Source organism: Marmota flaviventris, chromosome 7 (genome assembly GCF_047511675.1).
Source record: "Marmota flaviventris isolate mMarFla1 chromosome 7, mMarFla1.hap1, whole genome shotgun sequence".
NCBI classification, from domain to species: domain Eukaryota; kingdom Metazoa; phylum Chordata; class Mammalia; order Rodentia; family Sciuridae; genus Marmota; species Marmota flaviventris.
In genome coordinates, this window is record NC_092504.1 from 37,652,015 (window position 1) to 37,796,193 (window position 144,179).

General features: G+C 34.3%; 1 protein-coding gene across 3 annotated transcripts; it reads right to left on the reverse strand.

The window, feature by feature from the left end:
* Positions 1–43,886: 43,886 nt before the first annotated feature.
* Positions 43,887–106,709, reverse strand: Gabra4 (gamma-aminobutyric acid type A receptor subunit alpha4). Of its 3 annotated transcripts, none has more exons than XM_027937170.1 (9): positions 106,681–106,709; positions 106,106–106,224; positions 92,407–92,474; positions 91,166–91,386; positions 90,936–91,018; positions 88,104–88,247; positions 84,555–84,707; positions 78,179–78,438; positions 43,887–44,420 (listed from the first exon to the last, which is right to left on the reverse strand). In XM_027937170.1, the coding sequence occupies exons 1-9, from the start codon at positions 106,707–106,709 to the stop codon at positions 43,887–43,889; spliced, it is 1,611 nt and encodes a 536-aa protein (XP_027792971.1). The 3 variants fall into 3 exon arrangements, with proteins under 3 accessions (XP_027792971.1, XP_027792962.1, XP_027792980.1); XM_027937161.2 differs by having other exon boundaries at positions 106,613–106,698; XM_027937179.1 differs by lacking the exon at positions 84,555–84,707.
* Between the last annotated feature and the right edge of the window lie 37,470 nt (positions 106,710–144,179).

The following is a 144,179-nucleotide window of genomic DNA, read 5'->3' on the forward strand; positions in this document are numbered from 1 at the left end:
ATTACTTTATCTGAATTTAAAGTCCTTTCCAAGGTCTCACTTCAAAACGTAAATAATTTCTTTTCAGAATGAAGTTAGTAGGCTTAGCTTTTCTCCTTAACATTATCTTGGAAACAGGATATTAGAACCAGTATAGAGAATTCCTTTCTTGCTCTGTAAGTACCTAAAGTATAGAATGACAATTTCAGTGTCATATAGCAGAAATAAGAAGAGCTGGATTTTAGTCTTAATTTTAGTCTTAATTTGTAGGATATTACTGGATGAATTATATAATATCCTATACTCACTTGTTTCTAAATATCACAATTCCCATTTTACAAATATAGAAACCTGAACCAAGAGGTTCAATAATTTTCCCAAGATGAAGCACCTAGTAAATAGAGTCATGATTCAAAATTATATCTGTCTTCACTATAAAATATGTATGGTTTTGTTTTTAATTTTCTATTCTATAATGATGCCCTTAATTATTATTCTTACCAGAAAATTCCATTCCATGTTACCTCAATTTTTGAAGCAACAGAATACATTCTGAACATCTATAACACAAGTCAGATCAAATGTTACCAACAAGTAATGGAGTATTATTAGTATAACCAGAAATAAAATTAGTTCACAATTTTTCCTTCAGCACATTAATGATTTCTGACACCAAGAATCAGCAGAGGAACTAAAAAAGAAGGAGGAATATTATGAATATTATTATGATAATATTGTCCCCTCTTCCCTTTGTTTTCCCCTAGGTTCCCGTGGTTGCTTAGTACTGGAAAGGATATATTGAGTGGTTTATCTGAATCTTTGTGAATTTTATCATTGTTTCCTTGGCTTAGCAGCCTTAACTTTTTCTCATACTTTCTTCCATCAAATTATTCTCATCTTTATTTCATGATGAAGTCTTAAATTTATTGTGGATTGCATAAACAATATACCTACCTCTTTTCACTACATTAAAATTTTTATTAGAAGTGTTACATTTTTGTTAATTCCCTGATTTTGAATGTTCTTCTTAACCCCCCACAATTAGTCTGTAATTTTGCACAAGACATTTATGTTATAGTTTGGATCTGGAGTATCCACCAAAGTTTGATGTGTTGAAAGCATGGTACCCATTGTAGGAATGTGCAGAGGTTAGACTTTGAGAAAATGATTGGATCATGAGAGCTCTGACTTAATTATTAGATTGATTCATTGATGTATTCATAATTTAGTAGGTGGTGGAAACTGTAGGAATGATAATAACTAAAGGACGTGGGTCCTTGGAGACATTCCCTTGGGAAATATATCTTGTCCCAGGACTCTCCCTTTCTCTGTCTGCTTAGGTACTGTTATGAGGTATAGTTTTTCTCTGCTATAACTTTATTCCATGATAATCTGTCTTGCCTATGACCCAAAGCAATAGAGTTGACCCACCATGAAATGAAACCTGAAACAAGATAAAGCTTTCCTCCTTTAAGTTGTTTTTCTCAGATATTTTGTCACAGCAATGGGAAGCTAACTAAGACAATATATCGTATTAAGATTGAAATACCAATATACTAGATCATAGAAATCAAGTATAAACTTACATTAATTTGATAATTTAGAAGATACTGTCATTAGTGATACATTATTATTCACATTATTACATTCAAGTCTTTTTTAACTTGGGGTCATTTCCCACTATCCTTCCATAATATTTATTGCAAGCTATAATATATAAGGTACTTCATGATATAAATGTGCATTTAACACTAGTTTTACTTATTTTTAAATTATATTTTGATGAGGAAAATAAAATATGCATATAACACACAAAATATATGATACTACTATGTATAAAGCTATGTATCAGGAAATAGAAATATAAAATTTTTGAAACATACTTCTTCTCAAGAAAAATAACATATACATGTAAGACTATTTATGTAATGCTGTAGGTTTCTTAATTAACAAACATACTGACAAATTCCAAATGATATATTACCATCTTTGGCTTGGTGTACTCATGTTTTTTTTAATACCATGGTTTTTGTGTATCTGTATCTATACAGCAACTTACTGTTTTTTTTGCTAAGTTAGTCAGCATGACCCATTCTATTCAAGAAGAATCTTCGAACCAGTGATTATAGGCAGGATAGTATACCTCTATGACTGAAATCATGTTAGGATACATAAAATTACAAATATGATACAATTATCCCCTTCAATGAGTTTAGAATCTAGAATAAAAGCTGGTAAATTAGGATTCATTATGTGAGACAGGGGTTGTCTTTTTTTCCCCATTTATCCAATATTTAATTCTTCCAATGAAAGTGAAACCTATAATACACAGGAAGGTAATGAACTGTTAGGAAAGTTTGGTTTGATATCACAAGTTACCATCATTGGCCCAGTCACCAAAAAATAGTGTACAAAGGTTACCTAAAGAAGACTTTTCCTAAATTGTTTTTCTGGGTCAAGAGAATTCTTCTTGCTACAATAAATGCATTGAATTAACTATCAAAAATTTTACCATGAAGACATATCAATGTCTAAGGACCACTGATGAATTAAAATTTTCAACAGATAGAAGTGAAAATGATTTAGGGAGAAAAAAAGATTGATAATGTATAATGTTAATCTATACTTGTCCCAATGGCCATAGAGATTAAGAAATTTCCAAAAAGTTAGCCAACTTCAGGAGAGCCTAGTTGAAGTTACAGGGATCAATTTAAAAATGATTCATGCCAAATTCCTTGGTAATAAACACAGTAAAAAAACTCATTCCAGAATAATATGAAAAAGAACCTATTTATTCTCACAAATATAATTATTGGTCCTTGATGTTAATATATAATTATTCACATTATTTATATACTGTAATTTCTAAAAGCTCAAAAATGCAGTTTGTTTTTAAAAAAATTTGATATAGATGATAAATTTAAACTCATGAAAAACAGCATGTTACTGAAGAAGAACCCTTATTAATAAATTAAATATCAAGATACATACTATAACATAAATGAAAGAAAAGAGTAAAGATGAAATCATTTCTCAAAAAGGAATAGGCAGAAACTCAGTCAATTTTGGTCTTTCAGAGAGTAAACTGACAAAACCAGAAGTTCAATAGGAGGAAATACCTCTTTACAGATATAAAGAATACTTGATTAAAGGAAAAAAAAGAAAACCCCTAATGTGTACATGAAGGAGTCCACCTACTGTATAGAACTGTTAATTAGTGTGGAAAAAAATCACAGATATGCTTTATTCTCCAGGTAGAAATCTCAGCAACATAAAAAGATAATTGGTGCTATTTTTTGTGTTGTTATTGTTTTACAATTCTAAAAAGCAAGACTCACTGCATGTGCTTCACATCAAGAGGACTTAATAAAAATCAAATAGGAAGAAAGGAAGGAAAAAACAAAGAAAGAGAGGGAAAGAAGGGATGAATACAGTCTCATCCTATTCTTTCTATTTTGTTTTGTTTTCTGAGAAGCATTTTAAGGTATTAATTTGCTGGGAGCCATTAGCCAAGTAGGTATGACAATTTCCTTGCCAGCATACCCCATGTTGCAGTGACATTGAATGTAGGTGACCTTGCTCAAGGACCAAGGCGGATTAGGGCGTTCCCAGTTTAGGTTCCAGGTTTAAGGTTTAAGATTATTCCTGCTGGGAACAGGGCGTATCCTGCTGCCTGAGTTCCCCTTGAGTTCTCACGGGATTCAGACAGTATATTTTGGAGATAGAAGCCCAGTGGAGGTGGATTTGGGCAGAGAACGTGGATTTCCCCAGAATGTGATTGTAGACGGCTGGTGTGAGTTCGGGAATAAAGAGTTGCTGTTTGAATCTACAAGCTGTGTTGTGGCTCGTGATTGTGTGCCCAGCCAGACTGCGGCATTTGTGCCCAGCCAGACTGTGGCATTAATTCTCATAAGCATTTTCCACAGAAAGATACTCATGTCTCCTAGTCTAAGGATATATATAGAAAAAGCAAGCAAGCCCATTTAAGCAGCAGAACTTTATTCTAGTCCTAATGGAGTTGATGTTTGTGAGAAAATTTTTTTTAAAAAAAGGTTCCCTCACACCCTTCATCTGCATACTACCTACTATCCCAGGCTCAGGTCTTAAAAGATTCATCTAAGATCATGTATATAAACTACCCTTAAAAGTAAATGTCCCATAGAGATAAGATAATCAAGTCTTATTTGGCAACTCATACCAAGCAAGCAAGCTATCTTATACCTGATTCTTTCCCAATTCTGTCATTTCAGCAGTTAGCATCTGTGCACTGCAGGCAGCCTAGAGAATGAAAACAAACACAAGAGTTGGCCTAGTGTAGGGATTCCTTTGCCATCTTCTGGACATGACTCTTATCTGTAGTCATTAATCAGAAAAGAACTAGTAGGCTGCCAATCACTGCTGAAGACATAGATGTTCCAAATGAAAAGCCTGGTTGCTGTGCTTTTAATGACCCAAACATCTGGAAAACAACATTTTACATTAACCATCAGAACTTCACTGATAAGCAATAACTCACATGCTATGTATTTCTGTATTCTGAGCATAACTGTAGTAGCAAAATGGTATCCCTTAGTAGGTGCCATAGTGTTTGATGCTTTCCTCTGAGACAAAGACTTTTGTATCTCAGGGGATACCTGCAGGTGATAGATTGCATTCCACCAAGACTTCAGTGAATCCCTTTAGATTTATAGAAAATAAGCTATACTTAATTCCTGTTCTCTGATTTTCTATTTCTCGCTTGCTTATGTCAACTTAAAAAATTAAATGTTTTTAAATATTAGATATGCTTTCTAATCACAGAGATAATACACCACAAATTAAATAACAATAATGAATAGGACAGATTACAGATTACTAAATTTTCATAAAAATTTCATACGGCATTGATATCCCTTTCATACCTAATTTTTACACTTTCACTAATCCCCCACTATACATACCATCAACACCATAAAACAAATATCAAAGACATATCTTTATGTATGGTAGATTTCTAGTGTTCCTATAATGATAATGTACTATTTAAACAAATTCAGGGAGAAAGATCCGTCCAATAGAACTAGTTAAACCATTCTTATAAATATCTCCCATATGTCCTTCTCCCGTTATCTTATTATCTATATTCTCCCCAGGTGAGGCTTTTACCATCTTCCTTGGTAGGTCTGGTCTTGGACCCTGAAGTGCAGTCCTACTGTATTTTTGCTGTCTGTTCTCTGGAGTTTGGTCTTGTGCTAAAACAGTGTTAGTATTCAACTCTTTCCATGTCCACCAGGCGTGACATCACAGCACCACTACACTCTTCTTCAAATAAATGATACTCTCACACATTTTAACTCTTATTTTTACTTATTAATTTCTGTTTTCCACTGTTTCTTTGGTTTGTAAGAGAAACAACAACAAAAATGACAAACTGAGAAGCAATATACACCAGGCTGCCATGGGCATTATTCTCAATTATTAAGAGAGAAAGGCTAGAAAGATATGAGAAAGAAGACAAGAATACAACAAGCAAAGGTTAATGGTAAAAGGAATGCCTCTGAGGAGCAGCTCATTTGAGGACAGAAAGTCAAATTCCCCTGAGCTTTTTTATTAAGTTTACTTATGACAGGAAAAAAGACTCTGAATACAAATAGTGCTTCATAATGGTTGGCTTTCCCCAACAATGTAAACACATATACACATTAACTCCAAAATAAAACTGATAAGGAATACATCAAAATTTTTAACAATGGTTTCTGAGGTATTGAATTCTAATTATCTTCCTGAAACTTTCTACTATTATTATTCTAGTATTTCCTAAATAGTCTAGTGTGCATTACTTCTATTATGAGGGGGGAATATTTATCCAAAAAAAATAAATTCCAGCATCATAAATGATAGGAAAGAAGCATCAAAATTTCTAACCTTAAAGGCCAGTTGATCCCAGTTCCAAAAATAACAGATCTACCTGAAGGAAGAAGTCAACAGATTTAAGCCCCACAATAAGCAGAATCTGGAATAAGTCCTGAAGCTTTATGTTATTCTGGTATGTCTGAGCAGAAAAGTAAGTTTCACCTTCCTTAATATATGCCATGTTTTCATAATCACAAGGTTTGGCTTCTGTTCTAGCAGAGATTAGCAGCTAAAAGCTGGATCCAGCAGCTGGCTGGCAACTGTAATGGATTTGACTACAGATACTCCTTTTCCCTACTCCAACAGAAAACCAGTTGCTCTAAAGCAAATGGAGTCCCTAGAACATAACTGATGCTTCTTTTTTTCATTCATTCCCTAAATATTTACTGAGTGCTTATCTACTCAGTCTCTAGGCCAGAACATTTTAGAATTTCAGTATACAAAGAGGATAACTGAGACAATCTAACAATGTTTTCCCCATCACTGGCTTTACATTTTACTGAGATATAGGCAATAAAGACAAAAGGTAAAAGAAGTATATTACTCTCATCAGGATAGTCAGTTAATAATCTGATTGCTGATACTTAAGCACAAACCAAAAGATGTGAGAGAGCAAACTATATAAATTCCTAGATGAAGAGCAGAAGTTTTGAGAATAGTTAAGAATACAGTAGTTAGTCTGCAGATGTAATACAATGCTTTTGAAGACCTAAAGATTTTGAATTTGAGTATGGTAGAAAGTCATCAGAGGGTTTTATACAGAGGTAATGGAATGTTAACATTTTAGATAGAACTTTCTGTCCACATGAAGCAAAGCTAAATGGAGGTAATTCTAGATGTAAGAAGTTGAAAGATAATGTAAGATTTCAGGCTAGAGATAATTACGGCTTAAATTAATGTGGTGACACTGAAAATGAAGAAGAGCAGTCAGATTGAAAATAAATTTCAAAAGTTGTAGAACCAACAGTTTTGCTGATATGGGATGTGAAACAAGAGTGACAATGGAAATTGCAACTAGATGTTACCTTACAATTGAAGAAGAACACTAGTAGACATATGTTTGGCAGAGAAAAATCAAGAATTCAAGTTTAGATATATTAAATTTAGGTAGGCAGCTGGATATGAATCGAAGTTCAATGTAAGAATTCAGGCCAGGTCTTAGAGAATTTGTGTAGTCTTTAGCATATGGATGGTAACTAACAGATTATGTAATGAATAAACCTACCCTAGAAAAAAAGAGGACAAAAGACAGAGTCTTGGGACTTCAACCTTTGGAGTTCAGAATGAAGAAGAGGATCTAGCAGAAGGGCTGAAAAGAAACAGCAAAAGATACGTGGAAAATTAGGAGAACAATATTCCAAAAGTTATCTGAACAAAGTGTCAAAGACGTGCTTTTAATAACGCAACTGTCTAAAGTTTCCATTTCACATTTTTTATCTCAGAACCTTACAAACAGATATTTCCATAGATTCAATTTAAATTTTCCATTACCATTTGAAATCTATGTAGTGGACTGAGGAATGTCACCACATTCCTGATTATTTTGTTTAACTCTTAGCCCACAGTTGCTTCTCTCCTTTTATTCCATTATTTCCCTTTTATGTCATTAGGGAACAGCAGTGAAATAAAGCAAATGCTGAAAGAGACCACAAATTTTTCAGGGTAACATCCTGAAAGCTGGGCTTGGTTGTGAGCATTATAAAACCAAATTAAATTTCAGGCATGCTATTGTGATGCAGTGAAGAGAAAATGAGTCTCACATATAAGCAGGCTTTCTTTTGTTCCAGCTCTGTGCAATGGACATCTTACGTATTCATTTACTTCCCTACTCTTTTACCCTATTCACTTAAGTGTATTTTTAGCTATTGCTGGGCATCCTTCAGGAGAGGCAAATTCTAAGAACTATATTTGAGTATAACCCACGGGTTCCAAAGAACAATCTACTTAACTCACGTCAAAAGATAAAAGAGATTACATTTTTCCCACAGAAGTCAAGGACTCCTGCTTGTAGCTCATCAGTGAGTTTTCCTGACTTTGATGTTAACTGCAGGAACTATCAGTATAAATGTGATAGATTATACTACAGACTAAAATGAAAATTAAATCAATGTTGCACTGGTTTTTGACTCGACTTCAATGATATTTTGATAAAGTTAGCAGGACAAGTCCATCAGAAATGTAACCTAAGTTAATATGTAAATAGTAGAGACAGACATCTTTTGAATCAATATCATACATCTTCATTGTTATTATTCATGATGGAATTTATGGCACATTTTATAAAACATTCTTATTGACCTGGCCATGATACAGAAACTGAAGTATGTGTATGCGTTGCTTGAATACTAGTTACTTTGAGGACTTGCCATCATCTTATATGGAAGATAGAGGTCGGGGCATTTGAAAAGGTAATTTTCATTTTCTTCCCCATATCAACCTTAACAAACACCAAAAAAAATTCTTATAAAAAGAGAAAGTCAAAGTATCATATATCTTCAGATAATAAGGTCTGGAATAGGTGGTTGTACCCCCAAGACCACAATCTATATTTGGTAGGGTGTTTCATTGTTATGGAAATCATTTTTTTCAAGGGCAAACAAGGTTTGAAAATATCTACAAACTTAAATAGGTTCCTCAGGTGAAGATTGTCTTAGAGACTTAACCTTAATAAGAGTATACTGATTATCAATGAGATATAGTATTTTATGTCTTCCAAACTTATTTGGCTATAAAAATCCTTTCATTTGGTAGTCTCTTACAAGATTAGTGTTCATGGGAAAGTTCTTGAAAATATATTAACACACATGTTCTCCATTATACTATGCAACTGGAATTCTCTACTGAGTTTTCATAGACTTTTGTCCCACTTTGATGTTCACATTGTTTTAAAAAAATCTTCATTTTCATTCTTTGGTGTTGAACTGTTCAGATTATACTAGAAAAATCTCCATTTATACAAGTTTGTGAATGGTGTAAAAACAAAAATGCCTCCTTCATTTCTTTATTCTCTAAACCCAACATAAAGTCGGGGAGAGGGGGTACTAAATAAATGTAGAATAAATGCATTCAATCATGAATAAATAAATAAATGATTTAATTACTTTTATTAGTGTGGGTCATCTTTTTGTTTTCAGATATCAAGGATCTGGTAAAGTAGGACTGGCTATTGTGGCAGTCATAGCATGGATGAGGGAATGCAAGGAATTTTCAAAATGCTACAGTTTTCCAGGGCTTATTCCTGGACAAGAATGAAACTGAGCAAAATCCTATATATAAAGTCAAAGATGCAGCATTTCCAAAAATAAGTGACAAAGTAAAAGAAACTTCTGCAACCTAACAAATCTGCAAGTCAAAATTACATTTCTTTTCTCCATGGAAGATGTAATAAAATTAAGGAATCAAAGAGTGAGTATCTGGCCACAAAAAAAAAAAAAAAAGAAAGAAGAATTACAAAGGTATTAGAGTCAATTAAAAATTGTTTTTTTCTACATTTTTTGTATTTGTCATGTTAGTGTGTAATTATAAATATTTACTTTCTTACCTATGTTTATATATATAGTTTTTTTTTTTTCCATAAATACTCCCAAAATTGTACAAGCTTCAGGCTGCACACACACACAGGCCATTAAAAAAAAAAAAGGAAAAGAAATCCTGATGTCCCTGAGGGGAAAAGTCATTAATTACAAATCAATTCCCTAGAAAATGATTAAAATTAGACTTGAAGCCAAGCTGACTAATCTCAAAAGTTCTTTCTTTTGCATCATCACCACCTTTATCATTTAAACTTTAGTGAGAATAAATTTTATCCCCTCATGAGATTAAATAAATTTGAAGAACTGAGGAAAAATATCAATTGGGCCTCCAGAGAAGGTAATAACATTAAGCACACAAAAGAGGACACTATAAGAACCTGAAAATAGAGGATTCCTACTTCACAACTTTGGCTAGAATTGTGCTACTGGTCTCTGTTAAGGGCTGGCCAAAAAGAATTATTTATTGAATAATAAGTAATTATTTATGTTTATGAGCATAAACTCCTATTTTGTCCTTACCCTTGCATTTCTTTAAAGTTTGCCTGTGGTTTCACAATCAGCATGCCCATGAGACTGTTTGATGAGAAAAAAGAAAAACCTACAGTATATCCTCTGTTTGTGGAAATCTCTATCTCAGAGGGGCCAACCTACTTTTATTTCTGGATGCTTATTATTATTGTGGTGGCTGTGGTACTGGTAAATGCACCCAGTGGCCATATCATGAATTAAAAACTGAATAAATGCAATAAATAATTAAAGCTAGCTTTATGTATTCTAATAAGTCTATTGGATTGCTTCCTAAAACAATTACGCCAGTAATATAGAATGGTTACAAGAGGCAGATAGTCAAGCCAGTCACACTTGAGATTTAATCATTTTCTGGAAGATTCACAATTGCTCAGCTATTAAAGCTAGTGGAAAAATCTTCCTCTAGGGACTGTTTTCCTGATTCATTTTGTACCACCCAAGTACGTTTATACACACACACACACACACACACAAATGTACTAAAAGCACAAAGTTCTATAATAGGAATAAACCTCAACACACCTAATTCACAGTTTGGAGCAATCGAATGTTGTCTTTTTTGCCAAATAGCTAGCAACAGGCACCCCTTGCTTTTATTAATGCAGTTCAGCTGATATGAGCAGACAAAATTGAAAGAAAAGGAGAATGTGCTTTATCATCTGTAGCCGAATTTCAATTTTCTCTTTCAAGTACAGTTGAATGCATTTTCTTTGCAACCCAAAGACAGAAGATCTTGATTACTGTTGCAAGAATAATCTCAGCCTTTGTGTGAGGAAGATAGGGAAAATAAATAGTCTCTCTGGATGATGTGTCAGCTTGTGAACTTACAAAACAAGATATATTCTTGGAGGTAGGGAAATTAAATTAAGGTGAAATGGTAGGCCCATTAAAATGACAATTGAAGGCTTATTTTGTAGTCTATGGCTGGCTTCCCAATTGTCCTCTATTTTAGCCTTACCCCAGGGGCACAGACAACTGAACCAGAAACAAACAGGGTCAAGACAGGGGCAACTGTCTGGGAATACAGGTCACTCAGGCTGTGGACCCTGTCATGAACTGCTAGCTCTTTTGTAAAATTAAGGATCTGATTCCCTTCTCCCCAGCCACCAACCTTGTTTTAGGTTTCAAGACCAAAAGAAAAAAAAAAAAAAAAAAAAGAGTTGACATCTCTACAGAATTCTTCTCATTTTTATCCATATAAAAACAGATCAATCCAACATGTGTTTAGTTGGCTTCTTTTCTCTTTGTATCAGGAGAATTAGACAAAGCTTTATTTCTCCTGAGTCACCTTTATCCCCAATCAACAGACAACACTTGGGTTTCTACTAAGAAACATTATTTCATGACACCCAGTAGGATCAGAAAATACTAACTTAGATACCAGCTAATTATTGTCCCTTCTTAAGTGTTCTGCCTCATATACCCCTAAGATGGTATCTATAGTTGCCAACTAAGTACTGCTTTTTCACCTCCATCTATACTCCTACTTTTCTGCCCTATCCACTGCTCAAATTAAGTAGCCAATTCCCAATTTATCTAACAAATTAGTATGAATAAATAGGTGACTATAGTTTAAACTGCCTACTGCCATGGGCAAAAGAGCTCAGATCTCTACTGCATACCCTACCCTCCCACTCTGGGTAACAGTGCCAACCAGATTAGTGAGGATTTCTCAGATTTCATTTTCTTTTACCTCACATAAAAATTTCATAATACTGACTACATGACTTTTACATCACGATTTCTTCCACTTCCTCAACAGTACTAGTATGTTTTCTGACCTCTGGCTTTGTTTTTCTCTTAACCCCCTGTAGGTTTTCTCCAAAGACTACTCCTTGGCCTTAAAATATGAAGGCCTACTGGGCATGATGCGGCAGGCCAATAATCCCAGCATCTCTGAACAATGAGGCAGGAGGATCGAAGGTTCAAAGCCAGCCTCAGAAACTTAGGGAAGCCCTAAGCAACTTAGCAAGACCCAGTCTCTTAATGAAATATAAAAAAGGGCTGGGAAAGTAGCTCAGTGGTTAGGCACCCCTGGGTTCAATTCTGGTAACAAACAAAAAACCCTGAAGGCCTTACTGTTGTGACTATCATCAGCTTTAGACTGGTGAACTCTTTTAATATTTCTTTATCTCTGCCTACCATTTCAGTACCATATGTTCATATCTAGAACAATTTTTTCCTAGATATACTCACTGACCAATATCCAAATATGAATAAAAACTAATCTGTCCATTTCCTTTCCGAATTAGTATTCTCTTGTCCAAAATAATTAGTTCTGAATTACCTCTTTCTTTGCATTCATAAATTAAGTCTATAAGAAATTTCAACTTTCTTTTCTCAGTTCCAAAAATCAAAATTACATTAGATGTTCTCATCATTTATTTCTTAGATTATTCCAGTATTTCCCTAAATTGGTCTTTCTGACTCAATGCTCTCCCCAATTTACCACTGATCCACCTTCCTAAAATACTGTTTCTTTATTTTTTTTTAACTTTCCTCTTGAAATCTATGTTAATCCCACAATGCTGAAAACAATGTTAAATTCTTTAATGTAATCTCATATGCTCATTATTACCAGCATATATCCTTCTGTACACTAATCAATGAATTAATCCATGAATCACTGTGATTGAGTATAAGCTTATTATGAAGGCAAGCGATATTTATCACATAACCTCATGTTCATCACTGAACTGTTCTACTTACATGGATAAAAGAGTTAACAAGCATGGATTCAAGAAATGGTCCTAGTCCATATTAGTTTCCATACATGATACACTGTCTTCATTCTTTCTTATACAAACTAGATCCAACTCATGTGATTTCTCCTCCAAAAAAAATTACAAATTACTTCAACAAGCCTGTATTGATCCTTCTTCTCTTTCAACACCAGCAACCTCAAAATCCCATTTTATACTATATACTAATAATTCCATCTGTAGTAGCCTTGTCTTTCCAACTAAGTTCTGTAGTACCCTATTTTTAAAAGTGTCATAGTATTGAAAATAAAATAAAAATATTTGAAGCAATAATTGAAATCTAAGAGATGGATTAAGAAAAGCAAGTGAAATAGAATTTATCTCCTGATTATTGGGTTTAACTACTAGGAGGACAAGAGATTAAGTCTCAGTGTCTTGATAGGCATAAAATCCATTTCAATAAAGCTATGGAGAGAATAAAAACTTTTTTATTGACTTTATTTTTTAAAATACATGACAATGGAATGTATTACAATTCTTATTACACATATAGAGTACAATTTTTCATATCTGTATATAAAGCATGTTCATACCAATTAATGTCTTTATACATGTATTGTTTTTTGTTGCATTACAATTCTTATTAAACATATATACCACAAATTTTCATATCTGTTCATATATAAAGTAGGTTGACACCCAATTTGTGTCTTCTTTGTACATGTACTTTGGATAATGATGTCCATCAATTCCACCATCCTTGCTAATCCCTTGCCCCCTCCCATTTCCTCCCTCCCCTCTTCCCTCTATAATTCATCAATTGATCCCATGTTCCCCCTCCCTACCCCACTATGAGTCAGCCTCCTTATATCAGAAAAACATTCGGTATTTGTTTTTGGGGGGATTATCTAACTTCACTTAGCATTATCTTCTCCAACGCCATCCATAAACACTGATGTGGCTGTGTCCCTGTAGTATGCCCATATCTCTCACCATGCACAAAACTTAACTCAAAATGTATCAAGGACTTAGGAATTAAACCAGAGATTCTGTGTCTAATAGAAGACAAAGTAGGCCCTGTTCTTCATCATGTGGGATTAGGCCCCAACATCCTTAAATAAGACTCCTATAGTGCAAAAAATAAACCAAGAATCAATAAATGGGATGGAATCAAACTACAAAGTTTCTTCTCAGCAAAAGAAACAATCTGTGAGGTGAACAGAGAGCCTACATCCTGGGAGCAAATCTTTACCTCTCACACACAGATAGAGCACTAATCTCTAGGTTATATAAAGAACTCAAAAAGCTAAGTACCAAAAAAACAAATAACCCAATCAACAAATGGGCCAAGGACCTGAAGAGACATGTCTCAGAAGAGGATATACAATCAATCAACAAATATATGAAAAAATGCTCATCATCTCTAGCAATCAGAGAAATGCAAATCAAAACTACTCTAAGATATCATCTCACTCCAGTCAGAATGGCAACTATTATAAAGACAAACAACAATAAGTGTTGGCGAGGATGTGGGGGAAAAGGTACACTCATTCATTGTTGGTGGTACTGCAAATTGGTGTAGCCAATATGGAAAGCAGTATGGAGATTCCTTGGAAATATGTAAATGGAACCACCATTTGACCCAGCTATCCCTCTCCTCGGACTATACCCAGAGAATGGAAACTTAACTGCACATCAAGACAGGCTTAAAAACCACAGTTTCATTTCTGTGGCTGCGTGTATATTTGATACCTGTGGGAAAGTGCTCTTTCATCAAAAAGAGAGAGCCAGTGAAGTAAGAGAGAGAGAGTGAGTTGGAGCTAAATAGTGACCTGTGAGAAACTGTACACACTTCTTTGTAGTCTCAAGGCTTATGAATGACACCATCCAATCTAAATTTAAGCTACAAATTCATTTCATAAGTGAAATGAATAAATTTTACAGTAATTTCAATTTTTAATGATTCCTTCTGAAACATTAGAATATAGGTAATGTTTAAATCTTAAAATAATAAGTATACTATTATAACACCCACCATGGAGACTACTTGCTATGCCTCAGAAATAACAAAAAATATGTAATGAATATATGAATATCTGTATTCCTAGAAAAAATCCAAGCCTCCTTAAACATGGAAATGCATTCACCATAAAGTCAGAGAATTCTTTCTTTCATTTCTCTTGGAAACATTTTCATATATCATAGGATTAAATTTGTAGCCACCTGCTTTCCTAATGATAGAACTAACTGCTATGAGCTAATATTAAATCCACCAGCTCTCTCAAAATCAAAAGGTCATATACTGCAGTAAGTACCTTGGTACTTAGTAAAGTTCTGGGGTGGGGGGCAATTCCTAGATATTTAAACTTCAAGAAGGAATGAGACTCAAGACACAGAGACACCCGTAAGACTGAGACACACACACAACTATGTTACTCCATTAGGGCTGAGGGTGTGAGGTAGTACAGTGGTAGAGTTCCTGCATAGCACGTGTGAGGGTCTAGCTTCAATACCCAATATTAACCACGCGAGGTGGTGCACATCTGTAATCCAGCAGCTCAGGAGGCTAAGGCAGTTCAAAGCCAGCCCCATCAACTTAGCAAGGCCCTAAGCAACTTAGCAAGAGCCTTTCTCAAAAAATAAAAATAAAACAGGCTGGACATGTGGCTCAGGATTTAAACACCCTGGGTTCAATCCCTGGTTCAAAAATGTGTGTGTGTGTGTGTGTGTGTATATATATATATATACACACATGACAATAACAACAACAAAAAGTTCCAAGAAGAATCTTTGTAGGTTCTCCTTGACCTTCAATAAAAAGAAAAATTTATTTCTCTTTTTTCACATATGGGTAGTTTGGCTACTTTACTGAACAACTGACAGTGCTCTCATCATATCACCCAAAATGTAAGACCTGGGGTGAGAAGGAAGGTGGAAGGAGGTGAAATTATTATTAATAAATCTGTCACATACAGCATCTCAAATTCCAAATTAAATTAATAAAGATAAATATTGCTATGTCATCAATGTTTGTGTCCCTCCAAAATTCATAAACATAAAGTGATGATACTTAAGAGGTAGGGCCTGTGGGAGATGATTAGATCATGAGAACAAAACCCTCATCAGTGGCACTACTACCCTTATCCAGAGTGCTGAGCTTGTTTGCTTAGCCTGTGAGAATGTAGGAAGACGATATCATTTATGAGAAAGTAGGCCTTCACCCTACATCAAATCTTAAGTCACCTAGATCTTGAACTCCCAGACTCTAGGACTGTGATAAATGAATTTCCATTATTTGTAAGATATCCAGGTTATGTTATTTTTTATAGCAGCCCAAAGAGATTAACATAAATATTAAAAACCAACATGATGTGAATATTACAGTTTCAGTAATTCTGAAAACCTGGGTACATAACACATAAGATTATTTCATTATAACTTCTGCCTGTGACCATGGAACCTAGCATGAAACTTCAATTTTTGTTTTTAAATTCAGCCTTTCCTGTGATTTCTCACTGTTATTTTATTTAAAAATATTTTAAGCATTCAAGAATTAATGGTGATATTCATGTTAACTTTCTTATTTTTATGGAGATATTTTGTGGCAATATAACCTATCATATATTCTCTCAACATGGATTTGCCATTGGAGCTGATATTGAAAATAACAGTCTCTCTGGTTGGTGTGATTCCCACCTCAGCTATGAAGCATAATCAAGTTCCAAAATTTCAATTGAAAGATCCTATTATCCTCATCATGAGCTTCCCACCATGATGGATTTGAGTAGGAAAAGTCTATAGTGGGCACTCCTATTCAAGTTCTCAACAATTAAGAGAGGTAAGGCAGCTGGCTTAACTGAGATCAAAACATTGCCTCTGTATCTGATAAAGCATACAATGAAGAAAGGAATGTATCTACTGTGATGATTAATTCTGTTGTCAATTTCTGCTAATAGATACTCACACAGCTTGTAAAACACTATTTATGGATATGTCTGTGAAGGTATTTGCAGAAGAAATTAGTGTGTTAATCAGTAGACTGAGAAAATAAGATCCACTCTCACTGATGTAGGTAGACATCATCCAATATATAGAGGAACTGAAGAGAATAAATTGACAGAGGAAGGGTGAATCTGTCTCCCTATTCTTGAGCTGGGGCATCTATCTTCTTTGGCTCTCAGACATCAGAGCTTCTGGTCCTCTGGCCTTGAGACTCCAGAATTTATATTAGTAATCTCCCCATTTTTCAGACCTTAGGCAATGGAGTGGAAATTATACCACTTGATGTCCTGATTCTTGGGCCTTAGGGCTCCGAATGAAATATATTACCAGTTTTCCTGGCTTTCTGTTTTTCTAAGTATATATCATGAAACTCCTTGGCATCCATAATGGCATGAGATAATTCTCATTAATAAATATCCTCTCATGTCTATATATGTATATCCTTTTGGTTCTGTTTCTATGGGAAATCTTGACAATACATCCATGAACAACAAATTTTCTAGTACTGTATCCAAAATAAGACTTTCCCATTAGTCTCAGAGGTATAATATGGGGACAGTCCTTCTCCTACTCCTACATAGGCTTTCGTTCTGTTTTTGCAGTGTGGGGATCAAACCAAGGGACTCACACATGAGAGCCATGTGACCTATCAATGACCTACATTCTCACCCCCTAATTCTGTCAAATGGGAAAGCAGAGCAACTTCATGAGGACAAATGAATCCCAAGAACAAGAGAAGGAGAAGATCCCAGTTATTTCTTCTAAACTCAACAATCATATAATTCCCTTAATTACTCAGGTAAAAAATATGTCAAGAGGTCAGATATGTGAAGACAATGAATCTTTCATATAAAAGAAACATCAGAAATGATAGAAAGCATTTTAAAATTCTTCCCATATACTGTTTCCCTGGATGTTGTTCTCTTAAACCATTTGGCTTAATTGTTGAACTTGCAATCAGTGAATGGAGCAATTCTCCTTCAGACAAGGAAATCAGCAAATTATCAAGACATTACTCTTTCTAACTTCATGAGTCATCTATCCCAACAATGAATTTGGGTAGCATTCTATGGTCACATTTGGCAGTTAAGATTTTTGAGCTCTGAATCATGAAAATAGGTCAAAGACTACATTTGTTAAGTTAAATCTGTAGTCATTCTGTAATTAAGGCTGAAAATGTATTCGAAATTCTGTTTCTAATCCAAATTATGACCATTCTATTATCCAGCATAGTCCTTTGCAGGTCCTGAAATGAGATCAAGTGACTTATAAATTCTAAATATAAAATCTGAACATTACAGAGATGTGCCAAAGAAAACAAGCATGTTAAATTATATGTATTCTCAAGGAGATATGAAAGTGCAAAGATTAAATCACCTAAAAAGTTCAAATGAAAAAAACATTAAAATTCAAAGGAATTAAAGTCTGCAAATTCTTGTGTACTGTAACACCTTGAAGAAGTTAAAAATCAGAACGCTTAAGTGATGTAAAAAAGATATTACCCAAATTTTTTCCTTCTGCTTTCTCTCAGTCAGACACATTCTCAATGCCTGAACTAGGCATAGTTCCCTCAGGGATTCAAAAATTGTATATGAAAGGCAAGTAGCTACATTTCAGCTCACAAAGAGGTGAGTTGATTCTATGTAATATTCTATGACCCCTGATAAATAAAAAAATGAATCAAAGATATAAATAAATATAAAATAAATGAAAAAAGTAAAACCATTGAAGTACTAAAGCAGACAAATTCCTTTATAAATATGAAATGAGAAAGACATTTCTAAATATAACTCAAAACCCAGAATACAAAGGAAAATAATGATAAAGTTTTCTACATTAGAAAAATAAGCAATGTTACAAGAAAATGTCGAATTTGCAGGAAAATACTTAAACCCACATCACAAAAAAATCCATCTCCTTACATATACAAAAAATAGCCAGAAAGCAAGTGAAAATTTTTTTTAAAAAATACACTAAAAGCTTCCTAAAAATGAGCAAAGAATCTGAGAGTCATTTCACATAAAAAGGAACTAAAGGCCCTTACAAAAATAGATAGTTAACTCATTCACATCTTATTGTTACATAATAAGTAAAAAATTAAAACAAGACAATATTTTTCATTTATCAAATTGTCAAAAACCCAAACATTAAATAATACTCTGTTGATGAGGCTATGAAGAAGCAGGCTTCAAGCAGAATGAACGATGGTACAACACTTCCTGGGAAGAATTTGGTAATATATAAGCAACAACACATGCATGTATTTTTTTTTGTTGTTGTTGTTCTAGGAAAGTCTACCTCAAGGAATTTCTACTATAAACTTACCTATCAAAAATGACATATACAGGGGCTGGGGTTGTGGCTTAGCAGTAGAATGCTCGCCTAACGTGTAGAGCACTGGGTTCAATCCTCAGCACCACATAAAAATAAAATAAAGGTATTGTGTCCAAGTAAAACTAAAACAAAATATTTTTTTAAAATGACATATACAACTTTATTTATCATTGTACTATTTATAATTGTAAAAGAATAGAAGTCATCAAGTATCTCTTAACAGGGAACTATTTAAGTAAAGTATGATACATTCACATAACAAAATATTAATGTCATGCAGCTTAAAAAAAAGAAGTATTCTACATATTGGTATAGAAATATTTCTAAAATATGCAGTTAACAGGGTGGGGAACAAGTAGCAGAGCAGTGTAAAAATTGCTTTTGTGGGGGAAAAAAGTATAATACAGAGTGTATATTCATATTCACATATACCATGTTTACAAACATGACACAAAATAAATATACAGAATAGCAGAACCTACTAAATGGTTTACCTGTATACTTCTGACCCTGAATCTCTGGGTATCTTTCTCCCACTTACAAATTAAAATCTTTTTGAACCTATCCTTAAAATGTAGGAATTATAGGAATTTTTACTTCAGGTTTCATACCTGATACAAATGAGTTAACATTTGTAAAATAGCATACACAGAACAGTACTGAGTATTTAATAAGCATTATAGAAAAGTTTATTTAAACAGAATTTGTTGGGGATGGGTAGAGATCTGAACAGAAATAAGATTTATCAATATATGCTTGCTTATATCATTTTAGTTTCTTAACTATTTGGATGTATTGTTCAAAAACAATATTAAAAACACATATACTTAACAAAATTGGGTCTACATCCATGAAATTTAAACATAAGCCATTCACATATCCAAGAAAAATTATCCCAAGGAAGACTGTATTCTTAGCAATCAGGACTAAATGATATCTAAAGGAAAAAGAGGGCACAAAAATAATCTTGGTTTCAGCCTCACCTATCTATCAATAGGTTAACTGTGACACCATGGATTCATGAAATCTGAGAGGAAAATGAGCTTTGCATACTGTCACCAATATGAAATGAAAATTGAAATATTTCTGTTTTTCAGAAAAATTTACAATAAAGATGACCTGGTTTCACTGAAGAAACATTTTCTTCCTCTATAGCATGTTTAAAATACCTCTTCATTTCCATTCCCTTTTGGAGCTCCCAGTTTCTAGTGTTCTGTTGCTCCTGGAAAAGACTATCTCCAAAACAGAGCCTACTATCTCCAATAAGCAGCTATTTTCAATCCTATACCATAGTGGCTCTTTCCACTGCCTCTTGTTATGGAATTGCTAAACTGGTGAAAACTGCCTCTTGGGGAGGGTTTCCTTCTGATCCCATTTGTTTTGGCTGGAAAATCACTTGCAACAGATTCCTGAACTGAAGCTGCAATTGATGTTTCTGAAGCCTGAGCCCCTGGGGAACCAGTGAGAACTAATTCTTCTTCCATTGCTCCTTTAGGCACCGTCTTTTATCACTGAATTGTTCAGACCTTGAACAGCCTTTTTTTTTCTGCTACGTATTTTTCTGCAGCAAGAAAAATACCTCTAATTTTTATTTTCTTCTATTCTTCTACATTTTTCAGAAAATTTAAAAATTTTAAGTATTTAATCTTAAAAAGTTGAATTTTTAACTGCTTAACCTGCTCATTAATTTAATCTCTTCTCCAACAGATTATTCATTTGCTGGAAATGATAACTACTTTCATTTTTCTTTCCCCCTTAGACCGTCATTTTTTATTAGCAAGAAACTCCTATGTTTCTTAAATTGCTGAGTCTTCTCTACCAACAACAAAATAACTTAATTATGAGTTTAATAAAAGCACCTGTTGCTCAAACAAATATTTTCCTCTCCATCTCATTGGGATATATGATTCCACAGAAGAACTTTTCTCCATCAGACCAACATCTTGTCTATCCAAAATTTAATTTATATTTTCTTGCCTGCTTCTTGCAATATGACTCATCTTGCTGAGTCTTTTCTTGATTCTAAATCCTTGGGAATGTTTCCACAAAGCACAAAATATATTTGTATTTAAACTACAATAGCTACATTACCTTTTAAATCACATAAAGATACTTAGTGTATTCTAGAGACCTTCCTACTCTTCCCCAATCTTTATGAAACATTTCTAATGGCCTTTAATATCACCCTTTATCTGTGATCTCTCAATATAGTTTCTTACTTTCTGAATTTCTTTGAAGGAGTCATTTCATTTGAGAGTTTAGCTCTCTTTTTTATTAATTGAGGGCCAGTACCTTATTTCAATCTAGTAACAACTAAGCATCTCCTGTTTCATATATGCTGTTGTACAGCATTTTGATCCCCTTTAATCTCTTTTTCTTATAGATGTCTACTTCAACTTCATTTTCAATTCTCATTTTCTATGTCACTCCAGTAAGTCTATTCTCTAATTTCCCAAGTTTCCTTCTAAAATAAAATAAACTTTTCCTCCAGCTCTAACCTCTTTTAATATTTCTAACATTCTTCTATTCCTCTGTATTAACAATGAAGCATATTCCTACACAAAACTGAAATCCAGAACCAGAATATTACAATCATCAGCCATTTTACTTGCTCTATTATCAATAGTTTTTGCAATAATTCTATTGTTTATCATTCTCAGGTTAAGAAGATATGTGCTTCTCTCAGAATGCCCAATTTATTTTTAAATGGAATCATATTTTCATAATATGATAACCTATTCACCTCCTATGGCTGGAGTCACAATCTGGATTTCATTGATCAGAATCATTGCCAAAATACAGAATTATCAGATTCAAAACTAACTCGAGATCAAGAAGTTGGAACAAATTTTAAATCTATATACAAGTTATTACAGTTCCCTCTCTTAGTCTGAAGGAAAGACAATATGAACGAAAATCAGAATATGAGCAAACTTTCTACACCCCCTACACAAGCCTGGAAAATACTGCTGGAGATAGGAGAAACACTTTGAGATCTAAAAGCTTTATATACAAAAAGACTCTATCATCAAACCGTTTTTTCAGACTCCACAGGAAAAAAAAAAATCGTACCTGCAGATTTTAAGGCCAAGCATCAACAATCATTTAATTAGGACCCATTTAATAAAGATGTCTCAGCACTCCTGGTCAGTTTTTGTTTGCTGAGACGCTCAAAACTGATTTTTTTTTTTTAAGCCCAAGGCAGGCAACTCTGCTTCTTCCACAGAAAATAATATTTGCTATTATACAATAACCACTCTCTGTGGACAAAATCGCCATCACTACAACTCAACTACAACTGAAAACGTAGTCAGTGAATAGCCTCGTCCTGCCAAAGAACAAAGCCATGCCAGGGCATAAAACTCCATAAATGACTCTGCCACGAAGAACTCCTCCTTTTCTTACTCCATGCCCTAAATGTGTGTGGAAATCCAAAATATAACGTCTCTCTTACACCTCAGGGAAAAATTTTTTTAAAAATCAAAAAAAAGTGAAGTAGTAATGAGAACAAAATGTTTTCATATAACTGCTCAAGCTTAAAATGAAGCTTATCACTGTGCACTTAATTAAACTGACCCCAGAAAGAGACTTACCAAGGACATAAAAGTCAGCAGCAAAAGAAGATGGCGGATCGTCAATTCTAGTCTGTTTGTTTTACAGCCTGTAGGGGCAGAGTAAAGCAGACACTTCCTGCGGGCAACTCCCGCTTAAGAGGAAAGGGAGGAGCAGACATGCGTGCAAACGTTCTCCCTCCAAATTGACCAATCAGGTGACTGGTTGTCACCTCCACTGGAAAAAGTAGAGACATTAGGAGTGTTACTCTAATATGTGTCCGGCTGTAATGAAGGAAACCACAGAACTGAATATATATTATTCCTTCCTTGAGCAACACGCACAGTCTGTCCTTTGGGATGGCTTCCTCTTATATCACAACAATGTTGGCCAGCCCAGGAGCTCTTTCTCAGAATTGTCGTTTTATGTAACTTGATCTGGAGTAGACATTTAAGATCCCCTGCAACCCAAAATAAGCTATAAGTGTTTTGTAGTGTATTTGACCTCTCTGAAGTATACCATGACACTAGTTATGGCTATCATGTAATATTTTTTGGGAATAGTTCAAAGTGGAAGGAGCAATAAAATTAATTACAATTATATGGATTCTTTTTTGAATCCATATAATTTTGAAATTTTTATACTAGTTGACCAATAAAAAGTGCGGTTCAAATTCATTTTTAAAAAGGAAACTATTATAAGATCTGAAATAGCATAACTGTGTATTAAAGCAAAAGCTTTTAAAAAATCCATTTTGATAATAAAAACATTAAAAATAACATTGGATGTTAATTCTTGCTATTTTCTGATGTATTTAAATTAGTTTTTCAACCTTGTTTTTATAATTGGGTCATTAATACTTTCTGAAGAGTGCATTTTTATGTGACGTTTCTAAATTTTTAATTTCCTATAGACTTAATACATATACATGGTTGTTATATATGGAATTTTTTGTTATTATCAATTAACTTTTCATTGTAATTTATAATATTTTAAATTGAAATATAAGCTCAGAGAAATTCTGCTATACAGAAAATGTCATTTCTCTTTTTTCAAATTGAAATATGTAATTTTTGCACCTCAAATATTCTTAAAAATAGTTATTTTTTATTCCTCTATTCAGAGTACCTATCTTTAGCAAATAGTTGTATAAGGCAAACTTTATAAAGTGAGCTTTTTATTGTTTATAATTCTTCCAAAGGTCTTGCCAAATTTAGATCCTGCACATTGGAAAGCCATTTAAATTTTTTTTTTAATCTGAGAATGTGAATTTATGCAAATTATAATAGGAACCTTAAAAAAGACACTTCATGCAAGTTTGAAATATTCCAAAATAAAATTATAGAATTTAAAAATTAAGTTATTATGTTATTTAAGAGTCAATTAAATTTATTCATCATATTCCATGACTTTTAGGGGTAAATTTAAATGTCTTCCTGTGGCACAGACATTATTTACAATAACTAAAATTTGGAAAATCTTCAAAACATGAATTTTATTGGCACAAAATTAAATTCTTTGATTAAAATTTCCAAATGATTTTTAATACAGTTTGGCAAAAAATTATGTCTTGTGTAATAAAACTCAATACCTTTTAGACCAATTAAGTTTATTTACAAAGTGGTTGTTTAATGATCAAAAATTTCAAAATCCTATTTAGAAACAACACAAGGAGAAATTGTGCTATTGTTTTTAGTATTCAATTCTACTTTATTACAAAAAGGTTTTAGTTTAATTTTAATGTTAACATACAACATTATGAATTTTTAAAAATACAGTTTCTATTTCAAGTATAATTTGGGTAAATTTATGAATTATGTGTACATATAATTATAGCCAATTATAAGGACATAGTTATTCCATTGGTTTCTCAATATAATATTAGTATTTATTTTACTATGGCCTGTGTTCTGCCCACTTCAAATTTATATGAAACTGAAAATAATTTTAGTTTAAATTTTTTTTGATGGGGGGAAGTACTGGGGATTGAACCCAGATGTACTTAACCACTGAGCCACATCCACAGCCCTTTTTTATATTTTATTTGTAGATAGGATCTTGCTGAGTTGCTTAGGGCCCTGCCAAGTTGCTGGGGCTGACTTTGAACTCATGATCCTCCTATCTGAGCCTCCAGAGCTGCTGGGATTACAGGGATGGCTCATGTAAACCCACTATGGGATTACATGGTAGCTCATCACCATGTCCAGCTTAGTCTAAATATTATCTGTACTGAATATAAAATTACATTCGTAGGATCTCAAAGCACAGGAACAAAACCGAAAATAGACTAATGAGATTAGATATAACTAAAAAGATTCTGCATAACAAAGGAAACAATCATCTGAGTAAAGAGGCAACATACACAATAGAAGAAAATATATTCAAACTATGTATATGTCAAAGGATTAATATCTAGAATATATAAGGAATTTCAAGAACTCATTTGCACAAAGCAAATAACCCAATTAGAAATGAGCAATAGACATTTCTCAAAAGAACACATACAAATGCAAGTGGCCACAGGTATATGAAAACGTGCTCAATATCACTAATCATCAGGGAAATGCAAAACAAAACCTCAATGAGATATCACCTCACTCCAGTTATAATGCCCATTATCAAAAAGAGTAAAGATAACAAGTGTTGCCAAGATTGTGGAGAAAAGGGAACCTTGAATGTTTTTGGTGGGAATGTAAATAAAATAACCATTATGGAAAATGTGGAACTTCCTCAAAAAAAAAACTTAAAACAGAACTACCATATGATCCCACAATCCCACTACTGATGTATGTGTTCAAAAGAAATTAAATCATCATGCTGAAGATACATCTGCACCCTCTATGTTTCTTGAAACACTATTCATAATAGCTGAGAAATGGGAATAATTTAAGTGTCCATTGAGTGATGAATGGATTAAAAAATGTAGTACATCCACACCACATGATATTATTCAGCCTTCAAAAAGAAAAAGAAATTCTGTTATTAGGACAACATGAATGAAACTGCAGATCATTATGTAAAATGAAATAAGCCAGGCACAAAAAAGACAAATACTGCAGGTTCTCACTTTTATGAGGCATATTAAACATTGATCTCATAGAAATTGAGGTTAGAATGTTGGTTATCAGAGGCTATGGAAAGTAGGGGATAGGGAAAAATGGGGAAAGTTTGAGTAATGTGTGTCAATATACAGTTAAGAGTTAGAAGTTATGGTGTGGTCATTCCACAGTGGAGTAACTATAGATAATGAAAATGTTTGTATATTTCAATAAGTTAGAAGAAAGGATTCTGAATTTTATCACCATCAAGAAATGATAAATATTTTAGAAGATAGATATATTTAACCCAATTTAAATGTGCAATGTATACATGTGTTGAAATATCACATGGTACCCAATTAATATGTGCATTTTTATGTTCTTATATGTCAGTTAAATATACAAAAATTAAGAAGAAAAGCCAAAAGCTGATAGTACCACAGAAGGCAAAAATGAGATTTCCAAAAGCATATGTAGAAGATAAATTCATCAAGAAATTTAGGAAAAAACGACATTGAAAATACATATGGCATCTAGTTATAAAAATGCTTTTAATTGTAAAAAAAAATACATAAACTTCAAAGAAAATATGTAAAAGTAACACAGAGAATTAAAGGAAACATATCTCAAAAGAACAAAAATAATAAAAAGTAATTATAAAACCTTGAAAAACATTTGAAACAAGTATAATATGTGATTAACATTATTGCTGTATAAGAATTCATTAAAATCGAATAAGAGGAAAAACTTCTGATAGAAATGTAGACGGAGGGCTGGGGTTGTGGCTCAGCTGTAGAGAGCTTGACTAGTCCATTCGAGGGCCTGGGTTCGATCCTTAGCACCACATAAAAATCAACAAAATAAAACTATTTAAAAAATGACATGCTCAAAAATAAAAAAGAAACGTAGACAGAAATCTTTGGCAGAAAATTCTAAGAAAAAAATATTAAAATTAAGTATACTAAGCCAAGTGTGGTGGCACACACCTGTAATCCCAGCAACTCAGGAGACTGAGACAGGAGAATTTCAAGTTCAAGGCCCACTTCCTCAATTCAGGGAGGCCCAAAGTAACTTAGTGCAAACCTCTCTCAAAATAAAAAATTCAAAATAGGGCCAGGGATATAGTTCAGTGATAAAACCTTGTGTTCAACGTCAGTTTCAAAAAAATAAATATGTTAAAATACTCTAAATTACCAGTAATGTAACCAAATAAAAATAACATTCACAATAATAATGTATGTTTTACTTATGAAGAGTGAATTTTCCAAATTTTTATTCTATTTCATGATTAAGTGAGAAAAGAAATAAGCATTGAAAGTGGCCCAATGGATTTTCTGTTAGAAGTATCTAATAATGATATAAAACTGTCCTTGTGTAACATTAACAACTACCATGTCTCACATACTTGCGCTACAAAACTTGTGATTAAAAATAAAAATTAGCTGAACTGTCAATTGATCTACAGGAAAATCTGTTTCACTGTGTTATATGTACAGGCACCTTTTCCCACTCTGCTAATTTCTTATTTTGCTGGGAGCCATTAGCCAAGTAGGTATGACAATTTCCTTGCCAGCGTACCCCATGTTGCTTAGTGGAGGGACTCATGGAAATAGGACATTTTGCAGTGACATTGCATGTAGGTGACCTTGCTCAAGGACCAAGGCGGATCTGGGTTTAGGGTGTTCCCGGTTTAGGATGATCCGAGTTTAGGGCGTTCCCAGTTTAGGACTATCCGGGTTTAGGGTGGTTACAGGTTTAAGATTATTCCTGCTGGGAATAGGGCGTATCCTGCTGCCTGAGTTCCCCTTGAGTTCTCACGGGATTCAGACAGTATTTTTGGGGAGACAGAAGCCCAGCGGGGGTGGATTTGGGCAGAGAATGTGGATTTCCCCAGAACGTGATTGTAGATGGTTGGTGTGAGTTCGGGAATAAAGAGTTGCTGTTTGAATCTACAAGGTGTGTGGTGGCTCGCAATTTTGTGCCCAGCCAGACTGCGGCATTATTTTCCAGTACAGTCATTTTTTTTTGGAGGGGGGTGGTATCAGTGATTGAATTCAGGGACACTCAACCACTAGGACACATCCCCAGCCCTATTTTGTATTTTATTTAGAGACAGAGTCTCACTGAGTTGCTTAATGCCTCACTTTTGCTGAGTCTGGCTTTGAACTCTCGATCTGCCTTCCTCAGCCTCCCGAGCCACTGGGATTATAAGTGTGCACCTCCGTACATGGCCGGTATAGTCTTTTTAATACTATTTTTGAAGTAGGTACCGATGATTCTTAGATTTATGTCTTTTAGTGTTCATGGTGATATCACAATGTTTTCATAGTGAATGAAAACATGGACAGATTTTTTTGTACACTACATTTTATTTATCAACATTCTTAATAACAAAAATTTGGAATTTAAAATATTATTAACACCAATTTTCCTTTTTTCTTTTTGAGCTCACTCTTCCTGGAAAGACTTATTGCAAAATTAGAAGTTTTAATAAATGATAAAATATGCATTTATAGTATACAGCAAAACACACATTATAACAAGGGCATTCAGACTACTATATATAAGTTTGAGAGCAGCATGAGTCAGCCTCAATTGCCCAGGGAGATTTTGTGTGCCCTTAATCTATAATGTTTCACAAACTCCATTTACTGGCATCCTTACCCTGGAGAACCACTGCATCTTTGAAGCCTATACACAGACCAAGCCATAGTTGGTTGGTACCCCAAGTGGACAAAAAGTGGAATAGCATCTGATACTCTGCCCACCACTACCTAAGACCAGAAGGAGTTAGCTTTTGTAACTCTCCTGAGATGCTGAGTGTCCCTTGCTTTGTTTCTGTTAGTAAATGTTCTACATGTTGCACATAGGGTTTAGAAGGGTCAGGAAAACAGAGATAAGTTATTATTGATTGTATAGTTTGACCATGTGTTGATATCTGTATCGTGAACATATTTTATAGATATCTAAATAAGACCATACTAGAAACCAAAAGAAGTCAAGATCTAATAAACGCATTCTGACTTATTTTAATGCAAATGTGAATGCTATTTTTTAACACTTAAAAAAAGAGTATAAGAATCTATTAAGACAAGATGCCAGGAAATAAAATATACTTTCTTTTGTGTGGTATATTTCTGTAAGCCTGACACTTCCAGAACTCTTCAGAAAAGGAGTGAAAAGCAGTCTCATCTGACAAGACTTATAACTTCTATCAAAATATAAATTTTGTTTACCTCCTTGTCTCTCACATCATTCCTGGGCTTAATCTTGGAAGTGGAAAGGACATTCTATTTTTTTTTCCCCTCAATCTTCAGAATACTGGCCATCTCACTTTTTTATTTTTTATTTTTTCAGTTGGATCTCACACAAGAATCCATTTGGGGGGAATGGAGTGGTTGAAAATATATAAAGGGGATATGTTTTCCTCAATTACCAGGTTAGTTATTTTCTACTTAATGGAATAGAAGAAGGAAATAAGCGAGAGAGTTAGGAAGAAAGCCGGAATTGTAAAAACGTGAGAAGAACGTGGCCTACATCTCAAGAGACTCTGATAGGGACTTTGAAAGGCGATTAAAGGGAAGTAATTGTACAATATGGAGAGAAAATTGGGAGATGAGAGAGGATGTTAAGAAGTGTTTGTGTTATTTGTGCATGCTTTATGGTATTTATGAAACCAAAGTAAGTAAATTAATATGCTAGGAAATTAACTTTTTAATTTCTGGGTACTATGATTGTTTGACTATACCGTAACTCTGTAATTCCATTTAGGTAAAAATAGGACAACCAATGAAATTTAGGAGAAATTTTCATAAAATAAAGTTTTGATCAAGAAAGAATTCAAGTCTAAAATAATTATCTAGCTATTCTAGCATTTCCAAAATGTATTTAATTTATGATACACAGCCCTGTAGCCTGACCATCCACATATAAGAGGTTCGACTTCATGCTTCCTGGGAAGATTTTGTTTTTGTTTTTAAAACCCATGGTTTCCAAGTTATTTGACAGAATTGATATCTTCATTTATTTATATCATATGAACTGCTCATTTATATAGACTCTAAATTGGTGAAATTGAACCTCGAAAAGGAATTTCAAATTTGCCTACTTTCAGATTGCCACTTAATTGGCTCATTTTCCAAACCACTATCAACTGTGGAGTCAATTAGCTAATTAAAGGGACAGTTAAGAGAACATATAATATTAGTAAGAAATATTACATGTTAATATAAAATACAGTATGTTACTGTCACAGTCACATAATCAGAGTCCCTTGACTTCAATTGTGCTGCTATGTTTAGGTAAGGTACAGAATAAAGCCCCTCTGCTCTGTTAATTCTTTTGTACTAGAACCAGAATGACCGCTAGTTTCTTCTTAGAGAAACATCTGTGACCCAGTTCTCTCAGTCTTACTTTGTTTGTTATAATTGTAGAGAGATGTATCTTCTACGGATTTTATTCAAGTATGAATGTTTATTCTATATCTCCTCATCTGGATTGATATTTGACTATTTCAGTGTAAAACAACACTACAGCAAATAACACAGGACAAAGGGAAATAATAGCATGAGTTATAATTCTGTATTAATTCTAAGGCTAATTATTCAAAGATCACTGGTCTTTAAAACTTTAATGTGGAGAATATAGGGCCAAGGTGTCTAAACTCCACAGAGGTTTGTTAAATGCCAAGATGTGAAATGATGGCATTCAATAAATGAATAATGCCAGCACATTTGAATTCATTGCATACTGTCAGTATGTGTGATAATTAAAGATGGCCACAATCCTTTAATATTCCTCCAAATGAAATGAGGTTTATATCCCCTCTCCTTAAATCTGAGTGGACTATGTAACTACATTAACTAATAGAATATGACAAAAATAATACCATGCCAGTTTGTTTGCTGGACATTAATAGACTTGATTTTTCCTCTTGTTCTCACTTAGAATGTTTATGATTACTCTGGAAAAAGCCAGCTGCCATGTACTAAGTCTGATTTCTGAGATTGCCATGCCATGAGAAAGCCCAAGGTAGCCACATGGAGAGAAACAAAGATCTTTAAAGACTCACTGCTGTTGGAACACTCTAAACCCAAGCATAACAATCTATGATTCCATCTTTGGCGGCCATTTGATGGCAATGACCTAACAGACACTATGTGAGAACTACCCAGTTCTCTGAAAGCAGTTGAAAAAACAATGCATTGATGATTGAAGTTACTAAATTTCAGGAGTTTTTTAAGACAGAAATAGATAACTAGAACAATACTCAATATTTATTGAGCATGTAACTTTGTACCAGATACTTTTCACAATATGTTCACATGCATCACCCAATTTAAATATCAAAAACTGTTCAGATAAGTGTTTATCATTAATGAATTTATGAAGAAACATATCAGAACTGAGATTTAAAAATAGACTTAAAGCTAACCATTAGTGTTATTAGGAATCTATAGTCCCTGACCACCACTGTATTAACCTACCTCTTGGTAGTAAACAAGGCACTATATTGTCACCTTACATATTGAGACTGTAGCAATATAGTATTATGTGTGTATATATATATATATATATATATATATATATATATATGTGTGTGTGTGTGTGTGTGTGTGTGTGTGTCTAGTAAGTTATGCTAACACTTAGCAAACTCTTCAAATACATTTTCAACTTCATCTTATCAGCTAGTAAAATATATGAAGTTTACAAACATGATTAAATTCAAGCCAAAATATCTAGAATCTAATACCTATATCACATGGACATGATTTTAATACTTATATAATTCCAGGCTTGCTACCTCTTAAAAAAGAAAAATACTTACATAAGAATCATTTTCATATGATCTCCCATTCATACAATATTATCAGCATACTATATTATCTACAGTCTAAAGAGTAATGCTGAAAATTGAAAGTCAAAGAAAACACACAATCACATCTATTCTGCTCTTGAAGTGAATATAGCCTAGAGGTGTTAAGAATTCCCAAAAAGGAATGTATATGTGGACAAGAGATACAACAAAATATGTTAAAAAATTAAAAATGTTAATTTTTATTTCATACACCTTAGATCTTTAGAATGTTTTACCCCTACTCTATTTTTTATTTCCATAGCTTAATTTCTATTTTTAACTTATTTTTACATAGTGATGAAAAGATTAAATTTGTATTATAAAGAAGTCATCTCTTATTAATCAGGCATCAGATAGAGGAAATCACTGGCTTAGTTATATATATATATATATATATATATATGCACAAAATAAGAATAATTATATCTGCAACAATTTAATTTTGTCCCCAGCAGTACCATACTAAATGTCTATGCTATTATGCAAACAACTCAAATAACAACATAATTTTAAAACAGAATACATTGCTAACAAAACCCAGGAAATGAATGTGAAGTTTGGGCTTTGCCTTGTCCTTGTCATTGGACAAATGGGTATTTTAAACTTACAATATAAAGTTGTGTACTTGTGATCCAATAGTATGCTTATCCATCCTTAATCCAAATACAGTAACTTTAGAAATTAAAACAAGAAGATATGGTACCAAATAATCATGAATTCATATTAGAGATCCCACAAAAGAGATGTAGAGGATGTAGGAAATGCCATGAGTTAATACTACTCGGGAAAATCAAAGATATTCTCCATCAGTGAGGTTATAAATACTGAAATTTATAGGAGAATGCCAGCAATACAAAGCAAAAGAAAGATTAATACAGACAAAACATTTATTTGACACACCAAGGCATGCCCATGAAGGATATGTTCAGAGAATTTCATTTAATCCTGGGTGGAGGGAAAGAATAAAAGTGACCTAGGGTTGGATTGTGTTGGGCCCTGAATATTGTGACAAAGAATTCATATTTTATTCTATTAGGTGATAGAGAATTGACAGAAACTCCAAGGCAAGTGTGAAATGAACACAAGTGTGTATTAGAAATATTCTGACATCATCAGGTAGAATGGGTGGATCTGGAAAGATGAGACCAAAAAGCCAAAATAAGGTCAACACTTGAGCAGTAATGCAAGAAGTAATTGTGTAATGGAAAATAGATTATATATCACTCAACTTTTATGACGAATGCCAACATTTTAGATCTGTTCTTTGAGGAAGGTATTTGAATAATTCAGTTAGCACAGTCTCTGAAGGGCATTTTCCATTCTATGTATAGTTTATTCTTAGAGTGGCCAGGAGGTATAATGCTATTCACAATACAATCTTTTTCAAAATAAAGAGCAATAGCTTTTCCTTTCACATTTGGTTTTTTGGCTGGAAGAAACATTAGATCTATTCTTACTTATGAGTGAAGAATATATTGTTCTCATTTATGAAGGAGCATTATGTATTATATGATATAGAGGCTGGAAAAGCATGCATTTGAAATAAACAAAAATAGATGTCTTTACCTCTATTTTGCAAGAGAAGGGAGAAGATTTTTATTCTTTTCTCTTTGTGGCACTGGTAGGAACAACACAAACTGTGATGGAAGGAGTTTTGGCACCACATAATGTTATGTTACACTAAGTAGAGAGTAAGCAAAATGCTAGAAACTAAAGACAAGAAAATAATGGAAACACTATCCAAATGTTAGCATAATATGCCAATTGAGGTTTATGCTTCTGTTAAGAGTACTATGTCTTGGTCTGTCTGGTTTCAACTGATAGATGCACGTGGGATGTGTTGACAACAATATTATTACAGAAACAAACATATGAACCTTGCTTAATAAATGATCCCATTGATTAGCATTTACGTTAATGCTCACAACTCAGAATCATGAATCCATTTGCTTAGAATGCCAAGTTGAAAAATGTTACCCTGAAGACTTTTTAAACGTGAACATAATCCAAACCAATGTAAAATGGATGATATTATTTTACATTCTCTGGAATTAAATGAAAGAGATAGCATTTAAGAATTCACATGATGGATTTGTATTTGACATCAGCAAATCATGCTAGAATATAATAGCAAAAATTTCTTGTAATTTTTCTTGTGAGATTAATTTGTAGAATGCAGGAAGGATAATACAGATTAGGTAACATTGTAAACAAGTTAACAATTACTGAACCACCCCAGGGTTTATTTTCATAGCCAAGAGACCAGCAATGAGCTTTGGCTTCCAATTAGTCAAAAAGAAAATTGACCTTTGACTATTATTGCTCTAACATGAGCTATGTAGAAATTATTCATAGAAGATTAAAATAAACAAATGGAACCAGTATAATTTAAGCAAACAATTTAATCCAGTTTGAAAGGTTATTATACCATCAAGTCTTCCATTAGCTTGTTTTTTCCACAGCTCTGTTTATGCTTCAATTTGTAGATTTTTTTTTAAATTTTGACTTCCAACTTCTTCTGCATTAGCTATAATTCTCTATTACCAACAATGGAAACAAGAGGCAGGGAGTTTATGAATAGGATTTAATTCAATTGGAAAAAAGATCTTGTAATCAGTAAGACCTTCAGAAATACACACACACACATATGTATATATATATGTGTATATATATACATATATATAAATATGTATATATATACTGTATATATAAAACAAATAACTAGATGATATACTTTCATATTAAAATTTTAATAAAAATTTTCTTACCTGAGTATGGAATCATATATAACTGATTGAATACAGTAAATATTGAGGAATTTCCCCAATGTTATACAACAAGTGACAACAAGAATACTTTCTACATTATGTTTTAATACTAAGTGTTCATATAGGACAGTGTATTGTACACAGTCTGTGGTCAACGTTTTTCCTCTCAGGCCTTTTCTCCTCTTTAAGAGATACAGTCAAAAGGCTGATTTTTTTTCCTTCAGGAAACAGTTGCTTCAGAACACTATATTCAAAACATTTCATGAGACATTATAAGATATAAAACAAAAAAAAACTTCATTAAGGAGAGTCATATTGTTCAAAATGCTTCATCACATCAAAATAGTTGCAGCTAATATTCCAAGCTAAATATTGAAAAGCATGAACGCATTTATTATACATTAATCTCATTCCATTTCTTAGAAATTTACTTTGATCTTCCAAGTTAGGACTAAGTCACAGATTGATTTTGGCCCTTTCTCTTGAGTTGAACCCATCAGAAATACACAAGCACATGACTATGTGCACGCACATGCGTGCGCGCGCACACGTATACACACACACACACACACACACACACACACACTTGATACCCTGTTAGAAAGTCAGAACCACAAACTTAAAGGTTTTATGATGTCACATCAGATATCATAGATCCTATAACTGTTCTTCATCCATGTTACCTAGCAAAAATTGTCCCAATTATTAAACTTGCCAAAACTGCAATCCAGATGGTACTGGTCATACAGGCAATTACAGGACAGTGAAAACTAGGAATATTCAGGACAGCAACAAGCTTTCAAAAGTGAAACATGTTGGATACAATGCTGTGACCAGTTTATTGGAAGTCTATTTAAATGCAGAAAAAAAACATAAGCCAAAAATATTCCAAAGATATTTATGTTTATTGTTTTAAATTAAATAGAAAAACACATTAGAAGATACATGTTCTATATTTTAATGATTCCAGAATTTAGCTCCAACACATTTATCTTAAAATACAAAGTATCTGTGATTAAATTTTATTGAAATTTAAATCCTTCCTATTTTAAAGAATAACCTTCCAGTGAGAAATTGAGACCTGAATTATTTCACAGTATTATGCTTGAATATAAACTTTGTTTTAAGGAGCAAAGGAAGTTTACTACCATGAATAGTAAGTTTAGCTTTGAGAAGAAAGGGAAATCTGTTAAAAGAGAAACATTAAAAAATCATTTCCTGATGATTTTTAATACTAATATTTGATAATATGCCTTTTATAAGAAATTTTGAGAGCAAAATCATGGCAATATGCTCTTCTCCTTACTATAATGGACCACAGTAATCCTCCTACCAAGAATAAAATCACCAATTTCAGGGGGTGATTGCTAAAAGCCTAAGTGCATGCTTTGTTGGAAAATCCTATTCTCCATGAAAGTAAAATACCTGTATCTTTAACCAAAATTTGAGCCATTATAAATGCCATATTTAACATTTGCTATTCTGATTCAGGAAGAATAATGAAGCTTGGAGGACAACACATTTAGTTTTTATGACATTATAAAATATGCATTATTGTTTTACTCCTGTACTCAGGAATCTTTTCAACTGTCCAACTAAACAATTTAAAATTATTTGGGAAAAGGAGGAAGAGAGTTTACTTTATTTATATTCCTCAGTTCAACTGAAAAACCAAAGAACATCTTTATCTCCTTTTGGGTTCTTAATATTTTCAGCATCAAAGTAATTATTAGGGCTTTCACTTCATTAAGGATAAATCAGTGGAAAATTTAACCTTATATTTCATATTCTGGCTATTCAATGTCATATCTGATGAAAACTGGATTGTTATTTATTTTACAGTTAAACTATCTTAAAATCCTGCAACCTTGCCTTACCTTATCAACCAACAATAATTTGTTTGTCTCTTGAAAATTGAAAGCTCTCATTTACTGTATTCTTGCAGTAGGACACAATATTCATAATCAATAAAATGACAAGCCAACATTCTGCACTGTATCTGCAAAGCTGCATTTGGCAAATACATTGTATTTGGCAAAATTGAAATGCACTCTATAGATTACAAATATAAAAACCTGGAAAAGAATATGCCAAAGATTAACTGCAAGAATATACATTTTCTGTTATCAGTTTCTTTCCCTTCCCCTGAAGAGATGTGTTTTATTTCAATTCTAAGCAGTAATTTGTATGAAAATTAATGGGAATCTATAATTTGCATATTAATTTGACTTTTAAAATAATATTATGTAATTGGCAAAATAAAAATGTCTTATGGAACATCATAAACTTTTTTCCATGTATATGCCAGCCAGACTCTTTTAAGATATTCTATAGTAAGAATAAAAATGAGACATATTTGGAAAAAAATGAATTCAGTAAATATTGTCATTAAAGAGATGATGTAGATGCATATTAAAAAACTAATTGTTCTTCACATTATATTCCTACACATTATATAAAGTATAAGGGAGAAATTTTTGTCAATACAAATCTACAACAACTCTTTTTTAAAACAATATTTTACTGACAGTATTTGTTTATTCTTTGATTACACAATGAATCTCAATGCATTACAGGGAGCTATTTCCAAAGTAGGTTATATCTTAAGGCAATTAGATCTACATAGAATGAGTGGAAGTGATGAAAAACTAGATGATGCATATACAGTAGAAAAATGCAATCATAATGTAATTTGTACTAAATTTTAGTGTTTAGTACAGAACTATCCTGTATGCTTTATGACTAATTCTGCCATAGCCTGAGAGCATCTACTGACATTTCAAATATATTTGTACAATTTTTTCCCAGATTAGTATTTTCAATGAAATCAGTAGATTCTTTGATAAAATATTACTCTTGAATTTTCGTATTTTCTTTACATACTTGCATTTGAAATAAAGAATTAGTCACTAGTAAAAAGAAAGGGCATTATTTTATTCAACATTTCTTTTTTATTTAAGATGAGCATTCCACTTATTTTCTATTGGTGAGAAAAGATGTGCTATTAAGACTACATAAACTTTTCTAAATTTCCCATAAACTCATTATAATTTTAAGTACATTAAAATTGTTGTCTTGTTGATTAGAAGAATTACCACTTCAGTGACCTACTGATGAACAGTAAAATATAAGTGGTGTACCAAAATTAGCATAGAGATAGAAATATATGAATGAAAAGTGAAGCCTACAAATGAAAGGAATGAAGAGGGAAAAAAAAGAAAAAGAAAGGAAAGCAATCTCACAGGAATGAACTCTGGGATTCCCTAAGGGAAACTAAGAAAGGTTGCAGAAATACTATTCAGGAAAACAGAAGAGTTTCCTTTTGTTTTGGAGGCCTTTATATCAGTTCCTTATCCTTCCCAGTATTATGATGTGTCACATGGTTGATTTAATCCATGGTTAATGCACAATTCCAGTGATACCTGATATGTAGGTAAAATCTCCTTAGCTCTGGTTACCATATCAGTAAAAGATAGTCTTGTCCTGTCAACCCCTGAGCTAATGTAAATGCAAATAACAGATGGTGGTTTCATTAAAGATGATGAAATAAAAGCATTTACAGTTCACTTTCCTGTTCTTAAGGCCTATCAAAAACAAAACAAAATTTTTAAAAAGGGATGAAAACTTGGGAAAAAAATAAAACCCTTTCCATAACTAACTAATAACTGACAATAAACTGTAATAACTAGCTTTCCACTTGCACTAATAGGAGAAACCAAGTTAAAATGGCACGTATCATGGGAAGGGCATATATTTTATGAAGTGTCATGATCCTTAGATATCCTCCAAATATGATTTGTTTGAAGCTGCCATGAGAAACAGCATATACACAGGCAAGAGAAAGGCAAAATCTGCTTTCATACAATTCAGATATATGTTCCCAAATGGTACGAGATGGGAGTAGAGGGGAATAAATGGCTAATAGCCTACATATGATAGTGTCTGCTGGATCATACAGATTAAAGTGGGGAAATGAGAGAGAAGGAAGAGTAACTACCAGCAATAAAGACTTAGGGAAAGTAAAACTGAGAGATTTACACTGTGAACTACAGAGACCTCTGGATGTCAAAAATAGAGAAAAAATATGGTCTCTGGGAAGAAGATAAAACAGATTTGGGGAGGTGGGCTTGACATCTGAAATTAAAATAGCTTCTGTGGGCTGATCTGACTCACCCTCCCACTACTTCCCACACTAGAGTTCAGTAAATAGCTGACTTTGTTCAGTGATTAATAGAAAGAAACCAGCCCAGAAAAAAGGCAGAGGTAAAGATTGATCCCACTAAGAGAGAGTTAGAAGTTCAAAGAAGATATAATATCTTCAACAAAGGGAAAATAAACAGCAGAAAAGATAAAAAATGGAATGGTAGAGCAAAAGAATACATGAAATAAAAAATTATGATGTTTAAATTACATTTGAAGTTATAAAATAAAAAGAACTGAAAAATCATTTGGATATTTCTGACAAAAAAATCTAAAAATAAAAAATAATTATAGAGAATATTATGAATAGTTAGAAATTATGTAAAAGAAATTTTACATAATTGGTATTCTTAAAGAAAAAAAAACTTGTTTAGACATATAAAAGGAGAAAAGTTTCCCAAAATAATGATTGAAATCCGAGATAAAAAAGTATAGAGCCCTTAAAATGTCTTGTTTTGAAGAAAATTACCTAAATAAACATCAATGATTTCTTCAGTTTTACCTTGGTATTTTTATCTTAAATTGAGATAAATTCAAGTTAGTTATTAGTTAACCAACAGCACATATAGCATAGATCATATCTGGGTCTTATACTTTATGAAATTGTCTTTTAATTAATCTACTCTTCTATACAAACATATCCATACAAAGGTATGACATGATATTCAAAAAATGTTGATTTCTGGGTAGTAGAAATTTGAAATTGTTTTAAAATTTTGAATGCCTTTATTTCTAGTAATCATGTTTCATTTTACAAAATACAATAAATTCACTGAGTTAAAAAGAAAGTGAAAGGAAAGGTAGAGATTAAAAGGAAAAATGAAAGATTTCAGTTGTTCTACTACTTTAGACTTATGGCCCTCCCATCCACAGAGAAATCAGATAATTTCTCTAAAATACAAACACAAACATGTTAGTTTTATCTTAAAATCCTACAAGATTTTTAAAAAATTGTCCCAACAATCTGAGTCTAGTCTAACTTTTAGCAAGTTTCACCTTATTGCTAAGGTGAGGTGACTGAAAAATGACCTTTCAATTCTCCCTAATCCAGCCCTGCCAGGTCTTTCCGATAATAACTCTCATTCGCCTGGATTGATGCTTTCCTCACTTCCCTTGAACCATCCTGAACTATCTGGGATAAGTTTTCCTTGAACTTTCTAATTTCCATTTGTCTCAGACTTTAGATGGTGATAAAAATGTGCTTTTATTTATTGTTTGTTTGTGAAAGCAGGGTGGAGTGGGGCCAGAAGAAGACCAAATTATTCTATAAATTTCACTCTAGTATCATCTCTGTGAAGCCTTCTCTGTTATTACTTTATTTTCCTCCTTATCAGTAAAATTATGAAGTTATGTGCATTCTTTTTTCATCATCTATATCAGTGATATGCCCAGAAATATTAGAGCTGGAGGAAAAAAGAAACATTAATATTGATCATATAATTTGCATATTTTGTTTATCATGGATTTTTGCATGAATTTTTATTTTTTAAACAATATTGATTAAATAATTATTATGAGTATTGTAGGTTTTGAGATACATATGTTGGTGCCTGAGGAGTATCCCTATAATCTTTGCCTTACTCTATACAATTGAAGCACTTTATTGTACTCCACAATTTTTCCTCTATACATCTATTGTAGCTGCTAGACTGTGACCATGTCCAAAGAAAGGGACTAATTTTGTCTTTATATATCTAAAAGTCAGCATGGTACCCAATACTGGGAAGGAGCCCATTAAATAAAGATGAATAAAAATCCAGGAAAATGAAATAACCAATATTCTTTAACAGGTAAAATTTTTCATGGGGAAATACCCAATCTAACTAGAGAATCTTTCTAGACATGGTGGTGTATACCCTGTAATCTCAGCAGTTTAGGAGGCTGAGGCAGGAGGATGAGCAAGTTCAAAGCAAACTTCAGCAATTTAGCAAGGCTCTAAGCAACTTAGTGAGAACCTGTCTCAAAATAAAAAATAAGAAGGTCTGTGAATGTGGCTCAGTGATTAAGAGCCCCTGGATTTAATCACTGTTATAAAAAAAAGAAAGAGAAAGAATCTTTTTTGATGAGGAGGACACCTTAGTTTGATATAAGTCATAGTTTAACGCTATTAAACAGAAACTTTTTCCAATATTCATCTATTTGTGACTCAAAATATTGAATGTATGTATTGCAAGGATATGCCTGTATTTACTATGAAAGTCAGACTATTAAGCACTTTAAAAACTCAGATATCATTTAATCCATCCCCTCCCTGTTATAAATAAGAAATCAGTTCTAGAGTGGTTTAATTGTCTAAAACCACAATACACTCACAATTAAAATCAAGTGACCTATCTCTTCAGTGCTTTTCCCCTAGAGATGGTTCACAAATCTAGAAGAAGGGATCATTGGAAAACAGGCCTGGAGAGTGGAGTTTTTGCCCCTCATACAGAATTAGCACTAACAAATTTTTGCTTTTTGTATTGCCTGAGACAAAATTATTGCTAAGGTGAGGTGATTGAAAAATGACCTTTCAACAGTTCATTTCAGCCTTTTGCTTTTATCTTTGTCACTAACTTCTCTGTGACTCATCTATTAAAGAAGGTGACTCTACTCTGCCTACTTTAATTCAAGATTTGTCAGGACCAACCTAAAATGTACGTTTTCTAAGGACTATGTATATGCACAAATGAAAGTCATTTTTAACTGTGGGTTAATCATGTAAATATATTTGTATAACTAGTCATGCTTGGAGGAAATGAAATGATTATGCAGCAGTTAGTGGACAACTCAGATTTGAAAACTGGATACAGATACTCTACTAGTACAAAATGAAATGATTATGAATTTCACCTTTAAAAGACAGGTATACAAAAGCTCCATTCTCAACCAGAACTACTATTCTTTTTTTTTTTTTCCAAATTACAAGGAGTTTGGGATCCCCTAAGTATTCTCATGAGATTTTCTAATGGGTGAAGAGTCATTGGCTCGTCACAGGAGTGTTTTACTCAATGTACCTCTGAGTTATTAAGAAGACAGAAATGATGACAAAAGTGAAAATCATTGAATGAATTTGATGGACTTTAGTTTGAGAAAATAAAGCACACATTACTATTAACACTGCATGAAAGTGAAATAATTCCTTTCGGTACTAATGAGTAGGCTTTCTGGTAAATTTATTTGAATAAACAATTAAGAATCCTGGGCTAAGTTTGTCCTTTCAGGGTTTGGCCACCAATTTATTTTTAAATCTTCGTATACCAGAGTCAAAAAACAAAACCAAAAACAAACAAATAAACAAACAAAACCCCAGTAAGTTCACCTGGATCTATGATCTATAAATTTAAAGTCATTTACTTTTTATCCCCTTAAAACCTACAAAATTTAAAGAGGAATTTTCTTTTTTAAAAAAGGAAGTTGGTAAAATGTTTCTTAAGAATACATGAATAGAAAAGCAGAGTAAGTTTTCCTTACCAAAGAAATAAAGTCATTTTGTCTGAATACTAAATGATCAGAGTTTCAAACCACAATTCCAAGCACTGACCTCAAGGCCAGTAATCTTTTCACATTCATAAAGTAATTTATAAGCTTTTTGGTACAAGTACTCTTTATTAAATATATACATATATACAGATTTTACTGGGCCTCATTTTACTAAAATCAATTCGTGAATGAGGGATTTGGACTGGATGATTTCTATAGCATCTTTTAGTCTTAAAATGTATTGATTCTATGAAATACCTAGAGATAGATTCTTGTCTAAGAAGGATTCTCAAATATGATTTACAATTAATATTTGTGACATTTTACAGGGTTCATATACAACTATTACAAGGCAATACAATAACTAAAAAGTTGATGCCAATTGATTTATATATTTTCTTTTCTAAAAATATAAGAGCTCTGATCTGCAAGGTAGCCATTCTATCAAAACGTTCCCCCAAACACTAAGAACACTTTCATTCACACACACCTAGAGCAGGTAGAAAGAAATATAGAAGAAAAATCTGGAAGTAACACAACAACCAAATCAACCCAACAGACCTAAATTGAGCTGCATAAGACAGCTGCAATAAATTCAATTAAGTTGTTAAGCTTTGTAATACAAGAAAAGTCAGTAAGTGAAAATCCTGTTGAATTACATAACAGAGTCAGTGGCATCCCACCCTGTGGCTATGAATTTTTTCTTCATTTCTTTCCTTTGCTGCTTTCATTGTAAACCTTACCAAAACTCCCAGAAAACAAATACAAAATCTACCTGAAAGTACAGAACTATGGACACAAAAAAATGTCCGAAGATTGGCATTTCAGCAGCTAAGATAGATCCATGTTGGGAAAAACATCTAAAAAGTTCTTATTTCTGAATATTTTGTGATTCTGATCAAATTCAGTGATCCTTTTCAAATTTGAGACACGTAATCTATCAGGTCTTACAGTGCCCAGATTTTTATTTTCCAGATATATGGTGCTTTTGTCACTTACAGAGTAATCTGTACCACATTTTCATTGTATTTTGAAAACCAGTTGCTGAAATCGTACTAACATTGACTTATCTCAAAGTAGTTAAGTGAACAAATATACCTGTTATCCTCTACCAATGGAGGAGAAACAATATTGTGGATATGATGTCGACTCTAACTATATTTCCTTCATTAAAGAATGCAAAGTCCTCTGCTAGGCTATAGTTCTTCAGCATGCATTGACTGTTCTACTATTTTAATAATATTGTAGGTAACTGTGACAGAGCTTTCCTAGGACACAGTGTCTAGGAGAGTGCCTGGAACACAAGAGGCTTTAGGCTCTGAATAAGTATGCAGGGAGTAAATACAGTACATACCTGAATGAGCTACTGTGAAAAAGAATTCATACAAGGAGTTAAACTTTGGCTCAGAGCACAAAATTTCAAGTCAACCTTTAAGTACTGTTTGGCCAACATATGAAAGGAAACACATTTCCCCTGGTCTATGTCTTCGTTTTTGACTCCACAGTTTTCTCTCTATTGATCAGTGTTTGTTTTCTTCCGTTTTCCTCTCACCAATGTTTTGTTTAATAGGGAAAATCCTTTTCTTGCGGGTTCTAAGAGAATCTCCAAAGGTCACTGCATATGACATCAAATAAATGATTCTGGTTAAGGGCAGTGCCACTGGGAAATTTAGGGTGGCTGGTTGATATTCATTGGGTATTAAAAGTGTCATAGTCGGTTTTCAAATTTCAATGCAAAAATGTGCACCACATATCTCTAATAGCCCTATTACTCTTGTTTCAACTTTCCAGGATGGTCTGTATTCCATCTAATTTGAATGCTGAATAGATCCTTTTTAAACCCTCTTTCTGAAAAGAAAAATGGTTCACTTTCTCTTCACTGAGGAATTAATTAACTCTCCCAATAACCTGCTTATATTTTTTTAAGTGGAAAAATTACATAGAATTTTTATTTTAGTAAAGAATAATTATATTTAAAAACATTTAAAAAGATAGTCTGCATTTTCATCATCTTTTAGGAAACTACTATAGCAACAAAATTACATTAGACTTTCTGATTTCTCCATAGTGTCCTTAGATAAGTAAACAACCCAATAGACCATGTTAAATGCCCCAAATGTGACTGGAAAGAGAATACGGGCATATTTGTCTATTTTACTTGTGCCAGATCCAGCAGGTGGAGGAGCAGGAGGAGGAGCAGAGGCTGATGACTTCCCAGAAGCCCCTGGGGTGTTAACTGTGGTCTTAATTCGCTCCAGTCTTGAGCCAAACACACGACGAGTAGAAGCAGATCCAACTGATGTTTGTCTCAACACACACCCAGTTCGACTAGGAGTAGGAGAAGGAGCAGATGGAAGTGCTCTTGCAGCAGATATCGTTTCAGCTGCATTTGCCCGGCTGAATGGGTTTGGACTGGAAGCTAAGTATGACTTAGATGTGGCTTCAGAGGATTCTTGAACAACTGGAGAAGATTTGCTAGGATGATTTCCCACCTCAGTTCTGTTGCCAACATCAGATTCTGAGTGGACCAAGGCATTTGTTCTTTTCCTCATGTTCAAACTGGCATTTGTATTCTGAAAAGGTAGTTTAAAAATTTAATTGGTTATGTAACTTTTTGTAGATTTCTACAAAATTTAAAAGGATGAAAACACATAAGTCCATCAAAGAAACATTTATTAATCTGCTGTAGCTACTCAGCTTACCTCAAAAGTATTAAAATACATAGCAAAACAAGTATATACTTGAAACTATGAATCAAAATCTTATATTTCAAACTATGATCCAATCTATAAATCGAGTTAAAATATTTAAAGAAGACTAGATTTTATTACTACTTATACTTGTTTTTAATTTAAGAGTACATAACTCTACTTATAGAAGGTCTTTGTTCAGATTTATTACAAATAATTATTCTATAATATGTCACATGCCTTTTAGAGTTTTATATATGTTTAAGACCTTTATTTATAAGATCTTCTGCACAAAATAATAATGGTAACATCTACATGTATATTATGGTTTGGATATGAGGTGTCCCCTAAAAAGCTAACATGTTAGGCCCTGTAGGGATTTTCAAAGGTGAAATGATTAGATTTCAAGAGTAGCAGCTTCATCAGTGGATTCATCTATTTGATTGATTGATAGTTTGAATGGACTAGTGGCTAGTAATTATATGCAGGTGGGGCATGGTTAGGGCAAGTAGGTCACTGAGTTTGTGCCCTTGGGGACTGTATTTTGTCCCTGGCTCTCCTCTCTGCCTTTGGGCCCTCCAGCTTCCTGGCTGCCAGGATCCGAGCAGCATTCGTCTGCTACACCTTTCTTCCAAGATAGTCTGCCTTACCTCAGGCCCAAAGTGATGAAGTCAGCTAACCATATACTGAATGAACCTTTGAAATCATGAGCCACAAATACAATTTTCCTTCTCTCAGTTGTTCTTGTCCAATATTTTGGTCATAAGAGACTAACAGCTAACTAAAACAATGACATTCCTTACTTTAAAAACTTTAATTTCTAAATGCCTGGAATTGATTTTCATGAAAGAATCTTAGGCAATCATACACATTAGTGCAAAATCTAAAAATCTGACATATTTTAGTTTTCATCAAATTAAAATAGTGAAAATATAAAGGAACATTAATTTATTTTTATTTTTTAAATTTATTTATTTAATGGTACTAGGTATTAAATCCATGGGCGCTTAACTATTGAGTCACATTCCCAGCCCTTTTTATTTTTTTATTTTGAGGCAGAGTCTTACTAAATTGCTTAGAGCTTTGCTAAATTGCTGAAACTGGCTTTGAACTTGGGATCCTTCTGCCTTGGCCTCCAGAGCTTCTGGGATTACAGGAATGAGAATGCGTCACCATACCCAACTGGAATATTAACTTTAAATAAGAGATTGTATTAGACATTAAACAGCATCAACAAATGGCTGCATAAATATCTGAAATCACACCACTGACAAATAAAGAGCAATTAAATAAAAATTTAATTCACTATTTTCCATCAAATTGTTTTATTTGTAGAACAAGGCTATATTTGAAAAAAATTCCATGGTTAACCATTAAAAATCAATTCCTCTCATGATGCAAAGGACACAATAAATATAGCTCACTATAGACTGTCCATACTATGAAGTAAAGTAATAGCTCAGATGGTCCCTAAGTAATCATGTCTGACTTGAGAAAAAAGTACACTTTTTTGCAATAATTTCTCTTCCCTGATTATATTTATTTCAAGTTATGTTAAGGTTATATAATATCTTCTCTCCCTACAATTTTGTGAAATAAATGGTGGGTGAAGAGATAGAAAAATAGAAGGGAGAAAGAAGAAGAGTAAGTGGATGACTGGAAGGAGCCAGCCTTGAAGGACAATTCACAGATAATATATAAAGTAGATAAATTGTACACAATTGAGAGCTCACTTTGGAGAGGAAGGTTTATTCTACAAATATCTTTCTAAGTGTCATACTCATTGAGCATTGTTAAAATGTTCCATGCATACTACATACACTTGCAAATTATGATTTCAAGGTCGATGAGCTGAGAAAGAAAAACTGTCTCACAAAACACAGAGCCAAAGCAGACTCTGAGAGGTTTAGAAAGCATTCTTCATGTCAGCTTGGAGTATTCTCCTAAGCAGGCTGTTGCTGGACTTATGAGAAATTGTAGCCTAACATATGGCACCTAATTTTGGTGGAGACAATTGACACCAAAAATTGACATCAACCTATAAACTAAAGACAACATTACTTGTCCTACACCTTTGCTCTACAAAGCACATTATAAATGACATTTAATCAATCCTCAGATTTTGAATCTCTTTTTATAGAAATGTATAGTTCATTATAATTAATTCTAAAATACTATCTGCATGATAAGAAATATAAAAAGGATAAGGTATATCCCTAAAGTTTAAAAAGTGAATACTACCATTTTAAAGAAAATGCACATACCCCCAAAATAATAAAAATGTTTTAAAAAGTGCCAGGAGTTGTGGCACATGCCTGTAATCCCAGCGCTTGGGAGGCTGAGGCAGGAGGATCATGGATTCAAAGTCAGCCTCAGCAACTTAGTGAGACACTCAGCAGTGAGAGTTGCTGCCTCTAAATAAAATATAAAATATGAAACAGGGCTGGAGATATGGCTCAGCATTTGAGCACCCCTGGGTTCAATCCTCAGTATCAAAATAAATAAATAAATAAAAAGGTATTTAAACTGACACAAAATGTTAAGTATCCTAAGAATAGTGAGGAAGACAGTGAAAAAGAATGAATTAAACACATAGCAGAGATTTATATATATTTTAAAATGTAATCTGATGTTTTCCATACTCTCTTTGTTCACTGAAAGTTGGGGTGTCTATGATCTTTAGAAACCTTTATTTTTCCTAACACTAAATTCTAAGAATTTGAAGATTTCTAGTTCCAGCCAAAATGGAGTGACAGAGGCTAAATTTATTCTTCTTCCTAAAATTACCAAAAAACTAGACAAAATAACTTTTTTTAAAAGACACTGGGTATTAGAGCCATAATCACTGAGAGGGGAGAAACAAACTTAGTTTTTTTTTTGCTGTAGTGCAATAAAGGTTTCCTTGCTGTAGTGCAATAAAGGGGAACCCAGAAAAAAACTGGAAGATTCTGTGAATTGAAGAGATGGATCTAACAGTCTGGGGAGACCAGAGACTAGAGTTCTCAGGGCAAAGTAACAGAGAGAAAGCAGAACAAAGTGGAACTCCAAAAATCTAAAGCATGCCCTATTTGGTATTTTGCTAAGCCAAGGTCAGTTTAAGAGTGTGGGGTAACTACCCAAGGCTGAAATAAAGGACCATCTTAAAGGATTTGAGGAAACAGTATCTGATGCTCTCATGAAGCCAGGAGTAATGTTATGTTCCCAACAGCCAGACTGGAAAATGTCAACATTCATGTAGCATTTGGTAGAGGGCTCAGAAGGTCCTAACCTCGGTAGTACAGTATCAATAGCTCTAAACATTGCCCTGGTGCTGCCTTATAAATTTTAATAGCAAGACTGGGAAGAATGAAACTGAACTTAACTGATCCATAGAACAAAGCACAGGACTATCTACGTTCTTCATTCCTTTTAGACCTTATTCTGTTATTCTCCTGGAACTTCCCAAAATCCTGTGAATCATGTTCTGTATAACAGATTGTTTTTAAAATGGCACCAATTAATCATATCTATGTCCCAATAAGCTTCCTTATGACTTTTTTTGGCTAATAGTATGTAGTGGAAACCATGGTGTGTTGTTTCTGTGTCTTAACCTCAAGAGTTCTTGCTTGCTTCCACTCTCTCTTGAAACACTGCCACCACCACCATAAAGAACAGGCCTGGGACAGCCGATTGGAGGATGAGAGATCCTTTGGAGCAGAACCAGTTATTGAAGTAAGGCTATCATAGATCACCAAAGAGCTAGCTTACAGTAGACATGCAAGTGTGTCTCATTTAAGAGAGATGGACAACTTAGGCAAGCTTAACTGAGATCAAAACAACTTCTCAACTGATCCACAGACAAGAAAGCAAAAGCAAATATCTGCTGTAAGTACAGGAAGCAGTGTAGTGGTTTGTTATGCAGAATTATTGTGGCAATAGAAAACATATACAGACTAATTAAATCAAGTCCCAACAGGACTTGTTTCCAAATCTCTCTTGTGAGGGAAAGTTTCCGGGACATTATAGGATAATGAGGCTGACTTGCCTAGAACTAACAGAGAACCCTTTAGGGGGTGCTGTTGCCTAACTTCATGTACCAGCTAAAGGATCAAGGTATTTTCTCTTGATAATTCCATTTTTCAAGAATTATAACATATTAATACTGGAAGAAATTTAATTAATTATTTATTCCAGCTCTTCCTTTTGCAGTAGAAGAAAATAATAGCAGAAAGGTCTTGACTGGCTGGAAGTCAGTGAATTATATACCAAGTGGTATATAATTATATACCAACCTGCTGGCATGAACAGCCTCTTCACTCTAAATTGTGCAAGAAGATTTAAAGCACATAAAAGGTACCTCCGTCTATTTGACTCAGTCAAGTATTTGTGATAATCAAGAATACAGTTAATAAAAATTATTCAGGACTCAGACACTAGAAATGAATACATATCTTTTCAATGTCATAATGAAGCACTAATTAACAAGTACACCAAGGGATTATTAAGTCTCTAGGATAATTTAACTAAGTATGATTTTGGTATTTAATATTTGATTAGAATCCAAACTCTTCAAAATTTACATACTAACTTATAACTTCCTATCTAGTAGAGAAGAACAAGTTATGGTTTTATTTCCCTATATATTAGGCACCTCTGTATCTAATTTAGCAATCTTATTCTAGTATTCATTTTTTTAAAAAATGCTTACAGGTAACCATTTCTCAAAAAGTTTTAAAATATTTTTTCCTATAAGTGTTTCCTTAATTAATTAAGGAGTCAAGCAAATCCTTGACATATGTTCATCCTATATTTGTATGAGTTGTGCATGTGTGTAATTTTTTTTTTTTTGTATCAAGGATTGAACCCAGGCTTGTTTAACCACTAAGCCACACCCCCATTGTCACTGCACCCAGCAAGTCATGCATTTGATGATTTGAAAATTATACACTAAAAACATCTACTATGTAATGAGGTTTAAACAGCAAAGAAACATAAGCATAGATATGAAGAATATACTGAGAAAAAAAAAAGAGAGTCCAGGCAAGAGACAGTATTAGTCTAAGATGATTAGAAAGAAGAATCAACAAAGCAAGAGATTTCATGGGAATGGAGGAGGTAGTATGGACAATGTCACTAAGATTACTGTCTGAAAACAAAGATCAAATCTTTATATTCCCAATTTAAAAGTGTTGATAAGTTCCTATGATATAAAGACCTTTATAAAATATTGTAGGGTAAAGAACATAGTAGGAACCAACTTCATACTTGATCATCTGCACTGGTGTGGACATATACAGAATCAAAATACTTCTTCAAATTCTTCAAAAAATTTTATATGGTCTCTAAAGGTACTATATCTTTGTTTATGGGGCAGATGTCTAGAATATTGTAGGTAGTGCCTGAGACATATAAATTATTTTGACTCAATCCCAAGTCTGACTGAAAATACCTAACAAGTTTCAGTATTTTATATATTATACTTTACATAAAGGAAAGTAGAATTTGACTGACTTGAGACTTCAATCTATGCTCTCTGCTGATAGCTAAATGATACTCAAGTTATTTTGTACTTATGTCTCAAGGTCTAGTATGCAAAAAATAGTTGTCATTTTCCATGATGATAAACCACAAAAGAATTGAGAAATCTATTGACCTAGCTGGCACAGAACTCACTAGGAATAATATTCACACAGCCATCAAGTTTTGGAACAACTAATGTGTCAGTCAGAGTGATGATGTGTTTCATGCAGAGTGTAGAGACTTCAGAGGCTGCATTAGTATTCAGCAAACCCATAGTGTTTCCAAAGAGGAAAGGCACCTAAGCTTCATTTGAATTTTAAAAAATTATTTAGTTTGAAATCATTTTGTCATTAGTCACAATAGCCTGAAGCAAAGAAACTGGTGGGATAGAGATGTGAGGTGGCAGATTCAAACATTACCAACAAATTAAAGCATCAACAGGAAAATAAGAGCAGATCCAAGCAATTCGTCAATCATGACTATGATCTGACACAATTTCTAAAGGAGTATTATCATACTGCAAAAAAAAAAAAAAATTCATCTCAACTTATTACTCTAGCAGCAAGGAGATAAAGTGACTAAGATTAGATTTGCAGAATGCAAGAAGCTACTTTCATATTGCTTGCTTGAGAGCTAATGAAGTTTAATAAAATGCAATTTAACTCTCCTAAATTAAAAACTAACAAGGCTAATAATGAACAGGTTTATCTTCCAGAATATCAATGAGTCACATACAAAAAAAATAAGAATCCAATAATGTAAAGACATTCATTCAAGGCCATTCAGACAGGATTTCAGGGGTAGCCACATATCTTATTTAATAAGAAAACAAACAAGTGTGATACATCAGCTAACACTAAACCCCAAAGTAATGATTTACTGAGCACTATCAACAGCAGTTCCAGAAAGTGCTACCATGTAGAAATGAAAAACATCACCTCCAAATAAACATAATAAATATTTCATAAATATTTACCAAGGGACTTCATCATATACTGAGCTCCAAATTGTAGAAATGAAAATGCTGAGTTCCCTATTTATTGTATTTCATTTCCTTCCAGTGTTAGCATTTAATTCACTGTTTGTATTTCCATAAACTATAGAAATATTACTTTCAATATTAGGTGCTGAGATAAATTTATGTATTCAATTTGGAAATACCAAAAAAGAGATCTTTAAAAATTCATTCATTTTGCCTTTACATATTTGGAGTTGAAAGTTTAAAACATTAGGATTCCTTTGAGATAGGAGATTTTGTGGTTAGTTTTGTTTCAGAGTAATTCCTAGTGTTTCTTTATATTTGTACATGCATTGTACACTAAATATGTGGTTCCAATGGGTGTAACTGCTTTGTTGGAGACTTCACTAGTTAGAACAGAAGTTCTCAGCTTGGTCCAGTAGATTTCTCTAGCACAGGAGCTACTTTCTCTAATGCTGCCAAAAGAATTTTGGAAAAGGAAGAGGTCAAAGGAGACTCAACCTACTTTCTCTAAACCAAACCTTAAGATGAATGAATCCTTTCTACTAGATAAGGAAAAACAGTATTGTAGTCATGTGAAATATTTATAAGAAAAATTTGGAAGCTATTTAAAGACTCAAGTCTCAAGCCATATTTGCAAAACTTCATTCATTAGTTTCCAGTTTATTGCCAGAGATCCAGGGATCAGAAATTGAAAAACACTACTAAATTGTTAGATTACAGGCCCCCAAATCAGTCAGACCTAGACTCAAATGCTGAATTTGTTATTTACTTGCTGTTTTTAACCTCTTGAAGCTCAAAGATGGCTTGATACAGGATTAACAATGGGTTAATAATGGTACCTTCCTCAAAATGAATAAATAAGGTAATGAATAAATAAGTTAATGCATGTATAGCACTTAGCATAATGTCTACCATGTAGTCAATGTCAAATGAATATTAGAAAAAAAAACAGCTGAGGTCAAATAATAAGTCTCTGCCTCCAAAAGAAAAAAGATACATCACTCAGAAATGAATCATTACAAGAAATGAAAGTTGAGGAGATACTTTTATATATCTATAAATTCTGATGATCATTTCTAATCATCAGAAAAGTAGATGAACACTGAAGTAAAAAATGTCTATGGTGAACTTCAGTCAAGGAAAGGATGTTGCTGGCTGAAATGAGAAAGAAATACAAATAAATACAAAATTGAAATGAATATTGGTAGTAATATGAGAATTAACATTAGAGTTAATCCTATAACTTGTGCATAAAACAAATTAAAAGGATTTCAGGACAAAATAGCAATATCAAAAACTACAATGATAATGGCTGACTCCTGCTGAGTGTCACTAAGTTTACAGGTGACTTCTGCTCCTGTCACTAAGTTTACAGGTTTCTAACTGAACTAAGTAAGACAACCATATGTCATGTTCCATGTAGGAAAAACCATAACCACAATATTTCAACGTCTAAAATAAATGTGGTTGTGTTACTAGATCACACAGATCCCTGTCTCTCTCTTTGGGACTTTTTCAACTATCAGTAAAATCTAGAAAGTGGTCATCAGAGAAACAGGAAAGACTGGAGAAACAGTTGTAATTTCACCCACGAGCTGATATTCATACCTTATGGTATGAAAAGCCACACCCAGAGCATTAGTTCACATTTACAATGTTGGCAACTCAGGCTGGTTGGACCACTTTCTTGATATAAAGGAATATTAAAAAGAATTGTATCTGGATATATTGGTCTGGCACTACAGTATCCCTCTTTTTCCTTCACTTCTTATCCCAATTACTATCAGTAGTCGAAAGGACTTTTTGCACATATAATTTGGATATACAAAATGAGGTGATGAAGCCATTAGATGAGGGATAGCAGAAGGCAACAAATGTCAAAGAAGATGACAAATGAAAAGAGCAAAGTGTTTTAATCATTGCTATATATGGATTGAATACTGTTCTTCTCAAATCCATTTGAAGTTGCAACTCTGCATATCACTAATATTGGAGAGGACTTTGAAGGAGGTGGCTAAATTTAAATTAAGTCATGAAAATGAAGCTCTTGTTTGATAGAAACTTTGTCCTTACAAAAGAAGGAGAAATATCAGGGATATCTCTCTGTCCACGGTGTGAGGATGCAGTGGGGGAAGCCACCTGTAAGTCAGGACCAGATCCCCTATCAGAAACTGAAACCTGCCAAAACCTTGATCTTCAGCCTCTAGAATTGAGAAATGAATTTCTGTTTCTGAAATCACTCAGTTTAAGGGTATTTTATCACATCAGCCTGAACAGAGTAACAGCATCATCTAACATCATTAAAATTAAATTCAGAATGCAGATTTAAAACATTTTAAAATAGTAAATGTTACTATTTTCATGGGGAAAAAAATAAACAAAACCTGGATAACTTTGCAGCTCTCTTCCCTTTCAAAAACTTTGTTCTAATTTAGTCTATCATCCTTTTCTCCACCATGTGGGTATACTTTTATGGAAATTACAAAATCCTTGGTAGAGCCAAGATACAAGATATGCAGAGACACTGAGATGCTCTTGACAAGAATGACACGTTAAATTTCTTTTTCATATTTTTACCTGTCCTTGAGGAAAGAAAATGTTTTCATACCCACCAGGGGGCATCAATGTTCTCCTCCTAAATGGTCAATATTGCCTGGATATAACATTCTTCCACCAGTCTTTAGAATAATTTTTGGTCCCTCCTCACCCAGATCAGAGAAATATAGTTAATCAGAGCTTTTATTTAACTTTCTAGTTTGAACTTAGTTCTAGTTCTTTTTTAAATCAATCAACATTTTCCCCTCAATAGGTTCACCTCTTCAGATTATAACTCTATGTCTAACTAAGGATGTGTGTTGGATTTTACAACACATATTCATTTAAATATTTGAAAATATAATTGCTAACATAACTTTTAACCTTTCTTTGTCACATTTTACATTAAGACTATTTGAGTTCTTAATGGTGGAGTTAACATATATAGATATCTGAGAAAACAATGCAAAATAGTCTTACTACTATGCACAGTAGGGTGACTAAAGGTAATGATAAGATACAGATCTAAAGATACTGATGAAATGTGGCATATATACACAATGGAATATTACTCAGCAATAAAAGAGAATAAAATCATGGCACTTGCAGGTAAATGGATGGAGTTAGAGAAGATAATGCTAAGTGAAGTTAGCCAATCCCAAAAAACCAAATGTTGAATGTTTTCTCTGATATAAGGAGCCTGATTCATAATGGGATAGGGAGAGGGAGCATGGGAGGAATAGATGAACTCTAGATAGGGCAGAGTTTTTGGAGGGGAAGGGAAGGCGCATGGAGTTATAAATGATGGTGAAATTTGATGATCATTATTATCCAAAGTACATGTATAAAGACATAAAATGGTGTGAATATACTTTGTATACAACCAGAGATATGAAAAATTGTGCTCTATATTTGTAATATGAACTGTAATGCATTCCGCTGTCATATAAAAAAATACTGATAAGATACTTAAAAAGCTAGAAGGAAAGAGTTTGGTTGATTCTCTCATAAAGAAATGATAAACGTTTGGGTAAATAGATATGTTTGCACTGACTTGAACATTACACAATGTATATATGTATAAAAACTTTACATGATATCTCAAAATACATTTTTTATGTTTCATGCAAGTTAAAAATAAATTTAAAAAATAAAAATTAAATTTAAAAAGAAATTTTACTTGATTTTTAAATGCTAACTTTGGTGGCTAAATAAATTTCCCTCTAAAGCCTCCATATCATTCTGTGAAAATGATTTGGTCAACATCACAATACTAAAAAAAAAAATATTCAAACTTATTATTTGAACAATGCTTCATTCTTAATGTAGACTTGATAGGATTTGATCATAATGAAATTGGGCTATGAAAAATAGCCTTCCAGAAAGATTCAGGTCTATGCCAACCCTATAGGAGGCTGGCATAGTAAAAGTCTGAGTCACAAAGTTTATCTGCTTCAGCAGACAGCAGGAGGAATGTCTAAAAGACAATCATTTATAAAGGTAGGTCCTCAGTATACTTCAGCTGGAGAAAAGAATTCACAGCTCAAACACTAGTAGACATATGTCCCTTTGTAAAAGCACAGCTATGCACTCAGTAAAGGGGTTTTTCACAACTTGAGAAGCTCACTGAATTTTTTTTCGAATTCTCGCCACTGTTTGTCTATTTAATCTAAACATTGATAATAAATAATCTCAGTTGATTTGTTTTTTTTAAATAATTGTAGTTGGACACAATACCTTTATTTATTTATTTTTATGTGGTGCTGAGGATCGAACCCAGCGCCTCGCGCATACTAGGCGAGCACTCTACCACTGAGCCACAATCCTAGACCATCAATTGACTTATGTTTAAGGAAAAAAGCTCAAGTCTCAGGCTTCATCTTCTGTTGGAGCTTACTATCCAGATTAAGTGGGTAATAAAATATTCACAATTAATATCATAAGCAATATATTGTTTCACCCCTTCACTTACTCATTTAACAAATTTTTGTTGAGTGTCTAATTTTACATCAAGTTACAGAGGGTACAGAGGGGAGAAATATTATGGTCTTTGAAATTTTCTCCAGGAATTATAAAATATTATGGTAATCAATAGATGCCATAAAGGAAAGCAGGAGGAAGCAGGGAGTATATTACTTAGCCTGAGAGCTGGGAAAGTCTCTTTGTGAGACTGACATTTGTGAAGATATGGATGTGGTAAGGTTCAATCTGGTAAAAGGGGATAAGTGGGAAAAGGAAAAAAGTGCCTCGTGGTAGAGGGAAAAATTTTTCAAAGACTTCTTTCAGTACCATAAACATAAAGAAGACCAAAAACTTTCCTTGTCAAGAAAAATTTGAGATCCTTTGAGTATGTCCTAAAATCTTTGCTTTCTCTCTTTACTCTTATTCTTCTCTTCAAATAAACAATTAAGACAATGTTTTACATTCTGCCCTAATGTAATTAAGATCTAATAGCTGTACTTTTCAGACAGAAATCTTGAATTATCATTAGTATCTCCACACTGCACTGAGCATTTAGGATAGGCCCAGCACTACTTTAATAAGTTTTACAAATAATCTCACCTGGTTCCTACAACATTCATGAGAAACTGTTAATAGTCTCATTTTCTCAATCAGGACACTGAAGTCTAAAAAAGTTAAGTATCTCTCCCAGGGTCATCCAATCAAAATGCATTGGACTTGAATCCCAAATTCATACTCCTAAGCCACTTCAAGAGGTGGCTGGAAACTGCTAACACATATATTTAAGGGATTTTTTTAAGTCACAAGAATTTGTTTGAAATATGGCTGCAAAATTCCAAAATACGTGACATTTATAAACAGCATAGTTTCTCTGCCTTGAATATGATTTACATGTGTGTAAGATTTGAGTATAAGCCAAACACTGATACTAATTCTTTGTACCCCACAAAATTCCTCCTCTGATTAGATAATCCTTCCAGCTAGAATCTGGGAAAAGTGTTCTAGAGCTTTCCACTGATTATCTTTATTCTCATTCATAATATTCTTCCTACTCTGGTGCTTGTTGCCATGAAGTGCTTAGAGATTTTGTATGACAAATATTCTCTACATTTAAGGCTAAATATTTAAAAATAGGCCTACACTTCGATGGTTTATTTTACAGAACACTTTATTTTAACAACAAATGCAATTTAGTTGTTTTTTTCTAACTGAAAAACTTTCTCTTCAAGTTGTTTTCAAATGATTCAACACTCAAAACCTACATCTTCTGTATAGCAAACATTTTTATGATAGTCTTCTGCAAGAGAGGAACTGTTCCTTAACTTGCTTCCACAAATTCTCCCCTCAGTTTAAACAAAATGCTTAAAATGCTGTTTACATTTTACAGTTACATTTTGCTCTACAAAAGATATGGTAAAATTGATGGACACATCTCCTTGTACATAAGACACTGCAACTTTGCCTCTACTTGTATTACAAACAGTATCAACTTAAGCACTAGTTGGAAACTAGAGCTCTTAGATTCTTAAATGGTGAAATTTTCTATCAATAAATACATACATTAAGTTCAGCAATGCATGTGCCAAATGATGTACAAGGCATGGACACAAGAACATGCAGCAGAAGACTTGATAAGCCATCTATTTGTATAAACTCATATTTTTAAATCAATTCTTATCCCCAGTCTTTATACAAGGAAGCACAGTAAATTGCTCAGAAAGCAGAGGTTGAATTATCCTGTTAACACAATTCATTACAGATCTACTCCACCTACAGTAAAATAGTACATTAAGTCACTAGAACAAATTCACATTCTACTCTGACATTTCATAATGCTTATATTATCAAGTAGACAACCCTCTGAATAGCTGAAGTCATTTGGCTGTTCTCCAGAAAATAATTTTACTTGTCCTGAGGAGTAAGTCCCATGGTATGAGCTCTAATTTCCAAGGGGGCACTATCAAAACCATTCAACACTTCACAAGGCTCTCGTGCGGAAACAGCTGTTCATCTAAAGTGAAAAAAATTTAAAACTTTCTCGGAGCCCAGCTAATCTTCCTTGAGCTAGAAAATAAGGTATTAGACTATTTTGCATGTTTTACCACTTTATGACAAGAAAGCCAATTTTGCACTTCAGTAAAGGCAGATTGCAAATTTAGCATGAATTGAACCAGTAGCTGAGTTGCAATTTATGGCAAATGGCTCATCAGCACATTAATGTATACTGCCAAGATAACCACTTCAGCCAGGCAGGCCGGAAACTAGAAGACCCAAATATCTGATAGGCAGCAAGGAAAATGTGCCCTCCTTCAAAATCTATAAAACAAATCCTGAAGCCTAAAGCTATCAAATATCATTATCCTTCATTATCATTTTTATATGGCAGAATTATTAGCTGTTAAAAAACTAAAGTCAGAACCAGAGATTCTGAATCAGGTAGATCAAGATTTGGACTCTGCTGAAAATTAGCTGTGTAACCTTGGGGAAGTTTGTTGGGCTATCATTGCTTCAAATTCCTCTGAGATAAAGTGAGGATCATGACAATAACTACTGTTTAGAGATACTAGTGGATACGAGTAGAGTGCTTAACACACCACTTAGCACATAGTCAATGATCAATACTTATTAAATATTATTATTGTGTTAACATTTCACAATCTATCATAGATAGTCCCTGTGGTATAAAATATTACTAAGGAAGTCTCCACTATTTCTAAACTCAGATATTCTCTGTATTTTTTTGTTAACAGAATTGGATATTAAAAGAAAACTGTAACTTTCCACCTCAGCAAAAGTTGGAAATATATGGTAACCAATGCATTGTGCCCTGTTAAAAATTCATCTTATTTATTATTCCTAGGTGGAGATAATCAGCTTCATTCCTTGAAGCAATGCTAATAACTAGCTAAAACCCAAGCTGCCGAGATCTGCCAATTGTAAGAAGAGATCACAAAGGGCTCCCATTTAAAAGTTTCCATTGGATTGATGGATGCTTCAAGAAAGGCATAAAACCAAGACTCTTAGGGATATTATTGTATTTGCACCATCTTAAAATATAGCATACAAAAATTTCTTTCAGATTTTAAATAAGAAAAACATCAACTTCTAAAACTTCTCAAATATTTGACCCCTTCCACCTACTATTCTCTATCAGTACCAGTGTGGAAAAATTATCTACAATTATTGTTTTCACTTATGGACGGCATTTTTTCTTTCAATCATTTTCAATTCCTCTCCAATCCTTCCTTTGAAATTTTTGTGGCTTATTCCAACTGGCACTTTTTAAAATCTGCAACTTATATACTATCTCAGTAGCATCCAGCACTGTTGATCACTCCTTCCTTGCTTTTAAACATTTCCCCATAATTCCACATAACAGTAATGTTCCATTTACCTTTTTCAGTCTCTAGTGTGGGATGCTCTTCCTTTGTCTAATCTTAAAATGTTAACTTCCCGTGACGTTGGTACTCAATCATCTAAGTTTTCTCAATCTTCAGTGAATGAGCCTATCCAGTTGCTTTAATTATAATCTTTATATCAGTCATAAAATTTACATCTACTTTATCCAATTTTTTTTTAGAACTCTAAACCCATATTCAGCAGGACATAATTCAGGTGTGCCAAAAGCATACCAAACTTTTAACTTATTCATTTACTTATGTATCCATTGACAGATTCAATGTGCAACCAATATTGAAAGTCTATTTATGTTCTAGGCATTATTCTTGGCTCTGATGATATGAAATTGAGGAACAGAAAACAGTTCCTATTCCTTTAGAATTGACATTCTGTCACCAAAGGATGTTCTAGTGATAGGAGCTTGACTAGGATAGAAGAGATGGTTTGACCAGAGTGCAAGAACTAGAAAAATACTGCAAAATTTCACTTTTATATGCATTCTAAAAACATGGAATTCATAGATGCAGAGAATTGAAAGGTGGTTACCAGGTTGGAGGGGGGGGGGGGAGTAAGGACATGATGCTCCAAAGGTACAACGTTTCAGTTAAGTAGGATCAATAAGTTCTAAAGATCAAATGTATAGGATAATGACTATAGTTAATAATAATGTGCTAATACTTGAAATTTTCTGAGAGAGAAGACTTTGTTCTCTGACCACATATACACCAAAAGAAAAAAGAAATCAAGTAACTTTGTGAAAATATTAATGAATTGACTAGTAATTAGTTCAGTATATGTATATCAAAATATTACACTGTACACCTTAAATTTATTAGATTTTAACAAAAAAATATGCCCAAGTGAAATTAATCAGTGGGAGACAAGAGCTGGTAAGCTAGTACCCCAACTTTTTGCCACCTAATGGTCAATTTTGAGGCTCATTCCTCATATGCTGGAGTTTCTAGTAAGATGAGGACACAATGATAAAACTGCACATTAGTGATACTGGATCACCTTTCTTCCCTTCTCTCACTTGTTCCATATTACTTCTTGGGATCACCTCAAAAACAAATTGTTTGCCAGAAAAATACTTGCAACAGAGTCAGCTTTGGGGGCAACCCAAATGAAAACATCTGGATTCTAACCAGGATGTCTTGGTTAAATTCTACCAGTGTGAGCCATATTCCCTTGCCTCTGGGTCTCAGCACATTTCTCTTACTCTCTGTTTACCACCATCTTCTTTGCCTTCCTTTTATATCTTCTAAGATAGAATCTAAACACTTCTTCCTCTGAGAAATTTAACCTGACACTCCACCACCTTCATAGACACTGCAATCAGGACTCTGATATCATCACACAGCATCCTAATGTTTTCTGTATCCTGGCACTTAGCATGCTGTGTCAGCACCCTCCCCAACAGCGAGTTTCTTTAGGGCTATGTGGTGCCTTATTGTTTCCTTTCCTCATCAACTAGCACAGTACCAAACACTAGGAAACATTCAATAAAAATAAGTCAAATGAAGAAATAATAAATAGATTATGAGTAAACTGTACTAAAATAAATCAACAACAAAATCATCCCCTCTTGTGCACTCAAAACAGCAAAAATGAGTTTCACACAATGTGTCTCAGGAGATATGTAGTTGGCAAAGCAATATAGCCAAAAGCAGCACATTTAAATCCACTTGAAAACCAGATGACAGTCATTTATTCTATCCAGATTATACTTCCTAGGCCACTACACTAGTTAATGGACTGTTTAATGAGTCAATCCTGGAATTTTAACTGATAACTGGAATGAAATGCTTTTCTCTCCTGTTTCATACATATGCCTGTTGATAAGTATTGCAACTGAGCATTAGAGGATCCCTTCTGGATAAACCTCCACATTCCCCTTGCCCTTTGGTGCCACTCAGGAAAGGTACAAGACCCACAAGCACCAACCTGCCTCTCCAAGAGCAAATGATGAGAATGAGTCTCTTCTTCAAACTGCTTGGAACATGTAGCCAGTGGCTGCAATAGCTTGTTTAACAAGACTGATTTTTTTCCCCTCTCAATCATAGTTCTAAAGCTATCGTTTATTGAAAAGCTGATTTTCAAAGCACACACTAGAACAGCTTTTCTGTACAGCTGCAATGCTATTTAAATCTTCCATGAATATCTCCACAAATCCAAGAAAATTCTAAGCTGAAATACTGCTCTTAGAGAGGACATAGTAAAATAAGCCCCTACGGGAGAAAATTTCAGGAAGTGAAATCTGGTTGTTAATTTTAACACTAAAATTATAAAATCAGGCATATGACTTCTACTCTTCTGAGCTAGAAGAACACCTGAAATCACTGTTCAGAAAGTCAGCCTTCACAATTTCATTAGAGTCTGGTGGACATTAGCAGTCAACCTCAAAGTCATTTCTTAAGAGACCCCAGAAATGTGTGAATAAATGCCTCATTTTCTACTATGATGAGGTTAGAAGTGGATGAAAAAAATAAACAGTAAAAGCAATGCTTTGGAAATGCTAAGTGGATCAGTGGGAGGCAACACCATCCTTGGGAAGAGCTAATGACTGAACCCAAGTGTCTGTTCCACAGTAAACCTCAAATCCTTATCTCCAGCACTATTCTGGGGGAAAAAAAAATCCCAGTGGCCCACTGATGATTCTGGTACAACTCTGACATGATGCTTCCATCTCTTGTAACCAGCCATATCCTCCTCCTACAGTGATCAAGCAGTCCCCCAGCAACCCTTTAAGAGGCCTTTACAGCATTCTGTAATGCAGACACTTCTTTGAATCTCATCGAAGTGGAGACTTTTCAGCTACATGGCAAACTGCATTTCCTTCATTTAAGACATTCAACTTCAGTCAAATGACCTACCAAATGAAATTATATTGAATGTGAGTCACCATGATAAATACTTTGGAGCTATTCATTTGGAGGCTGTTGATGAAAACAAGAGGACCACAACTATGAAAGGTCTCAAAAATCACTGACCAAAGACAAGGCATTATGAGAATGGTCTTGCAACGCCCTCATCAAGTATTGTTTAGTCTTACAGTTTATTTTTGCTAACTCTTAGCTCTCAGTATAATAGGGTCTCTGAACTAGGGCTATGTGAATGCTTGCTAAATTATTGATTTACTCCTAATAAAGAAAAGCCACAGTATTCCATGGATATGACAGAATGAGTTTAAGACACAGGTAAGGTAAAGGGTTTCTACAGCCTCAGTGCCTGGCACAAATTAGGCACTCAACAAATATTTGTTGATTGAATGGATAAATGAAAATGTATAAGCCTGAGTATGAGACCCTGAGTTTTTCGAGAGCACTGAAAGTTTCACAAAATGTCTGAAATCGTCATTTTATCACAAAGAATAAATAAAAAACTCAGCAGAGCCAAAATTTTTTTGAATTGAATCCATATTCTAAAGAATGTGCAATTAATAAATAAACATATAATGCCATTTGGCATTCGAGTTGTACTGTGGAAGCCTGCTGGTCCCTTGGTTTTAAAATACTTTTCTAGAACACTAAAATCAGAACTCTTTTTCTCATGTTGTTCTTTCCTTTGTTTCCGTAGGAAACAGTGACTTCCAGGCATCCAAGATGACACAACATAGATTGCCAAATTGCATGCCACCCTGCAGTTGCCAAGGAGATAATGTATGTCATTCCTACAAATAACATGTTGCTCATGCCTTCATTTCCTTTATCTAGCTTTTTAAGATATTTATTTCGCCCGAACTGAATTCAGATAATGTTCACCATGAACTGATGGAAACATTCCTTTTTAAAAATTTTGTTTACCCCATTTGCCCAAGGCACTTGATCACATCACACACTGTCTGTGGAAGGTCTGAGCATATTTTATGCCGATTTTAGAACCAGTGATTCAGCAGTTTTCACTGAAAAAAAAAAAATGCATCCTGAATTTTGTCTGCTTGTGTTCTAAGTAAAGGTCCAATTAAACCCACACCTGGCACTAACATATTCCAGTTTGAAATGGCCTACCACAAAAGCAGCTGCACTCAGTTGAATTTAAATGGGAAGGAAGGGAAGAAAGAGGCAAAGGAGGGAAAGAAGAATGGAAGGAAAGCAGGAAGAAAAGGAGGAAAGGAGGGAAACTCATATTTGTTGAACACCTGCAGTGTTTCAGATTAAACTTCTGCAAGATGAACAAAGAGAATTGGGAAATTTTAAGACTCTTGGTGATATCAACCCATTAGCAAGAGGCGGAGTCAGTATATGAATGAATGTTTGACTTAAAAACAGGTGTGTCTCAGTTATCTAGAGCTACAAACCAAATAATCTCCAAACAGTGGGCACAACTACAATCATTTGAATATCATCTTTCATGGGTTCAGCAGTTGACTGGATTCAGCTAGAGAGTTCTCACTCAGGATGTCTAGTGTGGTTTCAGTCAGAGATGCTGGCACTGGGGTCACCATGAAGACACCTTCACTCACATGACTTGTGGTTCATGCTGGGGCTGTCAGTTGGAATACACTGCTGCATACTGGAAATAGTAGCACCAAGCAAGTGGCAATTAGAAGGGGTCATTTCACGGAGCCCACTTGGAGCTGTATTCTTGTCATCTCACTCTATCACCTATGGTCAATATATCAAGAGACATGTGAATAATGTTTCTAGCTTTTCTGCATTTTTAAAAATTGTTCTAATAATGAACATAAAGAGGCCTCCACCATGAACCCTGTCAGCTGAATTGAAACAGCCAGAAGATCTCAATTGAACATCCAATCTGTACTTTAACCATTAAAACAATCACATTTGCTTATGCTTCGAAAATCTATCAAACTATTATCCCAAGTAAAGAGACCATCAGCCAGAAAATAGGATATTAATGACATGAAGAAAGAACACAGGGGAGTAAACACAATAATCCGATTGTAGAGAACATTCAAACTAGGGAACAACATTAGGGTGAGCTAGTAAAAGAAAAGCAAAAAACTGCATCTCAATGTTTGCATAGCTCAGAGTATGATTGTGCTCACTGTACTGTGCTGGTAGATTGGCCTGAAATAAGCATATATAATGTTTTATTTCATGTAGCAATTTCTGAGATGAACAGCTCTATAATGAATTAGGCTGCTCTACACAGTGCTAAATCAGGCCTATCAAGCAGAGCACCACAATCCAAGCAACAGTGCTCTCTCCGGAATGTAACACTGGGCTTCGTATTGCTCTCCTCCTAATGTAAGTCCAGCAGATATTCTCCTTCAGGCCAACAATTATGATTTCACTTTAGGATATATTCCATTGCTGATTTATGGAATAGACCTAAAAAGGAAGGGCTTAGATGATGTATAAGGCAGATTCCAGCAGGTAGAAGAAAGGACATGTTATTCAAGATTTCTCTTCTCACTTTTGTATTTATGAAATCACTCCACTTGTTTCCACTGCAAATTTTACTTACTTCTTCCTCTCCCCTCCCTCCACTTTTTTCTTTTTTTCCAAAATGAGGAATACAGTTTAACAAAAAGTCCCTGAGAGGGGCCGGGGTTGTGGCTCAGTGGTAGCGCACTTGCCTGGCATGTGTGAGGCACTGGGTTCAATCCTCAGCAACACACATAAATAAATAAAAATAAAGGTCTACCAACAACTAAAAAAAAATCATAAAAACGTCCCTGAGAATAAAGCAACAGCACTTATTTATGTTACATTACAAAACAGTTGGCCTGTGCCTTTCACAACTATTGCAGCACAATAAAGATCTGAAATCCTTCTCATTTCTCTCTCTCTCTTCCCCCTCTCCTCCCTCCCTACCCCCTCTCTCTCTCTCTTCATTTTCATGTGCATGTTTTGGAACTGGAAAACTTCATAATGCTTGATTTCTGGAACTGTGAGTATCTAGTCAAGCTTAATGGCTACAAAATGACTGGACCGCAATCAGGAAGTTAGTTGTAGACAATAATTATCTAAAATTGTCTCATGAGATTCTGAAATCCTCTATTAATTGTCATTTTAACCATTAACCCCATGAAAGCATGCCTAAATTACAATTATATATGCCTAGATTACTATTTGGGGTTAAATGCTTTAGCAAATTTTCAACTCTAGAAAAATAGAGGCTTTTAAATTTTCCCCTGAGAGAGTGACTATCTAATCCACCGTTCAAGCCAGGGTACTTCTGTCCACAACAAATGCTGAACTGGGTAGGCCACAAGGACAGTGGTCACAAACTTGGGCAATCACAGGCAAACAATGAAAAAAATCAACCTATTCATTGTATGTTAGTTAACAATTTTTTTTCAATTATTTAGAAATCTGAGGATCATATAAAAAATGCATTTTCCATTAAGAAATGGTGATTTTTAAGTCTTGCCATATTTGATCTCGATGATACACTGATACACTGGTTTACAAACATTTGCAGTAATGACTCTGATAAAGTAAATTTGACTATGTTACAAAGCTAATATTATACAATGCTAACATTATACAATGTTAACATTATACAACCTTAATATTATGCATTGCAAAGGTACAAAAATAAATAATTTATTTCATTTTGAAAGACAAATGTAATTCATAAATAAACACTGTGGGGAAAATAAGTTAAAAGAAAAATAAATACTGAAAGCTACTCAAGGAGGGGGTTTACTTTTTAATTAACAGAAAACAAACATGGTTCATTATATAAAAATCTCATTCTATTCTTATAAATTGCTATGGGATACTAAAATAACTTTCTGTCAGCAGATCATGTCCCCATTGACCATAATCTATTTAAGTCCCCAAATGTTCTATGGATAATAGGTAACCTCCTTGGTGCCATTTTTAGATCAGCCCATTGGCAAACATTAGACAGACAGCATGTTAATATTTTCCAAGATCAGCTAAGGCTTTAGCAAAGTGGGTTTCTTGCTTGCAGATACAGCAATACTAAGCTAAGCACAAGGGCTCAGAGTGGCTGTTGAAGCTCAGAATCTATACAAACCTCTACTGCTTCAAATCAAAATAAAATAAAATACATGCAACAAAGAAACATAAACAAAACATTCCTACAGAGAACATTCAGACACCCAGGCAAGGATTTGCTCTGGACAGCTCCAAGCTGAGGAATGGAGCTCCACAGTTTTCGTATTCTCAGTTCAAACCAACAAACTTGCCTTAGAAATAAACTAGTTTAAAAACCTCAGTCATTATCATCAGTGGGACAATTTCTTTTTTAAAATTATTTTACTATCAAAAATAAAACACCTGATAAAAATCAAAATGAGGTCTCATCTTTATTTCTAAAGATCATATTCCACCTATTCTTTTTTAGCCATTTTTACCAGCACTAATGGCTTTTTCACATAGTTCAACCTAAAAAAAAAAAAAAGGTTTATCTCAAAACAAACCATAGGCTCATTTCTTTAAGAAATGAAGGTCAAGTGTCCAATACATGCTGTCTACTTGCAACTGTCCCCCCCTTTTTTAAATTGTTGATAGATCTTTATTTATATGTGGTGCTGAGAATCCAACCCAGTGCCTCACACATGCCAGGCAAGTGTGCTACTGCTGAGCCACAGAACGGCCCCCTCTCCCCAATTTTTAAAGTTAAGGCTGCTCTAAGAAAATAACAATAAAGTTAATAAATGATTGCCCAGTTCTTGCTTACTCCCTGGAGAAGCACCCTTTAAGCTCCACACAGGAACTCCCTTTCCCACCTTCTAAGTAGTATGCCCTTATTAGAGCTCCTCCAAACACCCAGCTCTCAGAAGAATCTTCTAGACTCTGCCTTCAAACAGAACCATGGAACATGTACTAGCGTTCCAGGTAGAACCTGACCACCAGAGGTGAGCACTACTGTCACCTTCCATCAAGGACCCAACTGTACAGGGAAATGGAGGTAATCCACACAATAAAACTAAGGGTCACCGGCACAGCAATGATAGACAGGAATAGTACTTGCTCCATAGGGTTCCAAAGAAATCAAGGGGATTGGGATTAACAGAAGAGATATGCATGCTTTCTTCAGTTTCCCCAAAGTCCTGAGTGGGTCTCAGAAAGCAAAATTAACAGTACAGGAATGGATATGTGGGAGTTTCCTATGATATTGTTGTTATTTAGGACTTTTCAGTTATAATTAATATTTTTTCAGAAACCACATGGCATTACTTTTCTCTTTCACTCACTGACATAGTCAATGAATATTGGGTATCAGGGTCTGCACTAAACTCTGGTCTTAAAGCTCATATTTTCAAAATGCTTCCTTTTTAAATCTGCCCAATAGACTCACCCCAATTGTTTATATATATATATATATATATATATATATATATATATATATATATATATATATATATATATATACACATACTCATGGTTTGTAAACTAGAAACAATAATATATCCATTTTGTTTATGAAGAGTTGACTTTCTCCTCTTTGAATCTGAGGTTTGTTTTAGCTAACCCACTCCCAAAAGAAACAGAAAGGGAAAAGGAGAAGTTAGCCTGAGAAGAAAAATTCACTGGACTATATTGTTTGAGAACATTGAAACTAGAATGGATATAGAAATCCCCATACAAATCATCTATATGATAGTAGCAAATTTATAAAACTTAAAATCAAAGCTTAAGTGTTATAAATTGAAAGAGAAAAGAATGTTATAGAATAAGTAAGAAGAAGGTGAAAATTCAGGAGCACTAAAGAGGGCAGCAAAAGACAGTTTGGAAAAGCATATGGTATATTATTCAAGAAAAGGATCTAGGCAGGATAAATATCTTGTGGAATTAGAAATACCAGATAATATTAAGGAATGCATTTTATACCTTACAATCTAAATGGAAAGTGATCTCTTCTTAAAATTGTGGGGAAATTGACAAAAATACATAATAATTTTCTTTTACCAAAGACATTTTTTTTCTTACATAATGTCCTCTAATTCATTTAAGTGAAATGAAATAAGTCAAACCCAAACTGATGTTTCTTGAAACTGCTAAATCATCTGAGGCTGAGCAAAAAGCTGGAAATTTAGCGATGTATATTATGTTGTGGGAAAATTAGCTCCTCAAAATAGCAAAGGGAAAATTGGCAGCTTAGTCAAATAAACCAGAAGGAATGAATAATTTTACTCGGTAGCTTAGGGACTAGAACTTGCTGGAAAATATAACTAAATGTTGAGGGAAGATGTTTAAAGGAGTTGTATATTTTTGAAGTTGATTTTTTTCCATTCCAAAAAGAAGCACTGGCTCACTCACATTGTTGACATAGATGGAAAAAGATCAAATAAATAAAAATTTTGAAAGACCTTTTAAAAACATTTAATAATAAAACTTTACCAATGGAAAGGTATGGTTCATTCACAATTGCTATCTCTGACAAAACAATCAATATTTCAGCTACATGAAGACTGAAATCAAGAAGTAGGTATTTCTTTATCATCTGCTACATTCTTAAGAAATTTGTGCCAGGTATGCTGGGGAAGTAATAAAGTAAATGGAAAAATAAAAATTCCAATAATATGCTAGTAGTTTATAAATTATATCGTAATTCTAAAATAATCCGTAAGCTAGTCCATAATATCATAAGTCAACTAATGATATTTACAGTGAGTAGCTGACTTATTTGACTTTCTTCATGTGCTGATTATCAATAAAACACCTCATACAACTCTGAGTTCTTCCACCAGCCCCCACACCATAAAGGTCAGTACATTTCTTTACAATGTCCCTTGGTCCTCATAGGACATTTGTTCCTCTTAATTACTCACTATATTCTGTCACCTTTATAGTATAAATTCCATTAGGGCAAAAATTGCCTCTTTAACGTCTTTAAAATGTTTCTTGCAACATTTAAAATGATTCTTTTGAATGTTTGTTATAAAACAAAAGCTTAAGTGATATATTAATGCATGTAAAGTAGGTTATTGTTTTTTTTTCTTTTTTGGTACCAGGGATTGAACTCAGGAATACTTAACCACTGAGCCACATCCCCAGACTTATTTTGTATTTTATTTAGAGACAGGGTCTCACTGGGGTGCTTAGTGCCTTGTGGTTGCTGAGGCTGGCTTTGAATTTATGATCCTCCTTTCTCAGCCTCCCGAACTGCTGGGATTATAGGCATGTGCCACTGTGCCCAGCTAAAGTTGGTTATTCTAAATCAAAATTAAAAGTAATACTTTTTCAAGGTTTTAATTAAAATGTCAAAAAAATATGGAAAAAAATGGATTGGTTAATCTACAGTTTGTTACATGACTGTATTAAATTTATAGTTTTTAGCCTCAACAAAATCCACATATATTTTATGCTAAGCTGGAGATTTAGAGTATATTAATTTCCTGTGACTTTGCTAAACTACTGGCTAAAGGATGTGACTTGCTTATAAATGGGATAGAATTTCCAAGTACAGCTTTTAATTTCAACATGTGAACATTATGACAACCTTTTGAAAAATTGGGGATGGGTTTGGAAGTGGGTATGCACCAGGAGGTTGGGAAGAGGTCAGCAGTGATGAGAGGCAGGAGTTTGTACTGGTTTTTGAACATACATTTGGATGCAGACTATCTGAATTTAAATCTTGGCTCTGTCACTTAGCAGCTGTGTGACTTTGGGCAAATCACTTAGACCTTTTGGGGCTTCAATTTCCTCATCTATAAAAAGGATTGCTGTGAAGATTATGAGTTAATATATATAAAATGCTTAAAATACTTTATGACATGTGGTTAGTGCATCAGTTGATGGATTTGCTGCTGTTGGAGCAGTATGGATTTTTGCTGTATGGAAGAGCATAAAATAACCTGAATATTTAATGGGATCTGATTTAATGACTCCAGAAAGAACTACCTTCCTTCTAATCAGCTCTTGATATAATAAGTATACTAAACTATATACATGTTAAAGAGTAAATCTGCATTAATTTACAGAGTGGATGAGTTAGTAGTGACACTGATTGTTTAAATTAGAAGGGAATCTATTGTCTTGCTTAACTTCCTCCTTTAATAGATGGAGAAATGGAAAAGAAAGTATTGGGTTGTGAGATCAAAGCTGCACTGGAGAAATGAGAAAAGAGACAAAAATCCCTTAATGTCTGCCTGCAGTTATTTCTAGGTGAGAGGCAGCACCATGCATCTAAAAGCATCCAGCTTTCTGATGCCAAACGGACAGGGCTCAAATCCAACTCTACCATTTACTACACATATGATCTAGGCAACTTACCAAAATGCTTCACTGAGGCTCAGTTTTCTCAGCCATTAAATTATGTGCATAACAACACACAACTCATCATAAGATTTGTTGTCAAGGTTAGAGACAACACATGTGAAGCAAAAACTAGCACAATATATACCATATAGTACTTATGCAATAAATGGGCATTCTCATATGATGGTGATCATGGTGACATGGACCTTCTCAAATTTTATATTAAATATGCTTCACAGCCCTCTTCATTGCCATAATATTTATAAATAGAGTACATGAAAATACATGAACAAATTTTTTATTAATCTATGTCATCTATATCTGTATCTATACCACAAATGCTCACACTCATTATTCTTGATTGAAAAGTTGTCTTACTTCTACCTTAAACCCTAGCTAATATAACCAGTCTTACTAAGGCAGCATTAAATTTATGGCATTGTGCCCTCTAAAAAAGGAAATAGGCTATCTTCAATTATGATGCTAATCTTGTTATTTTTCTTTCCATGGGACATTATTACCAATAATTACCAAAATATGCATAATAAAGTTTCAATAAGCTACTAAAATTGACTGCTTCTTCCTCTTGTTATTTTGAATGATATCCCATCACTTGTCACTTTTTGCATTTCAAAGACTAATTTGATGTCTCAGCTTAATTCTAATTCCTCATTACCACCTTTATCTCTTCAGCACAACATTAGCTTATTTGTCATTATTTTTTAAATTAATTATTCAATGTCTATCTTCCCCACTACCTTCATGGTAGTGAACACAAGAACAATATTCCCAAACTAATGATTATAGGTATTCCATAAATACCCCATAATTTCAATAGATTCCAGGATGTAACTGAATGTAGACATCAGTGTTAACAGATCTAAGGTAGCAGTAAAATTTAAGATGAGTTCACACTAGTATAAGGATATTAAAATTATTCTAAAAATGACACTTGGACTGTACATTTCGATACTAAATATAGTCATTCACAAAATTAATAGCCTGTCTCTGTCACTAGACTAAATTCATACATTTTGTCTTCTTTGAATCTTCAGTGCCTTGCTTGGTGACTGGTGCACAATAGCTTCCTGGTAGATGCTTGTATACTGCCTAGCTGAGATTTGCTGTCATGCATTAGCATATCATATCTATGCACCTTCAAAAAATAACCAAACTAACATAAAAATGATTGAAGATGAAACATAATTGGTATTCGTGACACTTAAATCATACAGTTTAATAATTGTGCAATTAAACAATCACTCATTGCCTAAAGAGCATTACTAACTACAGAACATTCTGTACTTAAAAAGGTATGAGTTTGGGGAGGTACTTATTTATATAAGATTTAAAGAATGTCATTAAACTTCTGTCACAGCACACCTAAATGTCAAATGAACTGACAGTACCGCTTCATGTCCTTTTTCAAACTGCCATGGAAAGAGACTATAAAGTAAGTTAAGAAATGAAAGAAATAAGAACCCATGGAAAAGTAAGTTGTTGTTTTGTTTTGCATGTAAGCTTAATCTATTTAAATACTAGCATTTCTAAGAGCAGTTTTGAGAATGATTGAAGTAAAAATCTGAAACTGACCTAGTTTGTACACCCTTTAGCAATGGAGTAAAGCATGCAGGGAAATCATTGTATTTAATATTTCATATCTGTGAAAGTGGTATGACTAAGATGATAAAAAGACAATAAAATGATCTTTTCTTATAATGCACAAGCTACACGTGTAGATTTGTCAAGGTTATTCATTTTGCTTTATTTTCAGTGTCCTTAGTCTTCTGTTGCTGCCCACTTGCTAACTCCAACTGCTGACAAGGTGTGCCTCACACCTGATCAATATACAATGTATATGTGAAATGAAACATCATATTGCACCACAGAATTATGTAACAATAAAAATAAAAATAGTAACGACAAAAAAAGAATGCTAAAATGAGTATTTGCTGTCCTAAAAGCTTACAGTGATTGAGCTATAACTCACTACTTAACATCTGCCTTATGAATTTTACATAAAAGGCATGTTTTGGAAAATTGGAGATAAATATGTTCGTTTTCAGAGGTATCATATTTCCTATTGTCCAATTCCTATAGTTGATCCCTAATCAATCAACAGACAACTATTACTGTGAAATACTATAGTATGTGCTGCATGGGAAAATGAAATGAAATCATAATCACTTTACTGATGAGCTTAAGGTCTAGCGAGGCAAATACAGGAATCACATATGAAATAATTTGAGGGAAATATGACAGAATATTATAAAGTGACAAATTAGGTCATGAATACTTTAAATGTTAAAAATGTTTAATGAAATTAAGGACAGTAATAATCATGAGTACATTTATTTTGGGCACTTAAGTGCTGTATGTATATTTTACATGCATGATGTAATGCAATCCTTACTACAAGTCTTTCTAGAAGTTTCTACGATTGTCCCTACTTTATAGGTGTGGAACTTTGAGACCATGTCCTGGAGATTCCGGAGCTGACTCAGAAAGAACACCATATGGGAAACAAAACTAGTGTTTGACTTTGGAAAGTGGATAGTAAAAAAGGAGATTCTTAAGAGGGCCCTTGAATTACTAACTCTAAGGTATACCTTGAATTATTTATATTCTCTTTTTTGTATCATCTTTTCCTTAAAGACTATAAGCAGAGGAAATAGCTCTTTAATTTTGCAAATAGCTTGTAAGAATATATGTACAGTTTGAAATGGAAAAGTTCATGCAGAATATCTACAGTGAAATAAAAATAAAGAGAAAAAAGAATTTAAGTAGATGGAAAATGATATATAGGCAGTAGAGAAATATGTACATGTAATTAGAAAAAGGAAAGTTATCACTTCTGTAGTAAAAGAGAAAAATGTCTTGTTTTAGAAATCTTCCTTTTCTAAAGTTGAACCTAGTTAATGACACCACCATCCTCTATCCCATCCTCCATATCTCTCATTCAACAGGTCTAATCAGTCATTAAGGATTGAGACTTAAAAGTATTGGGTTCACTTACCAGACAGAAGACCTTAGGCAAATTACTTAATTCCTAATTAATAATTTCCACACTGGTAAAACATGAATGAAAATAGGACATATTATATATGTTATTAGAATTAAATTATAGATAAAATGCCTGGGAAAGTTCCTAATACTGTCTGATAAAAACATTAAAAAATTATTATTATTCATTATTCATAGGAATATGAACAAAAGACCCGGTATTGGGCTGATCATTATCTATCTATATCTATACATATATGTACCATATGTACACATATAGATCTATATATATACACACCTGCATTCTTATATCTATTCTTTATAGAGAGATCATAAATTAAATGCTATAGAGTTTGGAAAAACAAGCTCTGCAATCAGACAAAGCTGAATTAATTGTAATATTAGGTTTATCATTTTCTAGCTGTTTTATCATGAGTATATTTAAAACTACAGACCTCAGTTTCTTCATCTGTAAAGGACATTGTGAGCTAGCAATTAAATAACACAGGGTAAGTATACCACATAGTACCTAACACAAAACAAGAGTTCAATTAATGTTATCACTGGATTTTTTGCACACTTTGTGGCCAAAAAGGGATAAAGAATATATTTTCAAGTTATTTTTTAAAATGTGATTTAATTAAGACAGCTTCCTTTTACAGCTCTACAGTTACTTATTTTTCAAACCATTCTGTTCATCCAAATCATCTCCATCAGTGGAAGAGAAGGTATTTTAAGAAGTACTAAGGGTTTGGAAGAATAAAGCCACAAGAATGGAGTTTAACTCAAGTATTAGAGATATATTCAAAGGCAGAACTAAGATAATAATGAGCAGAAACAAAACATCTGCTCCGCTTCCTGAGATATCCAAGAACATACTCAAACTACTGATAGCTTCTCTTTCATCCTGCCAATTGGCCTCTTCTCCTATTTCATGAATATTCCATAAACCATGAGCTTCCAATTCCCAGAGAATAGAAATGGTCACCATAAGCCTCTGCTAGGTCATTAACAGTCCATAGGTCACATATGGTGACAATGAATCAAACCACTACTGAGCTTCCCAAAGGACTATTGAATTACTAAATATCATTAAACTCTAAAGTCAATTCCAAATGAGGGGCTCAAACACATTTTAAGCAAAGTCAGTATCATTCAAATAAGTAAACAGCAGTACACATTGGAACACATATTTGAATAAGCAAATTTTAACAGTCTGATTAGTCTCTATTGAAACTTCAACCTTGGCAGATTCTTAGAATATTTCCTTTCTGTAATATGTTGTAAATTTTGCTCTTATTAACTTCCCCTTTTTGATTTCTTTTTCTCTATTTATCTATTTCTCCCATAGTCTCCCCCTGATGTTTAACGTGTTCTCAACCTTCAAATTTGAACTTGATACTAAAGCCATTCAATGGCAACTGACACTCTAAAGCCAGCTGTTCTCTGTAACGGAGCTGGATTTAGGAAGTTGGGGAAGGGGCAACCCATTAATCACTGTTATTAGGACACAGATATTCATCAAGTAAATTGCCCTAACACATACACAGTCATACAATGTAGAGGACATGAAGCATGTGATTAGGATTCTGACTAGTTTTAAAGTCCTTCCCAATTCATAAATGTTATGACTTTATGCCCTTCACCAACACATCTCATCTTCTTGACCTTGGATATGCCATGTGCACGCAGAATATGCACCATGCTACAGAAAGGAACTAATGAATCAGAATGAACTTAGCCAGTCAGATGAGTTCAATCAAACATTTACTAGTTATGGCAATTGCTGTAGTCAAAGGATATGCTTCAGGGAGCAAATGGAAGATTATTTGTTTTTTTACACACCTTTGGAAATTCTGCAGAATAGTTTTATTTTGATTACAAGGGCTATTTGAGAAATATTTGTAATATTTCATCATAGCACCAGTGTAATAAGTCTCATCAGAGTTTGAAAAAACAAAGAGGGAACTACATCAATTCATTATAAACACAGATGTTTATACGTTTACATATAAAAAATACATTTCCAAATCTAGAATCTTTAGAACTAGAGCAATCTTGAAGTTGAAGGAGTTAATAGTGACAAGGTACAGTCAGTATATTTTATAACTTAACATTATGAGAAATTCACAAGTTGAAATATATTGCTTTAAAACTTAAGTTTAACCACTAGTCATATGAAAATAGGATACAGAGCTTCCAGAATACATGAGGGGGAAAAAAGAATAAGGAAAATTTAACAAAATAATAATAGTAATAATAATAATAAATATAAAAAGTTAAGATAAAAAAGAATGAAATAAAAAATGTTAAAATCAAAGTGGAAGTGTAACTCAGTAGTAGAGTGACTGTCTAGCATGACCAAGGCCCTGGGTTCAATGCATAGCACCACCACAACAACAAAAAGTAAAGCAGGGAGAAGAGGGGGAGGAAGGGGAAGAGGAGGAGGAGAAGGAGAAAGAAAGATAGATAGAAAGAGAGAAAGAAAATTTTAAAAATTAAAATCAGACCAAATAGTATTTGAGGGAAAAGGTATTATATGAGAGAAAAATATAAAGTGTATTTGATGTACTCATGGACTGATAGGGAAACAGCAGTTGTAGAATCTATAAATGTTGGATGTCATAGCACTAAAATATACAAAACAAAAACAGTTCAAATGGAAAAAAGTCAATGCAATCCCAAAACATTCAACAGTTCACAAGAAAAATTTTCACATATTTCTTGGCATTTGAAAAACTGAAGACTAGAGGTGACTTATTAAAAGTGAAAAATAGGGGTCTGGGGATATAGCTCACTTGGTAGAGTGCTTGCCTGGCAAGCACAAGGCCCTGGGTTCAATAATAAAAATAGTAGTAGTAGTAATAATAATAATAATAATAATAATAATAAATATTAAAAGTTAACATGAAAAAAGAATGAAATAAAAAATGTTAAAATCAAAACTGGAGATGTAACTCAGTGGTAGAGTGACTGTCTAGCATGACCAAGGCCCAGCACCACACAAACACACACACACACACACACATACACACACAGTAAAAAATAGTGCTTTAAGTAAAACTGACTTGACAACTAAAAATTAACTCCTTTAAATTTAAGCATTATAAATTTTTAGCATGATTCAGGGCACAATGAAAATATTTTAACATTTAAATCTTCATATGCAATATTTCTAATCATATATGCACTATGACACAAAATTAAATAAATGAGAAAAACTCACTTAGAAATTTAAATGTTATCTCCAAATAATCTGTTGCTCAAAAAGTAAAGCAACAACATAATTATAGAATAGTTAACAAATATATTATATAATCAAAATTATTGATTATTTCCAGAGATGTAGACAAAGAAATCTCACTGCAGTAAAAGTAACTTTATTATTACATGAGAAACAGTGAAAATAAATTATCAAGAAGCAAACTCAAGAAGCTAAAAATGCATAATTAACCCAAAGAAAAATGGAATTAAAATAAAATCTTGAATCGATAATAAGTAAACAGAAACAATAAAATGAATAAATCAAAGGCATGATGCTTTTAAAGAAGCTGTAAATAGGATTCTTTGGCCAGGGCTTCAACACAACAAAACAAATGAAATATCAATAAAAGGCAGAGAGGCAATAAGTTTCCCATGGTGAATAGGAAAGAAAATAAAACCACCAAAGAAAATAAAACTGAAAAACAGTATTTTAAAACTGAAAACAGTATACAAAATGCATTCTGATAATTTTGAAAATCTTGATGATACAGAGTCACTTAGAAGAAAAGATAAGCTATGTAAACTTGGTAGAAAAGCATTCAATTTTCTACCTGCTTATATGCCATTCTTAGAGACCCAGCATAGCCATGAACTTCAGGACTCTGACCAGTTAATCCCTGCCACAGAGGGCACCTAACCTCACTTGTTCTACTGTCCTCTCCTCTCTGAGAGTCAAATCCCAGGCCTCTCACTCTGTACCCCTACTTCCTGGCCTCTGTAGTACTGTGATGCTATCTATCATAGCACTACCTACACCTGTTTTACTTTTTTTTTTTTTTTGTAATTGCCTCCCCTCCCTCACCTCACACAAATGAACATAAACTCCATTCTGTAGGATATATGTTGGGATATTTTGATACATTAATGATTCTTAGACCTTCAAACAGAGTCTGATTGGCAGCTGGTGTTAAATATATATTTGTCAAATGAGTGGGTAAGTGAATGAAGGAAGAAAGGACTGAGCTGTCATTTGAAGAGAATAAAGTTGATTATTTCTGCACACTTTGATTTGGGTATATATAGATCAAAGGATTTTTAGACGATCATTAGTGGCAACTACATTAGGCTGCGCATGGGTGACTACAGACATTTTTCTGCTTATTCAAGAAAAGTAAATGGAGACAAAGAAGAAGAGAGAAAGCAGAGTAGTGGAGCAGGAAGGTGAGAAACAGAAGGAAAAAGAGAGAGAAAGAGAATGCCCATTATATTTCCTGTTTTTATGAAGAGCTTGTTGTTTTATAGTTAGAGACCATGTGGGAAAAAACCATGATCATTTTTTCTTAAATCAGAATCCTGATTAGTCAAATGTAAATTATAGTAATTCTTATTAGGCTTTCTACATTCTATTAAATATATCCCATTTGAGCTAAAAATTCTCAATTATGGATGTACATCAACCACAATTATGTATCTTGTTTGTTGACTTTGTTTTCTTATTAAATAGCAGGGAACAGGTTCCTCCCAGTCCCAGGAGATAGTCCTCATTTGGGGTCACATTATGAGCCATTGCTTTACTTTGTGCAATGAGGTCCACTAAAATGCCTTTGCAAACCAATCAACAATGTCCACAAGTTACTCACGACAGTACATATGACCTTTTGCCTCTTTCTGTGAGAAACTTTCATTCTGAAAGGAACTTTCAAACAAAAAGTAGTTTTGATTATATCTGCCTCATTCAGAGCTGTTTAATTTTTAAGCTATTAATCTGTTTTAAACTTTGAATTCATAAACAACTTTCTTATATTTTCCTGGACTTTTAACTTACTTACAAATTGTCACTCAAATTTCAAGTTCTGACACATATTTGATCAAAAAAGCTAAAAACTTAGGCTAAAGGAGATTAAACCAAATACCTGCAGAGGTACTTCAGGATGCTTTTCTTTCGGTACTGGAGCAGGTGGAATTTCTGCAAGAGGTTTGGATGTCTTCTTTTTGGCTTTTTGCATTTGAATATTGGTGAAATAATTGACAGCAGCAAACTCAATAAGGGCCGAAAATACAAAAGCAAAGCAGACAGCTATGAACCAATCCATGGCAGTAGCGTAGGACACTTTGGGCAAAGAATGCCTTGCACTGATGCTTAGTGTGGTCATAGTGAGGACTGTGGTTATTCCTTTAAAGCAAAAAAGCAAAGAGATAAAGCAAACTGCTGTTATTTCAATACAAAACAAAAAATAAACTCTAAGGATTAGAGGAACAAGGTTAACAACATCTCATACAATATCATCACGGATGGAGAATTTGAGTTCTACTGGTTCAAATGAAATTAGCACAGGTTTGAAGTGAGAGACAAATATGGTTCAATTTCTGGCCCTTCTAATCATTTGCTCTATGTGTCTTGGAACCCATTATGTTCCAAGTTTTCAATTCTGCAAATATTTCAATAAAATTGACAAAAGTGCATTAAAATTGGATGGAAATTATAATATGAAGCTTACACATTCTTTATTCTTACTAAGAATGAAAATAGATTTTCCTATTAATAGGACATTGTGGTGATGTTACATCTTTTACATACAAAAGCCATCCTATACACAGGACATTGGGCAAATATGATATCTAAGACACTGGGAGAAAATGAGTTCATTGATACCTACTGAATTTGATATAAAATTTATAAGTATGTAAAGGACATTGCACATAGTGAGTTGCTACTGGAATTTGAGACAATATACCTAAGGAATCACTAAACACACCTTACAAAAAGAGTGATTTATTAAAGCAGTGACTCTCAACCAGGCATGACACGTTGAGAACACTAAACTCCTAAATGGGAGCATCAGAATTTCCTAGGTAAGAATGATCCACTGCTATTGGGAATTACTGCAAGAAAAAGCACAAATGATATATGTCTTTATTTTCAACTGAATATTATCTATGAAATTAAAATAATAAATTTACCAGTTGTTCAGGAACCTAATTTACTAAAACTATAAAAGTATATTCCTAGACAAATAGGTTTCTAGAGCAATTTGACCTCTAAAACATGGATGCTCATCATTCCTCTGTTATAGCTGTCAGGAAAATATCTGCAACAAGAACAGAGGTATTTCTCTTCCCTCAACAGACTTCTGAAATACCACTTCCAGGAAAACATCCTCTTCAGCCTAGAGACAAGTCAGTCACCATTCTCAGTAGAAAAACTCCACTTATACTAATACTATACAGCAATGCATTATTCGAGGATACTAATATTTCCATAGCTGTCCCCTTTTCCAACTATGTCTATCTAATCCATATTTCTAGTTCGGCCTAGAAATTCCTGTGAAGATTTACTACATCCATTTGAACTCATTCTATACAATGCCTAAGATAGGTACTAAAGTTGACACACCCAGGTGTCTGGGGATGATGATGATGGTGGTGGTGATGGCAGTGATGACGACAGTGATGAAGGCATCTAAACTGTATATTCCAATCCATGGCAGACCCCAGCTGAAAGGCAAATAATGCATGTTCAAATGAAGACACAGTGAACCAATGTGACAATAAAGGAATACCCATGTTTTGATTGAGAGTGGACAATACTGCCTCCTCAATTAAGCACTTAATTATTCCCTGTCTTGTGCTATTTCCCTTACTGTTCCACATATGTAAACCTTGTTTCCTACTTGATGGCTCTTGTTGACAGCAGACACGTTGAATATAGCTTTAAGGATTAACATAATATTCCACCTCGTGCCAGGCACAGATTAAATGCACAGTAAATAAAACACTCATTTTTTCCAATTCCTCACCAATCCGTTTTCTTTGAATTTCAGTCTCCTTCTGAATCTTCAATACTTAGGACATGAAAAATTGGAGCAACTGTGCAGCACATGAGCTATAGACTTTCAAAAACATTCTTATAAACTATACAGAGAAAGAAATTTGAGATTTTGATAGTGTTTCTTATCTGGAATTTTTTGTGGTTTTTTTAGCATTTCATCAGCCTAAAATAAATGTTCAAATGTTTACCCAGTCAGATATATCTACATATATCTGAAAATAAAATACTGTGAATTTATTGGGCTTTGTTTCTGAAAGAGAGTTTCAAACAGTTAGATCCCCATTCTCAGACTCAGAAAAATGGCACCATTGTAATGCTGCTGGCTGTGAGCTAAATCCTAAAACAACCTTGAAAAACTTTTAGCCTCAAAATTTAAGATAAATAAAAAATGTTTCTTTTTATCCATATGATTTAAATGTAATGGACTATTAGGAATTCAAAAATGTTTTCCAACTTTTTGAGATATGTGAGTAGTATGTTTCTTCTATTGTGACAGAAATGATGATGAAAGCACTTGGAAATAAAATATGAAGAGTGGAATTTAAATAAGAATACTACTCAGTACTCAGAAAATTCTACAGAGACTCTAATACAATAACCAGAAAGAAACTCAAATTCAAATAAAAAGAACTTAAGAATTCTTATGCTACTTAAACTTTTTTTTTTAACATAGAAAAATTTCTCCTGAGGCTCAGAAGTGGTGGTCCTCAGGTTCTCCTACTGACATGTGAAAAAAAAAAATCCCTTCTGAATGTCTCATAAGTAGGTTACTAAAGCAATTATTGAAGTGAGAATCCAAAAATTTCATTCCAGTTCTTTAGAAGTAGACAGATCACCAGGTTCATGACATAAATGATGCTGTGGATACCAATACCAAAAAATTAAAATTAAAATTAAAAAAAGCTGTATATATATGATGCTGCTTTTCTTTTCTCTTTCAGTGTTTTGTATCAGCTTGATTTTCAAGTTTATGCAATGGCCCTCCAGATATTATGGTTCCTATTTTATGACTGTTGGCAAAATTATGAAATTAGCTGGCATAAAAAGCAGGCTAAATGTTCAAAAGTTTCCACCACTTTAGGCATTAAAAAGTTCTTTCTACCAGGTGTTCAAATTTAAAGAAAACACTTGCATGATTTATTATCCCTGGCTTTAGATACAGCATTTGACTGACTAGACACCAATAGAACAGCAAACAGAAACCAGCCCTTCAGTTAAAAATTCACCATTCCTCTCCATCTAGAAAGAAGTACAAGAATTTGTCGTAAATGCCGTCCTGACTTTTAAAAGCCATAACTTTTTTTGACACATTCAAGCACCGATGCCAGTCCTTGCATTTAGAATGCTGAATATGCACCATATTGGCTGGCCCAGGAGCTGGGAAAGGATATGTAAGAGGAGACTAAGACTGTACACTAGAGTGAAATTTTGGCTGGCCATTCCTAGAAAATGAAATAGCAATAACTTAGATATGCCAGCTGGCATTTACTTGTGTTTAATGTTTTACCATACTGGAATAATTAGAAAACTTAAGAGTCATACAAGTTTGGAGATAGAAGTCCTTTGTGAAGAATTTAGCATGTTCTGCTTCTCAGAATTATGCTGATCTTCTGAGATTTGGTTTTGCATGGTCTCAAATGCTGACTCTGACTCAGCAAATTCTCTCCTTATGAGTGAAGAGGGAAATGAGACTTAGAAAAGAAAAAAAAAAAAAAAAAAAAACTAGCCCAGAATGAATGTTCACCTAAATCTCATATGAAATAGATTGGTAATACCCCCAAATACTTACAGCTTTACTTCCCTAAGAAAATACCATTCTAAATCCTCATTGAATAGTCTAATAATTACCATCCGAATGCATCTTAGGTCTTTGAAGATATAATTATTGGCATAATTTTCTTGATCAGTCAAAAGCAGTATCTTGGCACAGGACACAGGGACAAATTTCAAAAGAAAAGTCCTAATCACTGTGAATAGAGAGTGTCTGAGTTCTTAAAGTTAGATAATGTCTTGTGTCCACCATGTACAATTATGAAACTTGATATAAGCTCCCTAATATGTTACAGATATTTTCCTTATCTATAAAAATTAGTCGTGCCCATCTTGCAGAATTATTGTGAAGGTTAAAATAGATGATCCCAACAGTATATGGCAAGTCCTTTCCTACTGATAGTAGTAATATTAATCCCTTCATAACATAATACATCATTTCCTTGCAATATTGTATTCAAATAGAAAGCATTGAGTGAGTATTACTGTAAACAATGCTATTCCTCCCTCCATCACTGGGGATTTCTAATATTTGGGGACAATGGAGACAGAAAAATAGCTGCCAGTTTATAGTCAATAAAGAAAGCAAAGTTTATCAACCAATCAAACAGTGATTCTTGCATAAGACAGAGGTGCAATGTAGACTGTCATTCTAATAAACAACTAAAACTGTATAAATTGTGTGAGAGGTATTATTTCAACTGCCTTATTCAAACTTACTCATTTAATCCTCACAGCATCCTTATGAGATAAGTACAGCCATTTGTCCATTTTTAACATATGAGGAAACATGAGTTATATAAAAGTAGCTCACCGAAAGTTCATAGCTGGTAAGTAGTAGACCCTGTGGGTAGAACCAAAGTCTACACTTGTGACACTATTATCTCTTCATCATAAATGGTAATTTTTGCTCTAGTTCTTTCTAGTTCTTTAAGGCCACAGAAAATAGTATGATAATATGCATACAACTGCTTTCCTTATTTGTAAAGCCTAATAGAAACAAATTTTAAAAATTTTTTAATAACTATAGCTCCTGAATTATTAATTTTTTTGTAGTAGGATTAGTTAAGGGACTTGGATCTCATGCTCAGCCTTTGTAGACAGTTCCTGCACAGTCAGGTTGCCTCTGAACACACTGTATGAAGACCCAAGAATTTCAGGATGCCTGGTAGTACACACTAGAAATATAAATGTTTTCTTTAAAACACCAGTACAACCAATTCTGGAAAAAAATTTAATCTCCCCTATGCAACAGAGGTATAGGAAAGAGTAAGTAACATACAGCAAGTGTTCCACATGTCCTGCACTGAGTACTATTCATAACTCTTTAAATTCCTTCTAGTCTATGAGGGAGAGATGTATTAACACAATTTTCTGGATGGAAAAAGTAAGTGGCAGATTCATGCTTTAAACCCTGACCTCTTAGCATTCAATGCTTAGATATGTTGTTTTATCTCTTTCATTTTCATACCTATATTTAGTAGCTAAAATTTATTTCACACTTAGAATGTGCAATTATTTGTTAATTGAACACCCATAACTCTATGAAGTAGATAGTGCCATTATACCTGCTCACTGTATTGCTGAGATCACACCCTGCTTCCACATTAGTTTGAGTTTCTCAAATACCCTCTTAGGTGAGCCTAAGATTAAAGGAAGGAGGTTGTCTATGGAGGAAACACCTCGGTTGGAGTATTTCAGGTCCATTGAGGACATTAAAACACCATTATCAGCAGAGGTAGGATAAAAGGCTCCAATTCTTTCCCCCAGTTCTCTCTTATCAACATCTCTTCAGCTATTGGATGCGAAGGAATATTGCACATGGCTTTGATGCTTCTAAACAGAAAAGCAAAGGGAAACCTTCATCTTTTGTGTGGACTATATTCACTCCAGAGACATTCTGATCGTTTTCCTTCTTATCTCATCACTGAATGCTTTTGCTACTCGCAATAAATACAGAAAGAATACACAAAGATATAAATTAAACAGATATAATTATAAATCATTTTATGATGTAAAAGCATGACTGATCTGTAAAAGATGTATTAACAAGTACAAAATCGTTTACGCTCACATGGTCTGAACTTCATATTGTTAAGAACAATATATGTAGGAAACCACAATTAAAAGAAAAAGAAAAAAATGTTGGTTCAGAAAAAAATGTTATGTAGATAGAGTATAATAATGAGCTTATAAACTAAGCACATAATACCTTCCAATTCAATGAGTGTAAACCAATTGCATTTTGTTCTTCTTCATTAAAAGACAAGTTATTCTAAGGCTTTCATATTCATTCAGCCATGACTTTTATTTGTTTTATTTTAAGCTCTTAGTGCATTTCATTTTAACACCTAGATATAATTTTAATTCAATTACACAGCATTATGCTAGGAGCCCAAGAATATCACCAAAAGTGAAATTATATGCAGTGCACAATTGGTCTTCATTTGACTGATTCTCAACAAGGGGAATCCATTGTGGCCCCAGAGGAAGTGAGAGACTACTCATATCTCCTCAAGCATTATTATTTTGTATTGGCTAGATAAAAATAAAAGCTTATGTGATTCTGTATTCAGTAAAGTTTGATATATTCGTGTTTATCATTTTCTTAGACTATTATTCATATTTCTTATGAATCGTGATCATTATGTAATGTGGACAAAAACATCCAAGAAATGAATTGCACTTACCAAATACAGTCCTCGCTGGAACTGATTCCTTATTTATCCAGAAAGAAACTTGAGAAAGAATCACTGTCATAATGCATGGAATGTAAGTCTGAATCATAAAATATCCCATCTTCCGTCTTAGGTGGAAATAAACTGTCATGACAATGTATTCACCTGCCAAGAAAATATAAAAAAAATGCATTATTGGTTCTGCAGTTAATTATTGAATGTCTTCATGATTGTATTCCAGACTAACACACAGTACTCTGAGCAAAGAAATTATCTTTTGTGCATAATACAAACAAGAAGTACAAAGTTTCCTCATGGCAGGAGGGTGGATGATATAGAAGACCATTATTCAGAAAAATACTTTATTTTGTGTAGCGACTAAGTAATTTACTAAATTGGGATATAATTTTTAAAAGTTTTTGCAATGCTTTCTATTTTGAAGACCTATTACTGCTAAAGCAATTAGCTTTCATTTTCACTATTTTTTGAGAGCAGAATTTAGAACTAACTTTTACAAAAATCACTAGGGAAAAAATGGAAACACACATACACACACGAAAATATACAGTTTAATTTTGGACAGAAATGAAATATATAGATTTCATTCATATATAAAATATATAAATATATATACGTATTCCATTTATATGTATAGTACACATATACACATACAAGCTAAGGGAAAGGCTGCCTTAATTTTAGGAAAGACCTGTATATCTAAATGTTATAAATATAAACAAAAATGTAAACAGACATGTATAGCATAGAGGCATAACCTAAAAAACTAGTAAGTGAAACATACCCTAACATTTCTGGTAGCTGTTGAGGAATATTTTTACCATCATGCCTGAAAGGACATATTAAGAAAGTTATTTAGGAATCAGTAGCCTTATTCACAGACTGTGAAGCCCAAGTTTCAGAAATCTCACATCTCCAGATGTGTTTTAAACACCCCTCCTTGCAGATTAGAACATGAAGATATTTCAAAAAAAAAATTGTTTCCTATAAGGATAAGTGGAAAGTGCCCTGACTGCATAGTTTTTAAACCACCTTATTGAGGTATGATTGGCATGCAAAACTCTCTCTCTATATATATATATTTTTTTCCCCAACACACACACACACACACACACACACACACACGTTTACCCTAGTTTGAATTATTCTGCTGAAACCTCCTTTATTTTCCTAGTAATTTCAGAACATTGGCATTCTCTATGATGTCTTGTGACAGTTGGGGGATGATCTGTGCATGACCACCGGGCTCTCCCAAGATTCTACTACCCACAAGCCCATCTTATCTCTGAGACCTAGATGCTGTGTTCAGTTCTTCCCAAACATATCTAGTAGAATTTTAAGGTTTGTGGCTGTACTGTTTCAGTCTCAATTACTCAACTGTGCATTGCAGTTTTACAGCAACCATAGACAATGGATAAAGGGACGGTGTAGCTATTCCAGTGACACTTGTTTAATAGAGTAGGGGCCTTCTTCGCAAGCCCCTTGACTAATGTAGGCAGAGCACTTAGCACAGGACCTGGCACAAGAGAAGTCATGAATAAATAGTGTCATTAGTGTTCTCTATATATTTAATGTATGTGATTGATTAGTTTGGAGATAAGTATACATTCATAAAACCATCACCACAATCTTTCATAAAGCTATCCACCATCTCCAAAAGTTTCTTCCCATCATCTCATTCAATATTGTGTGTGTGTGTGTGAAAAGAACTCTTTTATCTATTCTCTTTGCAAATTCTTAAGCATTCACTACAGTATTATTGATCATAGGTACTATGCTGTACAGGCAATCTCTAGGATTTATTATCTTGTACAATTGAAAGTTTGCCCCTTTGACATTCAGATTAGAACATGAATATCTTTCAAAAGAGTTTTTCTCCTGGACAGACAAGGGGAAAAGTGCCATGATAGAAGGCTAAAGTATAGTTTCATAATTGATGTGAAGAGGGTATCCCCTGAAATGATAGTCATGACAAGGGTTGGGAAGATAAAGTCTTTCCCCTCTAAGCCCTGGCAACAACCATTACATTCCCTGCCTGTATGATTTTTAACTATTCTAGAGTCATCATGCCTTCACATGACTGATTTATTATCTTTTTTTCTTAAAACAAAACATACATTATCATTTCACAATTTTGTCCCAGATCTAACAATAACCGCTCATTTTCTACTAATTCAAAATTTTTAAAAATATTTTTCACTTGTCAGCAGATCTTTTATTTTATTTATTTATTTATTTATATGCAGTGCTGAGGATCGAACCCAGGGCCTCACACATGCCGAGCAAGCGTTCTACCACTGAGTCACAACTCCTGCCCCTACTAATGCAATTTTAACATCCTGATCTGGCATTCAGAACATTTTGAGAAGGTTTTTGGAACTCAGAATGCCTGTGTTTGAATTTTGGTTTTGCCATTTAATAGCTGTATGACTCAAGCAAGTTACTTAAATACATTGTATTTACATATTCCTCATCAGTAAAATGAAGTTGGTGATAGTATTCATTTCATGGGGTGGCTATGAGAACTAAGTGAGTCAATACATGGAAAGAATTCATGATGAAGCCTATAAGATGGTATCTGCTGAATGAATTTTAACTATTGCTATGGGCTGAATATTTGTGTATCCCCAAAATTCTTATGATAAAACCTAATTAATCATCAATAAGGAGATATTAACAGTGTAGTGCTTTGGGATCATGAGGGTAGGGCCTCATGCATGGGGTTATTACCCTTATAAAAGAAGTTCCTGGTGTGAGCCCCTGCTCTCTTCTATTCTATGAACCAGGAAACAAGCTCTCACCTGACAGTGAATCTGATGGCACTTTAATCACACACTTCTCACCCTCCAGAATTGTGAGAAACAAATTTTTGCTCTTTATAACTGCCAAGTTCATGACATTTTATTATAGCAGTACAAAAATGTACTAGATAAAAATGATAAAACATTTTCCCCTTTATATGTGTATACAAGAAAGAGTTCTAGAAGAAGCAATAATTAGATCTTCCCCATTAAATATGATAAGAACTAAATCCTGCAATCTTTCCATTCATTTTCCAAAGACAAAGAATCATCAATAACAGACATCTATCCACTTGTAGGACAATTTTAGTTTTTTTTAATGTTTTGAAATTAAGATTTAGATTTTGCTTTTCCTTTGGGGAAAAAGGGGGAAGGTGACATAATAAACTTGAGCAACATTAAAAAAAAAGAGAGATTTTTGGAAAGCACCAAAACCAGAAGATCAGACTTATTGCCTCATGATTTTGTTGAAAATAGTTTTAATATACTTGATTACTGACTTCTGTTTCTGAATAAGAAAACCAACTCACTTCTCACATTTCACCAACTCAGAATTTATTTTAAACTGAAATAAGATGATAAATATAAATAAAGAAATTCTGAGCTATGGTTTATGCATCAACTCTATTTCTGGAAAATTTTTGTTGTTTTCGTGAAAACACTAGATATTTCAATGAAGCCAGGACAAAACTCTACTGCTGATGTTACATAGCATATTGGCTTTAACCATTAAACTTCTCACCTGTAATGGATTTGATAGTCTCACTTGATACAGTTTGCCCAATCAGATCATACTGAACTAAGCTGGAAGACTCCTTTGGCACTTCCACTGATTTCTCTGGACCTTTTGTCCATGTGTAAATCATCTCACTCTTCGGATATGCATCTGAATGAGAGCAGAGAATGTGGTTACTGTCAGGGTTCTCTTTTATGGGCATTGGTGGTCAACACTTAAAAACATGACATGTGTTCAAGAAAGATGGGGTAAATGAAAACAATGTTCTCTCAACTCATTTTACTCAAACATGTTGCAATTAAGAAATCTATAGATATTAAACAAAACAGCATTACAAATCAGCAGGATTCACTGTTTTTGTGCCAAACAACTAGAGGAGGAAGAGACAAAAACTGAGGCTTCTACAAGGCCGTATGCATTAAAACATTTGGATGTGTTCCCAAGCTAATAAGATAAGCAGCTAAAGAGCAGATTATTAAACTCCCAATAGGGTACTGCCAAACCCCTGCTTCTTGCACTTTTCTCTTCCAGTGCTTGACCAACACTGACTTCTTCCATTCTAATGCACCTCTGCCATTTTCAAATGTATCAGAAGCTGCCTCTAATAACACAAGAACAAAACAAAAACAAATCCTACTGGTCAGGAGCTCTCCAGGGGTCATCTCTTCTAGACTCTTCCTCTGGGTAATATCATGGTCTTTGGGAACTGGGAACCTTTCTACAGTGACAATTGGCTATGCTGTTTGTAAAGCTCTCCGGGGAATATAATTACACAACCAGTTCCACTACCTTTAAACTCTTATAATCAGGACATTTCCCCTTCTATCTTCAACAAATTCTTCCCAGCAGCAATTTAAGCCCATTTTCTATTATTCGGTGCTCAGTGCAAATGGAGACCAGCTGCTTGCTTACCAGTCTACCCAGAACAGATAGCTTGGCTCACACACAAATAAGTTCAAAAGAACCAAAATGAATCATGTGCCATTCCCCACCACCACCACCCCAAACCTTCCTAAAATGGCTAGAACACAGGAGGTCTTGGGGAATTGTGTAATTCTACAAAAGGAGTCCATACCTAGACAGATTCTCCTTAAAAGTCATGTTGCAAAACATACTCCGAGGCTGTGGTATCATTTAGCATGATCCAGTAATATGTCAGCATTTATCCTGCTAAATACTCATTCTTTGTCAGATATTTAAAGCCCTGTACATGATGTTCTACAGATGATGTTTTAAATCAGGTATTCTCTTAGCTATCCTATCTTGCTAGAAGAGCCTTTTCCTTCCTGGTTTCTCTCTTTCCTCTGAATTATAAACATAGTTAAGTGCTCTTTTTCTCTTTCCATAAAATGTAAGGCCTTAACTTGCTAATTATGATGTGCCTCTTTTTTTTTTTTTTAATTCCCTGCCCCCAAACATCAACCACTAGTGTATGATTTCTTTAGTTTTATATAAAGCGTGATTGATCACCAACTACGTTCGGGTCACTCGGAAAAGTGCTTTATACGAGAACTAGACGGGGTGGAAGATGGAAAATACTTCTTCTAAATAAAAAATAGCTTGTATAAAATTTAAATTATTATAGTACAAAGGGATCTTAATTCCAACTATAGTGAGATCACCCTTTATGTGTATTTTTCTGTTTTTATCTTCTCTCATTAAATCATTGGTTAGGGAGCAAATGACTTTCTTTAGCTTCAAGTTAGCCCACTGAATATTGTGATTACTAGGGTTATAAAAAGAATGGTGACTGCCGATTCTCATTAAGTTAAGCAATGAGCAATGATAACAGCAGGCAAGTTTCACAATCAGTGCAACTAAGAGTCTGAAGCAATAGTAAAAGCCAGCATCTATTTTTGGTAGATTCTGATTGAATCAAATGTTTGAGGCAGACCTTAGAAGAGCAATCACATTTTGTTACCATCTCAGAGAAGGGAGCTCAAAGAAAGGAATCTTATATTCCTTCCTATCCCATTCATCTCATCCTTTTGCCTTCATCTCTACAAAATTTCCCAGACACATCTATTTCATAATCACTTCTCTAATACCATCCTAGCCTAATCCATCATCATTTTTGCTTGTATTAAAACCACATACTCCAACTCTCTTGCTTCCATTCCAGCATCTCTACAACCCATTCTTGGTAGGAGAACTAAAGTAAGAAAATATGAAATGTCCATCAAAGATTTACCCCTTTATAAATCTTTCAAAATTCCTGGCTCCAAGTTTTCAAATAGAATTCAAACTCCTTAATGTGGTCTACAAGGCACTATAATCTCTGGACTGACCACCCCACCCACCCCACCAACTCCATGCCAGCCCTGCCCTTGCATCTCCTACTGTTCTTGTATCCTGCTTCAGCCATTGATAGGGCTGCTTTTGTTATAACTGATGTCATGCCAGGAAGTCATGAGTCTTCTTTGGGCTTTTACTAAGTGTGCTATAAACAACTAAACATCTCTGCCAACAACAGCAACTATTAAATTATAAAGAAAATCATTTGTACTTTCTATGTTAAAACACCATAAACGTAAAGTTCAGAGGTCCCTAACACTGACCACCAACCTATTAATTATGACTCAATCAATTAATCTATTCAAGTTATCTGTACAAGTAGGTTTTTGACTTGGGGAAAGAAAAGAGAAGTTTTAATTCTTTACACAAAATACCAGCGAACAGACTCCTAATAATCAAAACTTGCACAATTTTTTTTCATGGATAATGATTTAAATGCTATATTATGAGAAAATCACAGGCATACATAAGCACACACACACAAACACATATCAAACTTGTGTGAGATAATCAGAAATTCAAATACTTTCATTTGTAACTTACAACTCCCGAATTTTAGAGGGCAAGCATGACCATCCATGGGAAAATCCACCAATCTCATGGGGCACTCCGCACTTATGGTGAGTCTATGATGGAAAAATGCAATTAAATAAAATCAATCCTTTATTAAAATTAATTCTATATATCTCTAAACTGAAAGAAAGAGGGAAAAAAGGGAGAAAAGTGAGGAGGGAAGAAAGGCTAAAAGGAAGGAAAAAGAAAAAATTGATTACCTCATTGTATATAAAATAGTGCCATTTCTCATAATTCTAAAAAGCTTATTTGGAGCTGTCATATTATGTGAGACAGATTTCTTTCCATTCCTGAAGAAAGTATCAGGGGTCCATACTTTTGTTACCATCATATTGTTCAACCTCAGAATTTCAATGGGGCCATCATACTTTAGCCTTTTGTCAATCCACGTCTGCCTGAAGAACACATCCATTGTGTATTCCTGGGGAAATGAGTTTGTGACATCTTCAGATCACAGAGCACTACACATGTACATACAGAAAAATGCATTAAGTTCTAGCCTCTTCCCACTCATAGAAAAGACTTTCCCAAATGAAATTAATAGAAGTAGAAATTATCTTAAATCAAGAGTAAAAAGATTCTCAGTAATTACAGTATCTGATGTCCATCTGGCTCCCTTCATCTTCTATGCTCATAGAAAATAAGTTACCACACATATTAATCATTTCATAATAATGACCATCTTTTAATAAATATGCCAGCTCCAGGTAATTAGACTTGGGCTTCACTTTAGACCAGATAGCAAAAATCAGTTAATGGATAACAAATATCATTATATGATTAATCATAAGATGGTAGGCATTCTTAAGACAAAGCAAAATAGATAAATTGTGCTTTCATAAAGTTTATCACAATTTGTCAAATAACCCAACCATTTCAAATCATTATGAGCACTGGGTCAGGAAAAAAATGAAGGAGGTTCTCTGTCCTGTTAAGTAAATATATTTAATATAAAATAGCACAGTTGAATGAACAAATTCCTCCTGACCAATACTCACATTCTAGCCTCTTTAGGCATGACAGCAAGGGAGAAAGCGAAGGGAAGAGTGGGCAGCAAGGAACTGCACAAAAAATACCAAGTGCAATCAGGACTACAATACAGTGTATGCAATTAGCTCACACCCAAACTAATTATAACCTCTAATTTTCTCTTCCTCAATAGTTTTCTAAAGAGGAAAAAAAAAAACTATATACAAAGTTGTACTTTGCAACTAGTAATAGGAAAGTTCTCTTGTTGAGAATAACTTTAAATCAATCAACACTCAAAAGTTGGAGCTGAAATGCAAATTCAGTGTCTTACTCTTTGTAAACTTTTAAGTTTAATTTGGTTATTCTTTGAATTTCTAGCTTTGCGTGACTGACAATAAAATAAATTTTAATTGTCTCTTTTCTGGCATGTTTCTCCAAACCCCAAAAGGTATACTGCTTCCCAAATACCTACCATTTCAACATCAGATACAGGTCCAAAGCTGGTGACATATATGTCAGTTTTCACTTCCGTAACAGGACCTAGTAGGTATAAAGTAAATATGTGTGAAAAAAGTAATTACCAATTTAACAGGCTAGTGGGGTTAGATAATTGAATAAATACAGGTATGATATATTTTTATAAGCATCTAAAATTTCCTGTGAGATAATGAATCTCTACTAAAGTAAACCAAATCAGCAAACAGTGTTTACTTAATGGGAAAAAAAGAAACCCCAATTACTTACCAAGACCTTGCTTCTTCAAAGACACATCACCCCTGGGCACTATTACAACAGGCAGTGCAAAGACACAAATGCTTTTAGCCTTTGTGATTTTTTTTTTATAGTGCATCATCTGATTGGCCCCTAGAAAGAAGTGAGCTACGAAAGAGGAAACATGGCCACAAGAATGAAGAGGAGAAAAATTGTAATGACTGCAAAGAATGCATCTTTGGAGAGTTTAGGATACTTGTAAATAACTTTTAAAATGATTCAAGTCACCTTTAACAATAAGCACACCATTCGCTGGTGATTGGGATCAAAGACTAGCTCTCCTATAAGTCACATGTATCCCTGCACTGCCTCCTATTCTCCATGTGATCTTAAGCAAGTTACTTAACTCCTCAATAGCTGGCACCACATGGATCAGGCAAGACTTAAAAGAGACCCAATGAAAGTGCTCAAATGAGACGCTGCTAACAGTGACTCTCTCGTGAAAATACTCTTTCCATATTAGTTTCTTCTTGCTCCTGATAATGGCTATTACTCAAATTCTTTCCTATGCCTTAGTAAAACTGGTTCATGAACAGTGTCTGGGCAGAAAGGGCAACATCACTGACAGATTTTAGCTGAGGGAACAGGGCCACAATCGGATTTGAAGCATAATGCTTAAAATCAGAAATTTTGGAGTTCAAATTGGGCTCTAACACCTTTGAATTATATGACCTTGGACCTCTTCACAGGTAAAGATTTTACCTCTATAGGTAATATATCTTCATAGATAAGGATTTTAATGACCATTAGAAGTTTTAATTGAGATAGCATATATAAATTACTTTTCCCAGTTGCTAGAATATAATGTGTTCAATAATGATAGTTACTATTATGGATAATATAGCATTTTATTATTAATATATAGAAATCGTTGCCCTCTTGAACATCATTTTCTTAAATGATGATTTTTAACATTGCATGGCCAGAAGCTAGATACTCCATAAGTGGAAATAATAACATCTGCTCTCAAGATGGAATATTTCCCTTGGATACAGGTTGGGAAATTGGATCTATGCCAAAATAAGGCAAAGAACAATTGGTATCATTAATGCCCTAGGTCTAAAGTTAGCCTCATAAAAATGAATCAAAATGTTTCTCACTGTAAAGGATGAAGATGGGCCACATACACAAAAAAAGAGATTGAAGGAGACTGACAAAATTCTTTATTGAATAAGTATCCTAAGGAAAAAAAGCCTTTGTAAGTATAGTGAGAGAAAAATTGTAGATCATGCTGATTTTTCATGAGTTTTACTTGTTAAAAATTACATCTTTGGATAGCAGACAAGTTAATTAAATTTGTATTTGAATTAGAAATTGGACACAACAATAAAAATGGTAGTAATAAGCTCATTAAAGCCAAATAGGTAATTCAGGAAGCAAGTAATGTACGTTGAACCCTAGGATATAGCAATTTCACTTAAACAGTTTCAAAAGTTGGAGAAATCTCTCTAATTCCTTAAAGACAACTGCAAAAGTGTTGAACAGCAGAAAGACCATGTCATTGCAGGCAGAGTAAAGGGCAAGAGGTTTCAAACAATTAAGATTGATTATGTCCTGAAAAATGGACTATTTGACAAGATTTCTGAGAAACCAAAAACTACTTCAAAGATCAGTTTTAGTAGGTGTAAGGTGGCGCCTGACAATCTGCATCTCTAAGTTCCTAGGTAAGGTTGTTCAGTTTAACTCTAGTTTACAGATACTGTTCTGTTTTCTAGAATGATGTTTATATTACTGTATCCTATAACACATTAATATTATAGATATTTCCAAAAGAGTGAGGGAAGTCTAGGAGAATGAAAACTAGGTCAATATTTTTATTATTAATTTGTTGTAAGGTGTGCATATGCAAATTCTTGTGGTTATAATCATTCCGCGATACTAATGGGTGTCTCCAAATTCTTATGTAACATACTACTTTTTCAATGGTTCTTGAAAAATATTTTGTGTTCAGAATTATAAACTTAGTGTTTGTTTGTGACATTATGCAGTATTTGCTTTATATGACTGCATGCATCTTTGAGCCTGAGTGAGATCCAAAAAGCATATGATTAATAAAGGAAATTCATTTGGACACTGATTCAAAAAACAGGCCTAGCTATGTCAGGCCCTGACACTCTAATGGTAAACAAGACTGATGAGTTCCCAGCCCTAAACACTTAACACACTACCAGGGAGGAGTCATGTATAAATAGTAAAGAAACAAGTAGCAAAATACTATTATTTCTAAGGGGATAGTGGATAACAGGCTGGTGAGAGAGAGCCCAGGAAGACCACTATAGATTTGCCTACAGTGCTGCTTCTTCAAAGCAGTGAGTTTTAACCCAAGACCTATAGGATAAGCATGAGCCATTGGAAGAGCTGAGAGAACTGGATCCAGGTGGGAAGACAGACAAGAAGCAAACCGAGGTGGGAGAGGTCTTGGTGTATTCAAGGACAAGAAAAGAGGCCAGTGAGGCTGAAGCAAAGCAAGGAAGGAAAAGAATGACAAGAAATTAAAGCTACAAAGAGAGAATAAAAGCCCAGGTGCAGCAGATCAGCTACTCCTGAGCTCATACGTATGTCATAATAAAAGTTGTTAAAATTACTTGAAGAGAACTTGCAGAAATGTCAGTGAAAGATACGGTTGTTACAAGCTAAATTATGTTACTCTCATATTCACATGTTGAAGTCTTAACTCCCAGTTCCTTGAAATGTGACCATATTTAGAGATAAGGACTTTAAAGAGATAATTACATTAAAATTAAGTCACCAGGCTGGGCCCTAATCCAATATGGCTGGTATCTGGAAGACATGTAAAGACATAGGAAACAGATGCCATTTCTAAAGCAAGGGAAGACGGTTTAGAAGAAAACAACCTTACTGCCTCCAGAACTGTGAAAAAGTAAATTTTCCATTGTTTAAGCCACTTAGTCTGTGGTATTGTGTCATGGTAGCCCTAGGAAAGGAATACAGAGGTTAATCTCCCCCCTTCCCCATGTTCTCTCCCTGGGTTTCTTCCTCTGATATCAGCTTAGCTCTCACTTTTCTTAGAGGCTATTATAAGAAGTTTCATTTGTATCCCATAATCACTGAGAGATCATGTCTGAATTATATTTTTTACAAAATCATGTTGGCAGTTGAATGGTCAATAATTATAGGGAGGCAAGAGCAGAACAGCTCCTACTCTAGGCAAGTTGATAGATGATGGTGGCCTGGACAGGGAGGTGGCAGTGGAGATAAAGAGTGGACAGATCAAGGAGTACCTCTATGTGCAACTGCTTACAGAGGATAGGGAATAGGGTTTTTCCCCCCAAAGTACAATAAGCAGAGAAAGAACTATTATTATTCATTGGAGATCTATTATGTGAATCTCTTCTCATATATTAATTTTAAAAATCCTCACAATATGCTTTACAGTGCTATTATCATAAGAATTCTTTGTATCCGGAAACTGAGCTCACAGAGGCTAAATACTGTATGCCAAAGTCAGAATGCTAACTCTCTTGTATTAACCTCCAAAATGCGTTCTAGCTTTATAGTATTATATCATGTCATAAAATAATAATTAAACAATTATTCAAGTAAATGTGGAATTTTATATCTAGTCTATAATATGCAATATCTATAATTCCTGTTGTGTTCATGAGTAGCTTCTAAGCTACATTCCTGCAGTATCGTTTTATGCCTTTACTTTATTCTCATTTCAGTCTGCTTGAGTCTGTCTTTCTACAGCAAAGGTGAAATCTCAATCCTTTACGAAGACCCAAACTAGCACAGTGCTTTGCACATACTAGGTGCTGAATAACTATGTGTTTCATTATGTTTCTAATATCATCTCAAGTAGTGATTTTAAAACCCTTCAAAAGGAAAAAATGAGATTCATTTGCTGTATCAGTTAAGCTAAAAATATTTCCAGATTAAAGCAGAAACTGTGTCTTATTTATATTTGTATTCTCTCCCAGAACCAATCAAAAGCCTTAAATGTAATAGGTTTCTGATAAATCAATTGTCAATGAATAATGGTCGCTATGCAATTAAGAATAATTCTTAGAGACGCTTCCTCTAATACCACTGTTTAGGATGTTCAAATCAACCTTACTAAGAGCATAATTACATAGAAACCAGATAATTTTGAGCTTGGAAAGACTTCTTCCCATAATTTTAAATGCATTCGTGTAACATCAAAGACATCTTTTATTACAAAATCCTGCTTATTTTTTGATAATAGGGAAATTTTATTTTTCTTCTTTCTTGTTTTTCTGGAGGTTTTTTTTTTGGGGGGGGGTGGGGCTGGGGGCAGGAGGATTACTGTAATTCTCTAAGGGATTATAAGAAATTGTCTGTAAGGAAGGAAGGTGGTCTTTAACAAGTCCAAGAAAGAGCCAAGACCAAGAGCAATTCAGGAAAATAGTTTCACCTAATTAATGATTCTATCTTACTGGGAAAGAGTGAAGGTAATTAACAAAGTATCAGATAATTTTTCACTAGTTACTTTAGCAGTCACAGAGCTGGTTGAGGATATCACTGCTTAATTTTGTCTCCAAAAATGATTTCCAATTTGCCGTTACATCATGAGAAAGCCCTAAGGTGTTCTGCTCATCTTAAAACTAGTCAATCCTTGTTCTCTACATTGGCTCCCCAGCTATGCACCTAAGGAAACAGTCCTGGAATTTTTAGCCATCCACATCATGTGTCCACCGAAATCCACTAGTGGTGTCTAAAATTCTAGAGATTTCAAAAACTTAAGAGAGAAAACAACAAAGAATCTTAAGTGAAATATATACCCAAATCACTAATTTTCCCTGTCATTTACAAAAATACAGGAATAAAGCTTTCCTGAATATTAAACAAAAATAACAGATATCCATTAATATTGCTGAGAAAGCAGGAAAAATTATAGATTTCTAGAAGTTTCTTTTACTTAGGAGACATTAAAGATTAATGCTTCTTTTATAATATTATCCTTCTATCAATGCTGGTCTATTCTTCAAATAATTAAAGCTATCAAATGAATAGGAAAAGCAACAATAAATTGTGCAAAAATATGAAGCCAAGCAATTCACTCAAAAAGAATACTCACTCATGGCCAGTAAAGATGAGAAAAATATTCAACTACATTAGGATCGTGACAAAATTCAGAAAAAATAAGATCCCTGCAGGATAAAATTACCATGTCAAATATTCCATAGGAAACACATACACCCAAACATACACACTCTTCCCTGACATTAAAGGGTATTTGGATTCTGAATCTCATGTTCATTGTAAAAGGGACTTTCATTTTACAAACTCATCATGGAAAACAGTTTGGCATTATCTTTTCAAGTGAAACTCCCACTTACACGAAGACCTAGAAAAATCTATTCCTTGATATGTATGCAAAAGAAACTCTTGTACATTTACAGCAGGAAATTTGGACCAGAATATTCACAGCAATACAATCTTGGAAACAAGTAATAAGCCAACTGCCAAGCAGAGAAGATAAATAAGCTGGTTTCTATGCTATGGGAATATCACACAACAGTTAAAATGAACGATCTATAACAGCACGCAACAATAAGAATGAAGCTAAGCAATACATAATTAAGTCTAAAAAACATCAAAAGTTTAAATACAGACAATTCAAGGCAATTAAACATTTAAAATATACTTTCAAAAAAGATAACTTTTTATAAATTGAAAATAAATTCAAAAAGTATTCAGAGTGGTTGTTAATTTGGGAGGGGAAGAGAGAAAGATAGCATGAAGAAAGCACATAGCAGAATAAAAGTTGTCAAGGTCCTACTCTGTGCTGGCTCATGGTTTAGTTGGTATGTTTACCATATTTTAATTAGTACATGGATGGGTGGGTAGATGTATAGATGGAGGAATGGAAAGAAGGTTATGTGTGAGCCAATAAAAATGTTTTATAAACCAAGGATTATTTTAATCCTGAAATCAATTATATGCACCTGAGGCTTATTAGAATAAATATATCTGTAAAGGCCTGGTATAAAGCAGCAATGTTTAATGATAAACAAGTACTAGCTGTGGTATTTTTTCTACCTGAAAAAAATCTAATAAGCCATGAAGTGTTACCTAAATATCCACCAATTTACTAATATCCCACAATCTATATTTTGCAGTGCCTGTTTCAGGAAACACCAAATGCATCCTTCATATCCTTACCTTACAGAAAATGTAAACATAGAATAGTACTATTGTGGTAGTCACCCTTTTGTCACCAGGACCAAAATACCTGACAAGAGCAATTTAGAGGAGGAAAGTTTATTTTGGCTTCTTCGGAGATTCAATACACGGCCAGTCAACTCTACTACTCTAAATAAGGCAGAAAATTATGGTGGAAGGACATGGCAGAGAAAAGCTGTTCAGTTCATGGCTACCAGGAATCACTGAAATGAGAAGGGGAGAAAGGAGAAGGGGCCACAGGGAAGATGGCCCCTTCCAGGGCATGCCCTCAGTGATCCACCTCACCAGCCACACCCCATCAATGTAGAGTTACCACCCAATCAGTCCATTCAAACTAGGTGGAGTGGTTTGTTCACAGCTCTCATAATCATTTTACCTCTGAATATTCCTGCATTAACACAGGAATAACATAACTAGTTATGTTTTGTTTGGTTTTGGTAAATTGAAAGAATAAGAAAGTCCAGTCTATCTTCTAAAGGGGATCTTTCTTTCAAATATCCCTTCCCTCCACTCTAACATTAAATTATCCTCAACTAGATTATTCCCAGTAGTACACAAACAAGTTATGATATTTCTAACCTTAAAAAAGGCAACCCTCTGTGTCTCTTGCCTTTCACATTTAAAGTTCTGAAAAAGAAAATCTGTACACACTGCCTCAACTTCTTCCCTCCCTATTCAACTTCATCATCAATTATATCCAGTTTTCGTGCTTAAGGTGCACAAAAATTCCTCTCATCAATACATACCATCAGTTCCCTCCACATATAGTATTTTCCCTGCCAATTTTAAAAGTAATCATATTTCTCCCACTTTTAAAAAGCTCTCTTGATTCTCTCTCTTTACAACTACCATCCCATTTATCTACTTCCTGAACAAACACCCAGAAGAAAATTTCTCTCATTCTGTCTTGAATGTACCCAGACTTCTTCATTCACCATGCTGCTAAAAACTGCTCTTGTCAAAATTATTGAATATATGCACATTGCAAAATCTAGTGGTCAATTTTAGGCTCATATCTTTCCCTTCTTGATCTGTCAGAAGTGTTTAACTTAATTAAAATACTGGTTTTTTCCTACTCATGCACACTCTGTTTTCCTGCCATCACACCTCACCAGCCATGCCGCCACAATCTTCCGGGATAGAGATTCCTTTTCCCTTCTCTCTGCTTAGCATCAGAACTCAATATTGGAGCCTCTTCTCTATCATCTGTAATCTCCCAGTGACCTCTCTGGTCTTATGATTTTAAATAACATGTATGTTGATATGCCCATCATCTCTGAATTCCAGGCTCATGACCACTTGATTCTAGTAGCATCTTAAACTTAGGCACATAAAACGGTTCATCATACCCCAATCTGCTTCTGCTATAATTTAACAACTCCATTTTTACTGGATGTTTAAGTCAAAAACTTTGGAGTCAGCCTTCACACCTTCCTTTCTGTCATATCCCACATTCTAGCTGTCATCATTTGACTCTAACTTCAAAATATGGGCAGAAGCCAATCATTTCTTAGAAAATGACACACTTCTCTGCTGCCAGCTTGGACAAAATATTCATCATCTTTTGCCTGGTTTATTGTGAAAAACCTCTGCATATCTGTCTTTGCCTCTGACTGACTGTTCTCAACACAGCAGTCAAGGTGAGCCTTTAGCAGAACTTGCCCCTGCTAAAATCCCTCAAGTCGTGTCTGGTGGGACTCTGAGGAAAAGCAAAGTCCTCAGCATTCAAAGGTTTGCACAACCTTATGTCTTCATCACATGGACACCTTCTTTTTCCTCAGCCCTGAAGCACAGGCAACCATGTTTGCACCTAGAATCCCATCTCTCCCCAAGACCCCACCCAAATGGGGCTTATGCTCTTACTCACCTATGATCAGTGTTCAATAGCACCTTCCTGATGAACTCTCCCTAACTACCCAAGTTTAACTGCAACCTCTTCCCCTGTTTTAATAGTCCACTCAATAGCAGTTCAGCAACATCTAGCACACTATACACCATTTATCTATGATGCTTCTTTTCCATTTCTTCCACTACAGTGTGAGTTCATGAGAGCAGAAAGTTGGGTAACCCTCCTTAACTTTAAAAAATATCATCCTCACCCAGTTTCCCAAAATAGAAAACAAGGAATCTTTTTAAAAGTTTCCCTTTTGTATATCACCCCCCACATCAAATCTAACAGCAATTCTTCGTCCAATTAAACCTACCAAAAAAAAAAAAGCCTCAGCTGATTCCACTTATCCACTTATAACCATTTTTACTACATCTATAGTGTTTTTCCATGTAACCATCAACTTAATGGAGAGAACTCTAACCTGCCAAAAACAACAACAACAACAAAACCTTCTTCATTGGTTCTCTTGTTTCCATATTGCCCTGCCTCTTTTTCTTCATGTAGCAACTAGATGGATCATATTACTATCTAAGTAATAGCATGTCAAAAAGAATTCCAACAATTTTCAGGTTCACTGAGGAAGTAATCTGTTTTTATACAGGATCCCCAAAGGTCTTGCATGACCTAGACTCTGTTCACCATCCCAAACTCATTCTATAAGTCTTGCTCTTGCTTTCTGACTACAGGCAGAACAAACACCTTTCACTGTCTAAATGACAATTCTGTACTATATACCTTTGGACTTTGCACTGGCTTTTTATTTTTTCTGCCTGAAAATAACTTTTCTCCTACACTTTCCATGCCTGCCATGTGTAGGTCTTTCTTAATTTGAAAAACCTCCTTGACTACCATTTCTATCTAAAATAGATTCCCCCATCCAAATTCTTTTTCTCTCTCTTACATGCTATTAGCCTTTATCATAGCATTTTCATTTAATTATTTTGTTATTTGCTTCTTTGCTATTTTTATTTCTCTCCATAAAAACTATGAGGTCCAATGCTGGATCAGAACCATATCTTCACAGCCTTGCATTATTCTAACACAGAGTAATCTCTCAATGCACATAAATAGATGAATAGATAAATGAATGAATAAATGAATGTAACAAATCAAAAGAGAATGAAGCTTTACATTTCTATCATTGTGTGGAGTTGAAATGTATTTTACATCCATGTATTTTAAAAAATGTGTTCTCTGTTGACATTCAATTAATAAAGCTAGTACACAGGAACTACACTTTGAGATTGAGATATAAATCATTTGAAAGCATTTCTCGGAAAACTTGTTTTTTGTGAGACAATATTTCAATTAACCTCAATGAATAAAAGTTTCTGCATTCATTTTTTCCATTTTAAACGTTATAAAATGTTTAGAATCAAAGTTCTTATTTCACCAGGCATAGTAGTATACTCCTGAAATCCTAGCTATTCCAGAGGTTGGGACAGGAGGAGTTCAAATTTAAGGTCTGTCTTGGCAACTTAGCAAGTCTCTGTCCAAAGGAAAAAAAGAAAAGAAAAGAAAAAAAGGACTAGGGATACAGTTCAGTGGTATAGTGTCCCTGGGCTCAATTCCCAGTACCAGGAAGAATTGAGTTTCATTTCACTCCTTTGGGGGAAATATAGTTTTGTTTATCTCAAGAATTTATGTAACTGAGTAACAAGAAGGCATTTTGGGGACAATTCAATTATTGATATATAGGATTATGCAAAAAGCCTCAGAGGTGGACTTAGCAATAGACCAGCTGCCTAAGGACTTAAAGGTTGGATTGGATTTTGTGACCTCATCTATTACTCATGTAGAGTTCTTGGGCAATTCACTGAATCTTGTTCTACCTTCTTCTCTGAGAGAATAATGAGGCTTTCCCTACTTCTCTTTGTTTATGTGGTAATCTTAGTAAATACTATATATAAAAATGTTTTCAAAACTGTAAAGGACACCACTAACGTGCAGTCAAGTCCTACTATGTTATGAGCAACCTTGCATAATTCAGTTAGGGCAAGATTCCCAAATTATCTGCCAGTGGTTAGTAACCTAGCTATGCATTTTTAAGAAGGCAGATAACAGTTTTGAAAGTGGACCAGAACAAAGAGGAATGATCCTGTAGCTTCTCTGTGGAAGGGTTCTCTTGTGCATCACTTCTAAGCAGGTCCAAGCTACTTCAGCATGATAGCAACTGATTCATCAGAGGTTGAAAGAGCTATGTCCCTTCTGAAGTCCCATTCCAGCTTCTCTCAACATGCCTCCTTCCTTCTCTTCTCACCTTTTCCCCTTTTCTTCCCCAAAGGGAGAATGTGGAGACAAGGGAGAAGAGATCCTGGAGGGATGAAAAGAAGAGAACCATTTCAGCTCCTTTTATTTCCCCACTGCAAGCTGTGCTGCTGAGTTAAAAATATGTAATTTAGTTTCCAAATCTATTTCAACCCCTGCCTGGCCTACTGAGCAATCACAAACCATCCAATTTCAATTCAAATCTTTGCTTTTAGCTTTATTTTAAATGGAACACAGCGAAGTTGTATAAACAGATAAAAAGTAAATGTTCCACAAAGAGCAGAAGTAGGATTAAAGGAACCAGGAAGTCGATCCATATTTATAGTGTACCAGTCAAAATCTGAATTGTTTTCATCTTATTTATAAAATGTCAAACTTTCCACAAAGTATAAAATGTCATAGAAGGGATCAAACTTCTAGCATCCAGGAGTCTGTGCTAACAACAAGTTTTCTTATTATTTTCAGTTGGTGCACATTTACAATTTCATGTAAACAGATAACACATTTTCTGCAGGTGATAATTACTATTCATCTGTCACATTTGGAATAGTACGCATTTAGAAAATGACCCATTTCAAAAAAAAAAATGAATCACATCTACCACAAATATTTATGAGCAGAGTACAAGAAAAAAAAACACCTGACATTGTACACTTTGTAGTAAATTCTTAATCATTAATTAACTGCTAACCATTAAAGTGGGGAGAATTCAGCCCCTTCCCACAATGCTTTGAAATTATGTCCAGGTGAATAATGCAGATCACTTGGCAATGAGAAGTAAGATGAGTAATAATGCCCTTGAGAAATTTAGCAGTATTGTAGTTAACCAAAACCCAAGATTGGCTTACACAGATTGTTTTCACTCATCTTATTATCAATATAGTGTTACAGGAGAGAGTACATGGTAAAAAAGAAAAAAAAAACATATACAATGGATACCTTCTCCCTTTTGAACTGCAACTTACTTTATAACCAATTAGATATTATTTTAACTTTCAACCTATAATAATAAAACCATATAGTTCCAGTTATGGCTTTTCACTTTCATTTATGTTCAGGTACATCAGTTCTCTGATGCATATTTAAACTATATACTAGTTGATGCTTTTGTTAATTAATTTATTTTTTTACTTGAAATGTCATGTTTAAAACTTGCCCTTTCTGGGCAGATAAATCCTCTCTTATTGATATAATATAGTTTTAAATGGCACCACATCATCTGAAACATTCTCCACAAAACTATTTTTGATCTAAAATGATAATTTCCCAGTCACTTATGAAAGATCATGCCTTGACAAATGATTCACTTCTCTAATGAAGCCTCTTTTCAGATTTGCATGAAGGCAAATGCAGTGTGGGCAACCTATCCCTGGAGTGGCAGTGGGAAAAGAACCAGAAAAAAAAACTCCCATCCTTTTCATCCATCTTTATCACTGTCTACACACAAATACTGAATTAATGCCTTCAGTGGCTTCCCATGACTTTCTCAATAAAATACACACACACACACACACACACACACACAAAAAATCATTTGGAATTCAGAAGACCTTATCCAAGCCTATCATTAATATGCTATGTGTCCTTGTCTAAATCCTTTCTTGTCCTCGTTGCCTCATTTGTTAAATGAGAAGAATGAGCCTAGATAGAGTTCAAAGAATCATCAACTCTACACCATCCAACTACTTTATCTCCAACAACTCTTTCTAACCTGGGACCACACTCCTCCTCCCTCATATCTAATGCTGTCCGCTCCCCACTCTTTTACTTTCTCGAGTCTCCCACCATCTCTCTCTTATATACCCTCAATTGAAAGCATTAGATTCCTCCGTGTTTCTAATATTATGTGATATTGATCACATCTCATTGTACACAATACCATCCCAATCTACATGGTTTATTTTTTAAATACACAATCAATCATGGTTCATATCCCGTCCCTGACATTTACTAACTGTGAGCTTGAAGCAGTTACTTAATTTTTCAAGCCTCAGTTTCTTCATCTGTAAAAAAGGATAAAGTTAGGGCTTGTTCTTGGGGCTGTTGTGAGGCATAAAGGAATACCTGTAAAAATGCATGGTCTACATGAAAATTTTATATAATGAATACAAAATTAGTGGATGTTATTATTGGTACTACTATTACTGCTAAAAGAATGTAAGCTCCTTCGAACTAGCGTTTATGTCTTATTCACTTCATTTGCTGAAGGGTAATTAGAACAGTAGAAAGAACAGGGACTTTGCTATTAGAAGAGGTGGGCCGACCTGGTGAGTAGGATCCTAGCAAGTCACTTATCTTCATGGAACTGGACTGAGAAGCTGTTTGAAGCTACAGCACAGAGCTTGCCACATAGGTTCTTATTATATATGCAAAGAAAATATGAATACGAGAGCAACAGTACTGTTAATGGCTGATTCTCTGTTAGGCTATATATGTATATGGTTGAAAGAAGAAATGAAGCTGAACACTACTGACTCCATCATCTTAGGAGGGAAGCAAATGCCACCTTCCAAAACAAAGTAAAATGAAGAGAAAAGCAATGGATTGAGTTCCCTAGCAAAGCAGTCAGCTTCGTGCCCCAGATTCATGCCCTAGGTAGAACTCAGGCCCAGCTTTTGGCAGAGAAAGGGACACGTGGGAGGACAAGGGACTTCAGATCAGCTGCCTCCAGTGCAACCTGCTCTGGGCCAAGTAACCAGTTTGAGGGAAACTCAGTTCAGAGGGAGCAGGGCAGTCTCAGCTAAGCTCTCAAATAAATCTGTTGTTGCCTCTCCCTTCTCCCAAACCATCCCTACCCTGCTGTCAGGTCGGTAGGTAATTAGTGTGGAGGAGAGGCAAAGCTTCTGAGGGGGCAGGGAGATGGGAAAGTACTGGTGGAGGCGGTCTTCTTGTCATAGGTCTCACCAAGAGAGAAGAGGAAGAGGGAAAATTGGCGGAGGGGGGTAGGGGGAAGAGGGACAGAAAGAGAATTTTTTCATTTTTGCACACAGGGCATACTTAATGATTTTTCCACAGACAGACAGATTAGGAAGGGACAGACAGAACACACTAGTGCATCTAAAATAGTTCATACCCCCAAATCCAGGACGCAGCCTGTTGTCATAACCATCGAGCAAACTGTCCAGGATGCGGGTAAAATTTTCCGGGCACAATTTCTCCTCCTTTTGGTTCTGTCCTGGGGATTCGTTTAAACTGCAAGAACCAAAAAAACGGGGGTGGAAAGGATTATTTTAAGAATGCATCTGAGAACAGGTGGAAACAGGTTTGCCTTCTAGGGAAATAGTCGCTGGCCCCAAGCTAGAGACAGGGTTGGGGGTTGGGATGCAGGAAGACCAAAATGGTCAGAAAAGCGCACCCCATGGCTCCGGCAGCCCGAACCCTTGTACCCACACTCTTTTTGCACCAGGAGCCCCTGGTCCTCTCCGCGTCTACGTGGTCACAGAAAAGCTTGGCTTCAGCCCACGATATTACAGTAAAGAAGGTCCATTTCGCTCAGAGAGGGGTGGGCGGACCGAGAGGGCCAAGAGCTACCCACTTCTCTCCTTTCCCCCGCGCCTCCCAAGGACCCCAGAGAACTCACCAAGCAGCCAGGCACAGGAAGTGCAGGAGGGCGAAACTGAACCCGGAGCACAGCGCGATCGCGGGTACCTTCTTGGCAGAAACCATCTTTGCAACATGCCATACTTTAAGCCTGTTCACGTTTCCAGGCTCTCAAGATGCCCTGAGCAGGGTGCGAGGAGAGGGCAGAGTGGCTCCTGCGGCGTGCGCACACTCGCGCTCACACTCGCCCGCGCTCACACTCGCCCGCGCTCCGCCAGCCCGAGCCGCGGTGGGCGTGTGTGTGCACGCGGGCCAGGGGAGGCGGAACCTGCCTTTCCTCGCCCCCTCCTTTCCTCGCTCAGCGTTCAATGTGTATGTAGAGCTATGTATACCGCTCCTCGCCCTTTCGTGCCGGCACATCAAGGTACAGGGGTTAACTTGGACGCGTCTGCGACGCAAAGCCAGGCAAGTTTGTTCCAACCTGTAACTCTGGGGACGAGGACCTAGGTCCTTCGCCCCTCTCCAGGTCTGCAAGCCCTCACCCCAATGTATCTCCGCCCACAGCGGAGCTGGGCTTCCTCTTCTCCCTCCTGGTCCTCCTCTCTTCCGCCGGGATTTGGATCTAACCAATGAAGCTCCTCTCTATTAGGTTGTGCGAGGACCTGTTTGTACCCATTGCCAGTGCTGGAGGTGGAGAAAGGGCGGGATGACAGGGTTTGCTGGGCGTGAGGGTAAGAGACGGTGGTGAGTGAGGAAAGGGGATCTAGACTGGGCAGAAATAATCTTTGGGACCCTCCCGTTCAGCAGCTAGCAGTAGGAGGAATGTCAGTGGTGACAAAAGGAAGAAGAGATTCCTCCTGATAACAGCGGTTTCAACTACCTGGGCGGACTCTCGCCAAACTTAAGAAGTGGACCCCCTGTATATTTGTCAAGCTATTGCTTTAAAAATGCCAAATTTGCTTACTCTGCCAGCGCCCACCGACACACGCACGGCCTCCACTTTGCTGTTCCATCCTTTTCTGGAGGGGAGGAGAGACAAGCGACTGCGGGACAAAATCACTTTCACTTATTGCAACACTTCAGAATGGAGCTGTCGGATTTCCAGAGATTGATGGCTTTAGGAAGGAAGAAAGGGGGAAGATAGCTGGGGAGAGGAGAGGAGGAAGAAATAAAAAAAATGCTTCAATCTATGTGAGGTTTTTTTTTTTTTTGGGGGGGGGGACAGAAAGAAATAAAAATAAAGGGGAGCAAGTTAGTTCATTTATGACTTGAAAGGGAAAACTAAGCAGTATATACTTTTACTGCTCTATTGAATAAAAATGAGGACTTCCATCAGATCTTTTAAAAACAATTATTGGTTTCAAGGGAGAAAGTGTCTTTCACATTAATTCTGCTGCATATGTGGAAATGTGCATATAATGGATCAATGATGTTAAGTCCTTGGAATGAGAAATCAATTATTATATTTTGGTTAGAATTTTAATGATTTGTTCAAATTTTGATGAGTAGTGGGCAATATAAAACATTATATTAGGACTGGACATGGTGGCCCATGCCTGTAATCCCAGCAATTAAGGAAACTGAGATAGGAGGATCACAAGTTTCAGACCAGCCTCAGCAATTTAGCAAGGCCCTAAGCAACTTACTGAAAAATCTGTCTCAAAATTTAAAAAGGGGTTGGGGGGTAGGGGGTGCCTTTGGGGATGTAGCTCAGTTGTAAAGCATCTCTGAATTGAATCCCCAGTACCCAAAACATAAAATTTAAAAAAAAACAATATTATTTTAGAGAGGGGTTTGGGGTTTGTGGTTTTGTTTGTTTCAATCTCCTGATTACAGTTTTCTTTCAAAAGGGAAGCCAAAGGTGTCCATAGTATGTAATAGGCAAAGCTTGTGTTGCCATGATGTTCTGCATTCTGCACTGCTGTCCTCTCAGAATTTAGTATACTTCATATTTATTTCATCTGTATCATTCTTCTCATAGATTATAATCTCCTTGAGGCCCAAGCTGGGTAATTTTTATTCATCTGTTATAGTGCATAGTACATGGCATATCCATAAATATTGAATGAACAATTAAATCAGTGAATCACTTGGTCCCAGATCCATCTTCATAATTCAGATGAAATTCAAGCTATCTCATTTGGGAAAAACAATTCAAATACTAGATATGCCATGAAAACATCTGTCTCTACATATTTTCTGCATAAAAGCTCAAAATACATAACTAGTATACTACTTCTTATATTATTTCTCCAATCTTAATACATTCCTACACTTTCTAAAATTGAAATTAGCCTTTTTTGAACTAGTATCCCATACAATTTGTGTTTAAAAATACACATATTAAAAATAAACAACAAAAAATGGCCTTGGGAAAAAATAATTTCCATATGTGTTTAAATTTTCATCTTTAAATATTTGAAACTAATTGCTGGAAATAGAAATGGTGATCCTCCTTTAAGTGTAGTTATTTCTAATTATATTCTCATTATCTGGTTTATGATACATAGTATATGGTATATATACAGAAAATGGAATATATACATATATAATCTGAATATATATTATATATATTACATTTACAGTTTAGCTAAGAAAATAGTAAAGGCATTTATATCACTTTTTATTTTTTCACAGTCTTTTACTTATGCTACCTTTATATTACTTAATGAAGTCATATATTGGGTTTTTCTGCCTGAAATCTTATTTAAAAATACACATTGCTTGTCAACATGAGTTTTCTTTTAAGCAACCCACCATTAAGAGCAATTGTAATTTACCTTAAGTTTAAAACAGCATTAAATATGCTACTGCTTTCTGTATGAGCTTTCTATTAATGATGGCCCAATACTCTGAGTGGATTCCTCCAACTGACTATATTGCTTTGGAGAACTAAGAAGATGTTAAAATGTACCATACCTTCCATAAGTCTTTGGTTGCTATGTTTAGTAGAATTTGAATTGGGTCCAAGTACACTTTTTAAAAATATCATTATGGTAAGCCAGTTACATTTTATAAATTTAACAGATAGGTTTATATCTGATATAATGGGATACAAATAATATAGATTGTCCTAAGGCTAAAATCTTAGCAGACACTTCAGAAATCCCCTGCAAATGAACACAATATCTTGTACTATGGAACAAAATATATTTTCTTGTGAAAGTGTTCATAACTTTCACCAGATCTGCATGCTATAAACAACTATAAAATGGAATAATGTTTTGATATAAAAGATGTTGCACAAAATGAAATATTCAAACAAGTAGGTGAACAAACATTTGTAACTCATGTGTGATAAACATCTTCACTACATTTTATGAGCTTGTCCATTGTCAGGTTCTATAGTCTATTATGCAACTCTTAAGTATCATTTGTGGCTATTCAGTCCCATATATCGTCAACTTCTCAAATGTTTTGAGTGTTAATAAAGTGACTAGTATTCTGAAAGAGTTCAACTTATTCTTCTTTCTTTCTGTTAATTCTTTCTGGTAAATATTGAACCAATTGTATCCATTTAAAGAGGATAGTGGTTTAATTACTGCTTTAAATTCTGAAGGCTTATGGAGGCAGACTGAATTTGAAACATTTCTATTCTAAGAGTATAGGAATTATTGACTATGTTAATTCAGTTCTCTGTCCCATTTATTTGTATAGATAAGAAGAACTGATCTGAGGCTCTCTAGTTATGTCTTTCCTTATTTTTATTAAAACAACATTGCCATTGAAATGGTACTTGTATGCCAGCCTATTCTATTATTATTGGTTGTAGTTTTTAGCTTCATTCTTTTTTAAAAAGTTTTTATTTATATATGACAGTGGAATGCATTACAATTAATATTACACATATAGAGCACAAATTTTTCATATCTCTGGTTGTATACAAAGTATATTCACACCAATTCGTATCTTCATACATGTACTTTGGGTAATGATGTCCATCACATTCCATTATCATTTCTAACCCATGCTCCCTTCCTTTCCCCCCTACCCCTATGCCCTATCTAGAGTTCTTCTGTTCCTCCCATGCTTTTAAGCAACCCACCTTGTGGAGCAATTTTAATTTACCTTAAGTTTAAAACATCATTAAATATGCTACTGCTTTCTGTATGAGCTTTCTATTAATGATGGCCCAATACTCTGAGTGGATTCCTCCAACTGACTATATTGCTTTGGAGAACTAAGAAGATGTTAAAATATTCCATACCTTCCATAAGTCTCCCTACTCCACTATGAATCAGCCTCCTTATATCAGAGAAAAAAATTGGCATTTGGTTTTTTGGGATTGACTAACTTTTTCACTGTGTGTGTACATCTAAGTTGTAGGATATGATACAGATATATATATAGAAATGATTGCTATTATCAATCAAATTAACATATAAATCACCTTACATAGTAACATTTTGTTTGTGTGAGGTATAAGAACATTTGAAATCTTCTCTCTGAGCACTGAAATGTTCAGCACATAATACAATATTGTTAACTATGGTCACCATGCTGTACCTTAGAGCTGTAAACTTATTCACCCTAAATAACTGAAAGCTTGTACACTTTAAGGTTGCATCACCTTATTTCCTCCCCGTGTGCAATCTTGCCTGGGTAACCATTCTACCATCCATTTCTATGTATTCAGTTTGCTAAAAATTCCACATATAAGTGAGATCATTTGGTATTTGTCTCTCTGTGTTTGGCTTATTTTACTTAGCACAATACTCTCCAGTTTCATCCGTGTCATAGAAAATGACAGTATCTTTTTAAATAAGGATTAATGGGCTGGGGATGTGGCTCAAGAGGTAGCGCGCTCGCCTGGCATGCGTGCGGCCAGGGTTCAATCCTCAGCACCACATACAAACAAAGATGTTGTGTCCGCCAAAAACTAAAAAATAAATATTAAAAAATTCTCTCTCTCTCCACTCTCTCTCTCTCTCAAAAAAAAGGATTAATAATAAATTGTATGTAATTATATACATGTGGATGAATAATAAATAATATATATAATATAAATTATAAATAATATATGTAAAATATATTACATATATATTATATTTTACATATATATGTATACATATATAAAAACATGCCATAATTTATCCATTCATCCATCAATGAACACTTAGGTTGTTCCATATTCTGACAATGATAAATGATGCTACAATAAGCATAAAGCATGTAAATCTATTTACAAGGTGCTAATGTCATTTCTTTTGGACATATATCCAGTAGAGGAATTGCTGGTCATGTGGTAGTTCTCATTTTAAGTTTTTGAGGAACCTCTCTATTTTTTCCATTATGGCTGTACCAGTTTACATCCTTATCTACAGTTTACAAGTCTTCTCAAATCTGAAGGAATTTAACAAATTCTACTTGAAGTAATATTTCATAATATCCATTGAAACTGCTCCAAAATTTTTTTTTGCCATATAGTTAATGCAAACATAGTTATTTCAGTGTGATTATTTGAAAAAGAAATACAGTTTGGGTGATGCTTGTACCTTACTGGAATAACCTCTAGCCATGGAATTTAGAAAATCAATTATTATAGTGTGTATTTTAAATAATTAATTAAATATTTTTATAATTATCCAAAGTCCAGTTGGACATTAAGACATGCTGAAAGATCTCCAAAATACCATATTTTTAAAATTATGTTATGAAATACTAGCTCTCCAATGTCAGCTTTAGTTTGATTTGAAGATCCATATATTTTATAATAAGTAGGAAGAGTACATTTGAAGGGTCAGAAATCTCAGTAATATATTTAACAAATACTTGTATGCTTTTTTGCAAATCACTAATAATATGAGAAGCATTATTTTATTTATTAGAACTTGAATTCTAGAATGAGCTCTCAGAGTGTATTTGGAAATACTCCTCAAAAAAGTCACGAATATTTCTATATATAAATATTCCATAAAGTTTACACAAAGTACTATTATTAGAATAAATATTCTAATTATTAGAATAAGTATTCTCTTAATTGCATTCATGTATATGTGTTGTATGTGTATACATTTTCAAAGTTCCTATTATGAAGTGATGTATATTGTTTTTAGTACCTAATAATAATGGCTATTGAGGGAAATTTATGCATTACCAATTGTGACCCAAATCAAACATGTTATTAAATTTGTTTATAAGTGCCTATTTTATGATAATATTATGTTGTGTCATATATCAAGAGACCATATTACCAAACTATTCCATGCCCATTTTATAGGCTAATGAAATTCTCAAACTTGTTCATAAACAAACATCTAAAATATAGCATTTTGTATTAATCGGAAATTAGAAAAAATGAAATGTCCTTTAGCAGGAGATGAATGCATTATGTTGCTGTGTAGATGGAGTGTTATGCTACATTAGTTGGTTTTCCATTGCTAAAACAAAATACATGAAGCTGAGTACTATACAAAGAAGAGGCTCATTTAGCTCAGACTTTTGGAGGCCGAAAAAATAAGGCTATAGTGAGGATCCTCTGGCTGCATCACATCGTTACAGATGATATTGTGGTAGGAGTGCATGCGAAAGGGAGAGATCACAAGACGGGACAGAAAATCAGTGAGAGATTAAAGAAAGTCCAGTCTTAGTTTTATAACAACCTTCTCACAATACCTAACCAGAATCACACAAAAACCTTAATCTTAAACTCTATATTAATATCATTAAAGGACAATGCCTCAAATAGCCTATTCCTTTCATTCAGTTCCACATCTTAAAGAGTCAACCACCTCTTGTATCACAACTCTGGAGACCATATTTCCCACACGTGACCTTTGGGTGCACACTCAACCCTATCTAAACTAAAGTATATATAGCGTTTAAAATTTAGAAAATAAGGTGTATGCATTAATATGGATATATGCCAAAAATATAATGTAAACAAATTAAGCAAAAAGAAGAATGATTTCTTCAGTAAAAAAATCATTCACAGAAAATTTAGAACATGAAAAATAACATTGTGCATTGCTTGTAGGTATAAATTTACTGACATGAAAAATACCACATGAGAAGCTGATTCAAAATATGGAGGGGAAAATTTAAAAAAGAATAGAACAAAGATTGGTGGAGTAAACAAAGGGAAGGGAAGTGGGATGGGACAGGGAAAGACAGTGAAATGAATCTGATGTAACATTCCTGTGTACACATATGAATGTACCACAGGGAATCTCATCATCATGTACATCCACAAGACACTAATTTAAAAAAGTAAATAAATAACTATAGCTGGGCAAGATGGTGCATACCTGTAATCCAGCAGCTCCAGAGGCTGAGGCAGGAGGATTGCAAGTTCAAAGCCAGCCTCAGCAAAAGCCAGACCCTGACTCTAAATAAAATACAAAATAGGGCTGAGGATGTGGCTTAGTGTTCCAGTGCCCCTGACTTCAATCCCTGTACTCAAAAAAACCCCAAAAACTATAAGAGCAGAAAGATCAGTAGAGGGAAGGGAATGGGGAGGGGAAAAGGAAAGGAAGAGTAGGAGAAGTACTGGGGACTGAATTAGAACAAATTATATTCCATCCTTTGATAAGTATGCCAAAATAAATTCTATTGTCATGTATAACTAAAAAGAACCAATTAAAAAAAAGATTTAGAGTAAACCCTCATGAAGAGACAAACTAAAGTTCAAGGTAGTAAACATCTGTGGAAAGAAAGAAAGAGGAATGGAATAAGGGTCAAGAAACCTGACTGCCTCAACTCTTTATGTTAAGCCTTATTTCATTGAAATAAGTCGTCCAAAATATTGATTTGCCAGTTCTGGTGGTAAGGATGAGGGAGTTCATTGCATTGCTTTTTGTTTGTTTGTTTGTTTGTATTGTTCTGATTATCTACTGCTGTGCAATAAAGCACTATAAACCTTCTTGATCTCTCATACTGCCCATAGTTTGACTGGCCTCCATGGTGGTTCTCCCTGGGGGTACCTCATGCTATTACAATATCACAGTGAGATGGTGCCTGAGCAAGAGTCATCTGAAGGTTTGACTGAGTTGGGCACTTAAGAGCTCACTGATTGCAGAACTGGGATATCTGGTGGTGGGGGGGTGGTATTGGCTGACTCTCATTCCTCCTCCTCTTCCCCTCCACACACCCCCACCCATCCTTCTTATGTAACCAGTATGGATTTCTTTACATCATGATGATCTCAAGATAGTGAATCTTTAAAAGTACAGGCTGTTTTCTTCAAAGCAGAATGTCAAGAGTTAAGCTGAAGCTGAAGACTTTTTAAATGAAACCTTGAAAGTCAGAGAGCATCATTCTTTAGGTCAAAGCAAGTTACAAGGTCAAATGAGATCTATAAAAGGGAGTGCACAGGAGGTAAGGAGACAGTTGGTGGCCATCATTAAAGAACAACTACTAGAGTAGAAAATGGAATTGGGGGGAGGAAGGAGTGACAGGGTAGGGGAAGAATAGCTGGATAAATCTGGCAGAACTTTTTCTGTACATACATGAATATACCACAATGAGTTCAATTTCAAGTATATTTGCAAGACACTAATTTAAAAAAAAACTATAAATAAATTGCAGAAAGATCAGTAGAGTAGACGGAGGGGACTAAATTAGAACAAATTATATTCCATGCTTTTATGATTATATCAAAATGTATCCTAATGTTATATATAACTAAAAAGAATCAATAAAATTGTAGAAAAGAATCAACGGTGACAAAAGTTATAAAAATATTACAAGACACTCTGGAAAAAAGTATCTGCTATATATACTTTGTAATATGCCTAAAATATTTTATAGAAAAAAAGTTGAATAATATTTTATAAAAGTGATGTGATGGCTAATTTTGTGTCAACTTGTCTAGGCCCTAGTACCCAGATATTTGGTAAAATATTATTCTATTTCTGTGAACACATTTTTAAAAATAAGATTAACATTAGAATGAAGACTTTGAATACAGCAGATCACTGGCATAATGTGGGTGTATCTCATTCAATAGTTGGAGGCCTTGATAGACAAAGACTGAACTCCTCCTAAGAGGGAATTCAGCCAAGATGTTCTTTTTGAACTTGAATTGCAACATTGGTTCTTTCTTGGGTCTCAGCCTGCCAGCCCATCCTAAATATTTCAGATTTTCCAGCCTGTTTTAGTCGCTTTTGCATTGCTATCACCAAAAGACCTGACAAGAACAATGTAGAGGAGGATATTTATTTTGGCTCAAGGTTTCAGAGGTTTGGTCCATGATCTGCTGACTCTATAGTTCTGGGCCCAAGGTGATGAAAGCAGTTCAGAACATAGCAACCAGGAAGCAGGAAGGATCTCTGCTCACCATGGACAAAATATAAACCCCAAAGTCATACCTCCAGTGACCTACTTCATCCAGCCACACCATACCTGCCTATAGTTACCACCCAGTTCATACATATCATGGATTAATCCACCAATTAAGTTACATCTAATCATTTCATCTCTAAAAATTCTTGCATTGTCTCACACATGAGCCTTTGGGGGAAACTTTATATCTAAGCTATAATATAGCCTCTATAGTCATAAGTCAATTTCTTAAATTCTTAATAGATGAATAGATGATAGATGTATAATGAATATCTATCCTGTTGATTATTTCTCTAAAGAACCCTAACATAAGTGATATGGGAATACAAGATTCATTGTCATTAGGGTCTTTTAAAATTTTAATGTGTCAATTCAGTGTTAAAATTTTTCTTGTCTTTCAAATGCCATTGAGTTGGTCTAAAAGGTGATATGAAATTCTTACAGAACTGTGAGCTTTATCTTATAACACCTTATCCTGTTTTCTTGTGATGTGTAGTAGTTTGTGATATAGTTAAGGACTCATGATATATGATCATTTATAAATATCAGATATACATGAGCCATTACTTAGATTTTAAATTAGCCATTGTATTTAAAATTTGTCCCTTTAATTACTTAATCAAACCAAAAAAATGCATCCTCATTCTAAAAACTTTGGAGAATACAAAATTTTAGCAATAGAAGAAACAAATTATGTAGAATTCAAACATTCAAATAAAACAACTTTCCAAAACTATTTTTAAAAAATAATAAAGAGCCTAAACTTTTACAAGAATATCACTATTGACTTTATAAACTTTGGGGAAAACATCAGTAAGTGAGTATATTGGGCAATATAAGTCCAAAAAGCAAAGACGTGGTATTTATTGTACATTTTCTTTAATTCTATTCTATGCATTGGATATTTTTATTTTATCATTTTTTTAAACTGGTGATATGATGGGATCCCTACTTCAAATATATTCAAAATTAGAAGAAAACACTAAATTAACCTGAAGTTTGCATGTATTTTCACTAATCATTCTATACAAATTTATGTTGATCTTTCAAAAATTTAAACAGCAAACCTTTTAAAGAAAAGCACGATAGCATGTATTTACATAGCTTTTTCAGTATTTTTAAGTTTTCAATACAGAAACTGTGCACAAAGCAGGTACACAGAAATTAAATAATCAAAGTATTACAGGTGTACACTACTAGCCTGACATCAAATCCACACAATGTTTGGAATTAACTTATCAGAAACCGTTGAAGCCTGAACAAGACACAGTGGTGATGTATCTGGTCCTCAAAAGACTAGAAAGCCAGACTGCTCTGCATTACCATCTGGTGGCTACTGTGTGGAGTGGCATTAACCATGATTTTTAAAGAGAGTTAAAGGGATGGAACGTCCTTATTCAAAACAGAGAAGAATCTCAGTGTTATCGACAAATATTAAAAATACATGAAAATAAAGACCAAATAAGGAAATGGAGATTTTCCTTACCATGAAAAGTATAGTATGAAACTATTTATTGGAAACAATTTATAATGGGCAAAGTTGAATGTCTAATAAATATGATTTATGAATAGCAGAGGACTTCCAAATCACTTATGTTTGTTTTATAATAAAAAATAAGCAAAATTTTGCTTTTAGTTGTACATTAAATATAACAAAATTTTTCTGGATCTACTAAACCTTTCAGTCAACCCTACATGTTCACATCCCATTTGCCCCAGAAATATTTTTCCAATTTTATATATGTAAAATTCATCTTTAACAAAACCTCAAATGAGAAACCTGTACCCTCCTAGGTAAGGCTTCTGCCTTCTGTTCATACTGACTTCTGTTGCACAACTGTCCATCATTTCCTCATAGTTTCTTGTCATGACTGCCTGTGTTTCTCAACAGTGGAGATGGAACCTTAATTTATTCTTGTAAGAGCCAAGTTCTATACATTTAATGTATACTTAATACAAGGAATGAATCCAGAAGGAAATTCGTTTTTATTTAGGAAATTTAAACAAAGGAATCCTCTCACATTTTTGGCTTAACAGACACTGAGAAGAGTAGAGAGTGTGATTTTGGAGAAGGTAAATTTCCATACTGACCTTTCACATTTCCACTGACCTAATAGAATTGCAAAACCTATAAAACAAAACAAACAACAGAAAAAGAGAAATCACCTAGGTCTGCCACATCATTTTGAGACTAAGGCTTACTGAGAATACCTGATTTAACCATGTTTCCATAACTAATAACCAGTATCAGGATTTGTACCCAATTTTCTGACTCTTCATCCAGTAAGATTTTTATTCTGTTGATTTAACCCCTGACTTCCCTTGTTCTAGGAAATAGGCTGTGAGCCTAAAAATGAAATGTGCTTTAAGGGATTTGAATGTTATCCTGTATTTGATTCATGACCCAATCCACATATATCAATAAGCAAATTAGTAAATCATTAATTATCTTATAAGGTAATAGATTAATACACTTAAAACTTTTTCAAGTGCATTTCTTTTGTCCTAGGAGTTCCACTTCTAGGAATCGATTCTAAGAAAATAAAAATGGATGCATGCCAAGACTATGAGCACAATAAGCAATAGGATATAATTATTTTTACATTTGTCCAGGTGGTCTCATACCTATAATCTCAGCTACTCAGGAGGATGAGGCTGGAGGACTAAAAGTTCAAGTTCAGTCTGGGCAATATAGTGAGACCCCATCTTGAAATGTGAATGAAAGGGGCCAGGGATGTGGCTCACTGTAGAACGCCCTGGGTTCAATCCCCGGTACTACAGGGCAGGGAGAACACTTTTGACAAAAAAAAAAAAAAAAACTGAGGTGTAATTTCTGCCATCCTTAGCTATTAAGAGGTATACTTCAGGGCTGAGTAGGATGTTCTTGACATGTTCAAAGCATACCTCATATTTAACCACCTACTCCACCTGTGCATTAGGTCAAACCAAGCTAATGCCACCATCTAAAAACCAATCACACAGTCACTTCAGAATTTATTTTCAAATTATGTATGTCAGTTATATTTCAGAACCAGTTTGTATACACACACACACACACATACACACACATACATATATGATGCTGTATCATCCAGTTTTCCTAGCTTTAGAAATTGTATTTCTAGGGAAAAATATTTTTGGCACTTACAGGTATAAAAATTAATAGGGTTGGAATTTTTTAGAGGTCCATAGCATGCAGGAATATGTACTTTTTGCTAAGGCATAAACAGAAATCTTGGGTACTGAGAGGCCAAGGAGCTGGTAGAGACAAACATTTAGGTAAAGAGAGAGCTTGAGGCAAGGGCAGTCTTAGGCCAGACACAACCTGACTTGGTAGTTCCTAAGGTTAATGATTCTGTATACCGGAACCTTCCTGTAGTGGTTTACTTGGAGAAGAAGCAAACATTCAGTGAGATTTTAAAGGTCAATGAATGCTGATAATATAGCAAACTCCTGGTTTCAGCAAAGTGTCTGAAAAGAAATCATTTTGTGCTGAAAGGTATAAGAATTCAAGAGATTTTATTGAAGAAGTGCACACATTTCAATTGTCATAAAGGAAGACAACTAACAGTCAACCTCCACCAAGAGTCAGCTTGTTAAAGGCTCATTGAAGATACAAGCACAATTTGATTTTGGGGGGTTGGGGGTATTTGTTTTTTGGTCAATCACAGAATGCTGTTTTTTTCTATCTGCAAGTTCTCTATGATTCTGTAATGACTATCAAATATTTCTATCTAAATCTTAAAGAACGTAAGCTCAAATTTATGGAACTTATGTAAAGAATGTCTTCATTTAATTCACTCTCTATTCTGATTTATTTATAGTCAACTTTCAGTGCTTTAACTCTTTCCTCTGTAGATGGAAGTTATCTTCCTTCTTCTTTCCTCCTTTATTTTCTGTCTTCTTTTTCCTCTTCTTTATTTAATTTTTTTAATTTACGTTGAACATGGAAGTTTCCAATTTGGGGTGACTTCTTATTATGTAATTTCAAGTCATCTAGTAAGAAACAATAATTTCTTTTTATATTTCCTAGCTTGATAAAATCAAATGCTGGTTTTTTTCTGACTCATTTTGATGTTCTTTGAGAATGAAATCCCTGTGATTGAATTGTTTACAACACAATCATAATGAAAATATTTTTTTCTTTTTTTTTAACTTTTTAATTTTTTATTTATACATGACAGCAGAATGCATTACTATTCTTATTACACATATAGAGCACAATTTTTCATATCTATGGTTGTATACACAGTATATTCACACCAATTCTTGTCTTCATACTGTACTTTGGATAATGATGATCATCACATTTCACCATCATTAATAAATAAATTAATAATTAATAAATAAATAAATCTTTTTCTTGATATATCAAATTGTGACCATAGATTTTGATTTTCCAAAATTTGGCTTTCATAAATGTCATAATCCTGTCTGATTTTCACAGACAGACCCCTCATTATATCATTCTGAAAAAGTCTGGCTCTTGAGAAAGATATCTGACATAGTATAATGCCAATTACTCTAGAGTGCATATTCCCACCAACTTTGAAGTAACAAAAAATGAAAACTGTATTAAAAGTTCACCCTATAATACTATAAAGATAGAATTAGACCTTTATGAGTCTGTACATCTACTGCATATATAACATGTTTTACATCATGAACACAAAATTATTGAAAAATCAAATTTCTTCACGTATTTTTTAATCACAATGACTTGAATTGTGGTTAGGTAATTAATCTGTAGAAAAACTGCTTTTAAAATAGGGAATTGCAGAGACCAACCCTCACAAAACCCTATATTCAGATTTGATAGAAGATCTATAACATTGCTTTCAACATTCTTGGCTCTTCTTGAAATGCAAAATTCTGCCATGTGTGAAAACAAACAATAACAAAGAAAAGTAGGGCAAATATAAAACGTAATAAGATGATATGTTTAAGCCCACATATCTCAGTAATCACATTAAACATAAAAGCAAATTTTGGAATTTAAAGATAATTTTTGTCAGACCAAATTTTAAAAATGTTCAAATATATACCACTTAAAAGAGACTCACTTTAAGAACACACAAAACTTAAGATCAATTATACACCCTGTTGTTCCTAAATAAATATCAGGTAAAGAGCACTTTATAAGAAGCATTATAGAGATGCAAAGGTATGTTACATATTAATAAAGAAATAAACTTTTATTTGGAATGATATAATCATTTTGAATTTGCCTCTATCTCAATTTATGGCTTAAAAAATAAAGGGCACTGACTATATAAGTCCATTTTTATTTCCATAATGAAATACCTGAGACAGGAAAACTTTATAAAGAAAATAAATTCATTTAGCTCACAGTTTTCAAGGCCAAAACTGTGAAATAGTTTTGTTTGGCAAGGGACCCTTTGGCTGCATTACCTCGTGGCAGATGGCAATGGTGGGAGTTTGTATAGGAGGAAGACATCTTAGTGCCTAACTGGAAACAAGGAGGCCTGGGGTCCCATACCTCCCTTCAAGCACAAGCTACAAATTTATCTAAGGACCTCCTAGTAGGTTCCACCTTTTAGAGGTTCCATAACCACCTGTACATTGCCAAACTGGGTCAAAGGTTCTAACACATGAACCTTTGAGGGATAGACTTAAACCATAACCAAATCATTTTATTCACAAAACTAGTATCTCCAATCCTAGTGGGAGATTGTAACATTCCTCTCTCAGTGACAAGTGGAACAAATAGAAAAAAATATATATAGCAAATACACAGATGCTTTTAACAGCACTATTAACACTGGACATTACTGACATGGAAGAAAGGCTGCATCAAATAATTATAAAGTAGGTACTCTTTTTCAAGTAACATGTAACATTACTCAGACTTGAGCACATACTTGGGAATGAATCAAACAAGAATAAATATCAAAGGGTTGAAACCATACCAAGTGCATTCTCTGACCATTGTGAAATTAACCTTGAACTCCATAAAAATTAGTAACCAGAAAATCCTTCTAGGGAATTGAGAAAATTTGGTGCAAGAGGCTGAGAAACAGGATGTGAGACAAAAATACCATGTATTGAAGAGGTGGGATCCAGATCAGAGCAAGGTTTAAAACTTACTGAGGTGTCCCCATCCAAATTGCATTGAATACCATTACGAGCAGTGATGATAGGAGGTGAAGATAGTAGACTGGGTAAAGGATGTTTAGGAGTGAGGAAAAGTGTCGAGGCACAGAGGCCAATTAGCACTTACAATATCATAGGTGAGGGTGGCTGCCAGAGTTAGAATAGTGGCATTGGGGATAGAAATTAGTGGAAAGATTCAAAAAGTATTTAGGTGGTAAGACAGGTATAATTAGCATTCTTTGACAAGAAATGGCTCCCAGAATTTTGACTTGGTTAATACAGTGGCAGAGTGGGAAGGGAGTCATCCATTTAAATACAGAACATGGGAAATTTGAGTGCAGGGAACTAGTGATAGTAACTACAAGACAATCCAGGGGGTCCTATATTCAAATTCACAACAGTGTTCTGGATCTGAAAATACACAGTTGAAATTATAAGTGATTAACAAAATGTTGTATAATTATGAGATTACAGAGAAATGAGTAGAAAGTTTGGATTAGAAAATAAGGAAGGTCCACCTATAAGCATCTGATGATGACAATCGTTTGAGGAGAAGTTAAAGATTTTTCTTTATACTTGGAATTTTAAAAATACTGTCATTATGATACACTTACCTGACAGGTTTACTCATATAATTTTAATTAATAACACCTAATATTAATGCATTCAACACTATTATTCAACACCATATATTAAACTTAACATGTCTAGGTTTAAAAAAAATCAACTTTATTTTTTTAAAGAAGAAACAAAAATAGAACAGGCATGTTAATGAGTCCAGTTATAGAAACCAGGGTTAAGACTACTGACAATGGGCCCCAGGGTGGGGAGGGGCAGATGATAATAAAAGTCGTGGGCCGGACAGCATGCCAATCTATAAAATCATGCATTGTCTGTAAAGATGCTCTGGAATTCAACTGTGAGAATGGAGACGTTGATTGGTTGAAGCAACTTAAGTTGGAGGGTTTCAGAGTTGTCATCAGATAAGGAAGTAAGAGCCAGGAACACCATGTATTTGCCAGAGACTAATTCTAAAGAGACTCCAAATGGTCTCTAGGCTGGACTAGAAAATAAATGAAAATCAAGAATGGTGTGATGGCCATTAGTTTATAGGAAACCGAAGGGTTCATCCCAATTCAGTAGACTTACAAAAACATGAATATACTATGTTGTTCATACCCTTGTTGATAAACAGAATATTTCACATGTATCACAGCTGACATTTTAACCAGGCTTCTGCTGACCTCTGGATAATTTAGCTGTTTGATTACAGATGCTCAGCCAGTCTTAGTCTTAGTGCATACTCAGGGTCCTTAAGTTTGCTCATGAGTGGCACAAACTGTCTTATCCTCCTTTTATTAAGTAACCAAGCAGTGCAGCAAGGACTATGATGGCATTTCTTTCCCACAAATCTCACAAGTTCAATCTCCATTCTTGACATGGTGACTACAATAAAAACCAGTTGTTTCTGGGCTCTTATACAGTGAGGCAGAGTAAAAAGAAGATTTCACGTCCGGAAATATTGATAAGGTCAAAATCTCTTATTTATAAGAATATCTGAGGGGTTTTTTAAAAGAAGCTCCTCAGAATGTTCTGGGAGTAGACTTCAGTTTAACTTTGCAGTGTATCTGCTTCTGAACATGCTTTCTAGTTCCACCTTATTTCCAGAGGCTCAGTCTCTCACTAGTAATCTACATATGAACCTGGATCTGCCCTAGTTCTTCTGGCCCAGGCAGTGGAATCACCATAAAGGTAACTGCTAGATTCCTGTGGTTGGAGTTTCCCAGCACAGCTCTCTCTATATGTCACCTTAAATCTTGGATCTTTGAGTCCTGCTTGTTCTTCAGCCTCACAAGGATGTGCCCTGATCACTTGATCATCTGAATATTTTGAGTGTTTTTTTTTTTTTTTTTTTTTTTTGGTAATGGAGATTGAACCCAGGGGTACTTCACCACTGAGCCATGTCATCAGCCCTTTTTATTTTTTATTTTGAAGCAGGTCTCACTCAGTTCCTTAGGGCCTTACTAATTGCTGAGATTGGTCTCAAATTTGACATCTTCCTGCCTCAGCCTCTCATGGATACACTGTCCTTGATTTTAGAACTTAGAAACTTGGTATTAATCTTCACTGAGACCAATTTGTTTCTTACCTTCCCAGTGTCCATGTTGCCTATCAGTGTCTGAGATTTTTTTCTCTCCATGCCCACCTCAAAGCCCACTTCCATGTGGCAATGTTTTTAAAGGCTTGCCACTTCAATATGGGCAGCTTGGCTACCCTCAGCCCCTTTTTCTAGACTCTAGCTGTCTCACATCTTAATAGCACTCGACAGTTTACAAAACTGAATCAGCAGCAGACTATGACTTAGAAGTCAGCTCACACTTAGCTGGATAAAGACTCAAAACTGAACAGCATACATTAAGACCAAAGTCACCCCTCCTTATTTCTCATTTAAGGTATGATCAGATTATCATGTTACCTGAGCAAAAAACTATAACAGAATACAGTAAAATAATTAACAAATTATTTCACTGAATATTAGAGCAGAAAAAACATTTAAAATTATCTGAATGCCCTGCCTCTCACCCTTGATTTACAGGTGAGGAAATCAAAGACTTGAGATGGTAAGTAACAACAACAATAAAAAGATTATACCCACAGTTAGCTAATGGAAGTAGAGAGGTCCCCTGACTCTGGCTCCAGTGTTCCTTGAGTGATTGAACAGCAATTATTGGGCTACACAATAATGAGGGAGATATGGCAAGCAGAGCTATCCAGTGTTTGCTAGTATAAATAAATAAGATCAATTGAAATGCTTCCATATTTTCTTGATGTCATTTATTTTTTGTGAGTTATATCACCACTGTGTATTCTTATTGTGTAGCAAAGTTTCCAATTACTCCTTCTCAAAGATGGAATATCTGTGAATATTCTATTCTTGATTACCCTACTTCTTAGCTGTTTGGCCTTGGGAGCTTTGCTTCATCACCTTGGGCTTCAGTGTCATCATTTACAAAATAAGGACAATGATAAGTGTCTACTTTATAGGATTGTTAAAAAGGATTAGATGTGCTAATACATGTTAAAACAATTTGAAAAGTGCCTGGAACATATTGAGCATTAACAAAGTGTTAGCTGTATTAATAACTAACACATTCATTTTTTTTTAACCTGACACTTTTTTTTTAACTCATTGCCACTGATGGAGAGAAAGTCCTTTTACACCTAGAGGTACAAAGCTGAAAAGTGTTAAAACATTAGGGAGTTACATTGGTGTGAATAAATTTTAATCAAAGTGAAAATGAGGGCATGAGTTTGCTTGCAGTTCAATGATGGATGGTGTTCAAAGGTCAAGGTACTAAAAATTGAGTGAGAAAGTTAGTAAAAGAGGAGTTTGGAGGCTCAGAGACAATCTTCAAAGACTTCCTGATTTTGCCTGAGGCTTCCCCTTCTCATTGTTGGTGTAGGAATGAGTCCAAGGTGGGAACTGGACTTGGACCTGTGATCTTGCTCTTGACTGAAGGGGCTGCAGGAAGCACTAAGCTCAGCTGTGAAATGTCTAGGTGGCAGTCATTAGGAAAACCCAGCAGCAGCTTGCATGTGGGGGTAGGTACTTCTACCTTGAGCACTGCTTGCCTACAGCTGAAACTAAATGCAGGACCAGGCCAGGATAAGGTCAGAATGCACCAAATAAACATGCTTGACTGGGAAACAGGGAAGTACCAGTCACAGGAGCTAGATAGTTCCCAGGGAAAGCATGTGTGGGCATGTATACCTGTTCTCCAAGGTCAGTGTGTCCCAGTAATGTGCCAGGGTTTATGAGTCTGACCAAACACTGCTTTGTTGTGATTGTATTTTTCAGATTGTTCCAACACTAGGGCAGCTCATATGTTTATACTCTCCAAGTAATATATTTTTCTCAATAAAGGTGAAAAAGTGCCTTTTCTCAATTTTTAAGATTGATGCCTAAATCTAATTTCACATCCTTGATGAATTTGTAAGCACAAATCTTTGTACCAACTATTCATAGTGTCTAGGCTTCTATGTAAACTCCTCACAACTACTGAGAGTTGATTTTTAAAAATATCTCAACATACTAGGGGCAAAATAAAGAGACCACAGTAGAGAATGTAATAACAGACATCCAGGTACTCTAAGCTCAGCTTTATGAAATTCAAACATTTTGTCAAATAAACTCTGAATTAAGAAAAAATAGATAAAATATTACACATATAATTGAAGCTTCCCAAGTACCCCACCACAATTGGCCTTCCATATTTAAAATGTATTATTACATGTATGTATATACACAATAAATAACTACAACATTATTTCTCATGGTTTCAATATTCTATGCATAGTATCATTATGAAAATTGTTTTTATATTAATGTTATATTTTTGACATTGCTTGTGTTTCTATGTTGTCATGATAAGTAACCCCAAATTATTAACTTAATAAAAGTTGTTTACTTCATCCTTACCTCAAAATTCTTTACTTATATGAAATCCAGAGTAGATTTTCTCCATGTGGTGACTTATGGATCTGAGCTTCTCCCATAGCATGGCTCCACTATCTTAGCTGCCTTTATTTTTCACCTCAAAGAAGTAGAAGACACAGAAAAGAAAAGAAGGGGCAGTGCATAGATATTTAACCATCTTGGCCAAGAGGTCATCTGTAACAATTCACTTTCTATTTCTTGGAACATGTCAGAATGTCACAATAACTTCAAGGGAGGTGAGAAATGTCAAGAAACCTGTGGATATTGGTGTTCCATAACAGAATGTTCCAAATTATAGTTCATTCATTTAACTAATACAAAGCTTTCCATTCTACAAATAGACTACAATTTATTCGCTCATTCTCCTGTCAATGGACATATTACTTGCTTTTAATTTTCCACTACTATAAAGAACAGTAAACCTTCTTGGATATGTCACTTTTTATGTTTGAGCAGGTTGGAATTTTTCTGGGGAATGACTTGTTGGTGTTTATTAAGGACTATGCCTATCTTCAGCATTACCACATAAGCCTAATTTTTCCTTAAAGTAATTAATTTAAATGTTTCCATTTCTCCACGTTCTTAAGAATACACATAGTATCAAATTTTAAATATCATTCTAGAAATCAATGCTAAAAAATATATCAGTTTATTTGTATTAGGTATAAGAAACTTTCTCATGTTTCATTGTCATTTATATCCCTCTTCTTTCAGTTCTAGTATATCTATCTATTGTTCATTCTTTTATGGATTTGGCTGTCATTTCCTCAGTTGCTCAGGGAACACTTAGTTAACTCTAGATTCTATTTTGATGTTGTTATTGTTAATTATTATCTTTTACAAAAATATTTTCTTCATACATAATTTTTATACTTCTTTATGAAGTATCATGTGAATGTTTTAAGTTTGGAAGTAGTCAGTTTTATGACTCTATGGTTCATGTTGTCTGTATCTAGTTTAAGGAATCCTTCTCCAAACCAATGTCATAAAAATTTCATCCCCTTCATTTTAATTTTAAAAGTTACAAGGATTTTCAGTTATCTGATATTGGATATGTTTGATTACACTATGAAGTAGGCATCCAAGTTTCTTATTTTTCCTTAAGATTAATTAACTCTAAAGTATTAAAATCTTAGAATCTCTTATTTGCACCTCCATAATCTATCATGTCTATAATATATCATGTGATCTGATTCTGGATTTGCTATTCTGTACTTTTAAAATTTCCATAGTTTTGTATAATTCTTGAGAACTAATAGATGGCTGACTCCATAATTTTGGTCCCCAAGATGAGGCAGAACATAACACATATTTGGAACATCCCCAGGGTCCTACCTCCTCCGATAATACCCTACCTGCCTACAGTTACTGCCCAGCTAATCTGTATCAATAGATTAATGCACTGCTTAGATTAAGGCTCTCATAATCCAATTATTTCATGTTTAAACTTTCTTGCATTGTCTCATACCTGAGCTTTTTGGGGACACCACATATGTACACCAAAAAAGCTACTATGGCAAAATCTTCTACTTTGCTCTTACACAAATTCTTTTAGCTATTCTTTGTGCTAGATTTATCAATATTAATTTTAATACACCATCTCTATGGAGAACTTTGATATTTTAATGGAATTACATTGATATTTTAGATGCACAATAGAAAGAATATTTCCATTGTACTGATTCTTATCAGTAATATGGGGTACAAACACTATTTAAATATTTTGGTTTTGCAATAAAATTTCCTAACTTTCTCTCCATAAAGTTTTTACACAGTTACATAGAAAATATCAAACTGTTTATTCCTCTTCTATATTCTCACCATACTTCGCTTGACCAAATATGTGGGTCTTCCCCACCCCTGTGCACACACCAAGTAAATGCCCACTTCTCAGTAAACACTGACAGGGGGTCTACAGTTCAACTTGATTCTATTTATTTGGAGGCAACATCAGCTTCCACAGAATTAAAGGCTTAATTCACAATATTGTCCAAGTTTAAACACCAATTGCTAATCCAGGTTGTTATCTGTAATTCTTATCAACTGGCTATAATTCAGAAGTTCTCTTAATAACTTCTCTAATTCAGTCATTTGCTACAAACAGCTCATAGAATTTAGTAAAGTGCTTTCCTAATTATTACCTGTGTATTAAAAAAGAATACAACTTGGAACAGCCATATGGAAGAGATGCATAGGGTGAGATACAAGAGGTATAGGGGAAGGGCTATAGTTCTTCCATCCCCTCTCTTGGCATGCCACCATGCCAGTACCTCGATGTAACCAGAAAACCCGATGCTCCTTTGGAGCCTTTATGGAGGATTCTTTATATAAGCATGATAGATTAAATAATTGGATATTGGTGATCAGCTCAATCTTTAGCCCCTGATCCTCTCAAGAGATTAGGGGTCTGGCTGGACCAATTATATAATTGGTTTTCCTGGAAACCATCCTCTATCCTGAGGCTGTCCATGAACTCCCAGCCATCAATGTACACCCCCCAAAGACATGCCCCCTGTGACTGAATTCTTCCAACCACATCCTACCTACCAACAGTTACCACCCAGTTAATCCCTGTCAGTAGACTAATGTACTGATTAGGTTAAGGTTCCCACAACCCAAACATTTCACCTCTAAATATTCTAGTATTGTCTCACACATGAAATTTTTGGGGACACTTCATATCTAAACTATAACACTAAATTAGTCATAATGAATTTTTTATGTACTAGTTAATCTTGTCTGAAGAATTTAAATGCTTTTTATTTTTACACCTAAATCCTCCCATTCTCAATGATTATTTTAACAATCTCATGAATCTTTCCAAACTTCAGTATTCCAGCTGTGTTTGTAACTTACTCCTGGTTATTGGTCAGGTAAGTTTTTTCTCCTTAATTAATAATCCTAATGGAAGATATATGAGATATTAATTTCAAAGTTAGATACATGATTCTGAAATAAGAGTTAAGAACTGCAGATTTAGGCTTGAAAAATTTTGCCACATAGGAGGTAATCAAATCCAAGGGATAGATAAGATACAATGTGGCATGAACATGGAATGAAAATAGAAGAGGTCATAAAACTGAAGTTTGAATAGCTGTAGTATTTAATAGCCACATTTACGATACTGTGTGTACAAATGAGACAGAAAATGCCAAAGAGGTAAGTGAATCTAGAAGAATATAGGAAAACAAAGAATATGTTTCAAGGGAGGTTAGATTAATAAGGTTAATACTATTAAATGTTACTGAGAATTGAAGAATTAAGAGAGATATTAAATATCCAATAGATTTTAAGGAATAACCATTATTTATGCCAACATTATGAGATCCTTAACTAATTAATCTAAATTAGTGAATGAATAGTTTAAACATTTTTTTCCAAATAGTGACTCTTTGACCTTGAAAAGTAAAATTTATAGGAGATGCTGAGATGTTATGACCTCTGGTTTATATCTAGTGCTTTCATCAGTGAAATGCAAAAATACCTGGTGGTTGTAGAGCATTAATTAGAAAGTATTGCCAACAACTCTTTTCCTTAATTTACTGAGATTTGCCTGCTGTTTGTCAATATACTACATAAGCTAACAGCAGACATAGGCCCATGGTTTGTAATATGCTGACTACTTATGATTAATAAGAGAATTTATTAAGGTTTTTCTATTAATTAATTTAGTCCCATGTATATTTATTTATTACTTATTTAAGTCATATTTTGAGCTCCTATTCTATGCTAGGACTTTTGCTCTATTCTATAATTGACATTGTTCTTGGAGACCACAATCTTGCAGAAAAAATAGAGAGTTAATTGTATGATTATAGGAAATACATTCAAATAGAGGTTTTAACCAAATGCTACAGCAGCTGGAATGTTCAGGATGACTGCACCTTGATATTCACAGGGATGAGATGAGCAGAGAAGCACTTGATGATAGAGGATCCAGTATGGAAAAGGTTTCCTTCTGGCTTATACAGAATATGAAAGTAGCTCAGTGCCAATTAAACACCAGGTACGTGGTACTACCAAAGGAATTCAAAGAAGGAAACAATAGAAATAATATAGAAAGGGACAGGACCATGTTTCCCAACTTCCCCAGGTATGACAAGATACATTCAATCAAACATGAGGCATATTACAATAACCAAACATTCTTGAGAAAATGCTGCTGATATATCTTGTCCTATAAAAAAAGTCATATTCTCAAGTATTAAATGAAAATCCAAACCTATTTTTCTCTATATCGCTTTTTTCCCATTATTAAAAATTTCCATCTCTTTTAATAAATTTTTGGAAAACCATAATCATTTGACTTGATCACTAAAGTGACACAGTGACAATTTAATAGTTATAGAATTGTGTAAAAAATTTTTAAAGGAAAGAAAAATCAAATCTTGGCACATCCCTTGCTTTCTTGTAGGTAAGGGATTTGTATTTATGCAGAGACTATAATGAACAAAAATTATGTTCCTTGGCATAAATGAGAGTGGTATTAATTTTTAACTAGGTACTGAAATGTCCACCTATCTTAGTTAGAAATTTTAACTTTTAATAAGTGATATGGACTATTTTAAAAGGGGAAATTGAGAATTCCAGAATTAATATTCTTTTAGACTAGAGGAAGGGCTAATGAGGAATTTGAAAATAATGATGTTGTGGGGTCTGCGTGCCATATTGTTTCTACATGTTTCACTGCTTCTCAACTTAAAATTAGAGTGTTGTGTCACATTGCTAAATTCCCTAATTGTGTTAACATTCAACATGTCTAAAGGATTATTTGGCAACATGCTTTTGATAGGACACAACTGTCAGGGAAAAGTCTTATGATTCTGTGAAGTTACACTCACTGCAAAATATTCTTAATCAACGGTGGTGATAACTCATGTATTTCCTCAAACCTCTGGGAAAATTATAAATGAACATTTTCTTAACTGAACAATACAGCTGTGTGATGTCAGGGAAATCTGCAGAACAGGAGATAGATTTCTGTGAAAATTATACTGTGACAGCAACTGCAGGAAGCCACATACAGGCTTCCAAAGAAAGACATAAGAAACACATTGTAAACAATAGGAATATATTTAAAAATATAGAAAAGAGTAGCTATAAGCAGAGAAAAAAGCCAAATCTATATGTTTCTTAAAAAGATAAATCCTGGTTCCTAGTTTGACCACTAACAGTCTGTGGAATAATGGAAGACACTTAGTGCCTTCATGGCTTAATAGCCTCATGATTATTTCATGAACAATACCTGAACAATCTCTCAGTCAAATTTTGTGTAATTCTTTGGAGCCCTGGGGATGTTCATCCACAGGTTGCTAAGGAGAGGTTCAGAATATGGTTGGAGTAATTGGTTGTTCTTAAGAACTCAGATAGCTAATTTATTTTTAAATTAAGACATTCAAATTGAATTATTGACTCTTCTCCAGTTCAAAATAGAATTTCTTACTTTTCCCATTGTTCTTCCACGTTTGTATTTAGTTTTTTGCTATTTTGAAAATAAGTAACCTTTTCTAATTTGTTCAATTTCTCATGCTCTGGTTCTTGGCAATAGGACAAATGCCACCACAAAATAATGTTAATAATACTTCTGATCCAAATTTTTAGAACTTAGTTTTCTTTATCTCTAGGCTCATTTCTTCACTGATGATTCATGAAGTGTATATACATTAGTATTTATAAGAAGGAAAATTTATTTTCTCTGAAAATTCTTTAAACTTTCAAGATTTCCATTCTGCTATTGAGTTAGTTTAAACTCTTAATGAGGTTGAATCAAAATAATTTGAAACTGAAACGCTAGAACTCAAAATCCACTAAAGAAACACCATGGAAAAAAACTTTCACTCACATCTGACTAAGCAAAAATTCATTATAACTTTGTATTAGTTGGTCTATCAATAGTATCCATACAGTTGAGCACTCCCTTTTCCTGGACATAATTTCTTTACCTGGCTCTTAGTACAGCATGCTCTCCTGTTTTTTCTTCCTTCCGTTTAATTCTTCTGGCTTGGGCTCTTTTGCTAGTTTTCCCTATTTTCTCCAAACTGAAAAGACTGAAAAGCTTCAGGACACCTTAAACATCTTCCCTTTTCTGTCTTTTTTTTAACCTCTATTTCTATAGGAACATTTCCACCTGGATTAGTAACATATCTCCTTCTACCTTTGCCCTCCAATAGTATTTATTGTAGAGAAGCTAGTGATTCTGTTAGGAGGCAAGTCAGATCACTTGTCTCCACACTGAAGCCTTCCACAGGTTCCTTTAGCTCTCTGACTTATCTCCTATTTATTACTTTCTGCTTCTCTCTCTGCTCTAGTCATATTGTCTGTCTTAAATACACCAGACACATTCCCATTTCAGTATGGTTTTACTGTTGGCAATTCTCTTCCCCAGTATGTACCCATGGCTTGATCCATCACTATCTAAACTTCTTTACTCACATCACTGAAGTTTTCTCTGACAACCTTGTGTAAAGTTTCAACAAACATATCCCTCTACAGATTCCTAGTTATAGGCCCTGGTTTATTCTGTTTCCTGGCACAATCTGAAATAATTATACCTTACATATTTGCCTTGTTTATGATCCATCTGCCTACCAGGATACAAGTGACACAGTAATAAAAATGGGTTTTTATCTGTTTCGTTCACAGTGATATAATCAGCATTTGAAGAGTGTCTGGTTAATATTAGACTTTTGATATATAGCATTGAATTTATTTATTTATGAAATCTTTACTCAGGAAATATTTGTTGCACATCTATTTTGGTCCAGACACAGTTCTAGATAAAGGATATGCATTAGTGAGTTTTTAAGAAGTGCATTTTGCACATAGAACTTCAATTTGGTGGTTTGAGTATAGGAATGAAGATGATAAAAAAGAGCAAACATCTTAGCCACAAGAGTTAGCCACAGAGGGAACAGGAAATGCTGAACCACTCCGCTTTTCCAGTCAGGAATAAAGAATCATCAGGAGGTTGGAAAAGGAAATGGAAGGAATCCAAACAATCTATAGATATAGTTGTATTTTATCTTCAATCACACATGATGTTCTCTCAATTGTGCCAACATTATTATTACTCAATTAGTATTTTCCTTCTAATTTTGAGGGGGTGGTGGTGGAATTCTTCATTATCCATTACCTAACATTTGGATATCTCATTCTCTATGGTCTGCCTTTTCTCCATCAGAAAGAGTACAGCTCAAAGTTTTGATAATATTGACTCTTGATTTTGACTTCAGGGATTTGAACCCTGGCTGCAAATACTCTTAAGCTGTGTGACGAATAGCAACTTGCTCTTCCCATCTGTTCTTCCTTTAAAGCCTCAAAAAATAAGACAATATCAACAGACTTTGGAGATGTTAGGTATAAATAGCTTAATATATGAAAATGAGTTTTTAAAAGTGCCTGGCATGTGAAAAGTACAAAATAAATGATTGTTTTTATGTTTAATTCTTAAGTCTTTTAATTCCTACTTAAGAAATATAACTTATGTTAACTAACTGCCTCTTCCTATATCATCATAACTTTCTATTTTATGGCATTTCTTATAATATTTTGCATCTGTTACATTAGACTACAAACCCAGAATGTTTCTTAATTAATTATTTAAGTTTCATGACATTTTACTTAAAAACTGGTTTACTGGTTTATTTGGTTATTACTTCATTTTGTTTTAATTTCTCTTTTATTGAACTAATGTTTTGTTTTGTTACAGTAATCCTTGGGTAATTCTTCCTTGAAAGGATCTATTGATGCAAAACTTTATCAGTCCTTTTATGTCTAAAAGTGACTTTAATACCAACACAATTGATTGCCAGATGGCTAGAGTATACAATTAGCATTATGAAGTAATTTGCTCAGAATTTTAAAAACATTTTTTATTGATTTCTGGTATTAAATTTTCTAATAAGAAAGAAGACAAATTATTTTCTTTCTATGCAATAAAAATTATTCTCAAAAATACCTTGATTTTTTTCCTAACCAAGATGTTCTAAAATTTCACCAGCACCTGACTAATTAATGCTGTTTAACATTTAGTGAGGCTGTTAAATCATAAAACTAATAACTTTTGTAATTTCTGGGCTATTACTATTTTTTTTAATTTTTAAAAATTATTTCCTCCCCTTCTTCTTATCTATTCTCTAGTTATCCAATTCCCATTAGAACTTCTAGATCTCATTTCAATGCTTCTTTGTTTCTTTTCAATGCTATCTTAATAATTATTTTTACTATTCATTATCTGGCTCACCAATAAAATCTTCAGTTATGACATTAATTCATCTACAGAATTTTCTGTTAAGATTTGCAATTACTTTACAATTTCATAGACTCCCAGTGGTGATGGTTGTTTTGTGGTTGTTAATTTTTGTTTTCTCCTAATAGTTTATTCTTTATATTATGTATTACCTGACTCCATTATATTGGTTTTAATGTCTTTTTTTCCATCAGGATTTAGTTTTCTACTTGTGGAATTTATTTCCTTTTATCATGATGATTTTCCTTAAAGATATGTTGTCCTTTTATCATATATCAATATTTTTAGGTGAGAGTCCATATAAACAATTCTTTTTAAATCCTGATTTAAAACCATTTCAGGCCTATCATTTTAACATTTCTAACTCCAGGATGGGAAGAAACCTGCAACCTGCAAATCCTCATCCAATATTTATTTAGCTTTAGTACAATATAAGGAGGCACACAGCACTGAAGAAAATAGTTTGTAGTTAAAAATATCAGATGATTGTTTTTTACCTCCCAGAGAGAAAATGGTTTTACAAACTTGATTTCTTTCCACAGAAAGTGACTAGATTCTTTAATTAATGACATTGCTACTAAAGCATGTCAGCAATCAGTACAAATGTGTAGGTTTTCCAAGCTTTCCTTTAAACCTTAACATCATTGGAAGAATGACGGGTTAGTAATGGTTTGGATATCCATCAGGTAATTAGGAATTTGTATTTAATATAAGACCAAAAATTTTAAAAAATAAAAAAATACCATCTTCAATTTTGTTTTCTAGGCCAGTCCCTGACTCACTTTGTTTAGTCTATTTCTTGCTTAACTGCAGGTTGAAAATATTCTCATCATTTGTTTTAGTCAGTAATTTGGTGGCTGTGACCAAAAGACATAACGAGAACAATTTTAGAGAAGGAAAAATTTATTTGGGGGCTCATGGTTTCAGAGCTCACATTCCACAGCCTGCCAGCTCCATTGCTCTGGGTCCTGGGTAAGGCAGAACATCATGGGGCAAGAGTGTAGAGAAGGAAAGCAGCTGAGGACATGGCAAGAGGAAAAAGAAAGCACCAATCACCAAGTACAAAACATATACCCAAAGTCATGCCCCTTCTATGACCCATCTCCTCCAGCCTCACCCTACCTACAGTGGCCACCCAGTTAATCCCATCAGGGGATTACTGTACTGATTAAAGCTCTCACAACCCAATCTTTTAGACTAAAACTCTCACAACCCAATCTTTTACCTCTAAATTTTTTTTGCATTGTCTCATACCTAAGCTTTTGGGAGACACCCCATATCTAAATCATAACATCACCTTATTCCCTTCCCATCCTGCTCCCATTGTCCCCACCTTCTCATCAGTGCAAAAGTAACTTCTGTTTAATTCTCACCAAACTACCTCCATCTCCTTCACTGCCATGAATTTTAAACTTAAATCTTTTGCTTGTGTTTTCCACTTTCCCAACTCTTCCCAAATTCTCAATTCAGCAAATTCAAAGATCCAAAAGAAAGTTTCAACTCTTTTAAGATTATCTTTCTTGATACTCTAAGGTAAGAAGAAACATTCTTTTCTAATTTCCAATGTTTTATTTGCATTATATATTGGTCACTTGGATGTCTTTATCCTGATAGAGTTTATCTTTTACTGTCATATAGTTCCAAATACACATACACACACACACACACACACACACACACACACTTAGTAAATGAATGAATACAGGAGTGAACCTGAAGGCTATAAGCTATATGTTTAAATAGAAAACTGTTACCAGATAATCACTTGACTATTTGTAACACTTTGTCTTTTCTCCAGCTAATACCAGGTACTAAAACTATTCAATGAAACCAGAAGGAAAATCTAGTGTCAACTAAATACTAACAAAATCTAGTACAATCTCTTCACATTAACAGATATATGAGGGGCGGCACTTTTTAGATGAGACTCAGGACAATTTAAAGCAATATCTTTCTGGTAACGACCTTAATTGCCATCATGCCATTTGATTTTCCCTGACCCACAGTATCATGGGGGCCAGTTACAGGTCGTAACACTACAGACACTTCCATATTGCTTCCTGCTTGGGAAGCATAGATCTGCTATATTTAAAAAATGCTTTTTTTTCTACATAATTTGGGCTTCTTCTAAAACTGTAAATCACTCACAACATAGGATGAATCCTAAGTGTGTTTAATTACATAAATTATAAGAGATGAGAAAAGGTATATATTCACAGTAGCAAAATTTTTGATAATTAATGGAATACTGGGTAAAAAATTGCAGACTATCATACCTGACTCATTTTTTTAATTGCTTGACTTTGGATAAGTTACTTGAACTTTCTGTGTCTTGTTGTCTTCATATGTAAAATAGAACTAATCATAGTATCCAAACCTTAGGAGATATTATGTATAGTAGTGTTGTAAATGTTCAAAATACTGCCACTAAAGAATAAGCCTATAAAAATATTCACTATTCTTGTTAATATAAAATTACTATATATATTATTATATATTTATTAGTAAGAGTATATATTTTTAAACAAGAAATCATATGTTTATTTGAGTAAAATTCCTGTTAAAACAAGAAAAGAATGTCCTTATTATCACTCAAGTTTATCAATAGTAAAATATTGGAAGTAGTGATTTGAGAAAAATATGAACATAGGAAAATAATAAAATATGAATTTACTTAAGATAATATATATATGTATAATTATTATAGCATAGCAATTAAGAAATAAAAATAAAATGTGGTTAAAACCTCTTGGGTATATTACACATTTTGTTCTCAAAAGTACATACTGTAATATATAAATAAGAAAGCAGAGAGAGAGGGGAACAAGATGATGGCTGAGTAAGATCCTTGAGTGATCTTTCTCCCTTCAACTACACCAAGTTTAACAGCTATTTATACTCCAAACTACTTTCACAAGACCTAAGGAAATCAGGTGAGAGATCCTAGTGTCTGCTTTTAGTATAACAAAATGAAAAGAAATACTGAGAAAATAGGAAGGAATGTGATTGGTGTCACTCCTCAGACTCCAAAAAAGTCCAACATGGAGAAAGCTGCCTCCCACTTTGGAGAGAAAGAGAGAATTAAGTCCAGGCTTTAGGTATGAAATGTGAGACCAAGCAATGCGATACCAAGCCCACCACTGTGAAACCTAGTGCAGGGCAAAGCCTTCTATCCCTACCATCAGGCCAATATGCAGTGACTAGGCCCCTGAAACTGCCTTAGACCAGATGGCTTACTGCGACCTTCACCTTCCTCCAACCTCTGGTGGCACAGGGAACAGGATTCTATTTCTAGAAAATGTCATGAAAGCTAGCACAGGGCATTGTCTTGGAGACCAGTAGATGCTGTCTTGGAGCCACTGGTAGAGTCAACACTGAGTAGACACTGGAGATCCTGTAAACATGCCAGAACTCACAGACAGAGCCTCTAGACCAGCTCTGGCATCAGGCAGTGCTGAGGGACAGATTCAAGTTGTCCTACATCAGATCCATTCTTGAAGTAGCCTGGGGCACACCCACCCTCCTCCAAAGACTATGCAAACACTGTAGAAGTAAGATTTAGATTCAACCCACTTTAGCACTGGTTTTGGTGGCCAAGAGACTATCTCTAACCTCATTCCTCAATCTCAGGCAGCACAGTTATTACAAGGCAGTGTCCACATGGGGCTCTAGAACTCACCTGGTAATAGGAAGAGACTTGATCCCCAATGGGACAGACTCTTGCTTTGGCCTGCATTGATACCATCTGTGGCCTGGGCTCTGGTACACTTCTGAGATTGTACAGTTGCTTACATCTGTGAGGTTCAGGTGCAACCCAATGTAGCATCAGCCTAACTGAGAAGGAACTGTCTTCACCAACACTATGCTAGCATAGCATGATTCAAGACCCCTTCACTGGGGATAAGACAGGGTAGTAAACACAAAACTACCCTGAAATTTATTGCTAGGATAGGGAGACCTAAAACTAGGCAGATTTTTGATGGAACGCAGCAACAGGACTGTGTGCAGAGAGGGCCACTAGAAGAGTGCCAGGGGAAGAAGAAACAATGGCCCAATGGACCAGCGGTTGGTCCATTCACAGTGACTCTGCCCAAATTGAGGAAGAATCTTACAGTGCCTGACTACTGTCCCATAATTGTGAAGGAGACAACTGGGCCTATCCTGGCCCCAGGGAAAGATTTGTGGGACAGGCTACTCTATCTAATAATCAGCTATTTCATTTTGAACAACATACCAAATATTGTATTTGGGACAAATCTGGGCTTGGATTGTGCTGCAATACAGTAAATCCCCAGCAAATCTGGACCTATGGGGGTATTTAGTGCTATAACAATGGAAATGACTATAGACTCAGAGAAAATAAGCAACCTGCTGAGAGTATCTGGAATGATGGTCACAAACAAGGCCAGATTAGGAAGACTAGAATAAATACCCAGTCCTTCAATGCCATACACCAACAAGCTTTAAGAGTTTTCAGGAAATTGTGGCCTCACCTAACACTGAAAGTAAGGTTTCCACAACTTACCAGGTAGTAATCAGTATGAGAAAACCTTCAGGTAGAGAATTTAGAAGAGTTATTTTAAGGAAACTCAATGAGCTTGAAGAAAACAGATGTATTTCAATACTGTAAAAGGAAAAATTAACAGAGATGAAAGCAATATTTAAAAAATCAAACAAATTCTTGAACTGAAAAGTAAACTCAGCAAACATAAAAATATCCGTAACAGAAAGCATCAGTAACAAGACAGATCAAACAGAAGAAGGAATTAGTGAGCTCAAAGATAGATAATTTGAAAATACACAATTGGAGAAAAAAAATTTAAAAGAATGAAGTAAAGTGAAGAAAGCCGATAGAAACTTTTGAACAGTGGTAAAAGAAAAATATTAAATTATAAGGATTTAAGAATAGTTTGCAAATACAATGGTATAGAAAACTTACTCAAAGAAATAAAAAATGTAAAATTTCTGAAATCAAGAGAAGGTATAGGAAGGCCAAAGATAACTAGTCAAATTTGATTGAACCAAGTTTATCCCAAGACATAGTCTAGAAAGTGAACAATAAAAAGAAGATTCACAAGATTGAAAAACAAACAAACAAACACATCAACAATAAACAGGGGTGTCCAGTTTGCCTGACTGCAAAAGGGAGTCCATGAGATTCACAGTATTGTAGGAAAAATAGTTAGTGAAATTATATGAAGAAATAAAGACATTCCCAGTGAAATATAAGCTGAGACTATATATTTATCATACCTGTTATATAAGAAATGCTAAAGAACATTCTTTCAAATGAAAAGAAAGAGACTTTCAATGAGTAAAAATAAAACACAGGAAGGTATAAAACTCATTAGTAAGAGTAGTTATGCACTCACCATGCACAAAACTCAACTCAAAGTGGATCAGGACCTAGTAATTAGACCAGAGATCCTGAACCAAATGGAGGAAAAAGTAGGCCCAAATTTTCATCAGGTAGGATTAGGCCCCGAAATCCTTAACAAGACTCCTAAAGCACAAGAAATAAAATCAAGAATTAATAAATGGGATGGACTCAAACTAAAAAGCTTCTTCTCAGCAAAAGAAACAATCAATGAGGTGAAGAGAGAGCCTATATTTGGGAGCAAATTTTTGCCACATGCATGTCAGGTAGAGCACTAATCTCCAGGATATATAAAGAACTCAAAAAACTTTAAACCAAAAAACGAACAACCCAATCAATAAATGGGCTAAGGAGCTGAACAGACACTTATCAGAAGAAGATATACATTCAAGCAACAAATATATGAAAAAAAATGTTCAACATCTTTAGTAATTAGAGAAATTCAAATCAAAACTACTCTAATATTTCATCTCACGCCAGTCAGAATGGCAGTTATCATGAATACAGACAACAATATATGTTGGCGAGGATGTGGGGAAAAAGACACTCTTTCATTGCTTGCTGGTGGGACTGCAAATTGGTGCAACCAATCTGGAAAGCAGTATGGAGATTCCTTAGAAAACTTGGAATGGAACCACCATTTGGCCCAACTATCCTACTCCTTGATCTATACCCAAAGGACTTAAAATCAGCATAGTAATGCAGCCACATCAATGCTTACAGCAGTTCAATTCACAGTAGTTAAAATGTGGAAGTAACCTAGATGCCTTTCAATAGATGAATAGATAAAGAAATTGTGGTATATACACAATGGAATATTACTCAGCATTAAAAGAAAATAAAATTATGGCATTTGCATGTAACTGGATGGAGCTGGAGAATATCATGCTAAATGAAATAAACCAATCCCAAAAAACCAAAGGTCAAATGTTCTCTCTGATAAGTAGATGCTTATCTATAATGGGAGGGACATGGGAAAAATAGAGGAACTTTGATGGGGCAAAGGGGAGAGAGGGTTGGGAAAGGGGGTTAGGGGTAGGAAAGATGGTAGAATGAGATGGACATCATTACCCTAGGTACATGTAAAATTGCACATATGATGTAAAGCTACATCATGTACAACCATAGAAATGTAAAGTTATGCTACAATTGTGTACAATGAATCAAAATGTATTCTGCTGTCATATACCTAATTAAAATAAATAAAAAAGAGTACTTACGCAAATAAATTCAGAAAGTTCTAATAATGTAAGCATGGTATGTAAAACCGTTTATATCTTTAGTAAGAAGACCTAAAAACATAAGACATAAAAAGAATAATTACTGTGCTAAAACCTAGTATGTTAAGAGATAAGCAATATAGAAAGGTGTAAAATGGAGTATCAAAGATTCAAAATGTGAGTGGAATGAAATACAAGAGGAGAGTTTTTTTTAAGTGCATTTTATCTTGGTGTTTTTTGTTTTGTTTTGTTTTGTTTTGGTTGTTGTTGTCATTGGTGGTGGTGGTGGTAGTGTCCTCTCCCCCTACCCCTTCCCTTCCCTTCCTCTTTTATCTTTCTCTCCCTCCCTCCCTCCCTCCCTTCCTTTTGTACTGAGGATTTAACCCAGGGATACTTTACCATGGCACTACTCCAAGTCCTTTTTATTTTGAGACAGGGTCTTGATAAGTTGCTGAGGTTCTTGCTAAATTGCAAGGTTGGCTGCAAACTGACCATCTTCCTGCCTCAGCCTCCTAAGTTGCTATGATTACAGGCACGCACCATTGCATCTGGCTCTGCTCTGTATCTTTTTGACTATGTAAGTTGCTATTATTTCAAAACAGCTTGCTATAATCAAAACATTTCTTTTATAAGACTTAGGGTAACCACAAAGCAAAACTCCACAACAGACAAACCTAAAATAATACTCACGGAATGCAAACACACTAGTAGAGTAATTCATATAACCACAAAGGAAGACAGTAAAAAAGGAAGGAAGAAAGAACAATTTACACAGTTTCAGTGGTAAGAGCCTATCTATTGATGATTACCTTAAATGTAAATAGATTACATTCTCTAGCTAAATGACACAGAGTGACTGAATGCATGAAAAAGCAAGACCCAATAATATATCACAAAATTCACACTTCACCTTAAAGAATGTAGAATTAAAATGAAGGGATGGAATAAATATTCCTTGCAAAAGAAACTGAAAAGAGAGCAGGAGTAGGCATACTTATATCAGAGAAAATAGACTGTAATTCTAAGACAGCAAAAAGAGACAAGGAAGGACATTAAATAATGATAAAAGGGTCAATTTAGCAAAAGGAAATAATAATTCTAAATATATATATATATATATATATATATATATATATATATATATATATATACCCTATACTAAAGGAAATATTAATAGATCTAAAGGGAGAGATGGGCTCCAATACAATAATAGTTGGATATTTTAGCACCCTACTTTCATGGGTCACCAGACAGGAAGTGAACAAAGAGCTCAGTTAAATTTTATAGAAAAACAGACATCTATAGATCAGACATCTACAGAATATTCTAATGCCTACTATAATATATACATTTTTCTCATTAGCAATGGAACATTCTTCAGGCTACATCACCAAATAGGTCTCAGGAAAGAAATTTTAGGAAGTTGAAATCATGTTGAGTACCTTTTCTGATAACAGTGCAACACAGCTAGAAATCAATAATAAGAAAAACTTTGGATACTGTTCAAGTATAGGAGAATAAAACAAATTTCTTGAAACCAATGAAAATGGAGACAACATATCCAAATTTATGGGATACAGAAAAGTCATTACTAAGAGGGAATTTATAGATTGTAATCAACGTCCACAACAAAAAAGTAGAAAGATCTCAGAAAAACAACTCATCATTTCATCCCAAGGAATAGAACAATAAGAACCAATCAAACCCTGAATTAGTAGAAGGACAGAAATAATGAGGATTAGGGAATAAATAAATTAAATGGAGACTGAAAAAGCTCAGCAAACCAAATAATTGTTTCTTCAAAAAGAAAAAAAAAATAGGCACACTCTTAGCTTGACTAAGAAAAAGAGAAAAGATTTTAATTAATAAATCAAAGAAGAAAAGGAAATGTTATGGGTGATACAAAAGAAATATAAAAGTTCATGCCAACAAATTTGATAATCTAGAATAAATGGGCAAATTTGTTGATACCTACATCTTCCCAAGAATGAATTATGGAGAAACAGAAAATCTGAATAGACCAATAATAAGTAGTGAGATTGAATTGGCAATGGAAAGCTTCCCATCAAAGAAATACCCAGGACCAGATAGCTTCACTTTAGAATTCTTCAAAACATTTAAATAACTAAACCCGATTCTCCTTAAGTTATTCCAGAAAAATAGACAAGGAAGGGACTCTCACAAACACTTTATAGAAGGCCAGCAGTACCATGATACCAAAACCAGATAAGGATATAAAAATGACAAAGAAAGAAAACTAAAACCAAAATCTTTGATGAACATGGATGCAAAAATCCTCAAAAAGAAAAAAAAAATGCTAGAAAACTGAATCTAACAGAGCATTAAAAAGATCATTCTACATGATCAAGTGCAATTCATCCCAGGGATCAAAGGTGGATTAATATATGTCGCTCACTATATATGTGATACATTGTATCAATATAATGAAGTACAAAAACCATATGGTCATCTTAGTAGATGTAGAAGTGGCATTTGATAAAATTCAACATTTCTTCATTAGATGAACACTGATTAGGTTAGGTATAGAGGGAACATACCTCAACATAATAAAGCGCATTTTTAATGAGCCAACGGCTAACATTACTGAATCGGAGAAAGCTGAACACTTTCTAAGATCAAAAACAGATCAAGGACGCCCAATGACACCACTATTTTTTTTTTAATGTAGTACATATTTTTAAATATAAAATGTCCACCTTTATTTTTTATTGCTTAATTATTTTTTATTTATATATGACAGAAGAGTGTATTACAATTCTTATTACACATATACAGCACAATTTTTCATATCTCTGGTTGTATACAAAGTATATTCACACCAATTCGTGACTTCATACATATACTTTG

Bases quoted from the DNA above. Each gene is read 5' to 3' on its own strand.
- Gabra4 (XM_027937161.2), bottom strand. From the start codon at position 106,698: ATGGTTTCTGCCAAGAAGGTACCCGCGATCGCGCTGTGCTCCGGGTTC. The intron at 91,387-92,406 runs GTAGGTATTTGG...TCATTTCCCCAG, and splicing joins CTGTATCTGATGTTGAAATG to GAATACACAATGGATGTGTT. The intron at 78,439-84,554 runs GTAAGTGCAATT...TTTGCTTTAAAG, and splicing joins TCCAGCGAGGACTGTATTTG to GAATAACCACAGTCCTCACT.